At 44.0% G+C, this 144,179-nt stretch overlaps 2 protein-coding genes across 2 annotated transcripts in view; both read right to left on the bottom strand.

The window, feature by feature from the left end:
• LOC143768213 (uncharacterized) overlaps nucleotides 1-8,827 on the bottom strand; it is a 12,735-nt gene extending 3,908 nt beyond the window's left edge. The window contains exon 1 of the mRNA XM_077256907.1: nucleotides 8,801-8,827. Within this exon, the coding sequence (XP_077113022.1) occupies nucleotides 8,801-8,827 (27 nt within the window). The remainder of the gene's footprint in view (nucleotides 1-8,800) is intronic.
• Nucleotides 8,828-45,925: 37,098 nt separating this feature from the next.
• LOC143768212 (uncharacterized) lies at nucleotides 45,926-109,538 on the bottom strand. Its single transcript, XM_077256906.1, has 15 exons — nucleotides 109,479-109,538; nucleotides 108,114-108,261; nucleotides 107,806-107,985; nucleotides 107,599-107,722; nucleotides 107,418-107,515; nucleotides 107,130-107,220; nucleotides 85,568-87,321; nucleotides 67,853-67,955; nucleotides 67,086-67,224; nucleotides 65,949-66,096; nucleotides 65,640-65,819; nucleotides 65,434-65,557; nucleotides 65,253-65,350; nucleotides 64,964-65,054; nucleotides 45,926-50,382 (listed from the first exon to the last, which is right to left on the bottom strand). The coding sequence occupies exons 1-15, from the start codon at nucleotides 109,526-109,528 to the stop codon at nucleotides 49,013-49,015; spliced, it is 4,698 nt and encodes a 1,565-aa protein (XP_077113021.1). The 5' UTR covers nucleotides 109,529-109,538; the 3' UTR covers nucleotides 45,926-49,012.
• Between the last annotated feature and the right edge of the window lie 34,641 nt (nucleotides 109,539-144,179).

Raw genomic sequence — 144,179 nt, 5'->3', positions numbered from 1 at the left:
CATCCACCCATACACCCAGGTCTTTTTCAGTGACAGTTTTGCCCAGTGTTCTACCATTAAGCACATAATTAAACATCTTATGTCTTCTGCCCAAGTTCATGACCTTACATTTATCCCCATTAAAGCTAATTTGCCATTTATCAGCCCAAGCTTCTAGTTTACTCAAATCTTCCTGTAATATTCAATTGTCCTCCTCTGTATTGATTACTCTGCGGAGTTTAGTGTCATCTGCAGATATTGAAATTATGCTCTGTATGCTCCCTGCAAGGTAATTAATAAATATGTAAAAAAGAAGAGGGCCCAATACTGACCCCTGTGGTACCCCACTGCTAACCGCGACCCAGTCCGAGTGTTCTCCATCAATAACCACCCTTTGTTTCCTATCCCTGTGCCAGCTCTTAACCCACTTACACATATTTTCCCCTATTCCCATTGTTCTCATTTTATGTATCAACCTTTTGTGTGGCACCGTATCAAAAGCTTTTGAAAAGTATATATACACCATGCTCACTGCATGTCCTTGATCCAGTCCAGAACTTATCTCTTCATAGAAGCTTATCAGATTAGTCTGACATGAACGGTCCCTAGTAAACCCATGCTGATACTGGGTCATGAGGTTATTCCTCCTCAGATACTCCAGTATAGCATCTCTTAGAATACCCTCCAGGATTTTACCCACAGTAGAGGTTAAGCTTACTGGCCTATAATTTCCGAGTTCAGTTTTTGTCTCCTTTTTGACTATTGGCACCACATTTGCTATACGCCAGTCCTGTAGTACAGACCCTGTTATTATGGAATCTTGAATGGTCTATCAATGACTGTACTTAATTCCTGCAGTACTCGGGGGTGTATCCCATCCGGGCCCGGAGATTTGTCAATTTTAGTGATTTTTTGACGCTGCCGTACTTCATGCTGGGTTAAGCAGGAGGAATTTAATGAAAATGAGATTTTTTGTTATCACTGATCATATTGTCTGTCATGGCATTTTCTTGTGTAAATACTGTTGAAAAAAAGTCATTTAGCATATTGGCTTTTTCCTCATCCTCATCAACCATTTCACCCAGACTATTTTTAAAGGGGCCAACACTATCATTTTTTAGTTTCTTACTATTTATGTAGTTAAAGAATATTTTGGGATTATTTTTACTCTCTCTGGCAATGAGTCTCTCTGTCTCAATTTTTCCTGCCTTGATTTGAATTTTACAGAATTTATTTAATTTTCTGTATTTATTTAATGCCTCATCACTACCTACTTGCTTTAATTCTTTAAAGCTTTATTTTTGTCACTTATTGCGCCCCTTACAGCTCTATTTAGCCATATTGGTTTCCTCCTATTTCTAGCATGTTTATTCCCATAGAGTATATGCTGTTCACAGGTCCTATTCAGCTACCAGGAATTAAATAAGTTAGCCATATTTGGTCCCATGCACAGATAAAATCCAGGGGAACCCATTGGCGCTGCCACCGTTCCATTTGGACCTTCGGGCGGAAAGTTATGAGCCATCCAAGGTTCTACCTGGAAAATCATACTCTCAGAAATGGGAGGAGTGAGGCAGCCCAGCACAGGGGTGGGCACAGAGTGTGGGAGGGAGCAACCTAGGAGATATTAGGCAGCTCCTCATTTTGGACTTAGTTCTTCTACTGGCAGGAGGTCAGTTACCTGACGCGGCCAAGGAAAGAATGTAATTAAGATTGGGATATGTGACACATCAGAGCCTCCTTGTGGTCACATGCTACATAACACATTAATTGCAACCCATCTATACCCTACCATTGTACTACACTCCTGACTGTATATATTTGCTCCTGTATATATTTCCGTATTTTCTAGTGCGCCTTTTCAGCGATTAAATATAAAATTAATCTTGGGCTGCTCTTTTATCTCGATTCACGAATCCCCACATCCGCACGCTCAGTTGGTTATATTCCCGGGGTTGGTTTCTGACCCGATATAAGCCTGCTGTTGGACAGAGCTTGTATATCTAATCAGGAACTGGTGGCAGCACACCGTATTGGGTTAGGGAGGAGCCCTGACAGTGACTAGAGGTTTGTATTTATGTCCCCAGCCTGGACTGGTGATGTATATCCCCCTCACTGGGAGCGCCTCAATAACTCGTACCTATAAGGGAAGCCTTTCCGGTGACTATTTGCCCTCGGTGCAGATCCCTGACTGACCTGGGGCAACTGGTGGCGCCAGAGAGCCAATCCCTGCTGGGTCCCCTCCCTGGAGGTGAGTGAAGTCAACACACCCCTCCCCCTGTGCGATCCATCACACTATCCTCCCCCACATCTATCCCAGAAAGGTGCTGCTCAGTGAGCAGCAGACTCCTTTCCATACTGTCTATGGATCTCAGTGTTGCCAGCTGCTCATTTACTGTAAATCTAGTACCTGGACTTCCAAATACACAATGTGCTCACATCTCGCACAGCAGTATGCACCCTCGATCGGCTGTTCAAGGATGGTATACATGTGGCAAGATGTACACCGGATGGCATTAATAATGGAGCTCATTTCCTAATGGGGATTGCACCAGACATAAATTTAAGTAAAAAGAAATATAATCTAATATATAAAGCTGAATGTGTGTGTGTGTGTGTGTGTGTCAGGGATTGGCAGTTGCACCGTCGCAGATATAGCCACAAAATTTTGCACAGTCACATGTCTGGACCCCGAGAGCGTCATAGGCTATGTTGTGAGGCGAAATTTTAACCCTGCACGTTCCAATTCACCAAACAATTTTGCCCCTATCTACATAATGGGGAAAAAGTGAAAGGAAAAGTGTTGGAGGCAAATTGACAGCTGCCAGATGTGAACAAGGGGGACTTAAAGAATGAGAGTGATGGTGCCAAAGAGTATATACCATACAGTTGCTAAGGTGAGGCCCCAACATAGGATACTCACCACACACGGGGATAGGAGCACACAGACAAAATGCGCCACACACTACCACGTGCTTGAACACATATACCACCCTCAGCACACATTTCACCACACATACACCAACCTCGCCACATAAAAATCGAAATACAAAAGTCACTGCTCAAAGCTCGCCACGCCCAAAATTCGCCACATACAAAACTTGGCTCACGCAAAACTAGCCACAAGTGCAAAACTCACCACATGGAAAACTCGTCACACACAAAACTTGCACACGTGAAAAAATTGCCACATGCACAAAAGTTGCAACACATGCAAAAGTTGCCTCACACAAAACTTGCACATACTCAAAACACACCACACAAAAAACTCATCACGTGCAAAACTTGCTGCACACAACTTGCTACACTAACCTGTCACATGCAACTCGACACACAAAAAGTTGCTACACGCATGTCGCCACACAAAACTCAACACACACAACTTGACACATGAAACTCGCCCTAAAACACACACAAGTCTGGTATTATCCTTCAAAAATAAAAATCTGATTAATAAGCAGACAAACTACAAGAGCAACAAATGTACCATATAGGAAATACGGCAGCTGTCAGTCACATGACCTGTCTATTATGTGTATGTGTGAGCTAATATATACTGCCAGGGGGGAGGGCTTCCTGTAGGCTGGGGATTTATGAGGCTGCCAATTTAGCTTACAAATACTGAGGTAAAAATACTGACCAAATAACGTGTGAACGAGGTCTAATACAGGAGGAGATGACATACAGGTACATACTATATACAGGGGAGATGACACACAGGTATATACTACACTGTGTTCCAAATTATTATGCAAATAATATTTCCTCATATTTTCTCTAAATTACCTATCTGAATTGCAGTCACTGTTATTTTCCAGTCATCTGCTATTCTAGTATAATTGCAATGTTTTGGAACAAACTGCCTATGAAAACAGTATCTTTTTTTAAAAAAAATAAACACTCAAAATGCATGTTCCAAATTATTATGCACAGCAGAGTTTTCAACCTTTTTTTTATTTTGATCAAAAAAATGGTCAATTGTGAAGTTATAAGCATTATCAGCTTATTACAAAATGAAATCAAACAGTTTTCAAGTGAAAACTTTATTCTAGGTGACGTTACATTTGCACATAGGACCCCTTGTTGGAAAGAAGCCTCTGAACGCTCTTGTCCATTGAATCTGTCAGTTTTTCGATGGTTTCTGCTTCCATTGTTTTGCATGTGGACAGAATACCCTCCCAGAGCTGTTGCTTAGATGTGAACTGCCTCCCGCCATCATAGACACTCCTTTTGATGATGCTCCAGAGGTTCTCAATGGGGTTGAGGTCAGGGGAAGATGGTGGCCACACCATAAGTTTGTCCTCTTTTATGCCCATAGCAGCCAGAGATGCAGATGTGTTTTTTGCAGCATGAGACATTATCATGCATGAAAATGATCTTGCTGCGGAAAGCACGGTTCTTCCTCTTGAACCATGGCAGGAAGTGTTGTTTTAGAAACTCCACATAGATTATGGAGTTCATCTTTACCCCTTCAGGGATCATAAAGGGGCCGACAATCTCTCTCCCCATGATTCCAGCCCAAAACATTACTCCACCTCCTACTTGTTGGCGCCTTAGCCATGTTTTCATGGGGTGTCCATCAACCAGCCATCCTCCACTCCATCCATCTGGACCATCGAGCGTTGCACGACACTCATCGGTGAACAAAACAGTTTGGAAGTCAGTCTTCATGTATCATTTGGCCCACTGGAGCCGTTTCTGCTTGTGTTCAGTGGATAGAGGTGGTCGACAGGATGGCTTACGCACAGCTGCAAACCTCTGAAGGACCTTGCATCTTGTTGTTCTAGGGACGTTGGAGGCACCAGCAGCTTCAAAAACTTGTCTGCTGCTATGACAAGGCATTTTTACAGCTGCTCTTTTAACCTTACGCAATTGCCTGTTGTAGAGTCCTCAATTTTTCCTTATCAGCACGCACACGTGTGTGCTGGGAATCAGCTACATACTTCTTGATTGTGCGATGATCTCGATGAAGTGTCTTGGCAATGTTGATTGTAGTCATGTCTTGACCTAAATACTCCACAATTTGTTGCTTCTCAGCAGACGACACATCCTTTTTCTTTCCCATTTTGGCAAAAAATGTAGGCTGCTTAATAATGTGGAACAGCCTTCTTAAGTAGTCTTGCCTTTATTTGGACACACCTGCCAAACTAATTTGCACAGATATCTGCAATTGCTTTCAGTGATATAAAGAGCCCCTGACACACATCACCATCAATGAGTTTAAATGACAAACAAAAAAATTCTAACCTTATTACTCAAAAACTCTTTGTGCATAATAATTTGGAACACCGTGTATATACAGGAGCAGATGACACAGGTATATACTATATACAGGAGGAGATGACATACAGGTATATACTATATACAGGAGATGACACACGTATATACTATATACAGGAGGAGATGACATACAGGTATATACTATATACAGGAGATGACATACAGGTATATACAGGAGGAGATGACACATAGGTATATAGAAGAGATGACATACAGCAGGTATATACTATATACAGGAGGCGATGACACATAGGTATATAGAGGAGATGACATACAGCAGGTATATACTATATACAGGGGAGATGACATATAGCAGGTATATACTATATACAGGAGATGACCTCAAGGTGTAGGATCCTTCAAAGGCTTGCTGTGGTGCATAAACCTACTATTCGGCCACTCCTAAACAGTGTTCACAAGCAGAAGTGGGCCCAGACATACATGAAGACTAATTTTCAAACAGTCTTGTTTACTGATGAGTGTCGAGCAACCCTGGATGGTCCAGATGGATGGAGTAGTGGATGGTTGGTGGATGGCCACCATGTCCCAACAAGGCTGCGACGTCAGCAAGGAGGTGGAGGAGTCATGTTTTGGGCTGGAATCATGGGGAACCAGCTGGTAGGGCCCTTTAAGGTTCCTGAAGGTGTGAAAATGACCTCAGCAAAGTAAATAGAGTTTCTGACTGACAACTTTCTTCCATGGTCTAAAAAGCAGAAACGTGCCTTCAGGAGCAAAATCATCTTCATGCATGACAATGAATACCTCTGAGTAATTGGCTGCTATGGGCATAAAAGAAGATAAACTCATGGTGTGGCCACCATCTTCCCCTGACTTCAACCCTATAGAGAACCTTTGGAGTATCATCAAACAAAAGATCTATGAGGGTGGGAGGCAGTTCACATCAAAACAGCAGCTCTGGGAGGCGATTCTGACTTCATGCAAAGAAATACAAGCAGAAACTCTCCAAAAACTCACAAGTTCAATGGATGCAAGAATTGTGAAGGTGATATCAATGAAGGGCTCCTATGTTAACATGTAACTTGGCCTGTTAGGATGTTTTGGAATTAAATAGCTTTTTTGTTCAGTGAATGTGACCTCCTAATGCTGCAAATTCCACAAATGAGTATTTTCAGGTTTTTTTAAAACATATCAAATGTTTAGAAATACTACTGTGCCTAATAATTTCGAACAGTGCATTTTGAGTTTTTATTCATTTTGGAGATTATACTGTTATCATTGGGAGGTTTCTTCAATAAAATTCGATGTATACTCTAACGGGTGATGACTTTTATTAGACTGACTGTCATTTGCACTGACCATTTAAGAAAATCCGAGAAAAATGTAATTTGCATAATAATTTGGAACATAGTGTAGAGCAAAAAGAACGAAGCTAGCAAATTTCTAAGTTTACTTCAGAAAAAATCAGCAGTGTTTACAAAAATTCAAAAGATATTTCAAAAGAGACAAAATACAAATATGTACAAACAGTTATAAAATAAAAGGGATAAAAGGTACGAAATTTACTAAATCTCAGTCACAGGTATGATGTGACGATAAAAGGGAGGAGAGCTCCCAAAGGAGTGATTCAGCACACTAGCATGGTGTTAGCTGCTGTCTCTGGCTCTGAATGCCTCCCAAAATGAACGTTCCTGTTTTATGGTTTGGCCACAAACTTATGGACTCCCACTTTGCCTGACCTCACATGTGGGCTGTTTTCTGGGAGGTACACCTATTTTGGAAAGTTATCAATAACTCCCCTTTTCCATATCTCTGGCTTGGAAGCTCATAGACCATCAATATTGCCATTATTTTTTCCCCTGTGATTTTACTGTTCTTTAGAGTCCAAACACGGTATGTCTGTGATTTACTGGTGGGCAGAAATTAATTTCCCAGGTTTCCGATGGCCCTAAATTCTGCAAAACGCTACTATCTGTAGCCCCAATTGCCCAGATCCTGGAAATCTAATTTTCATGTTTGTAGGATTATGGTGATATTAAATTTGACTTTGAGTATTCTGGTCAGGAAACAAAGATTCTTGGCGGGATAACACACTTAGTGTAATAATTATAGGGGATAACTCAGGAGACTCTTTGCGTGGAACAAGACAACAGGACACAGTTTATAAGTGGTAAAGTTTATATTATAACACGGTCATTCAAACAGGTGCAGAGAGAAACTCAAGTCCACAACACTTGGTGTAAATATTAAACGCAGCTTAGCAGTCAATAGGAAACTTCAGAGGAAAATGCAAACAAGCCGAAAGTCTATGAAGCACAGTTATTCTTGAGGATACTTGACACGAATAAATCCTTGTCTTTAGTCCAGACACAGATAGATATGCTTATAAGGAAGTTCAAATCATAACTTAGCTCAACCAGGGAGGCCTGATTAATAGTCTCAGGTTTTGCAGAGCAGCACAGCTTACATGTCCAGCAAATGCAGATGGAAGTAACACGAGCAGCAGATGAAGGAGGATTACTGAACACTGGTGTGTGCAGCAGGAACTCAGAGGAGAGTGGCAGGATCTCCAACACAGGTTCACAGGAGCAGGTTCAGGTGCAGGTGCAGGTGCAAGGCCAGGGAGCAATCAGGAGCTGGATGCAAAGCAGAATACTCTAGCACAGACTGAAGGCTGGGGTGGAGTTTTATAGCAGGAAGACAAGTTCACATGAGACCAAAGACGCCATCTTGAAAAAGGGCAGTAATGCACAAAAGGTAATAAAAAATGTTCAGAGTCCTGACACTTAGCTCTGCTAGCTGGCAGAGCCATAAAACTCACATTCCAGAATCACCATTTGGTTGAAGGGAGGGGGGAGCAGAAATTCACAAAGATGGAGAAAGAGGGGGTTGCAGCAGTGCAAAGGGGCTGTCAGCAGGGCTTGGTCCCTGGTCCCACAGGATAAAGGAAAAATAATTCATATCTTCCTGACATTTTATAATAGTGCAGAGCTGAGATGTCTTCAATTTAGATCTTGGACATTTGGAAGAGGTAATGAAGACCTTGTATTAAAGACTACCAGGGAGTTTCAGACTCACAGAAGTGAGGCTGGCCAATTCCACCACAAACTATCATACAGTATGAGCTCGTAAATAAAGACTTTGAATAAAAAAAGTTACATCCCCAACATCGTATGTATGATCAGAGAACTCCAACACTAAACCAGAGTTGCACTCATTTATAGTGGACCATTGGAGCTACTATGAGTTCTGACCAAAAAAGTAGAGAAAGTATTAGTGCTCCCCATTTCAGGAGAGATTGTGCATTCATCTGAATTACTTAGGATTCAAAACATAATGGAATTTATGACATGCGGTGATGCCATGGAAAGAATGCTTGAGCCATGCCAACATATCTCCTACAGGGGTGAATAAGTTAACATTACAGCCATCAGCCATGCACAGCTTAGAGATATATCACGGCACAGGTGTAATGTTTTTATGTAGTTTATCACAATCATGTATGAGCTTAGTTTTAAAAGAAATTGAAAAGTCAGGATAAAGGCAAACTCTTATTGTACAGAAATTCACACTTGGTCCTCACTGGAAAACTGCCAAACACCTGGATCATGGACTCAATAGGCCAAGAACCCAGCTTACCCAGGAAGGGTGTGTTTTTCACTAGAGATCCTGATGATGGAGTTAGGCTTGCAGATAGCCGCAAGGTACCATTCCTGGGCAGTCTCAGATACTGCAGCAGCTGACCCCAAGGGTAAGGATCACAGTTATGAACTATGAGTCAGTGGCAGGACAGGATTCACATACTGGTAGACCAGATAACAGAGCCGATGCAGAAGTTATGGATTGTAGATCACCAGTCAGAATGGACACTGATCCCTGTGCAGATTCTGGAACACGATCCAGGACAGACACTGGTGCTAGTTCAGACAATAAGGCTTTTAGGAAAGTGTTCATATTCAGACAACACGGGTTTCAAGAACAGGTTCAGACAACACAGGTTTCAGGAACAGGTTCAGCTTCAGAGAACATGGGTTTCAGGAACAGTTTCTGGTTCAGACAACACGGGTTTCAGGAAAAGGTTCAGGAACAGATAGAACTCATGGACAGGGACCTGGTAACATACTACATGCAAACACTAAGAAAATACAGGAGTTGCTAAGGCACATCCCTACTGTGGAGGAAGCTTTACACATCTGATGTCTCTCAGTTATTATCTGGGGGCATTTCCAAAGTGTGAGTGCTGCCCCTTTAAGAATCATAAGAATCAGACAATGAATATGTCGGCGTCCCTACCAGGAGGAGGGAGAAGGATCACGCAGTGATGCTGGCATTGGCGTTACATTAACCACCATTTTCTCATATTATCCTTGAACTCCGATGAACTTCAGTCTTCAGTTCACAAGGAAAAAAGGTTTCACCTTCTTCAAGGCCAGGATGCTTCTCAGCACCAAGACATCATCAGAGCAGACTGAAGTAGGCATAGTACCAGTATCCTTGAATTGCAAAGTCTCTCCATGCCTGGCATGCCCAGCCACCAACTTGGAAGAATCAAAGACAAATTGGATTTCTTACCCGTGGTCGCTGGATAGGACACACAGCACATCGGATTTGATGTTCTTGTTAGAAGGCCAAATGGGAATTGAAGATACCCTCTCTGAGTCCATCTTCAAACCGGTGTTCACGAAGATAAGTCCTCGAGGCAGTGAGGATTCCAGGAACAGGTCTTTGGAACAATCACCCAGTCTGTGTGGAGGTAACGTCTCTGCTTCCTTCCCATCAGAGAAGTCCGTGCACAAACAGTCCGCGGATGGCAGTACTGGCGGAGAAGATGGCTTCATCGGCAGCTGAATTGAACCATGGGGACCAGACACTTCTCGTGACATGACTGTCTTGAACAAAGCACATCACCAGAGTTCCAGTATAGATAGGGATAATTGTGATAAATTTCTGCGCTGCTGAATCACTAGAATTCCAGAATTAACAGGAAAAACTACATGTTCCTGTGGTGTTTCCTGATGAAGGAGTCTTGAACTCTGAAACGCGTAGAATAATAAAGCCACATGTACTAATAATTCTGGAATGCTAGTGACTCAGAAGCGCAGAAATTGACCACAATTATCCCTTTTGGATTAACCTTTTAACCTTCTCAGATAAGACACTATTTGCGCTCTTTCGTTCAACAGTTTTGACAGAGTTCCAGTATAGAATGGGTTCATGAGTTCATAGCCATGGAAGACTCAAGAGGAGTGGATGAAAAAAACCAAACAGCACATAGAGCGCGATCTTCTCCTTAAACAACATCCCTATCTGGAGTTATACTTGCTCAGTAACTACTTGAACAGCTTTGTATAGGGCCTGTCCCTCGACTGACAAAGCCAAAGGACTTTGGAGGCGACAGACGGGAATCTGATACCAATCTATGATGGCTTGCTGCAAGAAATTTCCCGCCAAATCAGAGTCAAAGTAGGCTGTCTCCACAAACTGGGAGCCTCCACATGATACAGATACAATTAGGGTCAATGGTGGAGAAGTATTACTCTCGACTAGGGTAGCCTCTCTTACAGATCTTAGGCTGTGGAGTTTTTCAGACTTCTCAGTACTAAAATGAATTAAATGTTCAGCGTTACCATAGCAGTAGCATAATCCCTTGGCATGACTGCATTTGCTAAGCCAGCCTAACACGATCAACCTGCATATATTCAGAAAAGATAAAGGTTTCAGAAGACTGGGGAAAGAGCGGTTTGTGAAAGGAAGGAGCCAGGTGTGACAGTTTCCTCTCACGCGTCACTTCTCTGATCCTTATTGACAGGGAAATAAGATTGTCTATAGTAGCAGGGATATCTCGACCTGCCAATTTGTCCTTATTCCTTCAGGACAAACCTCCCAGAAGGCAGCTACCAAAGCTTCACGTGTGTAGCGGGTGTGTCAGTGGTGACAGTCACTTTGGATCCAGCTGTAGAAGGTTATTGTGCTGAGCTCTGCAAGCACCTTCTGGATCTTGCATCTCTTCTGTGGAGTGATATTCTTCTCCCTCTAGGATCTAGCAGTGATCTCTACCATCTGCTGCTGATTAACACACCCTTGCTGGATGTTTAAATACTTTTAGCCGCTTCAGCAAGGCGCCGGTGATAGTTCGCTTTTCCTCTGGTTGAAGTACTAGTAGTTGACTAGTCTAGTCGTCTTGGAAGGATAGCTGGTATGATCTCTTTGGTGTCTTCTCAAGCTAAATGTATTCCCTTGTTTGTTTACCTTATTTGTCTTTAATTGTAAACAGGGCTGAGTATTGCTCACCCTGTCTCCTCACTATCCAGGACCTATCGCTAGGGCAGTCAGGGATTAGGCTCCTGCTCGGCAATAGGTGCAGAACCTATTTAGGGACAATAAGGGAGACAGGGTGTAGTCAGATCTGCCTCGGTGTCTCCACTTCCCCTTTTCTTAATATTTGAACCTCCCCCCACCTGGCTTCTCAGTTACCAAGCATGACATTAGCACCGGCCGTACACATTTATAAGTAAACAAAAAAACTGACATTGTTTTTTATTGTGTGTTTTTTTTTCTTTCTTCATGGATCCTGTTTCTTTGCTGGCAGTGCAGCTGTGGAGGTTGTCACTGGAAGTGACTGACCTGTGATCTGAGGTCCAGCAGCAATAGCAGTGACTGCAAACTCCTACTGTGGGGGCTTTAGCCTTTAACTATGATGATCGTGACTGCATTTCCTTGTCTGAATCCAGGCTGTGTCGCCTTCAGCAAGGGAGTCATTCAGGGTTAGACTTATACAGTGCCTTGCGAAAGTATTCGGCTCCCTGGAACTTTTCAACCTTTTCCCACATATCATGCTTCAAATATAAAGATACCAAATGTAAATTTTTGGTGAAGAATCAACAACAAGTGAAACGCAATTGTGAAGTTGAACGAAATGTATTGTTTATTTTAGATTTTTGTGGAAATTCAAAAACTGAAAAGTGGGGTGTGCAATATTATTCGGCCCCTTTAACTTAATATTTTGTTGCGCCAACTTTGGCTGCGATTATAGCCGTAAGTCGCTTGGGGTATGTCTCTATCAGTTTTGTACATCGAGAGACTGAAATTCTTGCCCATTCTTCCTTGGCAAACAGCTCGAGCTCAGGGAGGATTGATGGAGATCGTTTGCGAACAGCAGTTTTCAGCTCTTTCCACAGATTCTCGATTGGATTGAGGTTTGGACTTTGACTTGGCCATTCTAACAAATGGATATGTTTATTTGTGAACCATTCCATTGTAGATTTTGCTTTATGTTTGGGATCATTGTCTTGTTGGAAGACAAATCTCCGTCCCAGTCTCAGGGCTTTTGCAGACTCCAAGAGGTTTTCTTCAAGAATGGTCTTGTATTTGGCTCCATCCATCTTCCCATCAATTTTTACCATCTTCCCTGTCCCTGCTGAAGAAAAGCAGGCCCAAACCATGATGCTGCCACCACCATGTTTGACAGTGGGGATGGTGTGTTCAGGGTGATGAGCTGTGTTGCATTTATGCCAAACATATTGTTTGGCATTGTTGCCAAAAATTTCGATTTTGGTTTCATCTGACCAGTGCACCTTCTTCCACATGTTTGATGTGTTTCCCAGGTGGCTTGTTGCAAACTTTAAACAACACTTTTTATGGATATCTTTGAGAAACGGGTTTCTTCTTGCCACTCTTCCATAAAGGCCAGATTTGTGCAGTGTACGACTGATTGTTGTCCTATGGACAGACTGTCCCACCTCAGCTGTATATCTATGCAGTTCATCTAGAGTGATCATGGGCCTTTTGGCTCCATCTCTGATCAGTCTTCTCCTTGTTTGAGATGAAAGTTTAGAGGGACGGCCAGGTCTTGGTAGATTTGCAGTGGTATGATACTCCTTCCATTGCAATATGATCGCTTGCACAGTGGTCCTCGGGTTATTTAAAGTTTATAAATCATTTTGTATCCAAATCCGGTGTTGAAGGCTCAGGGGTATGCTTCTGCCTTTCGGGGAGGTTATTTGTACCATATAAATTTGCCCCGTAAAGTTATTTAGGAAATATAATAAAGGTAAACCTAGCACTCAGCTTCAATGCGTGAAGACAAATTAATTGTAATACACGAATAAACATTTCGGTCCAAACAGAACCTTCTCCAGTAACGTTTAGTGGTGAGCAAATAAAGTACGTGCTTCTCAGATCAGAGTCTGTATGTGTTCGGTACTCTAGCGTGAGCCCGCTTACAGTGGTGTATGGAGATTGTTAGTTGTAGATAGGTTAAGTGCAGACGCGGAATCCACCGCATGTCTGAGACATGCGGTGAATTCCGCGTCTGGACCTAACCTATCTACAACTAACAGCCTCCATACACCACTGTAAGAGGGCTCACGCTAGAGTACCAAACACATACAGACTCTGATCTGAGAAGGACGTACTTTACTTGCTCACCACTAAACGTTACTGAAGAAGGTTCTGTTTGGACCGAAAACATTTTTTCGTGTACTACAATAAATTTGTCTTCACGCATTGAAGCTGAGTGCTAGGTTTACCGTTATTATATTGATGGTTTGGTAACCTAAAACCTTAGCACCACCCCATAGCTGTGCTCACGGTGTTTTCTTTTTATGTAAAGTTATTTAGGAACATCCTTACTCGGTGTTTGCTGGTCATCCAGAGGGTAAGGCAACTGCAGTCCTCCTTCCTCGACGTTTTTGGTGGCCGTGGTAGCATCGGGATGTGGTTGAACAGGTGTCTGCTTGCAGTATTTGAGCGCGGTCCAAAGTATCGCATACCTGTCCATCTGGTCCTCTTATTCCAGTGCCCATTCCAGCAGACCATGGACCCACCTGTCCATGGATTTTATTATTGACCTACCGGTATTGGCAGGCAAGACTGTGGTTCTGGTGGCTGTAGATTGGTGCATTTCATCGCCTTACTGGCACTTCCAAATGCTAAGACTCTTGCTCAGGTTTTTGTTAACCCCTTAACTCCCAAGGGTGGTTTGCACGTTAATGACTGGGCCAATTTTTACAATTCTGACCACTGTCCCTTTATGAGGTTATAATTCTGGAATGCTTCAATGGATCCCAGTGATTCTGACAAAGTTTCCTCGTGACATATTGTACTTCATGATAGTGGTAAAATTTCTTTGATATTACCTGCGTTTAATTGTGAAAAAAACGGAAATTTGGCGAAAATTTAGAAAATTTCGCAATTTTCCAACTTTGAATTTGTATGCCTTTAAATCACAGAGATATGTCACATGAAATACTTAATAAGTAACATTTCCCACATTTCTACTTTACATTTATAAGGGTTAAAAGTTAACCAGCAATTTCTCATTTGTACAACACCATTGTTTTTTTAGGGACCTCATCACATTTGAAGTCACTTTGAGGGGTCATTCTAAAAACTGCACATCTCAAGGTGCTCAAAACCACACTCAAGAAGTTTATTAACCCTTCAGGTGTTTCACAGGAATTTTTGGAATGTTTAAAAAAAATATGAACATTTAACTTTTTTTCACAAAAAATGTATTTCAGCTTCAATTTGTTTTATTTTACCAAGGGTAGCAGGAGAAATTGGACCCCAAAAGTTGTTGGAAAATTTGTTCTGAGTGCGCTGATAACCCATATGTGGGGGTAAACCACTGTTTGGGATGGCATGGCAGAGCTCGGAAGGGAAGGAGCGCCGTTTGGAATGCAGACTTAGATGGATTGGTGTTATGACCTGGTGGTTAAGAGGCCACACTGATATGACCTGGTGGCTAAAACGCAACATAGGACGAGCTCTGAGGAGGTGGTATCTCTACTGACCGCAGTCCCTAATCCTAACAACAACACTAGTAATAGCCGTGGGATGTTCCTGACTCTCCCTAGACACCTCTTCACAGCCTAAGAATTAACTACCCCTAAAGAAGGAAATAGAAAGCTATCTTGCCTCAGAGAAAACCCCAAAAGGAAAGATAGCCCCCCACAAATATTGACTGTGAGTGGAGAGGGAAATGACATACACAGAAATTAAATCAGATTTCAGCAAAGGAGGCCAATACTAAACTTGATAGACAGAGAGAAAAGGATACTGTGCGGTCAGTATTAAAAACTACAAAATCCACGCAGAGTTTACAAAAATGAACTCCACACCGACTCACGGTGTGGAGGGGTAAATCTGCTTCCCCAGAGCTTCCAGCTAGCCTGAATATGACATAGTGACAAGCTGGACAAAAAGAGACATATTTGCAGAGCAATAAAGTCCTAAGCAAATGGACAACAAGAACTAGCAAAAACTTATCTTTTGCTGACAAGGACAGGCCACATGAGAAATCCAAGAAGAGAACCAAATCCAACAAAGTACATTGACAGCTGGCATGAACTAAAGCCCAGAGCAGGTTTAAATAACAAACCCAGGCAAGGCGATCAGTGAAGGCAGCTGCTACAGCTACCTAAAGGAGCAGCAGTTCCACTCGAAACCACCAGAGGGAGCCCAAGGGCAGAACTCACAAAAATACCATTAGCAACCACAGGAGGGAGCTCCAGAACGGAATTCACAACAGTACCCCCCCCCCCCTTGAGGAGGGGTCACCGAACCCTCACCAGAGCTCCCAGGCCGATCAGGACGAGCCAAATGGAAAGCACGAACCAAATCGGCAGCATGAACATCGGAGGCAACAACCCAAGAATTATCCTCCTGGCCATAACCCTTCCACTTGACCAGATACTGAAGCTTCCGTCTCGAAAAACGAGAATCCAAAATCTTCTCCACCACATATTCCAATTCCCCCTCAACCAACACCGGAGCAGGAGGATCAACGGAGGGAACCATAGGTACCACATATCTCCGCAACAAGGATCTATGGAACACATTATGAATGGAAAAAGAAGCTGGAAGGGCCAAATGAAAAGACACCGGATTGATAATTTCAGAAATCTTATAAGGCCCAATAAAGCAAGGCTTGAACTTAGGGGAAGAAACCTTCAAAGGAACATGACGAGAAGACAACCAGACCAAATCCCCAACACGAAGGCGGGGAACAACACACCAACAACGTCAAATTGTCCACCACATGAGTCCAAATTTGCCGCAACCTGTCCACCACAGAATCCACACCAGGACAGTCAGAAGGCTCAAGCTGCCCTGAAGAAAAACGAGGAGGAAAACCAAAGTTACAAAAGAAAGGCGAAACCAAGGTAGCCGAACTAGCCCGATTATTAAGGGCAAACTCGGCCAACGGCAAAAAGGTCACCCAATCATCCTGATCAGCAGACACGAAGCATCTCAAATAGGTTTCCAAGGTCTGATTGGTTCGCTCCGTTTGGCCATTTGTCTGAGGATGGAATGCTGAAGAAAAAGACAAATCAATGCCCATTCTAGCACAAAAGGACCGCCAAAACCTAGAAACGAACTGGGAACCTCTGTCAGACACAATATTCTCGGGAATACCATGCAAACGAACCACATGCTAAAAAAATAATGGAACCAAATCAGAGGAGGAAGGCAACTTAGGCAACGGTACCAAATGGACCATCTTAGAAAACCGGTCACAAACCACCCAGATGACAGACATCTTCTGAGAAACAGGAAGATCAGAAATAAAATCCATGGAAATATGCGTCCAGGGCCTCTCAGGAATAGGCAAAGGCAAAAGCAACCCACTGGCACGGGAACAGCAAGGCTTAGCCCGAGCACAGGTCCCACAGGACTGCACAAACGAACGCACATCCTGCGACAAGGAAGGCCACCAGAAGGACCTAGCCACCAAATCTCTGGTACCGAAAATCCCAGGGTGACCAGCCAACACCGAACAATGAACCTCAGAAATTACCCTGCTAGTCCATCTATCAGGAACAAACAGTCTCCCCACTGGACAGCGGTCAGGTTTATCAGCCTGAAACTCCTGAAGTACCCGCCGCAAATAAGGGGAGATGGCAGAAAGAATCACCCCCTCCTTGAGGATCCCAGCCGGCTCAAGAACTCCCGGAGAATCGGCAAAAAACTCCTAGAAAGGGCATCAGCCTTCACATTCTTAGATCCCGGAATATACGAGACCACAAAATCAAAACGGGAGAAAAACAGAGACCACCGAGCTTGTCTAGGATTCAACCGCTTAGCAGACTCGAGGTAAATCAAATTTTTATGATCAGTCAAGACCACCACGCGATGCTTGGCTCCCTCAAGCCAATGTCGCCACTTCTCAAATGCCCACTTCATAGCCAACAACTCCCGATTGCCGACATCATAATTACGCTCAGCAGGCGAAAACTTTCTGGAGAAGAAAGCACATGGTTTCATCAAAGAGCCATCAGAATTTCTCTGAGACAAAACGGCCCCTGCCCCAATCTCAGAAGCATCAACCTCAACCTGAAAAGGGAGAGAAACATCTGGCTGACGCAACACAGGGGCAGAAGTAAAACGACGTTTAAGCTCCTGAAAGGCCTCAACAGCCGCAGAGGACCAATTCATCACATCAGCGCCTTTCTTCGTCAAATCGGTCAGAGGCTTCACCACACTAGAAAAATTAGCAATAAAGCGGCGATAAAAATTAGCAAAGCCCAAAAGTTTTTGAAGGCTCTTTACAGATGTGGTTTGAGTCCAATCATGAATGGCCTGGACTTTAACAGGGTCCATTTCAATAGCCGAGGGAGAAAAAATGAAACCCAAAAAAGAAACTTTCTGAACTCCAAAGAGGCACTTAGACCCTTTCACAAACAAAGCATTAGCACGAAGGACCTGAAATACCATCCTAACCTGCTTCACATGAGACTCCCAATCATCGGAAAAAAACAAAATATCATCCAAATACACAATCATGAATTTATCCAGATAATTCCGGAAGATATCATGCATAAAGGACTGAAATACCGATGGAGCATTAGAGAGCCCGAATGGCATCACAAGATATTCAAAATGGCCTTCGGGCGTATTAAATGCTGTTTTCCATTCATCACCTTGTTTAATACGCAAGAGATTATACGCCCCTCGAAGGTCGATTTTAGTAAACCAACTGGCACCCTTAATCCGAGCAAACAAATCAGAAAGTAAATGTACTGGAATTTGACCGTGATTTATTGAGAAGGCTATAATCTATACAGGGTCTCAAGGAACCATCCTTCTTGGCAACAAAAAAAAATCCCTCTCCCAACGGTGACGAAGACGGGCGAATATGCCCCTTCTCCAAGGACTCCTTTACATAACTCCGCATAGCGGCATGCTCTGGCACAGATAGATTGAAAAGTCGGCCCTTAGGGAACTTACAGCCAGGAATCAAATTAATGGCACAATCGCAGTCCCTATGAGGACGCAGGGAACTGGACTTGGGCTCATCAAATATATCCTGGAAATCCGACAAAAACTCAGGAACTTCAGAAGAAGGGGACAAGGAAATGGACATCAAAGGAATATCACTATGTATCCCCTGACAACCCCAACCAGTTACAGACATATATCTCCAATCCAGCACTGGATTATGTACCTGTAACCATGGAAAACCCAGCACAACAACATCATGCAAATTATGCAACACCAAAAAGCGAATATTTTCCTGATGTGCTGGAGCCATGTACATGGTTAACTGTGTCCAGTACTGAGGTTTATTCTTGGCCAATGGCGTAGCATCAATCCCCCTTAAGGGAATAGGGCTCTGCAAAGGCTCCAAGGAAAAACCACAGCGCTTGGCAAATTCTAAGTCCATTAAGTTCAGGGCAGCGCCAGAATCCACAAATGCCATAACAGAAAAGGACGACAATGAGCAAATCAGGGTAACAGACAAAAGAAATTTAGGCTGTACAGTACTAATGGTAACAGACCTAGGGACCCTCTTAGTACACTTAGGGCAATCAGAAATAGCATGAGCAGAATCACCACAGTAAAAACACAGGCCATTCTGACATCTGAATTTCTGCCTTTCTGCTCTAGTCAAAATCCTATCACATTGCATAGGCTCAGGACTCTGCTCAGAGGACACTGCCATATGGTGCACAACCTTGCGCTCGCGCAGGCGCCGATCGATCTGAATGGCCAAAGACATTGACTCATTCAGACCAGCAGGCGTGGGAAACCCCACCATAACATCTTTAAGGGCTTCAGAAAGACCCTTTCTGAAAATCGCTGCCAGGGCATACTCATTCCATTTTGTGAGCACAGACCACTTTCTAAACTTCTGGCAGTATACTTCTGCTGCTTCCTGACCCTGACACAGAGCCAGCAAAGTTTTTTCTGCCTGATCCACAGAATTGGGGCTTGAAAAAATGCGTCAATATTGAGCAATGCAGGATTTCCTGGCTCAAGGGAGAATGCCCAGTCCTGCGGGTCGCCACGCAGCAAAGAAATAACAGTCTTCACCTGCTGAATGGGGTCGCCAGAGGAACGGGGTCTCAGAGCAAAAAACAATCTGCAATTATTTTTAAAGTTCAAAAATTTAGATCTATCCCCAGAAAATAAATCAGGAATAGGAATTCTAGGCTCTAATACCGGAGTCTGGACAACATAATCTTGGATACTCTGTACCCTTGCAGCGAGTTGATCCACGCGCAAGTACAGACCCTGAACCTCCATATCAGCACCAAAATCCTGAACCACCCAGAGATTAAGGGGAAAAAAAAGACAAAACAAGCTACAAAGGAAAAAAAAATGACTCAGAACTTTCTTTTCCCTCTTTTGAGATGCATTTAACACATTGATGGCCAGCTGTACTGTTATGACCTGGTGGTTAAGAGGCCACACTGATATGACCTGGTGGCTAAAACGCAACATAGGACGAGCTCTGAGGAGGTGGTATCTCTACTGACCGCAGTCCCTAATCCTAACAACACTAGTAATAGCCGTGCGATGTTCCTGACTCTCCCTAGACACCTCTTCACAGCCTAAGAATTAACTACCCCTAAAGAAGGAAATAGAAAGCTATCTTGCCTCAGAGAAAACCCCAAAAGGAAAGATAGCCCCCCACAAATATTGACTGTGAGTGGAGAGGGAAATGACATACACAGAATGAAAACAGATTTTAGCAAAGGAGGCCACTTCTAAACTAGATAGACAGAACAGAAAAGAATACTGTGCGGTCAGTATTAAAAGCTAAAAATCCACACAGAGTTTACAAAAAATCTCCACACCGACTCACGGTGTGGAGGGCAAATCTGCTACCCCAGAGCTTCCAGCTAAGCTGAATATATCATACTGACAAGCTGGACAAGAAAAAACATAACATGAGCTGAACGATTAAGTCCACAGCAAGTGAACAACAAAAAGAACCAGCAAGGACTTATCTTTGCAGAAATGGACAGGCTATCAGAGAAATCCAAGGAAAGATCTGAATCCAACCAAGAAACATTGACAGCTGGCACTGACTGAAGACCAGAGCCAGGCTAAATAGCAGAGCCAGGAGAGACGATCAGTGGAAGCAGCTGCTAATGCTAAACCCAAGGAGCAGCAGTTCCACTTAAAACCACCGGAGGGAGCCCAAGGGCAGAATTCACAAAAGTGCCATTTACAACCACCGGAGGGAGCCCAAGAACGGAATTCACAACATTCTCCCCTCTGTCAATCCCTGCACTGGCTGCCCATTACATAGAGACTCCAGTTCAAAAGCCTAACCGTGACATACAAAGCCATCCACAGCATGTAACTGCAGCTCCCCAGAGTCCTGGTCGTTGCAGTACTGTCGCTCCGCCGCTAAGGGGAGTGATGGTACGTATGATGGCACCTAAGGAGTTCACCTGACCAGGTATCACAGTCACAAATTACACGTCACACTCTGGTCACCAGGGGGAGCAAAGGGTTCTATGATTAGGCCACTCCTCACAATCTGGTAAAACTGGGGGCTGGACAGAAAGTTAGTCAGAAGCTGACTGGGTTGGAACCAGGCAGCACCCTGTGGCAGAGGGTGTTGCAGGGGAAGATTCAGGGGGGTCCCTGTCAGGGGTGGGATCCTGACAGAGGCCTAGCGAACAGAACAGAACGTTACGGAACCGCGCCTGCACTTCATTGCGGCGGTATCTTAAGAAAGGACAAGAAGCGAGGTTAATTGTGGAGAAGTGAGAACCGAGATCGCAGCACAAAGGAGATAAAGCCAGTAGGAGTCGTGCCGTAAGATCGAGGCAACATCCTACTGAGAAAAGAAAAAAGGAATGTGGTCAGCTTACCCGTCTTAGACGAAATCCCCAGACCTGCCAACGCCTAGCACGGTTCGGGGTGAGCGCCCACAGCAAATGAAGACAAAAAAAGAAATGATCCAGCTGGAGGTGGAGGCAGTTCAGACTGTGAGACTGTATTAGACAACTAAAGCGATAAATAGTTCTTCAAAAAGAAAAATCTTTACATAGCAAACACCTGGCACACCAGTGAGGAGGATCAACGCGTTTCAACTATGAAGTCTTACTCATGATCTACCTAGTAGTGCAATGAGAGCATATATATATAGTGTGCACAAGACATTGATTGGACAAACAATTAAAAATGCAAAAAAAAATAAAAAAAAAAAAATTAGCAAAAAATCACATATAAATGTGGAAAAAAAAAAAGGGGGAATCACCGGTTAAGATTATCATAGAAATAACAGATTGACATATTAAATACCCTACCCTTAAGAGACATTGCTTGAACATTACTTGAACATTAATTAATATTGCTTTATTAAATCATGTCTAGCATTAAGGCCATAGGGAATACGTGTGTCTAACAAACATCCAATACGTTTCCCGATTAAAAAGTTTCTGCTGTAAATTACCTCCTCTCAGAGGTTTGTAAACCTTTTCTATTCCACAGAATCTGAGACTAGTTAAATTACCTTTGTGCACGTTGTAAAAGTGTCTGGACACAGCTGAGTGTCCAGACCCTCTCTGCCTCAATATAGCAATATTAATTAATGTTCAAGTAATGTTCAAGCAATGTATCTTAAGGGTATTTAATATGTCAATCTGTTATTTCTATGATAATCTTAACCGGTGATTCCCCTTTTTTTTTTTTTCCACATTTATATGTGATTTTTTGCAACATTTTTTTTTGTTTTGCATTTTTAATTGTTTGTCCAATTAATGTCTTGTGCACACTATATATATATGCTCTCATTGCACTACTAGGTAGATCATGAGTAAGACTTCATAGTTGAAACGAGGTGATCCTCCTCACTGGTGTGCCAGGTGTTTGCTATGTAAAGATTTTTCTTTTTGAAGAACTATTTATCGCTTTAGTGGTCTAATAAAGTCTCACAAAGTCTGAACTGCCTCCACCTCCAGCTGGATCATTTCTTTTTTTGTCTTTAACATCCTATTGAGCGCGCGTAGCCGTAACGCCGAGGAAGTATTGGGCTCCAAGCATTACTTCAAACCAACGGCAGGACAGTTAACTATAGGTTGGCTATTTAGGTGAGCTAAATCACCTAAGCAGACATAGGAGGCAATTGTGGGAGAGGGGAGACCCTAGAGTCCCGGAAGAACTCCAGGCCTACCCGTCATATGGGTGCGTCCTAGCCATATCATCTGGGGGACGGAGAAAGAACAGAAACGAGAGTTGTGGGAAAGAACATCAGAAACAGACACGAGAACTTCAGAAACAGACAACAGTTGTGAGGACTATCCCGTGGTGCTCAGCAGGGAGGTACTACAACACACAGGCGCTAGAAGGTAGGCACTGATTTCCACCTACAAAGGGAACTCTGGATGTGCCTTTGGAGCGGCGGTCTCAGCCAGCCCTGTTAGCAGTACTCTGGATTGCGGATCCTGAAGCCTTCAGTAAAGAGGTAAAGAGACTGCAACCCTGTGTCCTCTTTATTCTTCGCGACTTGCACCATCATCATCACATCTTTCATTGGACGCCCCTTAGCAGGGTCACAGACCAGGTCTAGCCACCGTGACAACCCCAGGACCGAGACAGAGGCCCGGTACCGAGTGCCCCGCGGCCCTGCGTCTGGGGGCGCTCCATAACCTCCATACCTCTGTGACCTCGTCTCCCGGTACTTAACTGCACGCAACCTCCGATCCTCACAACATCTTCTATACTCCCCTCTTATCTCCTCTTCCCACAATCGCACAAAAGATTTCTCCTGCTCATCCCCCATGCTCTGAACTCTCTACCCCAACACATCAGACTCTCGCCTACCTGGGAAACCTTCAAAAAGAACCTGAAGACCTACCTCTTCCGGCAAGCCTACAACCTGCAGTAACCACTGATAGACCAGAGCGCTGCATGACCAGCTCTACCCTCACCTACTGTATCCTCACCCATCCCTTGTAGATTGTGAGCCCTCGTGGGCAGGGTCCTCTTTCCTTATGTACCAGTCGTGACTTGCAGGGATTAAGATTATTGTACTTGTTTATTATTGTGTATACCCCTCCTCACATGTAAAGCGCTATAGAATAAATGATATAATAAATAATAATAATAATAATAATAATAATAAAAAAAGGAGACAGATTATAAATACACAGTAACAGACGCAAACAGTAACCCAATAAAAGCAAAAAAGAGACATTTAACCCCTTCCCGACATGCTCCACACAACTCCCGCAGAGCAGTACAGTCATGGACAAAAATTGAGAATGAGACAAATCTTAATTTTTCCAAAGTCTACTGCTTCATTTTTTCTAATGGCAATTTGCATATACTCCTGAATGTCAGAGTGATCAGCTTAACAGCAATTACTGTACTTGCAAAGTCAATATTTGCCCAGAAAATGAACTTTAACCCCCAAAACACATTTCAACATCATTGCAGTCCTGCCTTAAAAGGAGCAGCTAACATCGTTTTAGTGATTGATCCATTAACACAGGTGTGGGTGTTGATGAGGACAGGGCTGGCGATCAATCAGTCATGATTAAGTAAGAATGACATCACTGGACACTTTAAAAGGAGGCTGGTGCTTGGTATCATTGTTTCTCTTCAGTTAACCATGGTTATCTCTAAAGAAACACGTGCAGCCATCATTGCACTGCACAAAAATGGCCTAACAGGGAAGAGTATCGCAGCTACAAAGATTGCACCTCAGTCAACAATCTATCACATCATCAAGAACTTCAAGGAGAGAGCTTCCATTGTTGTCAAAAAGGCTCCAGGGCGCCCAAGAAAGACCAGCAAGCTCCAGGACCGTATCTTAAAACTATTTCAGCTGCGGGATCGGACTACCAGCAGTGTGGAGCTTGCTCAGGAATGGCAGCAGGCTGGTGTGAGTGCATATGCACGCACTCTGAGGCGGAGACTCTTTGAGCAAGGCCTGGTTTCAAGGAGGGCAGCAAAGAAGCCACTTTTCTCCAGAAAAAACATCAGGGACCGACTGATATTCTGCAAAAGGTACAGGGAGTGGACTGCTGAGGACTGGGGCAAAGTCATTTTCTCTGATGAATCCCCTTTTCGATTGTTTGGGACATCTGGAAAACAGCTTATTCGGAGAAGAGGTGAGCGCTACCACCAGTCTTGTCTCATGCCAACTGTAAAGCATCCTGAAACCATTCATGTGTGGGGTTGCTTCTCAGCCAAGGGAATCGGCTCACTCACAGTCTTGCCTAAAAAACACAGCCATGAATAAAGAATGGTACCAGAATGTCCTCCAAGAGCAACTTCTCCCAACCGTACAAGAGCAGTTTGGCGCCCAACAATGCCTTTTCCAGCATGATGGAGCACCTTGCCATAAAGCAAAGGTGATAACTAAATGGCTCATGGAACAAAACATAGAGATTTTGGGACCATGGCCTGGAAACTCCCCAGATCTTAATCTCATTGAGAACTTGTGGGCAATCATCAAGAGACGGGTGGACAAACAAAAACCAACAAATTCTGGCAAAATGCAAGCATTGATTATGCAAGAATGGACTGCTATCAGTCAGGATTTGGTCCAGAAGTTGATTGAGAGCATGCCAGGGAGAATTGCAGAGGTCTTGAAGAAGAACGGTCAACACTGCAAATATTGACTTGCTGCATTAACTCATTCTGTCAATATAACCTATTGGTACTCATAATATGATTGCAATTATATTTCTGTATGTGATATAAACAACAGACAAACACTAATAAAAACCAGAGGGCAGCAGATCATGTGAAAATATAATTTTGATGTCATTCTCAAAACTTTTGGAAATGACTGTATATGCACTCCTGCACAGAGAAGAATATGTACGGCGCAGCTATCGCACAGGCTCACGCAGAGCGCTGCCACGGTCAGATACAGGTGTCTTCTCTAAATGAGTGCTGACACACTGCAGTGAACGTTTAACCCCTCTGATGCTGGTGTCAAGAGTGACTGCGACATAGAGGGGTGCAGTTTTTAGAATGGTGTATTTTCTTCCATACAGACCCCTCAAAGTGACTTCAAATGTGAGGTGGTCCCTAAAAAAATGGTTTTGCAAATTTTATTGCAAAAATTAGAAATCACTGGTTAACTTTTAACCCTTATAAACTTCCTAACGAAAAAAAATTTGGTTCCAAAATTATGCTGATGTAAAGTAGACATGTGGGAAATGTTATTTCATAAGTATTTTGTGTGACATATTTCTCTGTTTTAAGGGTATAACAATTAAAAGTTTGAAAATTGCAAAACTTTCAAAATTTTCACCAAATTTCCTTTTTAACACAAATAAATGCAAATTATATTGAAGAAATTTTACCACTAACGTGAAGTATAGTATGTCATGAGAAAACAGTCTCAGAATCACCAAGATCAATTGAAGCGTTCCAGAGTTATAACCTCATAAAGGGACAGTGGTCAGAATAGTAAAAATTGGCCCGGTCATTAACATGCAAACCACCCTCGGAGGTAAATGGGTTAGTAGATCTTAATTAAACCATACTTACTGCATTGCCTATTCCACCAAAGCCCTCATTCTCCTGGAAGATAAGTAAAATAAAAAAGCAACAATATCCTTACCTGTCCACCGAGAAGATGTACATAGTGACCCATGACGGGTCCAGCACTGCTACAGTACAGACCAAAAGTTTGGACACACCTTCTCATTTAAAGATTTTTCTGTATTTTCATGACTATGAAAACGGTAATTAGTCTTACCGATAATTGTATTTCCAGGAATCCATCCTGACATCCGTAGTGGGACAGGAAACCACGAGAGTTCAAAAGGACCCTCCCCCTTCCACCCTTCAGTGATTTTTCAAAGTAACACGTCTGGATGGATGCAAACAGAACAATTTTATTTTGAACATAACAAGATTAGTACAAATGTTACTTCACATAAGTAAAACAGATATTAGGGAGGGAACTATCCGTGCTGTCAGGATGGATTCCTGGAAATACAATTATCGGTAAGACTAATTACCGTTTTCCAGGTCACCACCTGACAGCACCATGGAGAAGTACCAAAGGAAACTTCCTTGTTCTAGGGTGGGACTACCGCTTGAAGCACTTTCCTGCCAAACGCTAATTGAGAAGAAACTACGTCTAATTTGTAGTGTTTTGAAAAGGTGCTAATATTAGACCAAGATGCTGCTCTGCAAATTTGATCGATTGAAGCCCCCTTTTTTTCTGCCCAGGAAGCGGACATAGCCCTAGACGAGTGAGCTTTCAGGACCTCTGGGGGGTTCTTTCCCTGCGCCTGATAGGCTACGCTAATAGCGGATCGAATCCATCTGGCTATGGTGGATTTTGAGGCTTTCTTCCCTTTATTAGGACCCCCGTAAAGGATGAAGAGATTATTATCCTGCCTCCAGGCCCTAGTCATATCTAGATATTTAAGTACTGTTTCCCTGACGTCTAGGTTATGGAAAAAGGACTCTTTCTGGTTCCTAGGAAACTGGCAAAAAGATGGAAGTACCACCTCCTGGTTTATATTGGAAACTGAGGCTATCGTCGGAATACCTGAAGATAAGGATTCTGGATGGACAGGGCTTGGAGCTCCCCTAATCTTTTGGCCGATGTAACGGCTACCAAAAAAACTGTTTTAAGGGAAAGATTAGCAATATTAATATCTTTCTTAATATCAAAGGGCTCCCTACATAACTCATTAAGGACTAAGTTAAGGTCCCAAGGAAAGACAGTGTTTCTGATTGGGGGTCTTAGCCTTGTAACCGCCTTGGAAAACCGAGCGATCCAAGGATGAGCGGCCAGGGAAGTATCATAGAATACACTGAGGGCTGATATCTGGACTCTTAAAGTACTTGGTTTAAGCCCTTTCCTAAATCCCTGCTGTAAAAAATCCAGAATTTTAGGTATGTTAGGGCAATCAACATCGATTGTTGCATCTCCACAAAAGCTGCAGAATTTTTTCCAAATCTTAAGGTAAATTGTTGAGGTCACAGGTTTTCTACTTGCTAGTAGGATGGAAATTACTTCCTCTGATAGGCCTCTTGTTTTTAGGATCTGCCGCTCAGGATCCATGCAGCTAACTGTAGATTCCCCGGGTTCTGACGAAGAACCGGACCATGAGAAAGTAAGTCCTTTAACTCCGGGAGATGGTAAGGATCGTCTACTGCTAGTTTTCTTAGGAGAGGGAACCAGCTTCTTCCGGGCCAGAAGGAAACCACCAAGATCACTCGAGCTCTGTCTTCGAATATTTTCCTGAGGACCCTCGGCACTAAAGCTAGAGGGGGAAAGGCATATAGCAGACCTTTGCTCCATGACTGGGAGAGGGCATCCACCCCTGTCGGGTTCTCCTGAGGGTTCAGAGAATAGAACGCTGTTACTTTTGCATTCCTTCTGGTCGCAAAAAGATCCACTCTCGGAGTTCCCCAGCGTTGACACAGGGAATCAAAGACCTTGCTGTTTAATTCCCACTCTGTGGGTGACAGTTTCTCTCTGCTCAGGAAGTCCGCAGTCTGGTTTCTTGAGCCTTCTAAGTGAACCGCTGAAACCGAAAGTACCGATCTTTCTGCCCAGGTGAAAATTCGATCGGCCAGATGTTGTAGCTTCGGATGCCTTGGCCCTCCCTGATGACGAAGAAAGGCCACCGTAGTCATGTTGTCCGAAAAGATCTTCAGGTGTTTGTTTTTTAGCAAGAACCGGGCTGAACGCAACACCTTCCAAACCGCATGCAGCTCTCTGTGGTTTGAGGAATTGCTGCCATCTTCCAGATTCCATTGTCCCTGGAAGAATCTTCCGAGAACCTGGCCACCCCAGCCCTGCTGGCTCGCGTCCGTTGTTACCGTGACTGCCGGGGTCTGGATCCAAGGGACACCGATCCGGAGGTTTTCTGACATCGTCCACCATCGTAGGGATTGTCTGACCCGGTGAGACAGAAGAAACACCTTGTCCAACGAAGACTGTCTTCTGTCCCATGATGACAGAACCGCCTTTTGCAACTGACGAGAGTGGAATTGACTCCAGCTGACACATGGGATACAGGCTGTCATGATGCCCAAGATCTTCATTGCATCTCTTATTGTCACTCGATTTTTTGCAAACTGTCGAACCTTTATTATCAGATCGGACCGCCTTTTGTCCGGAAGGAATGATTTTCTGATCTTCGAATCCAGCACTACCCCTAGGAACTGTCTTCTTGATCTTGGAGTTAGGTGTGACTTTTCCCAGTTCAACACCCATCCTAACTTCTGCAGTGTGGAGATCACCAACTGAGAATCGACCTTGAGTTGCCCTACAGAGTCTGCTACCAACAGGAAATCGTCGAGATATGGTATTATCGTGATATCTCGTTTCCTGAGGTAAGACACGATCTCTATGATGAGTTTTGTGAAAACTCTTGGAGCCGACGCCAATCCAAATGGAAGGCAACGAAACTGATAATGGAATATTTCTCCTTCCTTCTCTACTGCGAATCTCAGGTATCTCTGATGATGTGGAAATATTGGTACGTGGTAATATGCACTCTAAGTCTAAAGTGCACATTACCACGTCTTTTCCTAGAAGGGGAATTGTGGAGCGGATGGACTCCATCTTGAACCTCTTGTATTTTAGCCATCTGTTTAGAGGCCTGAGATTTATAATGGTCCGGGATTCTCCTGAGGGTTTTTTTTATAGAAAAGAGACCCGAGTAGTGACCTGTTCCTATTTGGTGAGGAGGCACAGGAGATATCGCCCCCATCCGGAGGAGATCCTGTACGTCCGACCACATTGGAGAGACCGAAGAGAGACGGGCGTTGGATACAAAATATCTTTCTCGGGGAAGGGAGTTGAATTCTATCCTGTACCCCTGAGATATAACCTGAAGGACCCATGGGCTTGTGGTAATTTTCTCCCACTCCTCTAGGTAGTTTAGCAACCGTCCCCCTATCCTGGTGGCGTCATTTTCTCCGGAACTCTGACCTAGGGTTCGAGGGACCAGGATCTCTATTTCGGTTCCTATTTTCTCCCCCTTTCTGGTAGCTCCATCTCCCCTGCTTACCCTTACCCCTATAGTCTGATCTTTGACTGTAATAGGGCCTACGAAAGGGCTGGAATTTTTTCTTTTTCTCTTCTGGAAACCCCTTCTTTTCATCAGAAGCTTTTTCCAGTATGTCATCTAATATGGGACCAAAGACCCTGCCCCCCGAAAAGGGAATGGAACATAATTTGTTCTTTGAATGGACATCCCCCGACCAACTTTTCAGCCATATAGCCCTCCGGGCAGCATTTGATAATGATTGGCCTCTGGCTGTGAATCTCACAGATTCCGGCGTGGCATCTGCGAGAAACCCTGTTGCAAGTTTTAGCAAAGGGATAGCTTTAATAATAGATTCCCTCGAGGCCTTTGCTGACAATTGGTCTTTCAAGTCGTCAACCCATAGATGCATTGCCCTCGCCACAGATGTTGCCGCGATATTTGTGCGGATCACTGCGGCCGAACTCTCCCACGCTCTTTTAAGGAGACCATCTGCCTTCCTGTCCATAGGCTCCTTCAAGTTTGAGGAGTCCTCAAATGGTATGGCAGTCCTTTTTGATACTTTTGCTAGTGGGATGTCAATTTTCGGTATATCTTCCCAATCTTTGACCTCCTCATGGTCAAAAGGAAGACGTAGCCTAAAGTCTTTTGGAATGGAGATCCTCTTCTCTGCCTCTTCCCACTCTTCTAAAATCATTGAACTGCGGGAAGAGGTGATGAAGAGGTTAATGGCTGCTAACTGAGACAGGGTTAGAGACTAGCCGGCTCGGACTCACCGAATGTGGGCATTAACCGGGAAGACCTTTGACGTTTGTGAACGTAAGCCCCCGAACATCTCGTCCTGGACAGATTTAGAGGTTGAAGGCTCCTCGACCTGCATAGTTTGTCTCACAGCTCCCAGTAGCTCTTCTATATCGTTAGAAGAGAACAAGTATTTCTTTCCCCTATGAGGGGGGTCTCTGCACACTTCCTCTTCCTCCATCTCAGAGTCTAAGGGACTGTCTTCAGATGACAGGTCAGACGCTCTCTGTCTCTTCCTGGACCTGGGAAGATCCTGGTAATCAGACTGGGTCGACAGGGGAGTGGAAAGGTTAGATATTGAAGCCTGCACTTCTTCCCTAACCATAGTTCTCATGTTTGTTATTAGGGAGGCCTGCTCCTCCCTCACAATACGGGCAGTGCAGGGCTCACAGAGAGGTTTCTGCCAGGAGACGGCAAGCTTCGAGGCACATAAAGGACATTTCCTATTCTTTCTCTTCTCTCCAGATGAAGAATGTCCCTAAAATAAATAAGAATATCGCTAAATGGATATTCTACAGGGGCAGAATAAATCTCACCACGAGGTGAACTCACATGTGCCTGGGACCCCGGCCCCTCTGCGCTCGCCGCAGCCATAGGATTTGGATGCTCCATAGCAGAAGCCGCCGCCGCGCTACGTACCTTATATACTTTTAGCCCCCACTCCTCACCAGGAGCAAAGAGGATGCCGCCATTGTTCCCGGCCGTGACCCGGAAGTGATGCCCGGCGCGGTGAACCGGAAGTTACTGGCTGCCATGTTTTTCGGCGCCCGGCCAGTGTCCCGAGGAGTCAGCATACCACCCGGCTTTGGAATCGCATGCGAAGGATGTGCCTTGCAGGAGCGATAAGTAGGTACATCTGTGGGGCATCCTCCGAGGTCGAGAGCCCCCGCCAGGGGAAGCGACCTCTTTTACCAGGAGCAGCGCTGCACTGGCACAAGCTGAGGGACCCGATCACTTGGGTGTCAGCTGACAGAGTATAGACAGCGGGAAGGAAGAGGCTGAGCCCCCCCGATCCACACTCTCTGTAGGGACAGGCGAATCTCTCGTCGTTCCCATCCACAGTGGGACAGGAAAAAACACTGAAGGGTGGAAGGGGGAGGGTCCTTTTGAACTCTCGTGGTTTCCTGTCCCACTACGGATGAGAAGGACGTCCTCCATGGTGCTGTCAGGTGGTGACCTGGAAAATTCTACATTCACACTGAAGGCATCAAAACTATGAATTAACACATGTGGAACTATATACTTAACTAAAACGTGTGAAACAACTGAAATTATGTCATATATTCTAGGTTCTTCAAAGTATCAACCTTTTGCTTTGATGACTGCTTTGCACACTCTTGGCATTCTCTTGATGAGCTTCAAGAGGTAGTCACCGGGAATGGTCTTCCAACAATCTTGAAGGAGTTCCCAGAGATGCTTAGCACTTGTTGGCCCTTTTGCCTTCATTCTGCGGTCCAGCCCACCCAAAACCATCTCGATTGGGTTCAGGTCTCGTGACTGGGGAGGCCAGGTCATCTGGCGTAGCACCCCATCACTCTCCTTCTTGGTCAAATAGCCCTTACACAGCCTGGAGGTGTATTTGGGGTCATTGTCCTGTTGAAAAATAAATGATGGTCCAACTAAACGCAAACCAGATGGAACAGCATGCCGCTGCAGGATGCTGTGGTAGCCATTCTGGTTAACTATGTATTCAATTTTGAATAAATCACGGTGGGAACCAGGCATGTAGAGTCCATTCATTCACCTTTTCTGCGTCGCACAAAGACACGTGGTTGGAACCAAAGATCTCAAATTTGGACTCATCAGACCAAAGCACAAATTTCCACTGGTCTAATGTCCATTCCTTGTGTTCTTTAGCCCAAACAAGTCTCTTCTCCTTGTTGCCTGTCCTTAGCAGTGGTTTCCTAGCAGCTATTTTACCATGAAGGCCTGCTGCACAAAGTCTCCTCTTAACAGTTGTTGTAGAGATGTATCTGCTGCTAGAATTCTGTGTGGCATTGACCTGGTCTCTAATCTGAGTTGCTGTTAACCTGCGATTTCTGAGGCTGGTGACTCAGATAAACTTATCTTCAGAAGCAGAGGTGACTCTTCGTCTTCCTTTCCTGGGGCGTTCCTCATGTGAGCCAGTTTATTTGTAGCGCTTGATGGTTTTTGCCACTGCACTTGGGGACACTTTCAAAGTCTGCCCAGTTTTTCAGACTGACTGACCTTTATTTCTTAAAGTAATGATGACCACTCGTTTTTCTTTACTTAGAATTTGTATTATGGCAAGAATAAAGCAGCTAACAGTCTATTCAGTAGGACTATCAGCTGTGTATCCACCAGACTTCTGCACAACACAACTGATGGTCCCAACCCCATTTATAAGGCAAGAAATCCCACTCATTAAACCTGACAGGGCACACATGTGAATTGAAAACCATTCCCGGTGACTACCTCTTGAAGCTCAAGAGAATGCCAAGTGTGTAAAGCAGTCATCAAAGCAAAAGGTGGCTACTTGGAAGAACCTGGAATATAAGACATAATTTCAGTTGTTTCACACTTTTTTGTTAAGTATATAATTACACATGTGTTAATTCATAGTTTTGATGCCTTCAGTGTGAATGTACAATTTTCATAGTCATGAAAATACAGAAAAATCTTTAAATGAGAAGGTGTGTCCAAACTTTTGGTCTGTACTGTATATCAAGGCATAAGGCTAAATCCAGAAACTCTCAAAGCGGTGATGGAGAGATTGAGGCCAGCAAAGGAAGCGTTGAGCAATCATAGTTCAAGAGAAACACAAAATTGCATGAAGGCTGCTCAAGAAGAAGTAAATAAACTGCACATGTGTAGGGTGGAAAGGTCGAGGGCGTTCCAAAAGGAAGCTTTTTATGTGGAGGGTGAAAAAATAGAATTATTCTTACCGTTAATTCGGTTTATAGGAACCTTCCACGATGGCATATGGAGGTTGTCTCTTTGCCCTAATGGGGAACAGGAAACAGAGAGGTTAAAAGGACCTCCCACCTCCCACTTGCCAGTGACTTACAACTGAGACCATAGCACCGGTTTACCTTCTGAATCTCAGAATTAATCGAGGAATATATAGAGGGTGGGAATTAGCGCCGTCATGGAAGGTTCCTAGAAACCGAATTAACGGTAAGAATAATTCTATTTTCTCTAGTCACCTTCCACGACGGCATATGGAGGAATACCAACTAATTTGGCACTAGGGAGGGACAACGGCCTGAAGAACTTTGCGGCCGAAGACTAAATCCTTATTGGATAACACATCCAATCTATAATGTTTGGAGAAGGTATGGAATGAGGACCACGTAGCTGCCCTGCAGATCTGCTCCGGAGATGCGCCTGCTCTTTCTGCCCAGGAAACTGACGTAGATCTGGTTGAGTGGGCCTTGATCCCTACCGGCGGTAGTTTGTTTTGAGCAAGGTAGGATTCTGTTATGGCTTTTTTAATCCATGTAGCAATGGTATTTTTGGCTACCTTCTTCCCCTTATTTTGCCCCGAGGAATGGACAAAAAGGTTATGATCAATTCTAAGATCTCGGGTTTGATCCAAGTAATGAAGCAGGATACGCCGAACGTCCAGAGTGTTAAATTTCCTTTCCTCTGAGTTTGCAGGTTTGTTGCAAAAGGTAGGTAGAACAATTTCTTGAGAACGATGAAATTCAGAGACCACTTTTGGAGGGAAAGAAGGATCCAGACGGAGTACTATTGAGTCATCTCTAACCAGAAAATAAGGTTCTCTTATTGATAAGGCCTGTAATTCACCCACTCTTCTGGCTGAAGTTATAGCTACCAAAAAAACAGTTTTGTAAGCAAGATTTTGTGGGGAACAGGAAGACAGAGGTTCAAAGGGTGGACCTGTAAGACCTTGAAGTACAATGTTAAGATCCCATGGAGGAACTATGATTTGTTGCCTAGGGTTTGTTCTGATTGCTGAGGTCATGAATCTTTTGATCCAGCGATGGCCTGCTAGATATTGATCGAAAACAGAACTGAGCGCAGAAACCTGGACCTTCAGAGTACTGGGTTTCAGACCAATCTCCAAGCCTTTCTGCAAGAAATCTAATATCCTAGGTATATCCGGCCTGAGAGGGTCTGGAAGGTTAGGTAGACAAAAAGATGAATTTTTTTTCCAGATTTTATTGTAAATGGCGTTTGTTACTGGCTTCCTGGATTTTTGTAAGGTGGCTATGACAGGGATTGATAACCCTTTTTCTTTCAATACCTGGGCTTCAGAAACCACGCCGCTAAATTCCATTTCTGAGGGTCTGAGTGGAGAACTGGCCCCTGAGAGAGGAGATTGTCTTTTATCGGTAACATTACCGTCCCGTCCACTTGCAGTTGGATGATCAAGTTGAACCAACTTCTTTTGGGCCAAAATGGAGCAACCAGAATAGTTGGGGTCCCTTCCATCCGTATTTTCCGTAGCACCTTTGCAAGGATTGGGATTGGTGGAAATGCGTAGGCCAGATGAAAATGCCAATCTTGAACTAGAGCATCCACTGCTCTGGGATTGCCTGTTGGATTCAGGGAAAAATATGTTTCGACTTTTGCATTTTGATGAGAAGCAAAGAGGTCGACTTCCGGGAGACCCCACATGTTTTCTAGAAGATTGAATGTTTGATGATCCAGACTCCATTCGCCCGGGTGGATATCTCGCAGACTCAGATAATCTGCCTGAATATTGGCAGTACCTTTCAGGTGAGTTGCCGTCAGGGACAGTAAGTGATTTTCGGCCCAAGCAAAAATTCGAGCAGAGACCTTCTTTAGGCTGGCGAATTTTGTACTGCCCTGGTGTTTGATATGAGCCACCATGGTCATGTTGTCTGAGTGTATCAGAACATGTTGCCCAGAAATCTGACGATTTACTGCTAAGAGAGCTTCTTCCACCGCTTTGAGTTCCCGGAAATTCGAAGATCTCCCTCTGATTGTCTGGTCCCAAAGACCCTGATAAGGAACATGATTTATCATGGCTCCCCAGCCTCTCTGGCTGGCATTCGTATTGATTGTAGTTATTGGGAACTGAACCCAACTCACACCCCTGAGAAGATTTTTGGATCTCATCCACCATGTTAAGGATGCTTTCACCCGACCTGGTGTGTGAATCCTTTTGGTCAGTGAGCTGGGACGACCATCCCAATTGTCTAAGACATGGGTTTGAAGAATTCTTGAGTGGGCTTGAGCCCAAGCCACCGACTGAATGCAGGCTGTCATAGAGCCTAATAGCGACATTCCCTCTCGGAGTGTAGGAGATCTCATCTCCTTGTACTTCCTGATCTTTACTACTAACGGTAGTCTGTGATCGTCTGGAAGAAAGGACATTTGTTTCGCCGAATCAAGAACCACTCCTAAAAACTTCCTGGTTTTTGAGGGTTGAAGCTGAGATTTCTTTATATTTGGAATCCAACCCAGAGACTTCAATATCTCTAATGTAACTGACACATGGGATATCAGGGTTGTCTCGGTGGGAGCTACTATCAGCAGATCGTCCAGATAGGGCACTATACAGACCCCTTGTCTCCGGATAAATGACACAGCCTCTGCCATTACTTTGGAGAACACCCTCGGGGCTGATGAAATGCCGAAGGGAAGGACTCCAAACTGATAGTGCTCCACTTGGTCATTTCCCTGTATCGCAAACCTGAGATATTTCCTGTGTCTCGGGTGGATAGGAATGTGAAAATATGCATCCTTTAGATCGATAGTTGCCATAAAGGAGTGTTGATTTATTAAAGGGATGGCTGATTTTACAGACTCCATCTTGAATCTTCGATATTTCACATACTGATTCAGACCCTTTAAATTTATAATAATACGGACTTCCCCTGATGGTTTGGGCACCAGGAATAATCGGGAATAATGTCCCAGACCCTGTTCTGACTGTGGAACCGGGGAGATCACGTTTGACCTTAGAAGATCTCTGAGACCCAATGTTAACAAATTGTGATGTCTTGCTGGAAGGGTAGTAATTTTTAGACCCTGAGGGGGGCGGAATTAACTCGATCAAAAGGCCCCGTTTGATAACATTGAGGACCCAGTGGGAACTGGTGATGTTTTCCCACTGATCCACATATCTTGGGAGTCTTCCCCCCACCGGGTCGGAGTCATTGTTTATCTTGTTGGGATGACTGCTGCTGCTGCTGTTGTTGAGGGACAAAAATATTTTTCCCTCTCCCTTTTGCATAGCTCCACCTGCCGGTTTTGCCTTTACCTCTCGGTTGAGAGGGCTGCGACATTGGGGCACGAAAAAAACGTTTTTTCGGTTGTTTTTGCTCCGGGAGCGCTTTTTTCTTGTCAGTTGCTTTGTCAAGAATGTCGTCTAAGGCTGGGCCAAACACAGTCTCCTTTAAAGGGAATGGCGCACAATTTAGCCTTAGAGGTGATATCGCCACTCCATAGTTTGAGCCAGAGGGCCCTTCTGGCAGAGTTGGAGAGTACTAGAGATCTGGCAGCAATCCTAACAGATTCCAAAGAAGCGTCCGCCAGAAATCCAGTAGCTCTATGTAATATAGGGAGTGAATCCAACATTTCACCTCTAGGGGTACCCTGTGATATGTGAGATTCTAGTTTTTCTAGCCAGCAGGAGAGGGCCCTGGCTACGCAGGTAGAGGCGATATTAGCCTTCAGGACAGACGCAGAAGTTTCCCAAGACTTCTTTAGGAGACTCTCAATCTTCCTGTCCATAGGATCTTTCAATTGCGAAGAGTCCTCAAAGGGGAGTGCCGTTTTTTTGGCAACTCTGGCCACCTGCACATCAACTTTGGGAATGTCAAGTTTGACAAAATCACCTTCTAGAGGAAATCTAGGTTTCATCTCTGAAGACATGCTAAGGCGTTTTTCAGGGAGCTCCCATTCCTGCTCAATCATGTTAACGTTAGCGTGAACGGGAAACCCAGTTTTTTTCTCCGATCTGAGCCCACCAAACATATGATCCTGTATGGACTGTGGAACAGGTTCCTCTTCAAGTCCCATCGTGTTACGTACAGCAGAGACTAGGTCCTCATTATATTCTGAGGAAAAGAGGTCTTTCCTGACCTCAGCCTTAGGGGATGCTGGATCCTCCCAGCCAACAGATGAAGTTTGAGAGTGGTCTGAATCAGAATCAGATTCAACGACCTGGAACTTCCTTTTCTTAGCTGGGGAATGTGGTGGCGGAGGTGGGGGTGGAGGTGTGAAAGCTGCCAAAGATGATTGTACCTCCTGTTTAACCAGAGAGCGAATTTCATCTAGTAGGGATGGTTGCTCAGCTTTTATTATCCTGTCAGTGCATGGCTGACAGAGTTTTTTATCCCAGTTAGGAGGGAATTTAACAGCACATACCGGGCACTTCTTCCTATAGGTAGCTTTAGGGGCAGACTTTTCTCCCTGAAATAAAAGGGAGAGAAGAGTGAGGAGCTAAACCCCCTAAGGGAACTACCTCCCGGATGCCGTCCCTGCGTACTCACAGTAGCAGGGGCAGCGCTGGGCTCTGCAGACGCAGGGCATAAGGAACCGTCCATACTGAAGATTTTTAGTCTTACCTCAGTGGTGGTTCAGCAGGCTTTTATGGAGCGGCGCTCCCAGCACCTGCCTCCAGCGGCCGAATCTCCCCCTCCCCCTCCAGGATCCACGTGTGGGACGCCATCGCTCCGACAAGGCCGGCCGGCGAAACCCGGAAGTCCGGCTTCAGGGAGCATACGAAAACCGGAAGTGACGCGCGCGAGACCGCTGACGTCACTTCCGGAACGCCGAGCCGCATGGAGGGGGAAGAAGCCGGGAAGCTCAGAGAGGAGCCCGGCTGGGGATCCAGGCCTGCTTTACCCTCGTGGGGGCGCAGGAAGGCCTGGAGGGGGTCCCGAGGTACCTGGACACAGAATGTGTTTCTGGTTCTATAATTGTTCTCTTGTTTCTAAAAGACTGGGGAGTCCACCACTCCTCTGTGGGTCATTTGCATTTAAGCTGTTCCATCCTGCATGTCCACATGGATAGTCCTTCTCTGAACCCTGCTTATACAGGTACTATACAGATGATCAGGTTTTAAATACATCAGATAGGGATTCTATACATTAGTTAGGACTGCTCTATAAGGGTATACCTTGACAATTTGGTGGAGCAGCTTAGTATACATTTTTTTGCAAAAAAACGTATCAACTAAATACCCTGTTTTCTTTACATCTTTTGACTAGCACTTGCTGATTACTGTGATTTTTTTTCTTTTGTGTCTTAAAATACTTAATAAGTAGCATTTCCCACATGTCTACTTTACATCAGCACAATTTTGGAACCAAATTTTTTTTTTGTGACGGAGTTATAAGGGTTAAAAGTTGACAAGCAATTTCTCATTTTTACAACACCATTTTTTTTTTAGGGACCACATCTCATTTGAAGTCATTTTGAGGGGTCTATATGATAGAAAATACCCAAGTGTGACACCATTCTAAAAACTGCACCCCTCAAGGTACTCAAAACCACTTTCAAGAAGTTTATTAACCCTTCAGGTGTTTCACAGGAATTTTTGGAATGTTTAAATAAAAATAAACATTTAACTTTTTTTCACACAAAATTTATTTCAGCTCCAATTTGTTTTATTTTACCAAGGGTAACAGGAGAAAGTAGACCCCAAAATTTGTTGTACAATTTGTCCTGAGTACGCTGATACCCCATATGTGGGGGTAAACCACTGTTTGGGCGCATGGCAGAGCTCGGAAGGAAAGGAGCGCCATTTGACTTTTCAATGCAAAATTGACTGGAATTGAGATGGGACGCCATGTTGCATTTGGAGAGCCCCTGATGTGCCTAAACATTGAAACCCCCCACAAGTGACACCATTTTGGAAAGTAGACCCCCTAAGGATCTTATCTAGATGTGTGGTGAGCACTTTGACCCAACAAGTGCTTCACAGAAGTTTATAATGCAGAGCCGTAAAAATAAAAAATCATATTTTTTCACAAAAATGATCTTTTCGCCCCCAATTTTTTATTTTCCCAAGGGTAAGAGAAGAAATTGGACCCCAAAAATTGTTGTGCAATTTGTCCTGAGTACGCCGATACCCCATATGTGGGTGTAAACCATTGTTTGGGTGCAGGGCAGAGCTCGGAAGGGAAGGAGCGCCATTTGACTTTTCAATGCAAAATAGACTGGAATTGAGATGGGACGCCATGTTGCATTTGGAGAGCCCCTGATGTGCCTAAACATTGAAACCCCCCACAAGTGACACCATTTTGGAAAGTAGACCCCCTAAGGATCTTATCTAGATGTGTGGTGAGCACTTTGACCCAACAAGTGCTTCACAGAAGTTTATAATGCAGAGCCGTAAAAATAAAAAATCATATTTTTTCACAAAAATGATCTTTTCGCCCCCAATTTTTTATTTTCCCAAGGGTAAGAGAAGAAATTGGACCCCAAAAATTGTTGTGCAATTTGTCCTGAGTACGCCGATACCCCATATGTGGGTGTAAACCATTGTTTGGGCGCAGGGCAGAGCTCGGAAGGGAAGGAGCGCCATTTGACTTTTCAATGCAAAATAGACTGGAATTAAGATGGGATGCCATGTTGCGTTTGGAGAGCCCCTGATGTGCCTAAACATTAAAAACCCCCACAAGTGACACCATTTTGGAAAGTAGACCCCCTAAGGAACTTATCTAGATGTGTTTTGAGAGCTTTGAACCCCCAAGTGTTTCACTACAGTTTATAACGCAGAGCCGTGAAAATAAATTTTTTTTTTTTTTTTTCACAAATATGATTTTTTAGCCCCCAGTTTTGTATTTTCACAAGGGTATCAGGATAAATTGGACCCCAAACGTTGTTGTCCAATTTGTCCTGAGTACGCTGATACCCCATATGCGGGGGGAACCACTGTTTGGGCGCATGACAGAGCTCGGAAGGGAAGGAGCGCCATTTGGAATGCAGACTTAAATGGATTGGTCTGCAGGCGTCACGTTGCATTTGCAGAGCCCCTGATGTACCCAAACAGTACAACCCCCCCACAAGTGACCCCATATTGGAAACTAGACCCCCAAGGAACTTATCTAGATGTGTTGTGAGAACTTTGAACCCCCAAGTGTTTCACTACAGTTTATAACGCAGAGCCGTGAAAATAAAAATTCTTTTTTTTTTTTTTCACAAAAATGATTTTTAGCCCCCAGTTTTGTATTTTCACAAGGGTATCAGGATAAATTGGACCCCAAAAGTTGTTGTCCAATTTGTCCTGAGTACGCTGATACCCCATATGTGGGGGGGAACCACTGTTTGGGTGCATGACAGAGCTCGGAAGGGAAGGAGCGCCATTTGGAATCCAGACTTAAATAGATTGGTCTGCAGGCGTCACGTTGCATTTGCAGAGCCCCTGATGTACCCAAACAGTACAACCCCCCCACAAGTGACCCCATATCGGAAACTAGACCCCCCCAAGGAACTTATCTAGATGTGTTGTGAGAACTTTGAACCCCCAAGTGTTTCACTACAGTTTACAACGCAGAGCCGTGAAAATAAAAAATCTTTTTTTTCCCACAAAACTTATTTTTTGGCCCCCAGTTTTGTATTTTCCCAAGGGTAGCAGGAGAAATTGGACCCCAAAAGATGATGTCCAATTTGTCCTGAGTACGCTGATACCCCATATGTTGGGGTAAACCCCTGTTTGGGCATACGGGAGAGCTCTGAAGGGAAGGAGCACTGTTTTCCTTTTTCAACGCAGAATTGGCTGGAATTCAGATCGGATGCCATGTCCCGTTTGGAGAGCCCCTGATGTGCCTAAACAGTGGAAACCCCCCAATTATAACTGAAATCCTAATCCAAACACACCCCTTACCCTAATCCCAACAGTAACCCTAACCACTCCTCTAACCCAGACACACCCAACCCTATTCCCAACCGTAAATGTAATCCAAACCCTAACCCTATCTTTAGCCCCAACCCTAACTGTAGCCCCAACCCTAGCCCTAACCCTAGCAATAACCCTAGCCCTATCACTAGCCCTATCACTAGCCGTAACACTAGCCCTAACCCTAGCCCTAACCCTTGCCCTAACCCTAGCCCTAACCCTTGCCCTAACCCTAGCCCTAACTCTAACCCTAACCCTAATGGGAAAATGGAAATAAATACATTTTTTAATTTTTTTATTTTTCCCTAACTAAGGGGGTGATGAAGGGGGGTTTGATTTACTTTTATAGCGGGTTTTTTAGCGGATTTTTATGATTGGCAGCCGTCACACACTGAAAGACGCTTTTCATTGCAAAAAATATTTTTTGCATTACCACATTTTGAGAGCTGTAATTTTTCCATATTTGAGTCCACAGAGTCATGTGAGATCTTGTTTTTTGCGGGACGAGTTGACGTTTTTATTGGTAACATTTTCGGATACGTGACATTTTTTGATCGCTTTTTATTCCGATTTTTGTGAGGCAGAGTGATCAAAAACCAGCTATTCATGAATTTCTTTTGGGGGAGGCGTTTATACCGTTCCGCGTTTGGTAAAATTGATAAAGCAGTTTTATTCGTCGGGTCAGTACGATTACAGCGATATCTCATTTATATCATTTTTTTTATGTTTTGGAGCTTTTATACGATAAAAACTATTTTATAGAAAAAATAATTATTTTGGTATCGCTTTATTCTCAGGACTATAACTTTTTTATTTTTTTGCTGATGATGCTGTATGGTGGCTCATTTTTTGCGGGACAAGATGACGTTTTCAGCGGTACCATGGTTATTTATATCAGTCTGTTTGATCGCGTGTTATTCCACTTTTTGTTCGGCGGTATGATAATAAAGCGTTGTTTTTTGCCTCTTTTTTTTTTTTTTTTCTTACGGTGTTTACTGAAGGGGTTAACTAGTGGGGCTGTTTTATAGGTTGGGTCGTTACGGACGCGGCGATACTAAATATGTGTACTTTTATTGTTTTTTTTAATTTTATTTAGCTAAAGAAATGTATTTATGGGAATAATATTTTTTTTTTTCTTTATTTAGGATATGTGGGGAATTTTTTTTTTACTTTCTCCCAGGGGGGGACATTACAGATCATTGATCTGACAGTGTGCACAGCACTCTGTCAGATCGACGATCTGCTGTGCAGGGCTGCAGGCTTACCAAGTGTCTGCTCTGAGCAGGCACTCGGTAAGCCACCTCCCTCCCTGCAGGACCCGGATGCCGCGGCCATCTTGGATCCGGGACCTGCGGCGAGGAGGGAGGTAGGAGACCCTCGGAGCAACACGATCACATCGCGTTGCTCCGGAGGTCTCAGGGAAGCCCGCAGGGAGCCCCCTCCCTGCGCAATGCTTCCCTATACCGCCGGTACACCGCGATCATGTTTGATCGCGGTGTGCCGGGGGTTAATGTGCCGGGGGCGGTCCGTGACCGCTCCTGGCACATAGTGCCGGATGTCAGCTGCGATATGCAGCTGACACCCGCCCGCGATCGGCCGCGCTCCCCCCGTGAGCGCGGCCGATCGCGTACTATCCCGTCGGTGGTCATACGGGCCCACCCCACCTCGACGGGATAGTACGTCTGATGTCAGGAAGGGGCTAAACTAATACTGAAGAGAGAGACTAGCTGGATGAACCGCTTTCTGAGGCGGAGCGGAGGGAGGCCTTTGCGTCCATGGCAGCGGACGGGGCTTAGGGGACAGACGGCATCCCAGCTGAGGTACACAAAGTCCTTAATGAAGAACTAATAACTAAATATCTAGGGGTATTTAGTCGTTGAAGGACCTGCAGCTACTGGAGTCATATAGACCAAGATGATTGTGATGCCGCAGTTATTATATGCGTTACATAATTCACCTATTTGGTTTCCACAGTGTAGGTTTCACAGGATAAAATCATTATTTGGTGAACGAGTGTGGGGTGGGAAGAGTCCGAGATGCAAAAAGGAAATACTGCAGAGGCCGAAGGAGGAAGGGGGTCTTGCACTCCCTAATTCCTGGATATATTTCCTATCCGCACAATGTCAGAACCTCAAAGATTGAGGGGAGATGTCAGGGCAGGGGCGGATACCTATTAGTTTGAGGTTTCTGATTAAGACATTGCCGTTGAGTATGGGTCTAGAGATGGGACTTTTAAAAAAAAAATGGGATCACAGTACCATACTATTAGTCTTATCCATAAGGTATGGCAGAAGATTAAACAGATTAGGGGGGTAACGGGTTTCACCAGGTTTTCACCTACCTGGGTTAACAGTCATTTCCAGGCGATTAGCCATATGAAGGGTTTTGGCGAGTGGAAGGAGGTGGGAATTAGGCTTATAGGTCAATTGATTCATAGGGGAAAGCATAAATCATACGAAATGTTGCAAGAAGAATTTCAGTTCCTACGGTTAAATCTTTATCAGTATAAAAGGGTTCAACACGCGTTTCAGTCTCAATGTAGAAGAGGGCTCATAGAGATACAAACAAACGTTAGATTTTGTGCTCAAAAATAGTGGAACGAGGGGAGCAAATATCGGAAGTATATAGTGACCTGTTACACGCTTTCTTTGGAAGACCACCCTATTAAAGCTAAAAGGAAGTGGGAGATAGATTTGGGGTCGATAAATGATGATAGTTGGGAATCTATTCTAGAATACGTACCCAAGATATCCATGAGTGAACCTGGGAGGCTGTCACAATTGTATGTGATCCATAGGGTATATAGAACCCCTGATATGTTATTCAAGGCTGGGCTAAAGTCTAACTCTGACTGCCTAAGGTGTTCACAATCTCAGGCAGGCATATTACATATGCTCTGGCATTGTCCCAGACTGTCAGCCTTCTGGATTGTAGTGCTGAACCATATTGGAGTGGTTTATGGGTGTGTAGTCCCTAGGGATACACTGGTATGTATACTGGGGTATGTAGAGGAAATAAATGACAATACGACCAAAACTGCAATCGGAAGAATATTTTTTATTGCAAGGAAATTGATTGCAAAATATTGGGTTAGAGAGGAGCGTCTGTCCAGATGTGAATTTATTGCTCAAACAGACCACATAATTCAGCTGGAAAAAAGTATTTACACCAAGAGAAACAAGCTGGATCTGTTGGACAAGACTTATTAATGTTGCACCAGTATACAGGAATGTGGAGTTAAATTTACGACAAACTGAACCAATATTTCTCATTGTTAACTATGGTCGAGATGTTGTCTGCTCCTGGAATGGTCTCCACGGGGGTGGGGAGGGGTAATTTACTAACAAAAATGAAAAATGAGTATTGATATGTGATATCTATTTCTAATGTTCTTACGTTCAATAAAAAAAATATCTGATTGAAAAAATAATAGTGAAAGCAGGATCGGCTGATGGGAGTATTCAACAACCGACTCCTGAGCTGTAAATAATAATAAAAAATAAAAAAAAAACAGCGTGGGTTCCCCTGTATTTGTGCTAATCAACCAGGCAAAACTCACAGCTGGGGACTGCAATCCTCAGCTGTCAGCTTCAGCAAGGATAGTTCTCAAGAAAAGAGGGGTCCCCACCATTTTTGACAACCTGCCTTGCTAAAGCAGACAGCCAGGGGCTGGTATTCTTTGGGTATGTGCACACGCTGCGAATCTGCAGCGGATTGCCCGCTGCAGGTTTGCAGCAGTTTTCCATGAGTTTACAGTACCATGGAAACCTATGGAAAACAAAATCCGCAGTGCACATGCTGTGGAAAAAAACCGCATGTCGCAGCATGTCAATTCTTTGTGCGGATTCCGCAGCGGTTTACACCTGCTACTCAATAGGACTCAGTAGGTGTAAAACCGCAGGTGGAATCCACACAAAAACCGTGGTAATTATGCAGTAAATCCGCAGTGTGGATTCCTGCGGATTTACCAAAATCAGTGTGGAAAAATCCACACAACATTCCGCAACGTGTGCACATACCCTTTGGCTGGTAAGCAGCCTAAAAATAGAAGCCTGCAGCCGCCCAGAAAAAAAACGCATCTAATAGATGCGCCAATTCTGGTGCTTTGCCCAGCTCTTCCCACTTGCCCTGTAGCGGTGGCAAGTGGGGTTCATATTTGAGGGGTTTATGTCACCTTTGTATTGTCCAGTGACATCAAGTTCATGGATTATGGAGAGGCGTCTGTAAAACATCTATCCATTACTAATCTTATAGTTATATGTTAAATAAACACACCGCCAGAATTAAGTCCTTTATTAGAAATAAAACAAAACACTTTGTTATTTTAAAATAAAAAAAAGTAAGTTATACTCATCTAATGCCTAATTCCACTGAATCCCTAGTCTCCCACAACACAAAAATAAAAAAACAACAATATCCCTCACCTGTCCGTCATTCTGTCCCACGGCGTAATACACGTCTGGGGGATAAACAGTTTTTAACCTGGACAGTGCCAAGATGCGACTGTCCAGGCTGAAAACCATTGATGAATGAGCTGCTACAAGCACAGCCTTGGTGCCTTGTGGTGACATCATCGATCTTACCTCCGGTCACTGAAGCTGCGTTCCAAGCCGGGCCGAACTCTGGTGATCTCGGTGAGATCCTCACAAGCACCACGAGAAAGTCTCACGGTGCAGAGGCGAGTTCACTGCAGTTCACTGGGAGAATTTCACTGCGGTGAACTCGCCTCTGCACTATGAAACTTTCTCACGGTGCTAGAGGGGATCTCACCGAGGTCACCGCAGTTCAGCCCACCTGGGAATGAAGCCTCAGTGACCGGAGGTAACCTTGATGAAGTCACTGCTAGTCACTGAGGTTGGGCTCGCAGCAGATAATTCATCGGTGTTTCTCAGCCTGGACAGTCGCATATTGGCACCGTCCACGTTGAAAACTGTTTATCCCCAAACGTGGATTATGTCTTGGGACAGAACTATGGACAGATGAGGGATATTGATTTTTGTTTTCTTACAGGAGATGAGGGATTCAGTGGACTTAGGCGTTAGGCGAGTATAAATGTGTTTGTTATTTTTAAATAAAAAAGTAAAAGGGTGTTGTTTTATTTCTAATAAATGACTTTATTCTGGATGGGTGTTTATCTACCGTACAACTATAGAATTAGTAATGGAGAGGTATCTTTATAGACGCCTCTCCATTACTAATCCGTGGGCTTGATGTCACAGGAAAATACAAAGGTGACAACATCAAAAATATGAAACCCACGTGCCACCGCTACAGGGCAAGTGGGAAGAGCCAGGTAGAGCACTAGAATTGGTGCATCTAATATTTTTAGGCTAGGAGGCCAATATACATGGCCCCTCACCAGCCTGAGAATACCAGCCCCTTGCTGTCTGCTTTAGCAAGGCTGGTTGTCAAAAATGGGGGGGACCTTACACTGTTTTAATTATTTAAATAAATATTTTAAAAAACAAATGGTATAGGGACCCCTCTATTCTTGATAGCCAGCCTTGTTGAAGCTGACAGCTGAGGATTGCAGCCCTTAGCTATCAGATGTTCCTGGCTGGTTATCAAAAATACGGACGAACCCACGCCGTTTTTTTATTTCAATTGTTTATTTACAGCGCAGGAGCCGGCTGATGAATACTCCCATTAGACACTCCTGCTCTTACTGTCATTAGTGGCAGCAGGTGTCAGCTGATGGGAGCAGTAGTCCCATCAGCTGACACCAGTGACCTGAGGTGAAGTTTATACCGCCGAATACAGCTTCGCACCACGCTCTTTTGACAGTGTGGGATCCACGGCTCTCTTACCAGCGGGGATGATTTCACCGCCGATCAAAAGCAGTGTTTGCCATGCTGCCATGCACATGACAGCGTGGCAAACACTGGATGGTCTGTTCTGACACACAAACCCTTACTTTTTGTAACTGTTCGGCTGAAACCGCCGGACCCGAGCATGTGTTCTCCCATCTCTAATTACAATGTGATTTACTGTTTTTTTAGGTTTAAATTCTATGTCTCACAGTTGAAGTGTACCTACAATAAATTACAAGCCTCTCCATTCTTTGTAGGAGGGAAAATCTTGCAAAATTTGCCATGCATAGAATACTTATCATCCCCACTATATAAAGATTACCCCATTTTGCGGTCCCTTCCTTATCATGTGATTGATTACATGATCTGAATATTCCTTGAGCTAGTCGAGTGGAAAGTTCTTCAGCTGCTCACTCATGACATGCAGCATCTGTGGAGGTCTGGGTACCTTCCTCTCCTGCTCTGCACAATCAGTTAGATAAGTGTGGGGCTGGAGGATTTAGCAGTTCTCTCAGTGATAAGAAAGGACACTGTTTCAGTGCTCTCCGCTGTCACAGGATCTGCTTCCAGTCTATAAGACGCATTCACTTATTAGGAAGATTCTTTTTCGCTAAAAGTGTGTCTTATAGACCAAAAATATGGTAAGTTCTAACATAATTTCCCTTTTTCATTTAGTTATAGAACTGTGTGTTATATCTGTTTGTACAAATTGACAATAACATATATAGTTTCTTCCTGTCCAAGTTATTTTTGATAGTCAACAAAATACAATTTTCCAGTAATTCATTTTTTTCACAATCTAGGTATGATAATGACTTCTCTCTGTGTGGGATTTTTGATATTTAAAGGGGTCGTCCACAACTTGCTCAAACTCTTCTTATTTCTCAGGTTTGGTCCAGTTAAAATAAAAACATTTATACTCACCTCCCAAGCATGCACCATTACAGCGGTGTCAGCACTTGCATACCCAGGGCTCATGTGAGGTTGTAAAATAATGCGAGCCCTGTGCTGGTATCACTGTCCCCTCCTTTGGACAAATCAAACAATAAGAGGAAGTTTGAGAGCAGCCACAGCAGCCCTGGCTTCCTGTTGATATTCAATACATCAGAAGGCGAAGATATTGAAGCTGGAAGTGACTGAGCTCAGGGATCGTTTAATGCAAGAACCTCATGTGAGCCCCGGGAACATGAGTCCCGACACTGTTGGAGTATAAAAAGATGGTACACGTCACTCTGTAACAAGGGAGGTGCTCGGAGAGGGATACCACTCCCTTATCTTATATAAATCAAAAAAATCCTGCACTCAAAATATCTGCAATTTAGATTTATTTTGAAGCAATCCCAAATTCATAACGTTTCGGTCTGTTAGCGCCGTTTCCATATAGGAGCCTATCCTCCACCACGCGCTGTTCATTTTTGGCACCTGGACTCTACAGCAATCCGTCTGAGGAAGGTCTAAGTAACAGACCGAAACGTTATGAATTTGGGATTACTTCAAAATAAATCTAAATTGCAGATATTTTGAGTGCCGGATTTTTTTGATTTATTTCGACACTGTTGGAGTGGCATCAGCATGGGAGCTTAGTATGAGTGTTTTTATTTTAATGAGAGCCAACAAGAGGAATGACAAGTGGTTGTCCAAGTAATGGAAAACCCCTTTAAAAAAAAATACAATTTTCAGTTAAAACATTTCCAACATTCTGAACATGAAAAAGGTTTCTCCCCTGTGTGACTGCTCTGGTGAATACGAGGAGATGATTTTTTAGCAAAACATTTTTCACATTCTGAACAGGAAAAGGCTTCTGTACAGTGTGTATTCTCTGGTGGCTTTTAAGATGCAATTTCTGGTTAAAACATTTCCCACATTCGGAACATGAAAAAAGCCTCTTCCCGGTGTGAGTTAGATGGTGACTAATTAAAAAATCATTTCCCACATTCTGAACAGGAAAAAGGTTTCTCCCCTGTGTGACTGCTCTGGTGACTACGAGGAGATGATTTTTTAGCAAAACATTTTTCACATTCTGAACAGGAAAAGGCTTCTGTACAGTGTGTATTCTCTGGTGGCTTTTAAGATGCAATTTCTGGTTAAAACATTTCCCACATTCTGAACATGAAAAAAGCCTCTTCCCGGTGTGAGTTCGATGGTGACTAATTAAAAAATCATTTCCCACATTCTGAACAGGAAAAAGGTTTCTCCCCTGTGTGGGTTCTCTGGTGCTTACCCAAATCTGATTTCCGGATAAAACATTTCCCACATTCTGAACAGGAAAAAGGCTTCTCCCCTGTGTGAGTTCTCTGGTGCATACCCAAATCTGATTTCTGGGTAAAACATTTCCCACATTCTGAACAGAAAAAAGGCTTATTCCCAGTGTGAGTTCTTTGGTGAATAACAAGATGTGATTTCCGGTTAAAACATTTCCCACATTCTGAACAAGAAAAAGGTTTCTCCCCTGTGTGACTTCTCTGGTGCATAACCAAATCTGATTTCTGGTTAAAACATTTCCTACATTCTGAACAGGAAAAAGGCTTTTCCCCTGTGTGAGTTCTCTGGTGCTTACCCAAATCTGATTTCTGGGTAAAACATTTCCCACATTCTGAACAGAAAAAAGGCTTATTCCCAGTGTGAGTTCTTTGGTGTATAGCAAGATACCATTGCTGATAAAAACATTTCCCACATTCTGAACAGGAAAAAGGCTTCTCCCCTGTGTGACTTCTCTGGTGCCTAACCAAATCTGATTTCTGGTTAAAACATTTCCTACATTCTGAACAGGAAAAAGGCTTCTCCCCTGTGTGAATTTTCTGGTGTATAACAAGATTCCCTTTGTGTTTATAACATTTCCCGCATTCTGAACAGGAAAAAGGCTTCTCCTCTGTGTGACTTCTCTGGTGCCTAACCAAATCTGATTTATGGTAAAAAGATTTCTCACATTCTGAACAGGAAAAAGGCTTATCCCCTGTGTGAATTTTCTGGTGTATAACAAGATTCCCTTTGTGTTTATAACATTTCCCGCATTCTGAACAGGAAAAAGGCTTCTCCTCTGTGTGAGTTCTTTTGTGTATAACAAGATGTGATTTCCGGTTAAAACATTTCCCACATTCTGAACATGTAAATGACTTCTCCCCTGTGTGATTTATCTGATGTCTAACAAGATCTGATTTCTGGTTAAAACATTTCTCACACTTGGAACAAGAAAATCTATTCTCCACTGTGTGATTTTTTTTTTTATGTTTAACAAAAAACTTTTCAAGGGGAAAACTATTTCCATGTTCTGAACGTGAAAATGGCTTCCTCACTTTAGGAGCATTTTGCTTTTTAATGCTTATTTTGCGACTTTGATTTTCCTTAGTAGTTGGTAAGGAATTAAAAGACGGGACCTGTTTCAAAGAATCAGATGACAAATCTTTGCTGTGAAGAGATGATAAATCTGGAGTAATGGAATTCACTTCAGTAATATCCTGTGGAATTTCAAGATCATCTGATTTAAAAATTGAGGATGTAAGCTGTCGCTTTGATGTCCTGGTACAGTCATCTGCAAAGAATAAAATAATTATGATTTTTGAATAAAAAGTCTTTGAATTTTATGATTTTTAACATTTATAGTTAAACAATTAGTAAAAATGGCAAGCTATGTAAAAATATTGAATTATTCCCATAGACAATGAGAGTTCACAGTGTAATAGAAACCTAAACATGGAATAAAAAACCATACATTGTTATGTAGGCAAAAATAATACCAATAAAAACTTCTACTCATCCCACAAAAAATAATTCCCCACTCTGATCGGTCAATGGAAAAATAGGTTTCCACATTATTAGAGGCTGAAAGGCTCTTGAAAAGTAATATGGCTTCCATAAACCAATCCAGCAACATCTGCTCTCCCAAAGTCAAATCTCCCTTTCGCTTCTTGCAGTGTGCCCAAACCATATCTAGCATCCATGTATTTGGCTTTACTATCGTGAGATGAACCCACTTAATTTATGGGAGTGTCTCCTGGAGCACAATCTAGGAACTGTGTGTTGGGCAATAAAATGGCAAACGTGCAATTTTCACTCTTCAACATCCACTACATGCTAATTTCCAGAAAATGTATTTTGAGTCAAAATAGTCACTACTCCTATAGATTAATTCAAAATAAGTTATAATTTCCAAAATGGAGTCACTTTATGGGAATTTCTACTGCTCTTGTTTTCTGCCATATAGTTGTGTTATGGTTTCTCCAAATGCTGTGTCCCATCTCCTCTGGGATCTGCTCCCACGACATCTGCTTCTGGTACCAAGAGCGGCCTTATTTATTCTCCTGGCAGCACTGGTGATGAAGGAGACGTCGGAACCAGAAGCTCTGGGCTGCGCAGGCTCTGTCCAGCCACTGAGATTGGGGTGCCAGAGACAAGTAATATCATCCAATCTGGCAGTATAAGTTTGTGTGCTGTCCAGCTGAAATTATCTGCTCCCTACTTAAGCCAATTGGAAAGCACCACACCATACTAAAGCTCAAAGCATATTGACGGAAGCTGCCAGACACAGTCTTGTTCTCATCTAGTTCAGTCCTCTATGCTCAGCTCCCGGCTTGTTTGTTTCCTGTTGTAATTCCGAACTGTTTGCTGACTAATCTTCCATCTTCGGATTTTGTATTTTCTCTGCCCTCCTGGTTCTGACCAGGTTACCTGACTAGTCTTCTTATGTAGTTATTCTCCAGGTGGTGTGCACATCAGTAGCTAGAATACCGATATATTCCAAAACCAGGTTTTATTAATACAGCATACAAAACGTTTCAACTCTTGTGAATTTTCTTCAGGTATTACATATAAACTATTACTGCTTTGTGCATTTTATATATAAAGGAAGTAAGTGCATATCATTTTTGGGCGGGTGCCATACCAGGGTTTCACCCTTTTCAGACACACCCATATCACTCCAACTTTATCCAGAGCTTTACATGCATAAAAGCATCACAAGATACTCAAAATGGCCTTCGGGCGTATTAAATGCTGTTTTCCATTCATCACCCTGTTTGATGCGGACCAGATTATACGCCCCTTGAAGGTCAATCTTGGTAAACCAGCTAGCCCCTTTAATCCGAGCAAACAAATCAGAGAGCAAAGGCAAAGGGTACTGGAATTTGACCGTGATCTTATTGAGAAGGCGATAATCTATACAGGGCCTCAAGGAGCCATCCTTCTTGGCAACAAAAAAGAACCCCGCTCCCAATGGTGACGAAGACGGGCGAATATGCCCCTTCTCCAAGGACTCCTTTACATAAGTCCGCATAGCGGCATGCTCTGGCACAGACAGATTGAAAAGTCGACCCTTAGGGAACTTACAGCCAGGAATCAAATTAATAGCGCAATCACAGTCCCTATGAGGAGGCAGAGGACTGGATTTAGGCTCCTCAAATATATCCTGGAAATCCGACAAAAACTCAGGAACTTCAGAAGAAGGGGACGAGGAAATTGACATCAAAGGAATGTCACTATGTATCCCCTGACAACCCCAACTAGTCACGGACATAGATTTCCAATCCAGCACTGGATTATGTACCTGTAACCATGGAAACCCCAGCACAACCACATCATGCAAATTATGCAACACCAAAAAGCGAATATTTTCCTGATGTGCTGGAGTCATGTTCATGGCTAACTGTGTCCAGTACTGAGGTTTATTCTTGGCCAATGGCGTAGCATCAATCCCCCTCAAGGGAATAGGACTCTGCAAAGGCTCCAAGGAAAAACCACAGCGCTTGGCAAATTCTAGGTCCATTAAGTTCAGGGCAGCGCCAGAATCCACAAATGCCATTACAGAAAAGGACGACAATGAGCAAATCAGGGTAATAGACAAGAGAAATTTAGGCTCTACAGTACTGATGGTAACCGACTTAGCAACCCTCTTAGTTCGCTTCGGGCAGTCAGAGATAGCATGAGTAGCGTCACCACAGAAAAAACACAGCCCATTCTGACGTCTGAACTCCTGCCGTTCTGCTCTCGTCAAAACTCTATCACATTGCATAGGCTCAGAACTCTGCCCAGAGGACACCGCCATATGGTGCAACACCTTACGTTCATGTAGGCGCCGATCAATCTGAATGGCCAGAGACATTGATTCGTTCAAACCAGCAGGCGTGGGAAACCCCACCATAACATCTTTAAGAGCTTCAGAAAGACCCTTTCTGAAAATTCCATTTTGTAAGCACAGACCACTTTCTAAATTTCTGACAATATATCTCAACCGCTTCCTGACCCTGACACAGAGCCAGCAAAATTTTTTCTGCCTGATCCACAGAATTGGGTTCGTCATAAAGCAGTCCAAGTGCTTGAAAAAATGAATCTACATTGAGCAATGCAGGATTCCCTGGCTCAAGGGAGAATGCCCAGTCCTGCGGGTCGCCACGCAGCAGAGAAATAACAATCTTCACCTGCTGAATGGGGTCACCAGAGGAACGGGGTCTCAGAGCAAAAAATAATCTGCAATTATTTTTAAAGTTCAAAAACCTAGATCTATCCCCAGAAAACAAATCAGGAATAGGAATTCTAGGCTCAGAAACAGGAGTTTGAACAACATAGTCTTGGATACTCTGTACCCTTGCAGCGAGATGATCAACATGCGCAGACAGACCCTGAACCTCCATATCAGCACCAAGCTCCTGTACCATCCAAAAATCAAGGGGAAAAAAAAAGGACGAAACAAGCAACAAAAAAAAACAAAAAAAAAACAAAAAACAATGACTCAGAACTTTCTCTTCCCTCTTTTGAGATGCATTTAACACATTGTGGGCCAGCTGTACTGTTATGACCTGGTGGTTACGGAGCGGTACTGAGATGACCTGGTGGGTAAAACCAATCATGGACAAGCTTAGAGGAGGTAGCAGCTCCACAGACAGTAATCACTGATATGACCTAGTGAATACGGAGCAGCACTGAAATGACCTGGTGGGTAAAACAAATAATGAACTAGCTCTGAGGAGGTGGTAACTTTACTGACCGCAATCCCTACTCCTAACACCAACACTAGAAATAGCCGTACCTAACTCTGCCTAGACGCCTCTGCACAGCCTAAGAACTAGCTACCCCTGAAGATGGAAACGGAAAGCTATCTCGCCTCAGAGAAACCCCCAAAGGAAGATAGCCCCCCACAAATATTGACGGTGAGTGGAGAGGGAAATGACAATCTCAGAAATGAAACTAGATTTTAGCAAAGGAGGCCAATACTATCTAAATAGACAGAGATAGAAAAGGCTACTGTGCGGTCAGTATAAAAACTAAAAGTCCACGCAGAGTTTACAAAAAATAACCACCACACCGACTCACGGTGTGGAGGGGCAAATCTGCGACCCCAGAGCTTCCAACTAGCCGGAATATTTCATAATGACAAGCTGGACAAAAGAGAAATAAATCAAACTGAACAGAAGGTCATAAGCAGGGAAACTCCCAAAAACTAGCAGAACTTATCTTAAGCTGAAAATGGACTGGTCAACAGAGAACTTCCAGGAAAGGACTGAATCCACAGGAAATACATTGACAGCTGGCATCCACTACAGCCAAAAGCCCAGTTAAATAACAAGGCCAGGAAACCGATTAGTGAACGCACCTGCTAAGTTCCACTTGAAACCACCAGAGGGAGCCCAAGAGCAGAACTCCCAAAAATACCATTCGCAACCACAGGATGGAGCCCAAGAACGGAATTCACAACAGATTTCCTTCTAAATGCCCTCTTAACAGTCTTTGAGCTGAGAGAACTTCCCACTGTAGTTGTCTTAGGTGGAATTGTGCCCATCCTACCGCCGGAATACATGATGTTAACGAGCCTAGTAGGGACATCGCCTTTCTCAGAGTCATTGTTGGCTGGCGTATTGCTATACTGGCCAGGTTTATTATCTTGTCTACTTTGTTTTCTGGAAGGAGGCAGAGCTGACGTTCGGAGTCCAGTATTAACCCCAGGAAAAACTGTAATTTTACTGGCAGTAGTCTTGACTTGGGGATATTTATTAACCAGCCCAGCTCCACTAGAGTTGATGTTACTACTGATACTTGATGAGTGCAGTGGGACTCCGACCTTCCTATTACAAGGAAATCGTCCAGATATGGGACAATGACTACATCCCGGGACCGGAGGTACGACATTACTTCCACCATTACCTTGGTGAAAGCCCTGGGAGCTGTAGACAGACCGAACAGAAGGGCTGTGTATTGATAATGCTTTACCTGATTCTGAATATAGAGAGCTACTCTCAAGTAATTCTGATATTCCGGATGTATTGGTATATGGTAATATGCATCTTTCAAGTCTATTACTGCCATGAAGCAGTGTTGGAAAAGAAGTTTTATGGTCGTATTTATAGACTCCATCTTGAAAGAGTAGTTCTCTATAGATTGGTTGAGTTTTCTTAGGTTTATAATAGTTCTCCAAGAACCATCCGTTTTTTTGATCAAGAAGAGGGGGGAGTAAAGCCCATCTCCTTCCTCCCGAAACAGGACCTCCTGAAGAACCTTTTTGTTGGTAAGTCCCAAGACTTCGGTTTCTAGGGCAGATTGTTCCTGCTGGGACTTTCTTCGGGGAGTTATTATAAAGTTTCGTCTGGGTGGACAGATGAATTTTATTTTGAGGCCGTCTCTGATAATATTTATGACCCAGGTACTGGGTGAGATATTTACCCAGGCTGCAAAGAAGAGGGAGAGTCTTCCTCCCACGTTTGGCGTAATGTCATTGGGGGGATTTTTTTGCCGATGTAGAGGGCCCTATCCTTTCTTATCCCTAAAGTCCCAGTTTTTTCTCTCCCCTGGGGGGCGACCTCTATTATACCTTCTCCTCCGAAAAAAAGGTTTTTTGGAATCTTTAGGGATATTGGGAAAGACTTTCTTTTTATGTCCTGCATGTTCCAGGATCTCAAGTTTTTTCCCAAAGAGAAGTTGGCCGTCACATGGAATGGAGCACAGCTTGTGTTTAGTGTTGTGAACTCTGTTTCCGGGCTCCCTCCTGTGGTCATGAGTGGTACTGTGTGAGTTCTCTCTTTGGGCTCCTCCTGGTGGCTCTTTTTGTTATTTTGCAGGTTTCTGGCAGGATCAGCTGTCTCGTCATCTGCTAGTTAGGTTTCCTATTTAATCCACCTGGTCCTTCATTCCTTGCCTGTTGCCGTTGTATTCAGTGCTATTCTGATTGCTCCTGTCTACATCCGTTATCAGTCTCTCCAAGAGAAGCTAAGTTCTGTTTGCTTATTTTTGCTCATCTGTGTTCAAGATGTTTCCTAGTATATGATGAGTTTTTGTCCAGCTTGCTAATATGTGATTTCCCTGCTTGCTGGTGCTCTGGGGTGCTGAGTTGCTCCCCCCACATCGTTAGTTGGTGTGGGGGTTCTCGCATACTCTGCGTGGATATTTTTGCATAGGGTTTTTTACTGACCGCACAGATCCCTTGCTATTTTCTGCTATCTAGCGTTAGCGGGCCTCATTTGCTTAACCTGTTTCATCTCTGCGTTTGTCTTTTCCTCTTAACTCACCGTTATTATTTGTGGGGGGCATCTATATCTCTGGGGGATTTCTCTGAGGCAAGTGAGGTCTTTACTTTCTCTTTAGGGGTAGTCAGTTTCTCAGGCCGTGAAGAGACGTCTAGGATTTCAGGAAACGTTCCATGGCTGCCTATAGTGTGTGCGGTTAGGATCGGGTTTGCGGTTAGTCCAGTTACCACATCCCCAGAGCTCGTCCTATTATTTTCTACTTAGCTGGTTAGATTTGTGATCCTAAGCCACTAGGATCATAACAGTGCAACAGGCCAAAAGTGTTAAATGCATCGCAAAAGTGGGATAAGAGAAATCCTGAGTTCAATTTTTTTTTTCCCTGCTCTGCAGTCTGTCCTGCTTCTCTCCTCCCCTTAATCTCTGGGTGGCTTTGAGTTCTGCTGCAGACATGGATATTCAGAGTCTGACTTCTAGTGTGGATCATCTTGCTAGGGTGCAAAGCATTCAGGATTTTGTTGTTCACAGTCCTATGTCTGAGCCAAAAGTACCTATTCCTGAGTTTTTTTCTGGAGATAGATCTAGGTTTCTGAATTTTAAGAATAATTGTAAATGATTTCTTTCTTTGAGACCTCGTTCCTCTGGTGATTCCGCTCAGCAAGTTAGAATGGTTATCTCTCTGTTACGCGGCGACCCTCAAGATTGGGCCTTCTCCCTGGCGCCAGGAGATCCTGCATTGCTGAATGTGGATGCGTTTTTTCTGGCGCTTGGATTGCTTTATGAGGAACCTAATCTTGAGAACCAGGCAGAAAAGGCCTTGCTGGCTCTCTCTCAGGGTCAGGATGAAGCTGAGGTGTATTGTCAAAAATTTCGGAAATGGTCGGTGGTTACTCAATGGAATGAGTGTGCCCTGGCTGCAAATTTCAGAGAAGGTCTTTCTGAAGCCATTAAGAATGTTATGGTGGGGTTCCCCACGCCTGCGAGTCTGAATGAGTCAATGGCTTTGGCCATTCAGATTGATCGGCGTTTGCGGGAGCGCAAACCTGCGCACCATCTGGCGGTGTTTTCTGAACAGAAACCTGAGTCTATGCAATGTGATAGGATTCTGACCAGAATTGAACGGCAAAATCATAGACGTCAGAATGGGTTGTGCTTTTACTGTGGTGATTCAGCTCATGTTATCTCAGCATGCTCTAAGCACACAAAAAACTTTGCTAGATCTGTCACCACTGGTACTGTACAGCCTAAATTAATTTTGTCTGTTACTTTGATTTGCTCTCTGTCATCCTACTCAGTTATGGCTTTTGTAGATTCAGGTGCCGCCCTGAATCTGATGGATTTGTCATTTGCCAAGCGCTGTGGTTTTATCCTTGAGCCATTACAGTTCCCTATTCCATTGAAGGGAATTGATGCTACACCATTGGCCAAGAATAAACCTCAATACTGGACTCAAGTGACCATGTGTATGACTCATGCACATCAGGAGGTGATTCGCATTCTTGTGTTATATAATTTGCATGACGTTGTCGTGTTGGGTCTGCCATGGTTGCAGGCTCATAATCCAGTCCTGGATTGGAAAGCTATGTCTGTGTTGAGTTGGGGTTGCCAGGGAATTCATGGCGATGCTCCCTTGGTATCAATTGCTTCCTCTACTCCTTCTGAAGTCCTTGAGTTTTTGTCGGACTACCAGGATGTATTTGATGAGCCCAAATCCAGTGCCCTACCTCCTCATAGGGATTGTGATTGTGCTATAAATTTGATTCCTGGTAGTAAGTTCCCTAAGGGACGACTGTTTAATTTGTCTGTACCAGAGCATGCCGCTATGCGGAGCTATGTAAAGGAGTCTTTGGAGAAGGGACATATTCGCCCCTCCTCGTCCCCTCTTGGTGCGGGATTCTTTTTTGTGGCCAAGAAGGATGGTTCGTTGAGACCCTGTATAAATTATCGCCTTCTAAATAAAATCACGGTCAAATTCCAGTATCCCTTGCCATTGTTGTCTGATCTGTTTGCTCGGATTAGGGGGTCTAGTTGGTTCACCAAGATAGATCTTCGTGGTGCGTATAATCTTGTGCGTATAAAACAGGGCGATGAATGGAAAACAGCATTTAATACGCCCGAAGGCCATTTTGAGTACTTGGTGATGCCTTTTGGACTTTCTAATGCCCCTTCTGTGTTTCAGTCCTTCATGCACGATATCTTCCGAGAATATCTGGATAAATTTATGATTGTGTATCTGGATGATATTTTGGTCTTTTCAGATGATTGGGAATCCCATGTGAAGCAGGTCAGGATGGTATTTCAGGTCCTGCGTGCCAATGCCTTGTTTGTGAAGGGTTCCAAATGTCTCTTCGGAGTCCAGAAAGTTTCCTTTTTGGGCTTTATTTTTTCTTTTTCTCCTTCTTCTATTGAGATGGACCCAGTCAAGGTCCAGGCTATTCATGATTGGACTCAACCTACATCGGTTAAGAGTCTTCAGAAGTTCTTGGGTTTTGCTAATTTTTACCGTCGCTTCATTGCTAATTTTTCTGGTGTGGTTAAACCTTTGACGGATTTGACCAAGAAGGGTTCTGATGTCACTAACTGGTCTCCTGCGGCCGTTGAGGCCTTTCAGGAGCTGAAGCGCCGGTTTTCTTCGGCTCCAGTTTTATGTCAGCCAGATGTCTCTCTTCCCTTCCAGGTCGAGGTTGATGCTTCTGAAATTGGAGCAGGAGCTGTTTTGTCACAGAGAAGCTCTGATTGCTCTGTGATGAAGCCATGTGCCTTCTTTTCAAGAAAATTTTCGCCGGCTGAACAAAATTATGATGTTGGTAATTGGGAGTTGTTGGCAATGAAGTGGGCATTTGAGGAGTGGCGACACTGGCTAGAGGGAGCTAAGCATCGTGTGGTGGTCTTGACTGATCAGAAAAATTTGATTTATCTTGAGTCGGCCAAGCGGTTGAATCCTAGACAGGCTCGTTGGTCGTTTTTCTCACGTTTCGATTTCGTGGTCTCGTACCTTCCTGGTTCGAAGAACGTGAAGGCTGATGCTCTTTCTAGGAGTTTTGTGCCTGACTCCCCTGGAGTTTCTGAACCGGTTGGTATTCTCAAAGAGGGGGTAATTTTGTCTGCCATTTCCCCAGATTTGCGACGGGTGTTACAGGAATTTCAGGCGGATAGACCTGACCGTTGTCCATCAGAGAGACTGTTTGTCCCAGATAGATGGACCAGCAGAGTTATTTCCGAGGTCCATTCTTCAGTGTTGGCGGGTCATCCTGGGATTTTTGGTACCAGAGATTTGGTGGCTAGATCCTTCTGGTGGCCTTCCTTGTCGCGGGATGTGCGTTCCTTTGTGCAGTCCTGTGGGATTTGTGCTTGGGCTAAGCCTTGCTGTTCTCGTGCCAGTGGTTTGCTTTTGCCTTTGCCGGTTCCTAAGAGGCCTTGGACGCATATTTCCATGGATTTTATTTCGGATCTTCCGGTCTCTCAGAGAATGTCTGTCATCTGGGTGGTTTGTGATCGTTTTTCTAAAATGGTCCATTTGGTGCCCTTGCCTAAGATGCCTTCTTCCTCCGATTTGGTTCCGTTATTTTTTCAGAATGTGGTTCGTCTGCACAGCATCCCTGAAAACATTGTGTCTGACAGAGGATCCCAGTTTGTGTCCAGATTTTGGCGGTCCTTTTGTGCTAAGATGGGCATTGATTTGTCTTTTTCGTCGGCCTTCCATCCTCAGACGAATGGCCAAACCGAGCGAACTAACCAGACCTTGGAAACTTATTTGAGATGTTTTGTTTCTGCTGACCAGGATGATTGGGTGGCTTTTTTGCCATTGGCCGAGTTTGCCCTTAATAATCGGGCTAGTTCGGCTACTTTGGTTTCGCCTTTTTTTTGTAATTCTGGTTTTCATCCTCGTTTTTCCTCAGGTCAGGTTGAGTCTTCTGACTGTCCTGGGGTGGATTCTGTGGTGGATAGGTTGCAGCAGATTTGGAACCATGTGGTGGACAATTTGATGTTGTCACAAGAGAAGGCTCAGCGCTTTGCTAACCGTCGTCGCTGTGTGGGTCCCCGACTTTGTGTGGGGGATTTGGTGTGGTTGTCTTCTCGTTATGTTCCTATGAAGGTTTCTTCTCCTAAGTTTAAACCTCATTTAATCGGTCCTTATAAAATTTTGGAAATCCTCAACCCTGTGTCATTTCGCTTGGACCTCCCGGCATCGTTTACCATCCATAATGTGTTCCATAGGTCTTTGTTGCGGAGGTATGTGGTGCCTGTGGTTCCTTCTGTTGAGCCTCCTGCTCCGGTGCTGGTTGAGGGAGAATTGGAATACGTGGTGGAGAAGATCTTGGATTCTCGTATTTCAAGACGGAGGCTTCAGTATTTGGTTAAGTGGAAGGGCTATGGTCAGGAGGATAATTCCTGGGTTGTCGCCTCTGATGTTCATGCGGCCGATTTGGTTCGTGCCTTCCATGTGGCTCACCTTGATCGCCCTGGGGGTTCTGGTGAGGGTTCGGTGACCCCTCCTCAAGGGGGGGGTACTGTTGTGAACTCTGTTTCCGGGCTCCCTCCTGCGGTCATGAGTGGTACTGTGTGAGTTCTCTCTTTGGGCTCCTCCTGGTGGCTCTTTTTGTTATTTTGCAGGTTTCTGGCAGGATCAGCTGTCTCGTCATCTGCTAGTTAGGTTTCCTATTTAATCCACCTGGTCCTTCATTCCTTGCCTGTTGCCGTTGTATTCAGTGCTATTCTGATTGCTCCTGTCTACATCCGTTATCAGTCTCTCCAAGAGAAGCTAAGTTCTGTTTGCTTATTTTTGCTCATCTGTGTTCAAGATGTTTCCTAGTATATGATGAGTTTTTGTCCAGCTTGCTAATATGTGATTTCCCTGCTTGCTGGTGCTCTGGGGTGCTGAGTTGCTCCCCCCACATAGTTAGTTGGTGTGGGGGTTCTCGCATTCTCTGCGTGGATATTTTTGCATAGGGTTTTTTACTGACCGCACAGATCCCTTGCTATTTTCTGCTATCTAGCGTTAGCGGGCCTCATTTGCTTAACCTGTTTCATCTCTGCGTTTGTCTTTTCTTCTTAACTCACCGTTACTATTTGTGGGGGGCATCTATATCTCTGGGGGATTTCTCTGAGGCAAGTGAGGTCTTTACTTTCTCTTTAGGGGTAGTCAGTTTCTCAGGCCGTGAAGAGACGTCTAGGATTTCAGGAAACGTTCCACGGCTGCCTATAGTGTGTGCGGTTAGGATCGGGTTTGCGGTTAGTCCAGTTACCACATCCCCAGAGCTCGTCCTATTATTTTCTACTTAGCTGGTTAGATTTGTGATCCTAAGCCACTAGGATCATAACCGTTTAGATGGCAAATCCCCCGGACAACCTTTGAGCCAAAGGGCTCTTCTTGCCGCATTAGACAAGCTCGCTGCTCTGGCTGTTAGTCTTGCGGAATCCGCAGAAGAGTCTGCTAAAAAGGCTGCTGCTCCTTGCACTAAGGATATATTGGCAAGGATGTCAGTTCTGGGTACTTTGTCCCTTAGCTGATCCTCTATCTGCTGTAGCCAGACCATTAGAGCACGGGCCGTACATGTTCCAGCAATCGCTGGTTTCAGGCCCCCCGCTGAGGTTTCCCAGATATGCCTCAGAAAACCATCTGCTTTTTTATCAAGCGGGTCTCTAAGAACACCCGAGTCTTCTAATGGAAGGGATGATCTTTTTAGACATTTGGCTACTGCACCGTCAATTTTTGGGACCTTTTCCCAGGGTTCAGAGTCTTTATCCTCAAAGGGATATCTCCTTTTGGATGAAGAGGGCAAAGATCCCATTTTTTCAGGTCTTTTCCACTCTCTTAATTAATGATTTTATTTTTGCATTAACCGGAAACGTGCGTTTCCTCCTCTCTTCTAAGCCACCAAACATGACATCTTCTAGTGACCTAGGTGTCTTCTCCTCTTTAAGACCCATTGCAGACCTAACTGCTTTGACTAATTTGTCCACGTCCTCAGTTGGAAAGCATGGACGACCTCCTGAATCACTGTCCGAGGAGGAACCTGAAGAGTGGACCGAGGCCGGGGAAGTAGAAGGAGATCGGGATGTTTTATGAGTCCCCTGTTTCTGAGAGGCATCCGACTCTGTAGACGCCTTACGGCTTCTCCCTCTCAGTTCGTTAAGGGCCAATTTCAAGGAGTCTTTTATTTCAGCCTGAATTATGGCTTTAAGGCTAGTGGCGAAATTAGGGGTCTCTTCTTGTATAGTCTTACTAATTCAGTTAGCACAGAGATCCTTCTGATACTGAACTGCAAGCGGGTCTTTACAAAGGGCACACTCTCGGTTCTTTGTTTTACCGCTAGCTTTCCTGGACCCCTAGTGATCAAAACAGAAAAATGGACCCTGTTACCATAAGGGATACATTCACGTAGATCACTCACCACCGACAATCAAGGGTACCGATTTTGGAGGCTGGACAGATGCACGTGAAGCGTCCCTCCTGGACGCCGACGTATCTTGCCAGACAGAACGACCACTGTTCCCACCACTTGAGAGGCTGCTCCTGGTATGCTGGTGGCTCGGCAAGGCATCTGGTGAGAGCTCCTGCTGCTGCTGCTGTGAAGGCGGCTGCTGCTCCTGTTGTCCTACTTCCATGGTGAAGTTTTGAACATGAGCGCGTCTTCTGTGGTCCAGCACCCTATTATGGGGGGGGACCACTGCACTCCCCGCCTCCTCCGGTGCCCAATAGTGGCCCCTCCCCTTCTCTTCCATGCCCCCGGAGTCCTTTTTCACCGGCCGGCGTTTCTTCATGGGCGCCGCCATCTTGGATCCGGCGCCTGCTCCTGACGTCACACGGGCACGCCCATTCCCAGCGTGCCTGGCGCGTGACGTCAGACGAGCGACCCGGAAGCGGCCGCCGCACCTGGACGCCGGCAGAGAAGGGAGAGCGGCGTGGCAGCCATGGAAGAAACCCGGTCCTCCAACCATGCTGCACAACGCCCGCACGGACGCAGCGACCCGGGGGACCTGCGGACGGCGCCTCCAGGACCCGAACTTCCGACGCACAGGCGCTGCCTGTTCTTCCACGCCGGGACAGGACCTGGGCAAGTCGAACCGCCGTGTTCAGCACAAGGGTCCCTGTCAGGACAGGAAACCCAACTGAAGCGACAGAGAGGTACCGCCCTTTTATTTTCAGTAGGGTTTCCTGTCCTGACTGGGCGGATCCCCTCTCTCAGGTGTGCCGTCATGGGGGAAGGGAAAATGTATGTTCTGTAAATGCACTCAATACTTATTTGGGGCTCCTTTTGCATCAATTACTGCATCAATGCGGTGTGACATGGAGGCGATCAGCCTGTGGCACTGCTGAGGTGTTATGGAAACCCAGGTTGCTTTGATAGCAGTCTTCAGCTCGTCTGCATTGTTGGGTCGTGTCTCATCTTCCTCTTGACAATAACCCATGAATGCTCTATTGGGATAAGGTCAGGTGAGTTTGCTGGCTTATCAAGCACAGTAATACTGCTGTTTTAAAACCAAGTATTGGTACTTTTGGCAGTGTGGACAGATACCAAGTCCTGCTGGAGAATGGAATTTCCTTCTCCAACAAGCTTGTCAGCAGAGGGAAGCATGAAGTGCTTGATAAAACACAGTGGACCTACACGAGCAGATGACATGGCTCGCCAAGCCACCAATGATTGTGGAAACACCAGACCTCAAGCAGCTTGGATTGTAGCCTCTCCACTCTTCCTCCAGACTCTGGGACCTTGATTTCCAAATAAAATGTAAAAGTAACTTTCATCTGAAAACACCACCTTAGACCACTGAGCAACAGTCCAGTCCTTGGCCCAGGTAAGACGCTTCTGGCGTGGTCTATTGTTCATGAGTAGCTACACACAAGGATGCGACAATTGAAGCCCATGTCCTGGATAAGTCTGTGTGCGGTGGTTCTTGAAGCAATGACTCCAGCATCAGTCCACTCCTTGTGAATCTCCCCAAAATTTTTAAATTAATCCTTTCATGGCTGCGGTTATCCCGGTTGCTTGTGCATCTTTTTCTACCACACATTTTCCTTTCACTCAACGTTCCATTATTATGCTTGGATACAGCACTCTGAACAGCCAGCTCCTTTAGCAATGACCTTTTGTGGCTTCCCCTCCTTGTGGAGTGTGTCAATGACTGCCTTCTGGACATTTGTCAAGTCAGCAGTCCTCCTCATGAATGTGGAGCTACTGAAACAGACTAAGGGGCCTTTTGTAAAGCTTAGGAAGCCTTTGCAGGTGTTTTTTGTTAATTATTCTAATTTATTGAAATAATGACTTTTGGGTTTTCATTGGCTGTCAGCCATAATCATCAACATTAACAGAAATAACACTTGAAATAGATCACTCTGTTTGTAATTGTGATTTCTCTTACAGGCCCATTATAATGTTTTTGTTCAAGTGATTTTCTAACTTTTCAGCACATTCTACTTACGCTGTCATTTGGTTTTGTAGTTTACAGACCTGGACAGGAAATGATCAGTGTCTCCTAATTTCAGGGGGTAGGTGGATTTCCCAGATTGCAAGCTCTATAGAAAAGAGCTTTCAATACACAAAGTCATTTGGACAGTTTTGGGTGGGGGAGAATATTGTGGTCTAGAGACAAAATTGTGATCACACGAATGAGATATGACTGAACTACTTCTTTACTTCTCTGTATTTAGTAATTACTACTCACCTGAGTAGTCATATGTAGGAGTCGCCTTTTCATACCGCTCATCACCCCTCACATATGTCTCTGTAGTATTAATATGATCTTGATCTTTACCCTGAAACATATATTGTATTAATCACCGACAGATGGAGAAGTCACATCTATGATCAGCTCTAATCCTGCCATCTCCACCGTTCTCATTACACAAGTATAAAACATATAATACTGGTGGATAAAACAAGACTGAGCACAAGACCTTCAGAGCCGTCTACACATCATAGGGGAGACCTCATGACACCTTCTCTCCATCTACCTGATGATCCCGAGTAACATTGGGATCTTCTTGTTTACAGTCCTGTGCAAATAGAGGATGGGGACATCTCTCTGGTGTTGTCCTCTTACTGGATAGATCTGGAGGAAACACATACAGGGACTGAATTCATTCTTTATATACAGATAATTATAGGCCGTGTGTATTTAGTCCTGTCTATTACCTGGTGATGTGAGGGGCTGGGGAACCTCCATCATGACGTCCTTGTACAAATCTTTGTGTCCTTCTAAATACTCCCACTCCTCCATGGAGAAATAGACGGCGACATCCTGACACCTTATAGGAACCTGACACATACAATGATACCGTCATCCCCCGATCCCTTCATAGCGTTATTGTATAATGTCCCGGCATTCCCAGCAGTGTCACCTCTCCAGTCAGCAGCTCAATCATCTTGTAGGTAAGTTCTAGGATCTTCTGGTCATTGATGTCCTCATGGATCAGGGGGTGAGGTGGAGGCCCTGTGATTGGGCTCAGGGGTCTTCCCCATCTCTCAGTTACAGGGTCCTGACAGCGCTCACTAGAGGTCTTCTTCACTACTGTGTAATCCTGGTTATGGAGAGACACATTAATAAATCTCACTATAGACATTTCCAGACTCCTCACCTCTCCAGTTCTGTCCATCTGTTATTCCCATAGATAAGAATGATGTAATGTGACATCATCAGAATCTCTCACCTCTCCAGTAAGCCGGAAGAGGATCTCTAGGGTGAGGTGTAATATCCTCTCCACCATCTTGTCTCTGTCCATATTCATCTTTAATGGATAAGTCAAAAAAATTCTCTTATATAAAAGATCTTCACAGAGGATCCGATATTGTAGAGACCTGAATGAGAAGAAGATGAGCCGATGTAACATAAAAATAATACAAAAGTAATAATACAATTACTGGAGATAATAAGGGAAACATATGAGGAGATTTATTATTTCACATTATTTAGTTTTCTTCTTTACATCTACTAATAAAACCTATATATTTAGGCCACAGACAACAAGCAGTTTCTTCCTCGGAGTCGGCAGCTGAATACGTTTCTCATAGACTCATCTTCCATAACGCTAATTCTCGTCTCATTTACAGACACTGGAATCGGCATTAGCAATACTGCAGGAGATATTCATTACACGTGACAGGAGAAATAACTACTTCATGATGAGGACGACATCTTCATCTTCTACTACGGCTCTAGAAACATTTGTCCAGAGTCCATCACCACCGGCCGTCTATATGAAGGTTTCCCGTCTTCCCCGCACTGTAATCTTCTATCACGTTAGATCTCATGTCTGATTCTCACACAGAAGTTTGAGGCTTTTAGAAAATAAGTTTTTGCAAGAACCAAGGCAGGAGATATTTGATTATAATATCTCTATGTACAGTTTTTTTTCTTAGTATTTTCCTGTAGGCTTCCGTACACTACATGAAAAACACCACGAAAAGAAAAAAACCAAAAAACAGTACTGGGGAACATTATACTGTGTGGAGGCCCCGTACTATGAGAGTACCACATGTGTCCTTGGTTCCAGTCTTTCATAGTTGGGTCATTTGTATCCATCAGCGGAAAAAGAACAAAACCATTGTGATTCTTATAAGGAGACAAAACTAAATATAACATTTTATAACAACCCCACAATCTGTGACTCCTCAGGGTAAATCGCTCTCTCACCATTGGATTAGAGCTGATACTATGAAGCTAAAGTGACTAAACAGACTTTCTGTCACCTCCATAAAGGGGCACTTTTCCGTGTTTGTCAGGATTATTAGAGGTGATAGTTTCCCCCCCAATTAGAAGGGACACCTGTGGATATTGGGGTCTTTACCTGCTACAGTTCTGGTGGGATTTACTTGCTAAAGTGCTGGAATCACTTTCTTCCAAAGGGTTAAATGGCGTCTGTAACTTCAAATGTCTTTCTATGAAGCGTCTTCTCTGAACTTCTGCGGTGCAGAAACGCTGCAGATCTGCAAATGATTTACAGTACAATCTAAATCAATGAGGAAAAAAAAAATTTGCACACTTTGCGGAAAATCAGCTGCGGAAAAGCTGCGGTTTAAAAGAAGTAGCATGTCACTTCTTTTTTGTGAATCTGTACCCATTCCATTATAGAAAACCGCAGGGGTAAAAAACGCAGCAAATCCATAGAAAAACCGCAGCAAAAACGCACAAAGAACGCTGCGGAACCGCACAAAAAACGCGACAAATCCGCAGGTGCGTTTTCTGCCAGGAGAGGCAGAATCCGCACCAGAAATTTCTAAGGCTAATCCGCAACGTGTGCACATAGCCTAAGTCCTATAGAAACTGCGGAGAAAGAATCATTTCTAATTCGGTGTTTCCAGGATTCTTCTTGTGGGAATTGGCTGCGATATCCCCTGTGCAATATATTTCTAGTATTAATGCGCCAGTAATGGGGGAATCTCCACAACCCTCCACCTGCAGAGCCACACTCCACATAGAGAATAATGGAGCCTCCAGCACCGACCTCCACCCGCAGAGCCGCACTCCACATAGAGAATAATGGAGCCTCCAGCACCGACCTCCACCCGCAGAGTCACACTCCACATAGAGAATAATGGAGCCTCCAGCACCGACCTTCACCCGCAGAGCCGCACTCCACATAGAGAATAATGGAGCCTCCAGCACCGACCTCCACCCGCAGAGCCGCACTCCACATAGAGAATAATGGAGCCTCCAGCACCGACCTCCACCCGCAGAGCCACACTCCACATAGAGAATAATGGAGCCTCCAGCACCGACCTTCACCCGCAGAGCCGCACTCCACATAGAGAATAATGGAGCCTCCAGCACCGACCTCCACCCGCAGAGCCACACTCCACATAGAGAATAATGGAGCCTCCAGCACCGACCTTCACCCGCAGAGCCGCACTCCACATAGAGAATAATGGAGCCTCCAGCACCGACCTCCACCCGCAGAGCCGCACTCCACATAGAGAATAATGGAGCCTCCAGCACCGACCTCCACCCGCAGAGCCGCACTCCACATAGAGAATAATGGAGCCTCCAGCACCGTCCTCCACCCGCAGAGCCGCACTCCACATAGAGAATAATGGAACCTCCAGCACCGACCTCCATCCGCAGAGCCACACTCCACATAGAGAATAATGGAGCCTCCAGCACCAACCTCCACCCGCAGAGCCGCCCTCCACATAGAGAATAATGGAGCCTCCAGCACCAACCTCCACCCGCAGAGCCGCACTCCACATAGAAAATAATGGAACCTCCAGCACCGACCTCCACCCGCAGAGCCGCCCTCCACATAGAGAATAATGGAGCCTCCAGCACCGACCTCCACCCGCAGAGCCGCACTCCACATAGAGAATAATGGGGCCTCCAGCACCGACCTCCACCCTCAGAGCCGCACTCCACATAGAGAATAATGGAGCCTCCAGCACCGACCTCCACCCGCAGTCCACATAGAGAATAATGGAGCCTCCAGCACCGACCTCCACCCGCAGAGCCGCACTCCACATAGAGAATAATGGAGCCTCCAGCACCGACCTCCACCCGCAGAGCTGCACTCCACATAGAGAATAATGGGGCCTCCAGCACCGACCTCCACCCGCAGAGCCGCACTCCACATAGAGAATAATGGAGCCTCCAGCACCTACCTCCACCCGCAGAACCGCACTCCACATATATGGCTGCTCTGTGCGCACAGGACCTGTGATGAGGTCACAGGAGGGGAGGAGTCAGGGGTCACATGATCAGGGGCCTCAGTGTATGCAGGACTCTGCTGTGCTGGTTGTCATGGTGCTGGATGAGGGGAAGTTTATGTGTGGGGTCAGGAGGGGTTTACATTGTGGATGTTCAAATGTTGCAGAAATTCAGTGTTTTTTGTTTTTTGCAGGATCCGCACCAAACTCCTCCACAATAACAATCTTCTCCCCTTTATTTGATGCGTTTTTGGTGCAGATGTGAAGCCGCATTTTTAATGTATTTTTTAATAGTACAGAAAAGCTTTGATTCTGCACTTAATAAAGTTTCTGCAGTTTTTTACCTGCGTTTTTATTAAGCTCCACATAGAAGACGAGAGAAAAAAGCCCCAAAACAGCACAGATCAGCCGCGTCCTTGGGGCACATCGGGCACCTTTTATATTATAGGATTTTTTACATAAATTGTATAAAGAATTGGTTCCAGAATTGAACCAGAAGGGAACTGAAGGGAACTGGACACAGTCACTGTAAACAATGTTTCTGTTAGTTTTCACTCTCACCCCTATAATCCTTAATTTTCTACTAACCCCCCTAATCCCTACACCTAGTAAGGAACTGGTCATCTCTTCTTCAATCCTCCCCATCCATCTCACCTCATCCTCAGAACTGTTCCTCAACATACAATCCTCTGTATCTAGCTATCGCCCTATATCACTTTTCACCTATGCCTCAAAACTACTGGAAAAACACGTCCATCTTGAACTGTTCTCCCACCTCTCTTCCTGCCCCCTTTTTGATTGCTTTCAATTGGGCTTCCGGTTGCATCACTCTACTGAAACTGCCCTAAAGTCACCAATGACCCATTAACTACCAAAGCCAAGTGACACTACTCTGTCCTCCTCCTCTTAGACCTATCCTCTACCTTTGACACAGTGGACCATTCCCTACTATTACAGACCCGTTCATCTCTTGGCATCACTGACTTGGCCCTATCTTGGATTTCGTCGTATCTAACAGACCGGAAAATCATCGTCTCCCACTGGCACACCACCTCCTCACCTCACCCCCATATGTCGGAGTCCCGCAAGGTTCAGTCCTAGGGTCTCTGCTCTTCTCCATCTATACCTTTGGCCTTGGACAGTTCATAGACTCCCATGGTTTTCAATATCATCTCTATACCGACGACACACAGAACTACATCTCTGGACCAGATATCACCACCCTACTAACCAGAATCCCACAATGTCTGTCTGCTATTTCATCCTTCTTCTCCGCTAGATTTCTAAAACTTAATATGGACAAAACAGAATTCATCATCTTTTCCCCATCTCACGTGACCCCCCAACGAACCTATCCATTACAGTAAATGGCTGCTCACTCTCCCCAGTGCCACAAGCTCGCTGCCTCGGGGTAATCCTTGACACTGATCTCTCCTTCAAACCACATATCCAAGCCCTTTCCACTTCCTGCCGACTCCACCTCAAAAATATTTCCCAGATCAGTACATTCCTCAACCAAGAATCTGCAAAAACCCTAGTCCATGCCCTCATCATCTCCCTCCTTGACTACTGCAACCTCCTGCTCTGTGGCCTCCCCTCTAACACTCTTGCACCCCTCCAATCTATTCTAAACTCTGCTGCCTGACTAATCCACCTGTCCCCCCGCTATTCCCCAGCCTCTCCCCTCTGTTAATCCCTGCATTGGCTCCCCATTACCCAACGACTCCAGTTAAAAACCCTAACCATGACATACAAAGCCATCCACAGCATGTCTCCTCCATACATCTGTGACCTCTTCTCCCGATGCTTACCTGCACGCAACCTCCGATCCTCACATCTTCTATACTCCCCTCTTATCTCCTCTTCCCACAATTGCACAAAAGATTTCTCCCGCTCATCCCCCATACTCTGAACTCTCTACCCCAACACATCAGACTCGCGTCTACTTTGGAAACCTTCAAAAAGAACCTGAAGACCTACCTCTTCCGACAAGCCTACAACCTGCAGTAACCACTGATAGACCAGACCGCTGCACGACCAGCTCTACCCTCACCCATTCCTTGTAGATTGTGAGCCCTCGTGGGCAGGGTCCTCTTTCCTTATGTACCAGTCGTGACTTGCATTAAGATTATTGTACTTGTTTTTTATTATGTATACCCCTCCTCACATGTAAAGCGCCATGGAATAAATGGCGCTATAATAATAAATAATAATAATAAAAAGAAAAAGGAGACAGATTATAAATACACAGTAATATAGATGCAAACAGGAATCAAATAAAAGCAAAATAGCAACATTTAACCCCTTCCCGACATGCTGCATACATATACTGCTCTGCGGGAGCTCCATTCCTGCAAAGAGAAGAATATGTACGGCGCAGCTATCGCACAGGCTCACGCAGAGCGCTGCCACGATCAGGTACGGGTGTCTTCTCTAAATGAGTGCTGACACACTGCAGTGAACGTTTAACCCCTCTGATGCTGCTGTCAAGAGTGACAGCGACATTGAGGGGTGCAGTTTTTAGAATGGTGCATTTTCTGCCATATAGATCCCTCAAAGTGACTGATCACTGGTTAACTTTTAACCCTTATAACGTCCTAATGAAAACAAAATTTGGTTCCAAAATTATGCTGATGTAAAGTAGACATGTGGGAATTGTTATTTTATAAGTATTTTGTGTGACATATTTCTTTGTTTTAAGGGCATAAAAATTCAAAGTTTGAAAATTGCTAAATTTTCTAAATTTTCGCCAAATTTCCATTTTTACACAAATAAATGCAAGTTATATTGAAGAAATTTTACCACTAACGTGAAGTATAGTATGTCATGAGGAAACAGTCTCAGAATCGCCAAGATCAATTGAAGCGATCCAGAGTTATAACCTCATAAAGGGACAGTGGTCAGAATTGTAAAAATTGGCCCGGTCATTAACATGCAAACCACCCTCAGGGGTAAAGGGGTTAATACATCTTAATTAAACCATACTTACTGCATTGGCTATTCCACCAAAGCCCTCATTCTCCTGGAAGATAAGTAAAATAAAAAAGCAACAATATCATTACCTGTCCGACCAAGAAGATGTACATAGTGACCCATGACGAGTCCAGCACTGCTACAGTACAGACCAAAAGTTTGGACACACCTTCTCATTTAAAGATTTTTCTGTATTTTCATGAATATGAAAATTGTATGTTCACACTGAAGGTATCAAAACTATAAATTAACACATGTGGAATTATATTCTTAACAAAAAAAGTGTGAAACAACTGAAATTATGTCTTATATTCTAGGTTCTTCAAAGTAGCCACCTTTTGCTTTGATGACTGCTTTGCACACTCTTGGCATTCTCTTGATGAGCTTCAAGAGGTAGTCACCGGGAATGGTCTTCCAACAATCTTGAAGGATTTCCCAGAGATGCTTAGCACTTGTTGGCCCTTTTGCCTTCACTCTGCACTGAGCTCACCCCAAACCATCTCGATTGGGTTCAGGTCTCGTGACTGTGGAGGCCAGGTCATCTGGCGTAGCACCCCATCACTCTCCGTCTTGGTCAAATAGCCCTTACACAGCCTGGAGGTGTGTTTGGGGTCATTATCCTGTTGAAAAATAAATGATGGTCCAACTAGATGCAAACCGGATGGAATAGCATGCCGATGCAAGGTGCTGTGGTAGCCATTCTGGTTCACTATGCCTTCAATTTTGAATAAATCCCCAACAGTGTCACCAGCCAAGTACCCCCACACCATCACACCTCCTCCTCTATGATTCACGCTGGGAACCAGGCATGAAGAGTCCATCCGTTCACCTTTTCTGCATTGCACAAAGGCACGGTGGTTGGAAACAAAGATCTCAAATTTGGACTCATCAGACCAAAGCATAGATTTCCACATTTCTAATGTCCATTCCTTGTGTTCTTTTCCCAAACAAGTCTCTTCTGCTTGTTGCCTGTCCTTAGCAGTGGTTTCCTAGCAGCTATTTTACCATGAAGGCCTGCTGCACAAAGTCTCCTCTTAAGGGCTCCTTTTCACTTTCGAGACATACGTCCGAGTCTCGCAGGTTAAAACCAAGCTCTGGTGCAGGCACTCTGGAGCGGAGCGTACAGCTCCATGTGTTGCTGTGCGGCGAGCTGCTGTTAACCTGCGATTTCTGAGGCTGGTGACTTAGATAAACTTATCCTCAGAAGCAGAGGTGACTCTTGGTCTTCCTTTCCTGGGGCGGTCCTCATGTGAGCCAAATTCTTTATAGCGCTTGATGGTTTTTGCAACTGCACTTGGGGACACTTTCAAAGTTTTCCCAATTTTTCGGACTGACTGACCTTAATTTCTTAAAGTAATGATGGCCACTCGTTTTTCTTTACTTAGAATTTGTATTATGGCAAGAAAAAAGCAGCTAACAGTCTATTCAGTAGGACTATCAGCTGTGTATCCACCAGACTTCTGCACAACACAACTAATAGTCCCAACCCCATTTATAAGGCAAGAAATCCCACTAATTAAACCTGACAGGGCACACCTGTGAATTGAAAACCATTCCCGGTGACTACCTCATGAAGCTCATCAAGAGAATGCCAAGAGTGTGCAAAGCAGTCATCAAAGCAAAAGGTGGCTACTTTGAAGAACCTAGAATATAAGACATAATTTCAGTTGTTTCACACTTTTTTGTTAAGTATATAATTCCACATGTGTTAATTCATAGTTTTGATGCCTTCAGTGTCAATGTACAATTTTCATAGTCCTGAAAATACAGAAAAATCTTTAAATGAGAAGGTGTGTCCAAACTTTTGGTCTGTACTGTAGCAGTGCTGGACTCGTCATGGGTCACTATGGACATCTTCTCAGCGGACAGGTAAGGATATTGTTGCTTTTTAATTTTACTTATCTTCCAGGAGAATGAGGGCTTTGGTGGAATAGGCAATGCAGTAAGTATGGTTTAATTAATTAATTGATCTATTAACCCCTTTACCCCCGAGGGTGGTTTGCATGTTAATGACCGGGCCAATTTTTACAATTCTGACCACTGTCCCTGAAAATACAGAAAAATCTTTAAATGAGAAGGTGTGTCCAAACTTTTGGTCTGTACTGTATATCAAGGCATAAGGCTAAATCCAGAAACTCTCAAAGCAGTGATGGAGAAATTGAGGGCAGCAGAGGAAGCGTTGAGCAATCAAAGTTCAAGAGAAACACGAAATTGCATGAAGGCTGTTCAAGAAGAAGTAAATAAACTGCACATGTGTAAGGTGGAAAGGTCGAGGGCGTTCCAAAAGGAAGCTTTTTATGTGAAAAAGTGGGACTTTTGCTCTCAGTGGTGGCATCTGTGCAACGAGACTCTGCACACATATATGCATTAAAATCAGAGAATGGTAATGTGGTTACGCTGGGGGGGGGGGGACAACTTTTAGAAGCCTTTAGTTGTTTTTACAGAAGGTTATGCTCCTCGAAGGTACAGTAGGTAGAAGGGGAGGTGAACAGGTTTCTGGGGGAGGTTGAATTACCTAAATTTATACTGAAGAGAGAGACTAGCTGGATGAACAGCTTTCTGAGGAGCTGAGGGAGGCCTTTGCATCCATGGCAGCGGACGGGGCTTCAGGGACAGACGGCATCCCAGCTGAGGTACACAAAGTCCTTAATGAAGAGCTAATAACTAAATATCTAGGGGTTCTTAATGAGTCGTTGGAGGACCTGCAGCTACTGGAGTCATATAGACCAAGATGATTGTGATGCCGCAGTTATTATATGCGTTACATAATTCACCTATTTAGTTTCCACAGTGTAGGTTTCGCAGGATAAAATCATTATTTGGTGAACGAGTGTGGGGTGGGAAGAGTCCGAGATGCAAAAAGGAAATACTGCAGAGACCAAAGGAGGAGGGGGTCTTGCACTCCCTAATTCCTGGAAATATTTCCTATCCGCACAATGTCAGAACCCCAAAGATTGGGGGGAGATGTCAGGGCAGGGGCAGATACCTATTAGTTTGAGGTTTCTGATTAAGACCTTGCCGTTGTGTATGGGTCTAGAGATAGGACTTTAAAAAAAAAAAAATGGGATCACAGTACCATACTATTAGTCTTATCCATAAGGTATGGCAGAAGATTAAACAGATTAGGGGGGTAACGGGTTTCACCAGGTTTTCGCCTATCTGGGATATCAGTCATTTCCAGGCGTTTAGCCATATGAAGGGTTTTGGTGAGTGGAAGGAGGTGGGAATTAGGTTGATAGGTCAATTGATTCATAGGGGAAAGCATAAATCATACGAAATGTTGCAAGAAGAATTTAAGTTCCCAAGGTTAAATCATTATCAGTATAGAAGGGTTCAACAAGCGTTTCAGTCTCAATGTAGAAGAGGGCCCATAGAGATACAAAAGGATCTCACGTTAGATTTTGTGCTCAAAAATAGTGGAACGAGGGGAGCAAATATCAGAAGTATATAGTGACCTGTTACACGCTTTCTTGGGAGATCACCCTATTAAAGCTAAAAGGAAGTGGGAGATAGATTTGGGGTCCATAAATGATGATAGTTGGGAATCTATTCTAGAATACATACCCAAGATATCTATGAGTGCACCTGGGAGGCTGTCACAATTGTATGTGATCCATAGGGTGTATAGAACCCCTGATATGTTATTCAAGGCTGGGCTAAAGTCTAACTCTGACTGCCTAAGGTGTTCACAATCTCAGGCAGGCATATTACATATGCTCTGGCATTGTCCCAGACCGTCAGCCTTCTGGATTGTAGTGCTGAACCGTATTGGAGTGGTTTATGGGTGTGTAGTCCCTAGGGATACACTAGTATGTATACTGGGGTATGTAGAGGAAATAACTGACAATACGACCAAAACTGCAATTGCAAGAATATTGTTTATTGCAAGGAAATTGATTGCAAAATATTGGGTTAGAGAGGAGGGTCTGTCCAGATGTGAATTTATTGCTCAAACAGACCATATAATTCAGCTGGAAAAAAGTATTTACACCAAGAGAAACAAGCTGGATCTGTTGGACAAGACTTATTAATGTTGCACCAGTATACAGGAATGTGGAGTTAAATTTACGACAAACTGAACCAATATTTCTCATTGTTAACTATGGTCGAGATGTTGTCTACTCCTGGAATGGTCTCCGTGGGGGTGGGGAGGGGTAATTTACTAACAATAATGAAAAATGAGTATTGATATGTAATATCTATTTCTAATGTTCTTACGTTCAATAAAAAAAAAATATGTGATTGAAAAAATAATAGTGAAAGCAGGATCGGCTGATGGGAGTATTCAACAGCCAACTCCAGAGCTGTAAATAATAATAAAAAAAAAAAATACAACGTGGGTTCCCCTGTATTTGTGCTAATCAGCTAGGCAAAACTCACAGCTGGGAACTGCAATCCTCAGCTGTCAGCTTCAGCAAGGATAGTTATCAAGAAAAGATGGGTCCCCACCATTTTTGACAACCAGCCTTGCTAAAGCAGACAGCCAGGGGCTGGTATTGTTTGGGTATGTGCACACGCTGCAGATTTTGCTGCGGATCAGCAGCGGATTGGCCGCTGCGGATTCGCAGCAGTTTTCCATGAGTTTTTCAGTACCATGTAAACCTATGGAAAACAAAATCCGCAGTGCACATGCTGTGGAAAAAAACATGCGGAAACGCTGCGTTGTTTATTCCGCAGCATGTCAATTCTTTGCGCGGATTCCGCAGTGGTTTACACCTGCTACTCAATAGGAATCAGCAAGTGTAAAACCACAGGTGGAATCCGCACAAAAACCACGGTAATTCTGCAGTGAATCCGCAGTGTGGATTTTCTGCAGATTTACCAAAATCAGTGCGGAAAAATCCACACAACATTGCGCAACGTGTGCACATACCCTTTGGCTGGTAAGTAGCCTAAAAATAGAAGCCCGCAGTCGCCCAGAAAAAACGCATCTATTAGATGCGCCAATTCTGGTGCTTTGCCCAGCTCTTCCCACTTGCCCTGTAGCGGTGGCAAGTGGGGTTTATATTTGTGGGGTTGATGTCACCTTTGTATTGTCCAGTGACATCAAGTTCACAGATTACTAATGGAGAGGCGTCTGTAAAACATCTATCCATTACTAACCTTATAGTTATATGTTAAATAAACACACTGCCAGAATTAAGTCCTTTATTAGAAATAAAACAAAACACTTTTACTTTTTTATTTAAAAATAACAGTTATGCTCATCTAATGCCTAATTCCAGTGAATCCCTTGTCTCCCACAACACAAAAATAAAAAAACAACAATATCCCTCACCTGTCCGTCATTCTGTCCCACGGCGTAATACACGTCTGCGGGATAAACAGTTTTTAACCTGGACAGTGCCAAGATACGACTGTCCAGGCTGAAAACCATTGATGAATGAGCTGCTACAAGCACAGCCTCAGTGCCTAGTGATGACGTCATCGATCTTACCTCCGATTACTGAAGCTGCGTTCCCAGCCGGGCCGAAATCTGGTGACCTCGGTGAGATCCTCACTAGCACCACGAGAAAGTCTCACGGTGCAGAGGCGAGTTCACTGCAGTTCACTGGGAGAATTTCACTGCAGTGAACTCGCCTCTGCACTATGAAACTTTCTCACGGTGCTAGTGGGGATCTCACCGAGGTCACCGCAGTTCAGCCCAGCTGGGAATGCAGCCTCAGTGACCGGAGGTAACCTTGATGACGTCACTGCTAGTCACTGAGGTTGGGCTCGCAGCAGATAATTCATCTGTGTTTCTCAGCCTGGACGGTCACATATTGGCACCGTCCATGTTGAAAACTGTTTACCCCCAGATGTGGATTATTTCGTGGGACAGAACAATGGACAGGTGAGGGATATTGCTTTTTGTTTTCTTACAGGAGATGAGGGATTCAGTGGACTAAGGCGTTAGGCGAGTATAAATGTGTTTGTCATTTTTAAATAAAAAAGTAAAAGTGTGTTTTGTTTTATTTCTAATAAAGGACTTTTGTTGTGAATTCTGCTCTTGGGTTCCCTCCGGTGGTTGTTGGTGGTAGCTCAGTTGTCTCTGGGTTGTAATCCAGGGCAGGTGTTTCTGCTTATTGCAGCTCTATTAGGTATTTAGGTGTGCAGGATCCATTACCCTTTGCCAGTTGTCCATTGTTCTTGGAGGGTTTACATCTCTGTCTGGTTCCTTCTGCTCTGCTGCCAATTCAGCCAAGATAAGTGTCTGGTTTATTTTCCTGCAGCACACATGCAGTGTGCTTTACAGTTCAGAACAATTCATTGTTTTTTCTTGTCCAGCTTAGACTTGTTTGGATTTTTTCAGTCATGCTGGATTCTCTGGAGATGCAGATATACATTCTACGTCTTTAGTTAGATGTGGAATTTTTGTATTTTCTGCTGTGGATATTTTTAGGGTTTTAATACTGACCGCTTAGTACTCTGTCCTATCCTTTACTATTTAGCTAGAAGTGCCTCTTTTGCTAAATCCTGTTTTCAGCCTGTGTGTGTCTTTACTCTTATATTCACCGTCAATATTTCTGGGGGGCTGCCTATCCTTCGGGGTTTCTGCTCTGAGGCAAGATAGAATTCCCATTTCCATCTATAGGGTTATTTAGTCCTCCGGCTGTGTCGAGGTGTCTAGGATGTGTTAGGTACACCCCACGGCTACTTCTAGTTGCGGTGTCAGTTTAGGGTTGCGGTCAGTACAGGTACCACCTTCTCCAGAGAAGGTCTCATGCGGCTCCAAGGCCACCGGATCATAACAGTACAACTGGCCAACAATGAGTTAAATGCATCTCAGAAGAAGGGAAGAAGGGTGTTGAGCCATTTTTTTTCTGTAGTCTGCTTTGTCTCTCCTTCCCTCTTTTCCTCTGGGTGGCTGTGGAGTCTTCTGCTAGTATGGATGTTCAGGGATTAGCTTCTCGTGTAGACCAGCTTGCTGCTAGAATACAGGGTATTTCAGATTATATTATTCAGACTCCGGTTTTAGAGCCTAGGATTCCTACTCCTGATTTGTTTTTTGGGGACAGGTCCAAATTTTTGAGTTTTAAAAACAACTGTAAATTGTTTTTTGCTCTGAAACCTCGATCCTCTGGTGATTCCATTCAGCAGGTTAAAATTGTCATCTCCCTGCTGCGTGGCGATCCTCAGGATTGGGCATTTTCCCTGGAATCTGGGAATCCGGCCATGCTTAATGTAGACGCCTTTTTTCAGGCATTAGGATTATTATATGATGAACCTAATTCTGTGGATCAAGCGGAGAAGACCTTGTTGGCCCTGTCTCAGGGTCAAGAAGCGGCAGAATTGTATTGTCAGAAATTTAGAAAATGGTCCGTGTTGACTAAATGGAATGATGATGCTTTGGCGGCAATTTTCAGAAAGGGTCTTTCTGAATCCGTTCAAGATGTTATGGTGGGGTTTCCCACGCCTTCCGGTCTGAGTGATTCTATGTCTCTGGCCATTCAGATTGATCGGCGCTTGCGGGAGCGCAGAACGGTGCGCGCTGTGGCGTTGTCCTCAGAGCAGATGCCTGAGCCACTGCAGTGTGATAGGATTCTGTCTAGAACGGAACAGCAAGGATTCAGACGTCAGAATGGGTTGTGTTTTTATTGTGGCGATGCTTCTCATGTTATTTCAGTCTGCCCTAAGTGTACCAAGAGGATCACTAGTTCAGTTACCATCAGTACTGTACATTTTCTGTCATGGTGTTTGTGGATTCAGGCGCCGCCTTGAACTTAATGGACTTTGAGTTTGCCAGGCGTTGCGGTTTCCCCTTGCAGTCTTTGCAGAACCCTATTCCCTTAAGGGGCATTGATGCTACACCTTTGGCTAAAAATAAGCCCCAGTTTTGGACACAGGTGACCATGTGCATGACGCCAGCCCATCAGGAAGATTGTCGTTTTCTGGTGTTGCATAATTTGCATGATGCTGTCGTGCTGGGTTTTCCATGGTTGCAGGTACATAATCCTGTGTTGGATTGGAAGTCTATGTCTGTGACTAGTTGGGGTTGCCAGGGGGTTCATAATGACGTTCCTTTGATGTCAATCTCCTCTTCTTCATCTTCTGAAATTCCAGAGTTTTTGTCTGATTTTCAGGATGTATTCGATGAGCCAAAGTCCAGTGCCCTTTCACCGCATAGGGACTGTGATTGTGCTATTGACTTGATTCCAGGCTGTAAGTTTCCTAAGGGCCGACTTTTCAACCTGTCTGTGCCTGAACATACCGCCATGCGGAGTTATGTTAAGGAGTCTTTGGAGAAAGGGCATATTCGGCCATCTTCTTCACCATTGGGAGCGGGGTTTTTTTTGTTGCTAAGACGGATGGCTCCTTGAGACCCTGTATTGATTATCGCCTCTTGAATAAGATCACGGTCAAGTTTCAATACCCTTTGCCTCTGCTTTCCGATTTGTTTGCTAGGATTAAGGGGGCTAGTTGGTTTACTAAGATTGACCTTCGAGGAGCATATAATCTTGTTCGTATTAAGCAGGGTGATGAATGGAAAACTGCGTTTAATACGCCCGAAGGCCATTTTGAATACCTTGTGATGCCATTCTGGCTCTCTAATGCTCCATCTGTTTTTCAGTCCTTCATACACGATATTTTCCGGACTTATCTTGATAAATTCATGATTGTATATTTGGATGACATTTTGATATTTTCCGATGATTGGGAGTCTCATGTGGAACAGGTCAGGATGGTATTTCAGATCCTTCATGACAATGCTTTGTTTGTGAAGGGGTCTAAGTGTCTCTTTGGAGTGCAGAAGGTTTCATTTTTGGGCTTCATTTTTTCTCCCTCATCTATTGAGATGGATCCGGTTAAGGTTCAGGCCATTCATGATTGGATTCAGCCCACATCCGTGAAGAGCCTTCAGAAATTTTTGGGCTTTGCTAATTTTTATCGCCGTTTCATTGCTAACTTCTCCAGTGTGGTTAAACCTTTGACCGATTTGACGAAGAAAGGCGCTGATGTGACGAATTGGTCCTCTGCGGCTGTCTCTGCCTTTCAGGAGCTTAAACGCCGATTTACTTCTGCGCCGGTGTTGCGTCAACCGGATGTTTCTCTTCCGTTTCAGGTTGAGGTTGACGCTTCTGAGATTGGGGCAGGGGCCATTTTGTCTCAGAGGAATTCTGATGGTTCCTTGATGAAACCGTGTGCCTTCTTTTCACGTAAGTTTTCGCCTGTGGAACGCAACTATGATATCGGCAATCGGGAGTTGTTGGCTATGAAGTGGGCGTTTGAAGAATGGCGACATTGGCTTGAGGGAGCTAAGCACCGTATTGTGGTCTTGACCGATCATAAAAATCTGATTTACCTCGAGTCTACCAAGTGGCTGAATCCTAGACAGGCTCGATGGTCCCTTTTTTTTTTCCCGTTTTGATTTCGTGGTCTCGTATCTTCCGGGTTCTAAGAATATTAAGGCTGATGCCCTCTCTAGGAGTTTTTTGCCTCATTCTCCTGAGGTCCTTGAACCGGTCGGCATTCTGAAAGAAGGGGTGGTCCTTTCTGCCATTTCCCCTGATTTACGACGGGTTCTTCAGGAATTTCAGGCTGACAAACCTGACCGCTCTCCAGTGGGGAAACTGTTTGTTCCTGATAGATGGACTAGTAGAGTGATTTCTGAGGTTCATTGTTCTGTGTTGGCTGGCCATCCTGGTATTTTTGATACCAGAGATTTGGTTGGTAGGTCCTTTTGGTGGCCTTCTTTGTCGCGGGATGTGCGTTCTTTTGTGCAGTCCTGTGGGACTTGTGCGCGGGCTAAGCCTTGTTGTTCCCGTGCTAGTGGGTTGCTTTTGCCTTTGCCGGTCCCTGAGAGGCCCTGGACGCATAATTCTATGGATTTTATTTCAGATCTTCCGGTTTCCCAGAGGATGTTGGTTATCTGGGTGGTTTGTGACTGGTTCTCTACGATGGTCCATTTGGTGCCTTTGCCTAAATTGCCTTTCTCTTCTGATTTGGTTCCGTTGTTTTTTCAGCATGTGGTTTCGTTTGCATGGTATTCCGGAGAATATTGTGTCCGACAGAGGTTCCCAGTTTGTTTCTAGGTTTTGGCGGGCCTTTTGTGCTAGGCTGGGCATTGATTTGTCTTTTTCCTCCGCATTTCATCCTCAGACAAATGGCCAGACCGAGCGAACTAATCAGACTTTGGAAACTTATTAGAGATGCTTTGTGTCTGCTGATCAGGATGACTGGGTGGCTTTCTTGCCTTTGGCCGAGTTTGCCCTTAATAATCGGGCTAGTTCGGCTACCTTGGTTTCACCCTTCTTTTGTAATTTTGGTTTTCATCCTCGTTTTTCTTCAGGGCAGGTTGAGCCTTCTGACTGTCCTGGTGTGGATTCTGTGGTTGACAGGTTGCAGCAGATTTGGGCTCATGTGGTGGACAATTTGGTGTTGTCTCAGGAGGAGGCTCAGCGTTTTGCTAACCGTCGTCGGTGTGTTGGTTCCCGGCTTCGGGTTGGGGATCTGGTCTGGTTGTCTTCCCGTCATGTTCCTATGAAGGTTTGTTCCCCTAAGTTTAAGCCTCGGTTTATTGGTCCTTATAGGATTTCTGAGATTATTAATCCGGTGTCTTTTCGATTGGCCCTTCCGGCCTCTTTTGCTATCCATAATGTCTTCCATAGATCTTTATTGTGGAAATATGTGGTGCCCGTTGTTCCCTCTGTTGATCCTCCGGCCCCTGTGTTGGTTGATGGGGAGTTGGAGTATGTGGTTGAGAAGATTTTGGATTCTCGCTTTTCGAGGCGGAGGCTTCAGTACCTTGTCAAGTGGAAGGGTTATGGCCAGGAGGATAATTCTTGGGTTTTTGCCTCTGATGTCCATGCTGCCGATTTGGTCCGTGCCTTTCATCTGGCTCGTCCTGAGGGGCTCTGGTGAGGGTTCGGTGACCCCTCTTCAAGGGGGGGTACTGTTGTGAATTCTGCTCTTGGGTTCCCTCCGGTGGTTGTTTGTGGTAGCGCAGTTGTCTCTGGGTTGTAATCCAGGGCAGGTGTTTCTGCTTATTGCAGCTCTACTAGGTATTTAGGTGTGCAGGATCCATTACCCTTTGCCAGTTGTCCATTGTTCTTGGAGGGTTTACATCTCTGTCTGGTTCCTTCTGCTCTGCTGCCAATTCAGCCAAGATAAGTGTCTGGTTTATTTTCCTGCAGCACACATGCAGTGTGCTTTACAGTTCAGAACAATTCATTGTTTTTTCTTGTCTAGACTTGTTTGGATTTTTTCAGTCATGCTGGATTCTCTGGAGATGCAGATATACATTCTATGTCTTTGGTTAGATGTGGAATTTTTGTATTTTCTGCTGTGGATATTTTTAGGGTTTTAATACTGACCGCTTAGTACTCTGTCCTATCCTTTACTATTTAGCTAGAAGTGCCTCTTTTGCTAAATCCTGTTTTCAGCCTGTGTGTGTCTTTACTCTTATATTCACCGTCAATATTTGTGGGGGGGCTGCCTATCCTTTGGGGTTTCTGCTCTGAGGCAAGATAGAATTCCCATTTCCATCTATAGGTTTATTTAGTCCTCCGGCTGTGTCAAGGTGTCTAGGATGTGTTAGGTACACCCCACGGCTACTTCTAGTTGCGGTGTCAGTTTAGGGTTGCGGTCAGTACAGGTACCACCTTCTCCAGAGAAGGTCTCATGCGGCTCCAAGGCCACCCGATCATAACAGACTTTATTCTGGCTGGGTGTTTATCTACCATACAACTATAGAATTAGCAATGGAGAAATATCTTTATAGATGCCTCTCCTTTACTAATCCGTGGGCTTAATGTCACAGGAAAATACAAAGGTGACATCAACATCAAAAATATGAAACCCACGTGCCACCGCTACAGGGCAAGTGGGAAGAGCCAGGCAAAGCACCAGAACTGGTGCATCTAATATTTTTAGGCTAGGGGGCCAATATACATGTCCCCTTACCAGCCTGAGAATACCAGCCCCCTGTTGTCTGCTTTAGCAAGGCTGGTTGTCAAAAATGGGGGACCTTACACTGTTTTTTTAAAATATTTAATTAAATAATTAAAACAAACGGTATAGGGACCCTTCTATTCTTGATAGCCAGCCTTGTTGAAGCTGACAGCTGAGGATTGCAGCCCCTAGATGTTCCTGGCTGGTTATCAAAAATACGGATGAACCCACGCCTTTTTTTATTTCAATTGTTTATTAGGAGTCGGCTGATGAATACTCCCATTAGACGCTCCTGCTCTCACTGTTATTAGTGGCAGCAGGTATCAGCTGATGGGAGCAGTAGTCCCATCAGCTGACACCAGTGACTTGAGGTGAAGTTTATACCTCCGATTACAGCTGCTGCGTGGCAAACACTGGATGTTCTGTTCTGATACCCGAACCCTTACTTTTTGTAACTGTTCAGCTGAAACCGCCAGACCCGAGCATGTGTTCTCCCATCTCTAATTACAATGTGATTTACTGTTTTTTTTAGGTTTAGATTCTATGTCTCACAGTTGAAGTGTACCTACAATAAATTACAAGCCTCTCCATTCTTGTAGGAGGGAAAATCTTGCAAAATTCGGCGTGCATAGAATACTTATCCCCACTATATAAAGATTACCCCATTTTGTGGTCCCTTCCATATCATGTGATTGATTACATGACCTGAATATTCCTTGAGCTAGTCGAGTGGAAAGTTCTTCAGCTGCTCACTCATGACATGCAGCATCTGTGGAGGTCTGGGTACCTTCCTCTCCTGCTCTGCACCAATCAGTTAGATAAGTGTGGGGCTGGAGGATTTAGCAGTTCTCTCAGTGATAAGAAAGGACACTGTTTCAGTGCTCTCCGCTGTCACAGGATCTGCTTCCAGTCTATAAGACGCATTCACTTATTAGGAAGATTCTTTTTCGCTAAAAGTGTGTCTTATAGACCAAAAAATATGGTAAGTTCTAACATAATTTCCCTTTTTCATTTAGTTATAGAACTGTGTGTTATATCTGTTGGTACAAATTGTCAATAACATATATAGTTTTTTCCTGTCCAAGTTATTTTTGATGGTCAACAAAATACAATTTTCCAGTAATTCATTTTTTTCACAATCTAGGTATGATAATGACTTCTCTCTGTGTGGGATTTTTGATATTTAAAGGGGTCGTCCACAACTTGCTCAAACCTTTCTTATTTCTCAGGTTTGGTCTAGTTAAAATAAAAACATTTATACTCACCTCCCAAGCATGCACCATTACAGCGGTGTCAGCACTTGCATAGCCGGAGCTCATGTGAGGTTGTAAAATCATGCGAGCCCTGTGCTGGTATCACTGTCCCCTCCTTTGGACAAATCAAACAATAAGAGGAAGTCTGAGAGAAGCCACAGCAGCCCTGGCTTCCACATGATGTTCAATACATCAGAAGGCGGGGATATTGAAGCTGGAAGTGACGGAGCTCAGGGGTCATGTAATGCAAGAACCTCATGTGAGCCCCGGGAACGTGCGTCCCGACACTGTTGGAGAGGCATCAGCATGGGAGCTTAGTATGAGTGTTTTTATTTTAATGAGAGCCAACAAGAGGAATGACAAGTGGTTGTCCAAGTAATGGAAAACCCCTTTAAGAAAATACAATTTTCAGTTAAAACATTTCCAACATTCTGAACATGAAAAAGGGTTCTCCCCTGTGTGACTGCTCTGGTGACTACGAGGAGATGATTTTTTAGCAAAACATTTTTCACATTCTGAACAGGAAAGGGCTTCTATACAGTGTGCATTCTCTGGTGACTTTTAAGATGCGATTTCTCGTTAAAACATTTCCCACATTCTAAACATGAAAAAGGCTTTTCCCTTGTGTGGGTTTTTTTGTGGCTATCAAGATGTGATTTCTGGTTAAAACATTTCCCACATTCTGAACAAGAAAAAGGCTTCTCCCCTGTGTGACTTCTCTGGTGCCTAACCAAATCTGATTTCTGGTTAAAACATTTCCCACATTCTGAACAGGAAAAAGGCTTCTCCCCTGTGTGGGTTCTCTGGTGCTTACCCAAATCTGATTTATGGTAAAAACATTTCTCACATTCTGAACAAGAAAAAGGCTTCTCCCCTGTGTGAATTCTCTGGTGTATAACAAGATTCCCTTTGTGTTTAAAACAATTCCCGCATTCTGAACAGGAAAAAGGCTTCTCCCCTGTGTGATTTCTCTGGTGCTTAACCAAGTTTGATCTGTGTGTAAAATATTTCCCACATTCTGAACAGGAAAAAGGCTTTTCCCCTGTGTGGGTTCTGTGGTGGTTAACCAAATCTGATTTCTGGTTAAAACATTTCCCACATTCTGAACAGGAAAAAGGCTTATTCCCTGTGTGAGTTCTTTGGTGTATAACAAGATGTGATTTCCGGTTAAAACATTTCCCACATTCTGAACAAGAAAAAGGTTTCTTTCCTGTGTGACGTCTCTGGTGCCTAACCAAATCTGATTTATGGTAAAAACATTTCTCACATTCTGAACAAGAAAAAGGCTTCTCCCCTGTGTGAATTCTCTGGTGTATAACAAGATTCCCTTTGTGTTTAAAAAATTTCCCGCATTCTGAACAGGAAAAAGGCTTCTCCCCTGTGTGATTTCTCTGGTGCTTAACCAAGTTTGATCTGTGTGTAAAATATTTCCCACATTCTGAACAGGAAAAAGGCTTCTCCCCTGTGTGAGTTCTTTGGTGCATAACAAGAGGTGATTTCCGGTTAAAACATTTCCCACATTCTGAACAAGAAAAAGGTTTCTTTCCTGTGTGAGTTCTTTGGTGTATAGCAAGATACCATTGCTGATAAAAACATTTCCCACATTCTGAACAGGAAAAAGGCTTCTCCCCTGTGTGACTTCTCTGGTGCCTAACCAAATCTGATTTCTGGTTAAAACATTTCCTACATTCTGAACAGGAAAAAGGCTTCTCCCCTGTGTGACTTCTCTGGTGCCTAACCAAATTTGATTTATGGTAAAAACATTTCTCACATTCTGAACAGGAAAAAGGCTTATCCCCTGTGTGAATTTTCTGGTGTATAACAAGATTCCCTTTGTGTTTATAACATTTCCCGCATTCTGAACAGGAAAAAGGCTTCTCCCCTGTGTGAGTTCTTTTGTGTATAACAAGATGTGATTTCTGGTTAAAACATTTCTCACACTTGGAACAAGAAAATCTATTCTCCACTGTGTGATTTTTTTTTTTATGTTTAACAAAAAACTTTTCAAGGGGAAAACTATTTCCATGTTCTGAACGTGAAAATGGCTTCCTCACTTTAGGAGCATTTTGCTTTTTAATGCTTATTTTGCGACTTTGATTTTCCTTAGTAGTTGGTAAGGAATTAAAAGACGGGACCTGTTTCAAAGAATCAGATGACAAATCTTTGCTGTGAAGAGATGATAAATCTGGAGTAATGGAATTCACTTCAGTAATATCCTGTGGAATTTCAAGATCATCTGATTTAAAAATTGAGGATGTAAGCTGTCGCTTTGATGTCCTGGTACAGTCATCTGCAAAGAATAAAATAAATTATGATTTTTGAATAAAAAGTCTTTGAATTTTATGATTTTTAACATTTATAGTTAAACAATTAGTAAAAATAGCAAGTTATGTAAAAATATTGAATTATTCCCATAGACAATGAGAGTTCACAGTGTAATAGAAACCTAAACATGCAATAAAAAAACCATACATTGTTATGTAGGCAAAAATAATACCAATAAAAACTTCTACTCATCCCACAAAAAATAATTCCCCACTCTGATCTGTCAATGGAAAAATAGGTTTCCACATTATTAGAGGCTGAAAGGCTCTTGAAAAGTAATATGGCTTCCATAAACCAATCCAGCAACATCTGCTCTCCCAAAGTCAAATCTCCCTTTCGCTTCTGAGCCTTGCAGTGTTTTCAAACCATATCTAGCATCCATGTATTTGGCTTTACTATCGTGAGATGAACCCACTTAATTTATGGCGTGAGTGTCTCCTGGAGCACAATCTAGGAACTGTGTGTTGGGCAATAAAATGGCAAATGTGCAATTTTCATTCTTCAACATCCACTGCGTGCTAATTTCCAGAAAATGTCTTTGGAGTCAAAAATCGTAGTTACTTACCAATAACGGTATTTCTCTGATCCCATGACGGCACCACGGAGAGAGGGGTCCGCCCTCAGGGACAGGAAACCTACAGGTGAAAAACTGCGGTACCTCTCTCCCACATCAGTTGGTTTACAGAGCATTATACAGAACTTCAGCTGCAACTCAAACGTTTATACAAATTAAAATTTAACCAATTTAAACTTAACAGAGGCACTGTGACTAAATACTAACGACTAACTCATTATAGTGTGCACACCTGTGTGTGAAAAGGGAGGGAATATATGGGTGCCGTCATGGGATCAGAGAAATACTGTTATCGGTAAGTAAATACGATTTTCTCTTTCCCCCATGACGGCACCATGGAGAGAATCGCATAGATTTAAATTTTAGGGGGGACCACTGCCTCTAGAACCCTTTGCCCAAAGGTGAGATCTGAGGAGGTCAAGTCTAAGTGGTAGTGTTTGAAAAATGTAGAGGGGGAAGACCAGGTGGCAGCTCTACATATCTGTTGTAATGAAGCGCCGGCTCTCTCCACCCAGGATGATGCCACTGCCCTAGTTGAATGGGCTCTTATGTTCTCCGGGATGGTCATCCCACAGGATGAGTAGGATAGGGTGATGGCATCCCTTATCCATCTCGCCAACGTGGCTTTTGATGCTTTTTGTCTCTTCCGTGGACCCTGGAAGCAGACAAACAGAGCCCTATCCTTCCTGCACTCTCTTGTGGCTGCTAGATATTGGACAAGGCACCTTTTTACGTCTAGAATATGCAATACTTTTTCCCCTTTATTCTTGGGGCTCGGACAAAAGGAGGGCAAGGAGATCTCTTGAGTCCTATGAAACTGTGACGAGACTTTAGGGAGGTAAGCTGGGTCAGTCCTAAGAATTACTCTATCTTCGAGAATCTGAGTGAAGGGTGGGTATGCTGACAGAGCTTGTATATCACTAACGCCGCGGGCAGAGGTTAGGGCTACAAGAAGAGTAGTTTTAAGTGATAAGATTTTTAAAGGAGCATCAGACGGGGGCTCAAAGGGAGGCTTGGTTAGAGCATTTAGAACAAGATTTAGGTTCCAGGGAGGTGTAGTATGGAGAGGGATAGGCCTGGACCTACTTGAGGCTCTAATGAATCTCATAATCCAGTGATTTCTGGCTAAATCATGGTTGTACAAAGCTCCCAAGACTGCTACCTGGACTTTCAAGGTGCTGGTGGCTAATCCCTTTTCTATCCCTTTCTGTAGGAATTCAAGGATTTTTCCTATTGGGATTTCCCCGGCTGGGTCTGCACCTGAAACTGAAATACATTTTTTCCACACCTTCCCATATGCTTTTGTGGTCACTAGTTTTCTACTCTGTAGTAGAGTGGATACTAAGTTTGGTCAGAAACCCCTATTGCTTAGTAGCTCCCTCTCAAAAGCCAAGCTGTCATGTGTAGATTTTTTACGTTGGGGTGGAATACTGGCCCCTGGGATAAGAGATCCGGAGTGTCCGGTAGAACCCAAGGGTTTGATATAGACATCTTTCTTAGCCATGAGAACCATATTCTCTGAGGCCAGAATGGAGCTATCACGATCACCATTGCCTTGTCCTCCCATATCTTCCTCAGTACTAAGGGGACGAGGGATATCGGAGGAAACGCATAAGCGAGATGATATATTCCAGGGTATTGTGAAGGCGTCTAGAGCTATTGCCCCCCCCCCCCCCCCGGGGATCGATTGAGCAGAAGGTTTCTATTTTCTGATTTTGACTGTTCGCAAACAGGTCTATTTCTGGACGACCCCAAAGTTTTACGATCTGGTTGAACACTGACTGGTTTAACTCCCACTCCCCTTGTTTTAGGTGTGTCCGGCTTAGGAAATCCGCAGTTTGGTTCTCTGAGCCTTTTATGTGGAGAGCTGTCAGAGACCTTAGATTGTGCTCTGCTATGTGAAATATGGATTGGGTTACCTCCATCAATGCTCGAGACCTGGTGTCCCCTGGTGGTTTAGGTATGCTACCACTACCTGGTTGTCCGACAAAACCCTTACGTGATGGGAGTGAAGAAGATCTAGAAAGTGAATTAGAGCTAGTTTTACTGCTAACAGCTCCTTCATGTTTGAGGAGGCTAGTTTTTGTTTTTGAGCCCAAGGCCCTTGTGCCACCTGATTGTCTAGGTGTGCCCCCCACCCCCAGGGGCTTGCGTCCGTGGTTAAGGTTTTTTCTGTCGTTAGTGCCCAAGGAACCCCCTTGGTTAAATTTACTGGGTCTGTCCACCATGCTAAGGAGTGTACTGTGTTTGACGAGATGTTTAATTGTTCGTCTAAATTCCCGTGTAGAGAGACGCCTGAATCTAATATTTCCCATTGCAGGTCCCGGGTACGGCTTTGTGCCCACTGTACTGCTGGGATGCAGGCTGTCATGGATCCCAGCAGGGACATTGCTTTTCTCAGGGTAGTGACCGGGGATACTGTCATCTGTAGCACTGTCTGTGTCATTTTTTGGATCTTCCCCTGTTGAAGATAGCATTTCTGACTGATTGAGTCTAGGATTATCCCCAAGTACTCCTGTATCTGACTCGGTACAATTCTGGATTTGGGTATATTTAGTAGCCATCCTAGACTCGTTAGGGAACTCGCGACCATATCCAACTGTTTGCAGTGGTGGAGACACCTGCCACCAAGAGATCGTCCAGATAGGGGACTATTAGGACGTTTTGTTCCCTTATGTGGGCCATTACCTCTGACATTATCTTTGTAAATACCTTTGGTGCAATGGCTAACCCGAAGGGGAGAGCCCTGAATTGGTAGTGTTTTACTTCCCCCTGGATAGTCACTGCCAATTTGAGGTATTTTTGGTAATCTTTGTGAATGGGAACATGGTAGTATGCATCTCTTAAGTCTAGAACAGTCATGAAACATGAGGGAAAGAGCATCTTTACACAAAATTGTATTGTTTCCATCTTGAAATGTTGAATCTCAAGGAACTTGTTTAATCTTTTCAGATTTATGATCGCCCTGTACGTTCCATCCGGTATTCTGCGAAGGAAGAGGGGAGAGTAGAAGCCTTCACCTTTCTCCTAGTAGGGGACTTCTTGTAACACCCCTTTCTGAATTAAATTCAAGATTTCTTCTTAAAGGGCCGACTGTTCGTGTGATGGCTTTTGAGGCATTATCATGAAAGAATTGTTTGGAGGGATACGGAATTTTAGTTTGAGACCTTCTCTTATTATGCTTAATATCCAAGAACTGTTTGAAACTTTTTCCCAGGCTGGAAGAAAGTAGGTCAATCTCCCTCCGACCCGGGGAACACCTTCAATGTGGCTTTTTGTTGTCATAAAGCCTTTGTTCCTATTTCTTTTATCCTCCCATCCATCTTTGTTCCCTTTTGGGGGCCTCCTCCGCATGGACTTTCTGTTCCGAAAAGGGCGACTATGATTGATTGGGGAACCCAGGAAAGGATTTTTTCTTATCCCCAGCTTTGTCCAAGATGTCGTCTAAGGTTGAACCGAATAAGAACTCGACTTCACATGGAATTGAGCATAGTTTAGTCTTAGCTTGTAAGTCTCCAGGCCAGCATTTTAGCCACAGGGCACGCCTTGCGGCGTTTGAGAAGGAGGCTGACCTGGCCGCTAATCTATTAATTAATTGAGTCGGACATTTCGCTCTCTGACTCATCCATACTGGATTCTGGAGATCTATGGCTAGATCTACGTTTTTTCTTTAAGGTTTTAACGCCCTTAAGGGCATTCTCAACCTGGCTTCTTGTTAGGGTCTTAAGGTTTAAGGCGAAAGCCGGGGATTCTTCCTGGATTGTTTTCTCTATGCAAACGCTGCATAGTTTTTTCTTCCATGAAGAAGGTAGCTCTTCCGAGCATATAGCACATACCCTGTGCTTTGATTTGCCTACGCATTTCTTTCCCTAGAAAAGAATAACTCCGTATTAAAAAACTGACTTTCACGTAGATCACTCACCCTCCTGTGGAACGAGAGATACCGTCTCGGGCCTAGGGACTACTTCCATCACTGAATACGTCACAGGCTGTTTTAGTGGAGGTTCGGCTGCGCTGCGACCCCGACGGCCCACTGCTGCTGCGCTGTTGGGAAGAGGTGTCTCCTTTGCGCTGGCACTGTGAATGCTGGCGCTGGTGCTTCTGACGCTGCGTCTGTGTTTGCTCAGGAGATTGCTGTATGATCTTCTGTGCAACCCGCTGCTCCTGGTTACTCATGGTGACTACCGCACTGTAATCCGTCCGAGGAGGTTTGAATAATCCCTCCTTTCCCGCCTGGAAGCGCTCCCTTAATGCATTGCGCCGCCGGCAGAAGTGACGAACCGCGCATGCGCACTGTACCCCCGACCTGCTTGTTCATTTAGGGGAAGTGTGTGTGCACGCACATGGGTTTCGGCGTTCTACCTGGAGGCTTCAGCCTGCATTCATGCCGGGCTTCTCACTGGGTGCGATGGCACAAGACACCATCAGCGGGCAGCGTACCCGCATTCAGCGCACCAGCCATACAGTCCTGACCGTGGTGCCCGCAAAACGCCAGCACCTTGCTGTGCCTGAGTCTGCGTGAGACGGTGGCCGACGCCACCTCCGTGTTACGCCACACGCCGGCATGGAGACTCTTTTCGGTGACCGCCGCCACCTTACCTCCTTGTATATATGTATACACATATATACACCTTTTTTTTTTCTTTTCTCCAGGAGAGGCAGACTTGATCCTCCTTCACTGCCTCCCCCACTCACCCTCAAGGTACGCCGACCCCGGCAGTGGTGCTTCAGAGAAAGGGAATACTACTCGACCCAGCCGTGGCAGGGCGCCCCGCTGCCAGAAATCGTACTGTATCGGCCCCCGGTATCCCACAAAGAATCCTCAAGGTATGTGCTGTAGGTTCCCCGTCAAGGACAGGAAACCAACTGATGTGGGGGAGAGGTACCGCCCTTTTTCACCTGTAGGTTTCCTGTCCCTGAGGGCGGACCCCTCTCTCCGTGGTGCCGTCATGGGGGAAAGAGAAATAGTCACTACTCCTATAGATTAATTCAAAAAAGTTATAATTTCCAAAATGGAGTCACTTGATGGGAATTTCTACTGCGCTTGTTTTCTGCCATATAGTTGTGTTATGGTTTCTCCAAATGCTGTGTCCCATCTCCTCTGGAATCTGCTCCCATGACATCTGCTTTTGGTACCAAGAGTGGCCTTATTTATTCTGCAGGCAGCACTGGTGATGAAGGAGACGTCAGAACCAGAAGCTCTGGGCTCCGCAGGCTCTGTCCAGCCACTGAGATTGGGTTGCCGGAGACCAATAATATCATTCAATCTGGCAGTATAAGTTTGTGTGCTGTCCAGCTGAAATTATCTGCTCCCTACTTAAGCCAATTGGAAAGCACCACACTATACTAAAGCTCAAAGGATATTGACGGAAGCTGCCAGATACAGTCTTGTTCTCATCTAGTTCAGTCCTCTATGCTCAGCTCCCAGCTTTTTTGTTTCCTGTTGTAATTTTAAACTGTTTGCTGACTAATCTTCCATCTTCGGATTTTGTATTTTATCTGCCCTCCTGGTTCTGACCAGGTTACCTGACTAGTCTTCTTATGTAGTTATTCTCCAGGTGGTGTGCACATCAGTAGGTAGGATACAATTATATATTCCAAACCCAGGTTTTATTAATACAGCATACAAAACGTTTCAACTCTTATGAATTTTCTTCAGGTATTACATATAAACTATTACGGCTTTGTGCATTTTATATATAAAGGAAGTCAGTGCATATCATTTTTGGGTCGGGTGCCATACCAGAGTTTAACCCTTTTTAGACACACCCATATCACTCCAACTTTATCCAGAGCTTTACATGCATAAAAGCATAAATATGAAAAAGCTAATCCAAATCAAATTTAAAAAAAATTCCAAAATATTTTTCTAATGGCATATACGAAATTTATAAAGAAAATATTACTTATCAATAAAAAAAAAAAAAAAAAAAAACTTATAAGATTTATATAAAAAAAGCCCTATACAAAAAACTTTATCACCTTTTTATTATTTGTCTCTTTCTTGGGAGGTAGAAGAAACAAGACTGATGTGGTACAATGGAATTTCAATTTTTTCTCTTAATTCCTTCCCTCCTGTCATCTCGAAAATTGAAGAAATTTTTTTTTAAACTATTCCTTTCCTCCCCCACCCTTTCTCCTTCCCCCTTCCTTTTCTTCCTTCCTCTTTCTTTTTCTCCCCCTCCTTCCCTCTTCTCCTCCTCCTGTTTATACAACCCCCTTCTACCACATCATTCAGCCCATCAGGATATAATGTTCTTAATCGAAAGATCCAAAAGGAGTCTTTCCGATTAAGCGTTCATTATTCTGTTTAAAGAATTTCAAGTTATTTGTTCAACTGGGGTGACAATAACATTGAATTGTTTATTATGTTTTAAACATAGACGGTGTTCTAGTATTCCATTTTTTGCATTGTGCCTGTGGCCATTCATGCGGGCCCGCAAGGATTGTGTTGTGCGGCCCACATATTGTAGGCCACAGGCACAAGTAATCACATATATGACATTGTCTTTGTCACATGTTAAATTTTGTGTGATTTCCTATGTCTCACCGGTGCTGTAGGATGTGATAGATCTGCTATTATGTCCAATGATGTTACAACTACAGCATTTCCTAGAATCACATTTATACACCCCTGGTTTTACATCTATGTTTTTTAGAGAATTTTTTCTTTGTTTATTGGTCTTGTCCCTCACTCGATGTTTTTCTGAGGTTACTTGGTGCTATAATGCTCTTAACCGTACGGCCCCTACCAAAGGTAATCTCGAGCTTTTCTGGTCTACAATTTTTCAAATGGATCTTTAGCAAATACCAATATTTGTTTAAAATATTTCTTACTTGAATGTTGTCACTATTGAAGCCAGTAATAAAATTACAACGCCACTTTATACTATTTTCCTCCCCTTTATCATCTATTATTTGATGTTCTTTAACTCCTTTCCTGCTGAGGCATTCATCCTAATTTTTTTTTCAAATTGGATTTGCATGCCCCCATAAGATTTTTAGGGAATTTTTTGTTCATAATCTATTGTACAATAGTTTAGATTGTTCTATATAGTCTTTGTCACTAGTATTGTTCCTTCGGATATGGCAAAACTGACTAAAACAAATATTTTGTTTCCATTTTGGATAATTTGAACTGCGATAGTCCAGAAAGCCATTAGTATCAGTATTTTAAAACAAGGTTTTAGTATTAATTTTTTTGTTTTGATGGCTGATTTCCAAGTCCCAAAAAAAAATTATTTTTTCTTTGTTTTTCTCTGCGGAAAAGGAGATCCCCAGGTGTTCATGTTCATTGCTCTAATGAACTCTTGTGCCTCCTTCTCTTCACCCTTCCAAAAAAAGATCAAATCATCTATATATCGACGATAATATATTATGTGATGGCAATATGGCGGCTGGCAAATTGGCGATGAGGATTCGAAGCGCCCCATAAAGAGATTTGCAAAACTTGGGGCCACCCGAGTCCCCATCGCGGTGCCAAGCTGCTGTAACTACTGACTGTTTTTGGTTATTTATTTTGCCTTATATACAAGCCATTACCCTGGAAAGCATGCTCCTTAACATATTTCCCAGGAAAATCCATTTTGGTTTAGTTTCTGTAGGTTTTATTTTATTCCCCATGCTGTTGCCATGTCATTTGAGCACTGTTCCCATCGAAGTCCGCAATTCCTAGTCCCTCTGCAGACTGCCGGTGGGGCCACAGGAATAATGCCTGAGTTTCCTATAGACTTATATTGGGCTCGTTGCTCGGGTCGAGCACCCAAGCATTCCAATTTGCTTGATTTGAGTAACGAGAACCCCAGCATTTTAGTGCTCGCCTATCGCTAATACAGATCCCTCAAAAAACTTTAAAGAGGATTGACAGCTTGATTAATTATGCCTTTAAACAAAACATCTTAATCAAAAAAGAAAAATTATTTTTGACAAATACCCAAATAAGACCCTATTTTAGCACCTACCAAAGGTTCATAAAGATTGAATCCACCAGGGTGCCCGACTATATCAGGCATAGGATTATTGACTTGCCTTCTGTCTGCGGCCACCACAATGCTTTTTCCTGCCTTTTGGGGTGCTATGCATCCCTCCCCCTGTGTGCTGCTGTCGTCAGTCTGCATGTCCTCCTGCCAGCTTGGGTCAGTTACTACATCATCCTCCACCTCCTCGTCTTCCACATCCACACCCTGGTCCTCCTCCTGATTATCTGGCAATTGTGTCTCATCATCGTCCACCTCTTGTGACACTTTCTCACAGTCACCTTGTGACGGTGGCTGCTGAAATATATGGGCATCACTACATGTGATCTTCTCTTGCCCGGCTTCAAGTAGACCGGGCGAGAGGCTCGAATCTATAACTGGAAAAGTGAACAGCTCTTCGTAGTGTCCAAGTGTGGGATCAGTTGTCTCCAGGTACTCGGCATGGTGGGAGGAAGAAGGATCAGGGTGAGGAATATGCAGTTCAGTCTCACGGCTATTGAGACTTGACCATGTGTAAGACAGTGGTGGTCGTGGTGGCAAAGCGACTGGAAGCTCCAACCAACTCCAACCAACAACCTTTTGACACTGCTCTTGGTTTAATAGTGGAGTGCCGCGGTCCCCTAGTAATTCGTACAGGAAGGTCGGGCGAGAAGATGTGGGTGTTTGTTGTGTCACAATTTCAGCTTGCCCACGGCCACAACCTCTGCAGGCACCATCACGTACAGTTACCCGTCCCTTGCTACGCGCCTTGCCCATTCTAAATGGAGGACAATATTTTCTACGTTCACTATAAATAGCTGAATTTGGAGCGAACTTATATGTGATCCGTGTGACGGACAAACCACAGTTTGGAATAGCTGGTCTGTAGGTAACTATTTTTACCAGTAAACTGGTGTCAATAACTTTCGCTAACACGCTGCAACAAAAATTAAATGGAGGCCAGAAATGGCAGAATTTTGAGCGCACTTTTTATGTCTGATCCGTGCGACGACAAACCACAGTTGTAAATAGCTGGCCTGTAAAAAAAAAAAAATTATTCCTGGCCCCTGATACCTGGGGCTATGTCTAGAAATATATTTAATAGCAGCCGCAGACAGAAATGGACGCTCTTGCTATATGCACTGCAGTCTGCCACATACACTGCCTGCCTGGCAATGATTTCTATGCAGCTTAATTAGAAGGACTGTTAATTGAGACGTGTGTGTGTGTGTGTGTGTGTGTGTGTGTGTGTGTGTGTGTGTGTGTGTGTGTGTGTGTGTGTGTGTGTGTGTGTGTTATATATGGTATACCCACACTAAGTAAGAATCAAGCAAATCTCTGCCTAGCTCAGCAGCAACTCTACCTACACTGCCTAATTCCAGAGCAGACTGTAACGAGCATGGCGGAACCAGGTCTGACATAGACCTGATGACGCTATGCGGCCAGCCAATCACTAATAATAATAATCTTTCTTTTTATATAGCGATAACATATTCCGCAGCGCTTTACAGTTTGCACACATTATCATCGCTGTCCCCGATGGGGCTCACAATCTAAATTCCCTATCAGTATGTCTTTGGAATGTGGTAGGAAAACTGAGAACCCGGAGGAAACCCACGCAAACATGGGGAGAACATACAAACTCCTTGCAGATGTTGTCCTTGGTAGGATTTGAACCCAGGACTCCAGCACTGCAAGGCTGCAGTGCTAACTACTGAGCCACCGTGCTGCCAACATGGCTGCGGCATTACAGTGAAAGGCAGACAATCCCTGCATGTTCATTGGCTCTATGCAGGGCGCCAAGCAACCCCGGAAATACTAGGCGAGCACTGAGCCTCTCGAGCAGTGAGATGTTCGGGCGAGCACCGAGTAGGGCCAGCACGCTCGCTTCTCACTAATCTGTATCCACTTTCCTATAATACCTCTCATCGGAGAGTATATTGTATGCCTCCCTTAGGTAATCGTTTCGATTTTTTATCCTACACAGAAAAACGGAGTACAAGTCCAAACAAAATATTATTTTAAAATAAGCCAATAATTTTATTAACATATAGAATAACTGAACATACAAAACTAAGTAAACAAAAACAGACAAGGCACATACAAAAAAAACTCATGTGTGGAAGGACACAACTACTGTAGTAACAGAACAGGATGGCTAGTAAGCCACAGAGACACAATCCGTAACATCTGTTATAGTAGGAATAATATTAATAAAGTGCATAGTGTAAGAAAACTATTGCACATAATCCAGACAGTTCTAATCCATATGTGCACCAGGCTTGAGATGTTCTCAACTCTGATTCTAACCTCCAACCTCACTACAAAGTGTCAGACAGTGTCCTTTTAAGGGTTACTACACTCACCCATGAAAGTATCTGTCAGTGTGTGTCCAGTGGCAGCCCCGACGCACTGACAGCCCACCGAGGAAGCCCACGCGAAACGCGCGTCGGGGCTGCTACTGGACACACACTGACAGATAATTTCACCTTTTCAGCTGCCAAGTGACCAACAACAGTGTGCCCCTAAGGTCTATTTGTTTCCATTTTCTCCTTTGTGAATAAGTCCAATGTTATCACCACATAAAAAGACAAGTCAGATTTGAAAAATGGGACCTGGTTAGGAACAGAAAACTTGCTGCGGAAAGTGGTTAAATCAGAGTAATTTGGGAACTAACTACTATAATTTAAGTATAGACAATAACAAATCTACTGAAGTGATGAAACTCAAACAGTCTTCATCAGTAAAAAGAAAAAATATATATATATAATAATAATAATAATAATAATGAGTAACTAAAGGGTGAAACCTCTCTGTAATAAAAGTATGGGGCTCGGTGGCTCTTGGCAAATTAAACTATCGTAAGGGCCAATATTTTCGGTCAATAGAATTTCAAGAAGCCATCCACAGCTTAGAGTTATTATATGACACAGGTATAATTTTTTTTATGTAGTTTATCACAATCCTCTATGAAGTTAGTTTTAAAAGAAATTGAAAAGTCAGGATAAAGGCAAACTCTGTTATTGTACAGAAATTCACACTTGGCCCTCACTGCCCATTTAACCCCTTTAGGCTACGTTCACATTTGCGTTGTTGGGCGCAGCGTCGTCGATGCATACCGACGCATGTGTCATGTGCCCCTATCTTTAACACGGGGGGGGGGCAATGGCCATGCGCCGGTATGCGTTGTCTACCGTTTTGTGACGCATGTGTCATTTGAGCACAACAGTCAGGGCGCAGGCGACACTACATGATGCAGTTTTTCTGCGTCAAATATAAGGTAAATGTTGAACGCATGCGTCACAAAACGCTGCGTTGTGTATGCGTTGTGTCGACGACGCTGCGCCCAACAACGCAAATGTGAACGTTACCTTACCCCCAAGGGTGCACGTTAATGACCAGGCCAATTTTTTATAACTCTGGAACGCTTCAACGGATCCCGGTGATTCTGACAATGTTTTCTCGTGACATATTGTACTTCATGATAGTGGTAAAATTTCTTTGATATTACCTGCGTTTATTTGTGAAAAAAACGGAAATTTGGTGAAAATTTCGCAATTTTCCAACTTTGAATTTTTATGCAACTAAATCAGAGATATGTCATACAAAACACTTAATAAGTAACATTTCCCACATGTCTACTTTACATCAGCACAATTTTGGAACCAAATTTTTTTTTTTGTTAGGGAGTTATAAGGGTTAAAAGTTGACCAGCAATTTTTCATTTCTACAACACCATTTTTATTTTAGGGACCACATCTCATTTGAAGTCATTTTGAGGGGTCTATATAATAGAAAATAACCAAGTGTGACACCATTCTAAAAACTGCACCCCTCAAGGTGCTCAAAACCACATTCAAGAAAGTTAATTTACCCTTCAGGAGTTTCACAGGAATTTTTGGAATGTTTAAATAAAAATTAACATTTAACTTTTTTTCACACAAAATTTACTTCAGCTCCAATTTGTTTTATTTTACCAAGGGTACCAGTAGAACATGGACCCCAAAAGTTGTTGTCCAAATTGTCCTGAGTACGCTGATACCACATATGTGGGGGTAAACCACTGTTTGGGAGCATGGGAGAGCTCGGAAGGGAAGGAGAGCCGTTTGACTTTTCAATGCAAAATTGACAGGAATTGAGATGGGACGCCACGTTGCGATTGGAGAGCCACTGATGTGCCTAAACATTGAAACCCCCCACAAGTGACACCATTTTGGAAAGTAGACCTCCCAAGGAACTTATCTAGATGTGTGGTGAGCACTTTGACCCATTAAGTGATTTATAGAGGTTTATAACGCAGAGCCGTAACATAAAAAATCATTTTTTCACAAAAATGATCTTTTTGCCCCCAATTTTTTATTTTCCCAAGGGTAAGAGAAGAAATTGGACCCCAAAAGTTGTTGTCCAATTTGTCCTGAGTATGCTTATACCCCATATGTGGTGGGAACCACCGTTTGAGCGCATGGCAGAGCTCGGAAGGGAAGGAGCATCATTTGGAATGCAGACTTAGATGGATTGGTCTGCAGGCGTCACATTGCGTTTGCAGAGCCCCAAATGTACCTAAACAGTAGAAACCCCCCACAAGTGACCCCATATTGGAAACTATACCCCCCAAGGAACTTATCTAGATGTGTTGTGAGAACTTTGAACCCCCAAGTGTTTCACTACAGTTTATAACGCAGAGCCGTGAAAATAAAAAATCTTTTTTCCACAAAAATTATTTTTTAGCCCCCAGTTTTGTATTTTCCCAAGGGTAACAGGAGAAGTTGGACCCCAAAAGTTGTTGTCCAATGTGTCCTGAGTACGCTGATACCCCATATGTTGGGGTAAACCCCTGTTTAGGCGCACGGGAGAGCTCGGAAGAGAAGGAGCACTGTTTTACTTTTTCGCAGAATTGGCTGGAATTGAGATCGGACGCCATGTCGTGTTTGGAGAGCTCATGATGTGCCTAAACAGTGGAAACCCCCTCAATTCTAACTGAAACCCTAATCCAAACACACCCCTAACCCTAATCCCAACGGTAACCCTAACCACACCCCTAACCCTAACCACACCCCTAACCCTAATCCTAACCCTATTCCCAACCGTAAATGTAATCCAAACCCTTACCCTAACTTTAGCCCCAACCCTTACTGTAGCCTTAACCCTAACGGGAAAATGGAAATAAATACATTTTTTTAATTTTTCCCTAACTAAGGGGGTGATGAAGGGGGGTTTAATTTACTTTTATAGCGGGTTATTTAGCGGATTTTTATGATTGGCAGCCGTCACACACTGAAAGACGCTTTTTATTGCAAAAAATATTTTTTGCGCTACCACATTTTGAGAGCTATAATTTTTTCATATTTTGGTCCACAGAGTCATGTGAGGTCTTGTTTTTTGCAGGACGAGTTGACGTTTTCATTGGTAACTTTTTCGGGCACATGACATTTTTTGATCGCTTTTTATTCCGATTTGTGTGAGGCAGAATGACAAAAAACCAGCTATTCATGAATTTCTTTTGGGGGAGGCGTTTATACCGTTTCGCGTTTGGTAAAATGGATAAAACAGTTTTATTCTTCGGGTCAGTACAATCACAGGGATACCTCATTTATATCTTTTTTATGTTTTGTCGCTTTTATACGATAACTATTTTATAGAAAAAAATAATTATTTTTGCATCGCTTTATTCTGAGGACTATAACTTTTTTATTTTTTCTTAGATGACGCTGTATGGCGGCTCGTTTTTTGCGGGACAAGATGACGTTTTCGGCGGTACAATGTTTATTTATATCCGTCTTTTTGATTGCGTGTTATTCCACTTTTTGTTAGGCGGTATGATAATAAAACGTTTTTTTGCCTCTTTTTTTTTTTTTCAGGGTTCACTGAAGGGGTTAACTAGTGGGACAGTTTTATAGGTCGGGTCATTATGGACGCAGCGATACTAAATATGTGTACTTTTTTTTTATTTAGATAAAGAAATTTATTTATAGGAACAATATATTTTTTGGGGAAGGAATTTTTTTTTTTATTTTTTTTTTTTACACATGTGAATATTTTTTTTTTTTACACTATAACACTGCCCCGGGGGGGGGGAAGGGCATCATGTTATAGTGTAAGATCGCTGACCTGACACTTTCCTGTGCACGGTGTCAGATCGGCGATCTGACATGCACAGCTCCAGGTTTCCCGGCACCTGCTCTGAGCAGGCGCTGTGATGCCACCTCTCTGCAGGACCCGGATGCAGCGGCCATCTTAAATCCGGGCCTGCTGCAGGGAGGAGGAGGTAAGAGACCCTCGGAGCAACGCGATCACATCGCGTTTTGCTCCGGGGGTCTCAGGGAAGCACGCAGGGAGCACCCTCCCTGCGCGATGCTTCCCTATACCGCCGGAACACTGCGATCATGTTTGATCGCTGTGTGCGGGGGTTAATGTGCCTTAATGTGCCGGGGGCGGTCCGTGACCGCTCCTGGCACATAGTGCCGGATGTCAGCTGCGATAGTCAGCTAAAACCCGGCCGCCATCGGCCGCGTCCCCCCCGTGAGCATATGACGTACTATCCCGTCGGTGGTCATACGGGCCCACCCCACCTCGACGGGATAGTACATCTAATGTCAGAAAGGGGTTAATGTTATTGATCATAAAACCAAAATTTGGCCAGAAACACTGGACCTGGTCTTGTAGGGACCATATGAGCACATTCAGCAGCACAAAAAAAGAGGAGGTAAATTCATCCAGTAAGATATCAGAGTTCTAGGGAAACTGTCACAAACCTGGATCATGGACTCGCTGTGCCAAGAACCCAGCTTTCCCAGGAAGGGCGTGGCCTAGTAGCTACCTGGTTTTCACTAGAGACCCTGATGGCGGAGTTAGGCATGCGCTGCAGATAGCTGCCAGGCACCATTCCTGGGCAGTCTCAGGTACTACAGCAGCTGACCCCAAGGGAAAGGATTGCAGTTACGAGCTATGAGTCAATGGCAGGACAGGATTCAGATACTGGTAGACCAGATAACAGAGCCGGTGCAGACACTATGGATTCTAGATCACGAGTCAGGACGGACACTGATCCTTGTTCAGACAGTGCAGATTCTGGAACACTATCCAGGATGGACACTGGTGATAGTCCAGACAACAAGGCTTTTAGGAAAGTGTTCAGATTCAGACAATACGGGTTTCAGAAACGGGTTCAGTTTCAGATAACCTGGGTTTCGCAAAGTTTCTGGTTCAGACAATACAGGCTTCAGGAACAGGTTCAGGATCAGACACTATGGGACTCAAGCACAGGGACCTGACAACATACTACTTACACACTAAGTAGAGAAAATACAGGAGTTGCTCAGCTTCCTCCCTAATGTGGAGGGAGCTTTAAATACCTGATGCCTCCCAGCTATTGGCTGGTGGCATTTCCAAAGTGCGAGCGCTGCCCTTTTAAGAAAATTATGTCGGCTGCCCTACTTGGAGGAGGGAGAAGGACCATGCAGTGACGCTGGCATTGGCATTACATTAACCACCCTCTTCTCCGCAGAAGTGGGGGATGAATATTCTCCTTGAACTCCCATGAACTATCTTCAGGGCCACGTGCTCTTCAGTCCACAAGGAAAAAGGTTTCATCTTCTTCAAGGCCAGGATGCTTCTTACCATCAGAGCAGACTGAAGCAGGCATAGTAACAGTATCCTTGAATTGCCAAGTCTCTCCCTGCCTGGTATGTCCAGCCACCATCTTGGAAGAATCAAAGACAAGTTGGGGTTCTTACCCATGGTTGCTGGATAGAAAAGACCTGAAAAGCATATCAGCCTTGATGTTCTTGTCAGATGGCCAAATGGGAATTGAAGATACCCTCTCTGAATAAATCTCCAAACCGGTGTCCACGAAGATAAGTCCTCGAGGCAGTGAGGATTCTGGGAGTAGGTCTATGGAACAATCACCAGGTCTGTGTGGAGGTAAATGTTTCTGCTTCCTTCCCATCGGAGACATCAGCGTACAAACAGTCCACAGATGGCAGTACTGGCGTAGAAGATGGCTTCATCTACGCTGAATTGAACCACAGGGACCAGACACTTCTCGTGATAAGACTGTCCTCAATGAAGCACTTCACCGGAGTTCCAGTATAGAATAGGTTCATGACTTCGTAGCCACGGAACAACCAAGATACGTGGATGAAATAGACCAAACAGCACATAGAAGGTGATCTTCTCCGTATGCAACAATTCTACCTGGAGCTCTACTTGCTCAGTAACTACTTGAACAGCTTTGGATAGGGCCTGTGTCTCGACTGACGAAACCAAAGGACTCTGGAGGAGACAGACGGGAATCTGATACACATCTGTTATGGCTTTCTGCAAGAAATTTCCCGCCAAAGTCAAAAGTAGGCTGTCTCCACAAACTGGAAGCCTCCACATGATACAGATACAATCAGAGTCAACGGCGGAGAAGTATTACTCTCGCCTAGGGTAGCCTCTCTTACAGATCCTAGGCTTTGGAGTTTTTCAGACTTCTCAGTACTAAAATGAATGAAATGTTCAGCATCACCACAGCAGTAGCATAATCCCTTGGCATGACTGTGTTCCAGCTGCTGCTAAACAAGCCTAACACGATCGACCTGCATATGTTCAGAGAAGATAAATGTTTCAGAAGGCTGTGGAAAGAGTGGTCTCTGGAAGGAAGGAGCCAGATGTGACAGTTTCCTCTCACAGGACACCTATCGGATTCATTACTGGAACCTGAGGTCGATCCTTATCGCCAGGGAAATAAGGTTGTCTAGAGTAGCAACGATATCTTGACTAGCCAATTTATCCTTTTTCCTTCTAGACAAACCCTTCCAGAAAGCAGCTACCAAAGCTTCATAGCTCCCACCAATTTTGGAAGACCGTGTGAAGAACCAGATGGCATAGTGGCTTAAAGACAGAATGTCACGCGTGTGTCAGGTGTGACAGTCAGTCACTCTCGATCCAGATGAAGTCATTGCTCTTAGCTCTGCAAGCACTTTCTGGATCTTGTATCTCTGTTGCGGAGGGATATCCTTCTCCTTCTAGGATCTAGCAGAGATCTCCCCAATATGCTGCTTATTAACACACCTTTGCTGGATGTTTAAGTACCTTTATTCGCTTCACCAAGGCGTCGGTGATAGTTCTATTTCCCTTTGTCTGGTTGAAAGTACTAGTAGTCCACTATTTCCTTCTTGGCGTTCTCTTGGAAGGATAGCTGGCGTGATCTCTTTGGTGATTTCTCAAGCTAAGTGTATTCCCTAGTTTGTTTATCTTATTTGTCTGTAGTTGTAATGGGGGCTGACTAGTGATTACCCCATCCCTATCCAGGGCCTATCGCTAGGGGCAGTCAGGGATTAGGCTCCTGCTCGCCGATAGTAGGGAAACCAGGAGTGGCTACTTGGTTTTTGATAGAGCTTCTCATAATGGAGTTAGGCTTGTACTGCAGATAGCCACCAGGTACAACTCCTGGGCAGTCCCCGATACTGCGGAGCTGACCCAATGGGTCAGGATGGCAGTCCATACTACATACAGGTGCTTCTCAAAAAATCAGAATATCATCAAAAAGTAAATATATTTCAGTTCTTCAATACAAAAAGTGAAACTCATATTACATAGAGTCATTACAGACAGAGTGATCTATTTCAAGTGTTTATGTAAATGTTGATGATTATGGCTTACAGCCAATGAAAAACCCAAAAGTCAGTATCTCAGTAAATTAGAATACTTTATAACACCAGCTTGAAAAATGATTTTAAAATCTGAAATGTTGGGCTCCCAAAATGTATGTTCAGTAAATGCACTCAATACTTAGTTGGGGCTCCTTTTGCATCAATTACTGCATCAATGCGGTGTGAAGTGGAGGCGATCAGCCTGTGGCACTGCTGAGGTGTTATGGAAGCCCAGGTTGCTTTGATAGCAGTCTTCAGCTCGTCTGCATTGTTGGGTCGTGTCTCTCATCTTCCTCTTGACAATAACCCATGAATTCTCTATGGGGTTAAGGCCAGGTGAGTTTGCTGGCTTATCAAGCACAGTGATACTGCTGTTTTTAAACCAAGTATTGGTAATTTTGGCAGTGTGGACAGATACCAAGTCCTGCTGGAGAATGAAATTTCCTTCTCCAAAAAACTTGTCGGCAGAGGGAAGCATGAAGTGCTCTAAAATTTCCTGGTAGACGGCTGTGCTGACTTTGGTCTTGATAAAACACAGTGGACCTACACCAGCAGATGACATGGCTCGCCAAGCCATCAATGATTGTGGAAACTTCACACCAGACCTCAAGCAGCTTGGATTGTGGCCTCTCCACTCTTCCTCCAGACTCTGGGACCTTGATTTCCAAATAAAACGTAAAAGTAACTTTCATCTGAAAACACCACCTTAGACCACTGAGCAACAGTCCAGTCCTTGGCCCAGGTAAGACGCTTCTGGCGTGGTCTATTGTTCATGAGTAGCTACACACAAGGATGTGACAATTGAAGCCCATGTCCTGGATAAGTCTGTGCGCGGTGGCTCTTGAAGCAATGACTCCAGCATCAGTCCACTCCTTGTGAATCTCCCCAAAATTTTTAAAATAATCCTTTCATGGCTGCAGTTATCCCGGTTGCTTGTGCATCTTTTTCTACCACACATTTTCCTTTCACTCAACGTTCCATTATTATGCTTGGATACAGCACTCTGAACAGCCAGTTCCTTTAGCAATGACCTTTTGTGGCTTCCCCTCCTTGTGGAGTGTGTCAGTGACTGCCTTCTGGACATTGGTCAAGTCAGCAGTCCTCCCCATGATTGTGGAGCTACTGAAACAGACTAAGGGGCCTTTTGTAAAGCTTAGGAAGCCTTTGCAGGTGTTTTTTGTTAATTAATATAATTTACTGAAATAATGACTTTTGGGTTTTCATTGGCTGTAAGCTATAATGATCAACATTAACATAAATAACACTTGAAATCGATCACTCTGTTTGTAATTGTGATTTCTCTTACAGGCCCATTATAATGTTTTTGTTCAAGTGATTTTCTAACTTTTCAGCACATTCTACTTACGCTGTCATTTGGTTTTGTAGTTTACAGACCTGGACAGGAAATGGTCAGTGTCTCCTAATTTCAGGGGGTAGGTGGATTTCCCAGATTGTAAGCTCTATAGAAAAGAGCTTTCAATACACAAAGTAATTTGGACAGTTTTGGGTGGGGGAGAATATTGTGGTCTAGAGACAAAATTGTGATCAGACGAGTGAGATATGACTGAACTACTTCTTTACTTCTCTGTATTTAGTAATTACTACTCACCTGAGTAGCCATATGTAGGAGTCACCTCTTCACACCGCTCATCACCCCTCACATATGTCTCTGTAGTATTAATATGATCCTGATCTTTACCCTGAAACAAATATTGTATCAATCACCAACAGAGGGAGAAGTCACATCTACGATCAGCTCTAATCCTGCCATCTCCACCGTTCTCATTATACAAGTAAAAAACATCACTCTGGGGGGATAAAACAAGACTGAGCACAAGACCTTCACAGCCGTCTACACATCATAGGAGAGATCTCATGACACCTTCTCTCCATCTACCTGATGATCTTGAGGAACACTGGGATCTTCTTGTTTACAGTCCTGTGGAAGAAGAGGACGGGGACATCTCTCTGGTGTTGTCCTCTTACTGGATAGATCTGGAGGAAACACATACAGGGACTGAATTCATTCTTTACATACAGATAATTATAGGCCGTGTGTATTTAGTCCTGTCTATTACCTGGTGATATGAGGGGCCAGGGAACCTCCATCATGACGTCCTTGTACAGATCTTTGTGTCCTTCTAAATACTCCCACTCCTCCATGGAGAAATAGACAGCGACATCCTGACACCTTATAGGAACCTGACACATACAATGATACTGTCATCCCCCAGATCCCTTCACAGCGTTATTGTATAATGTCCCAGAATTCCCAGCACTGTCACCTCTCCAGTCAGCAGCTCAATCATCTTGTAGGTCAGTTCTAGAATCTTCTGGTCATTGATGTCCTCATGTATCAGGGGGTGAGGTGGAGGCCCCGTGACTGGGCTCAGGGGTCTTCCCCATCCCTCAGACACAGGGTCCTGACAGCGCTCACTAGAGGTCTTCTTCACTACTGTGTAATCCTGGTTATGGAGAGACACATTAATAAACTCACTACAGACATTTCCAGAGTCCTCACCTCTCCAGTTCTGTCCATCTGTTATTCCCATAGATAAGAATGATGTAATGTGACGTCATCAGAATCTCTCACCTCTCCAGTAAGCCAGAAGAGGATCTCTAGGGTGAGGTGTAATATCCTCTCCGCCATCTTGTCTCTGTCCATATCCATCTTTAATGGATAAGTCAAAAAAATTCTCTTATATAAAAGATCTTCACAGAGGATCCGATATTGTAGAGACCTGAATGAGAAGAAGATGAGCCGATGTAACATAAAAATAATACAAAAGTAATAATACAATTACTGGAGATAATAAGGGAAACATATGAGGAAATTTATTATTTTAGTTAGTTTTCTTCTTACATCTACTAATAAAACCTATATATTTTAGGCCACAGACAATAAGCAGTTTCTCCCTCGGAGTCGGCAGCTGAATACGTTTCTCATAGACTCATCTTCCATAACGCTAATTCTCGTCTCTTTTACCGACACTGGAATCGGCATTAGCAATACTGCAGGAGATATTCATTACACGTGACAGGAGAAATAACTACTTCATGATGAGGACGACATCTTCATCTTCTACTACGGCTCTAGAAACAGATTTGTCCAGAGTCGGTCACTGACTCCATCACCACCGGCCGTCTATATGAAGGTTTCCCGTCTTCCCCGCACTGTAATCTTCTATCACGTTAGATCTCAGGTCTGATTCACACACAGAAGTTTGAGGCTTTTATAAAAGATTTTTTTGCAAGAACCAAGGCAGGAGATATTTGATGATAAATTGATAATATCTCTATGTACAGTTTTTTTTTAGCATTTTCCTGTAGGCTTCCGTATACTACATGAAAAACACCCCGAAAAGAAAAAAAAAACAGTACTGGGGAACATTATACTGTGTGGGGGCCCCGTACTATAAGAGTAATACATGCTTCCTTGGTTCCCGTCTTTCATAGTTGGGTCATTTGTATCTATCAGCAGAAAAGGAACAAAACCATTGTGATTCTAAGGGCTTGTTTCCACTTGCGAGAAACAGGTCCGTATCTCGCATGTGGAAACCAAGCTGTGGCGCCGGCACTCCAGAGCGGAGCGTGCGGCCGCATAGGAACACATGGAGCTGCACGCTCCGCTCCAAAGTGTCGGCGCCACAGCTTGGTTTCCACATGCGAGATACGGACCTGTTTCTCGCAAGTGGAAACAAGCCCTTATGAGGAGGCAACACAAAACCCCCTAAATATAACATTGTATAACACCCCCACAATCTGTGACTCTTCAGGGTAAATCGCTCTCTCACCATTGGATTAGAGCTGATACTATGAAGCTAAAGGGACTAAACAGACTTTCTGTCACCTCCATAAAGGGGCACTTTTCCGTGTTTGTCAGGACTGTCCGGGGATTATTAGAGGGGATAGTTTCCCCCCAATTAGAAGGGACACCTGTGGGTATTGGGGTCTTTACCTGCTACAGTTCTGGTGTGGACCCTCCACTCGCAGAGCCGCACTCCACATATATGGCTTTTCTGTGCGCACAGGACCTGTGATGAGGTCACAGGAGGGGAGGAGTCAGGGGTCACATGATCAGGGGCCTCAGTCTATGCAGGACTCTGCTGTGCTGGTTGTCATGGTGCTGGATGAGGGGAAGTTTATGTGTGGGGTCAGGAGGGGTTTACAGTGTGGATGTAGCAGAGCCGTGTGTGTGTACGAGGTGTACGGAGCGGAGCCGTGTGTGTACGAGGTGTGCGGAGCGGAGCCGTGTGTGTATGAGGTGTACGGAGCAGAGCCGTGTGTGTACGAGGTGTGCGGAGAGGAGCCGTGTGTGTACGAGGTGTGCGGAGAGGAGCCGTGTGTGTACGAGGTGTACGGAGCGGAGCCGTGTGTGTACGAGGTGTACGGAGAGGAGTCGTGACTGTAATCAGTCTTTGGGGGTAAATGATTTTCTTGCCCTTAGAGGGTCTTATAATTTGATACACATCATGAAGGGTGATGAGTGCAAAACCTCTGAGGATTATTTAACCCCTTCACCCCCAAGGGTGGTTTGCACGTTAATGACCGGGCCAATTTTTACAATTCTGACCACTGTCCCTTTATGAGGCTATAACTCTGGAACGCTTTGACGGATCTTGGCGATTCTGACATTGTTTTCTCGTGACATATTGTACTTCATGTTAGTGGTAAAATTTATTCGATATAACTTGCGTTTATTTGTGAAAAAAATGGAAATTTGGCGAAAATTTTGAAAATTTTGCAATTTTCCAACTTTGAATTTTTATGCCCTTAAATCACAGACATATGTCACGCAAAATACTTAATAAGTAACATTTCCCACATGTCTACTTTACATCAGTACAATTTTGGAACCAAAATTTTTTTTTGTGACGGAGTTATAAGAGTTAAAAGTTGACCAGCAATTTCTCATTTTTACAACACCATTTTTTTTTAGGGACCACATCTCATTTGAAGTCATTTTGAGGGGTCTATATGATAGAAAATACTCAAGTGTGACACCATTCTAAAAACTGCACCCCTCAAGGTGCTCAAAACCACATTCAAGAAGTTTATTAACCCTTCAGGTGTTTCACAGGAATTTTTGGAATGTTTAAATAAAAATGAACATTTAACTTTTTTTCACACACAATTTATTTCAGCTCCAATTTGTTTTATTTTACCAAGGGTAACAGGAGAAAATGGACCCCCAAAGTTGTTGTACAATTTGTCCTGAGTACGCTGATACCCCATATGTGAGGGTAAACCACTGTTTGGGCGTATGGCAGAGCTCGGAAGGAAAGGAGCGCCATTTGACTTTTCAATGCAAAATTGACTGGAATTGAGATGGGACGCCATGTTGCGTTTGGAGAGCCCCTAATGTGCCTAAACACTGAAACCCCCTACAAGTGACACCATTTTGGAAAGTAGACCCCCTAAGGAACTTATCTTGATGTGTGGTGAGCACTTTGACCCACCAAGTGCTTCACAGAAATTTATAATGCAGAGCCGTAAAAATAAAAAATCATATTTTTTCACAAAAATGATCTTTTCTCCCCCAATTTTTTATTTTCCCAAGGGTAAGAGAAGAAATTGGACCCCAAAAAATGTTGTGCAATTTGTCCTGAGTACGATGATACCCCATATGTGGGTGTAAACCATTGTTTGGGCGCATGGCAGAGCTTGGAAGGGAAGGAGCGCCATTTGACTTTTCAATGCAAAATTGACTGGAATTGAGATGGGACGCCATGTTGCGTTTGGAGAGCCCCTGATGTGCCTAAACATTGAAACTCCCTACAAGTGACACCATTTTGGAAAGTAGACCCCCTAAGGAACTTATCTAGATGTGTGGTGAGCACTTTGACCCACCAAGTGCTTCACAGAAGTTTATAATGCAGAGCCGTAAAAATAAAAAATCATATTTTTTCACAAAAATGATCTTTTTGCCCCCAATTTTTTATTTTCCCAAGGGTAAGAGAAGAAATTGGACCCCAAAAAATGTTGTGCAATTTGTCCTGAGTACGCTGATACCCCATATGTGGGTGTAAACCATTGTTTGGGCGCATGGCAGAGCTCAGAAAAGAAGGAGCGCCATTTGACTTTTCAATGCAAAATTGACTGGAATTGAGATGGGACGCCATGTTGCGTTTGGAGAGCCCCTGATGTGCCTAAACATTGAAACTCCCTACAAGTGACACCATTTTGGAAAGTAGACCCCCTAAGGAACTTATCTAGATGTGTTTTGAGAGCTTTGAACCCCCAAGTGTTTCACTACAGATTATAACGCAGAGCCGTGAAAATAATTTTTATTTTTTTTCTCAAAAATGATTTTTTAGCACCCAGCTTTGTATTTTTACAAGGGTAACAGAATAAATTGGACCCCAAAATTTGTTTTCCAATTTGTCCTGAGTACGCTGATACCCCATATGTGGGGGGGAACCACTGTTTGGGCGCATGACAGAGCTCGGAAGGGAAGGAGCGCCATTTGGAATGCAGACTTAAATGGATTGGTCAGCAGCCGTCACGTTGCATTTGCAGAGCCCCTGATGTACCCAAACAGTACAAACCCCCCACAAGTGACCCCATATTGGAAACTAGACCTCCCAAGGAACTTATCTAGATGTGTTTTGAGAACTTTGAACCCCCAAGTGTTTCACTAAAGTTTATAGCGCAAAGCCGTGAAAATAAAAATTCTTTTTTTTTTTTCACAAAAATGATTTTTTAGCCCCCAGTTTTGTATTTTCACAAGGGTAACAGGATAAATTAGACCCCAAAAGTTGTTGTCCAATTTGTCCTGAGTACGCTGATACCCCATATGTGGGGGGGAACCACTGTTTGGGTGCATGACAGAGCTCGGAAGGGAAGGAGCGCCATTTGGAATGCAGCCTTAAATGGATTGGTCTGCAGGCGTCACGTTGCATTTGCAGAGCCCCTGATGTACCCAAACAGTACAAACCCCCCACAAGTGACCCCATATTGGAAACTAGACCTCCCAAGGAACTTATCTAGATGTGTTGTGAGAACTTTGAACCCCCAAGTGCTTCACTACAGTTTATAACGCAGAGCCGTGAAAATAAAACATCTTTTTTCCCACAAAAATGATTTTTAGCCCCCCAAATTTTTATTTTCCTAAGGATAACAAGAGAACTTGGACCCCAGAAGTTGTTGTTCAATTTGTCCCGAGTACGCTGATAACACATATGTTGGGGTAAACCCCTTTTTGGGCGCACGGGAGAGCTCGGAAGGGAAGGAGCACTGTTTTACTTTTTCAACGCAGAATTGGCTGGAATTGAGATTGGACGCCATGTCGCGCTTGGAGAGCCCCTGATGTGCCTGGACAGTGGAAACTCCCCAATTCTACCTGAAACCCTAACCCAAACACACCCCTAACCCTAATCCCAACGGTAACCCTAACCACACCCCTAGCCCTGACACACCCATAATTCTAATCCCAACCCTAATCCAAACGTAAATGTAATCCAAACCCTAACCCTAACTTTAGCCCCAACCCTAACTTTAGCCCCAACCCTAACTTTACCTCCAACCCTAGCCCTAACCCTAACCCTAACCCTAACCCTAAACGTGACTGAAATACGTGGCACTGAAATACGTGGCACTGAAATACGTGGCACTGAAATACGTGATACGTGGCACTTAAATACGTGGCACTGAAACACGTGGCACTGAAATACGTGATACGTGGCACTGAAATACGTGGCACTGAAATACGTGGCACTGAAATACGTGGCACTGAAATACGTGGCACTTAAATACGTGGCACTTAAATACGTGGCACTGAAATATGTGATACGTGGCACTTAAATACGTGGCACTGAAATACGTGGCACTGAAATACGTGGCACTGAAATACGTGGCACTGAAATACGTGGCACTGAAATATGTGATACGTGGCACTTAAATACATGGCACTGAAACACGTGGCACTGAAATACGTGATACGTGGCACTGAAATACGTGGCACTGAAATACGTGGCACTGAAATACGTGGCACTGAAATACGTGCAACTGAAATACGTGGTACTAAAATATGTGGCACTGAAATACGTGATACGTGGCACTGAAATACGTGATACGTGGCACTTAAATACGTGATACGTGGCACTGAAATACGTGGCACTGAAACACGTGGCACTTAAATACGTGGCACTGAAATACGTGGCACTGAAATACGTGGCACTGAAATACGTGATACGTGGCACTGAAATACATGGCACTGAAATACGTGGCACTGAAATACGTGGCACTGAAATACGTGGCACTGAAATACGTGGCACTATGACTGTCAGAAAATGTTCATTAAACGGTTAGGGGTGAGGTTAGGGGTAGAGTTAGGGTTAGGGTTTGGATCCCTTTATCACCTTGATGGTGGTGGGTGGCTTTTCAGTGTGTTTTCTGTTTTTTTTCGAAAAAATGCATGCGTTTTTAACGCAAACAAACGCATGTGCTTAAAAACGCAAGAAAATACTGCAGGTTGTATTACTGAAAATGAACGCATGCAGAAAAAAACCGCATGCGTTTGAAAACGCGACCAAACGCGTACAAAAAAAACGCATGCGTTTTCAATGTTAAATATAGGGAAAAAACGCATGCGTTTTTTTGTGCAAAAAACGCTGCAGACAAAAACGCAAGTGTGAAACCAGCGACGCTTTTTATAGCAAAAAAGTTTTTGCGTCTCCACATTTTGAGACCTATAATTTTTCCACATTTTGCTCCACAGAGTCATGTGAGGTCTTGTTTTTTGCGGGACGAGTTGACGTTTTTATTGGTAACATTTTCGGACACGTGACCATTTTTGATCGCTTTTTATTCCGATTTTTGTGAGGCAGAATGACCAAAAACCAGCTATTCATGAATTTCTTTTGGGGGAGGCGTTTATACCGTTCCGCGTTTGGTAAAATTGATAAAGCAGTTTTATTCTTCGGGTCAGTACGATTACAGCGATATCTCATTTATATCATTTTTTTATGTTTTGGCGCTTTTATACGATAAAAACTAAAATATAGAAAAAATAATTATTTTGGTATCGCTTTATTCTCAGGACTATAACTTTTTAATTTTTTTGCTGATGATGCTGTATGGCGGCTTGTTTTTTGCAGGACAAGATGACGTTTTCAGCGGTACCATGGATATTTATATCAGTCTTTTTGATCGCGTGTTATTCCACTTTTTGTTCGGCGGTATGGTAATAAAGCGTTGTTTTTTGCCTCGTTTTTTTTTTTCTTACGGTGTTTACTGAAGGGGTTAACTAGTGGGGCAGTTTTATAGGTTGGGTCGTTACAGACGCGGCGATACTAAATATGTGTACTTTTATTGTTTTGTTTTTTTTATTTAGATAAAGAAATGTATTTATGGGAATAATATATATATATTTTTTATTATTTATTTAGGAATTTTTTTTTTTTTTTTTTACACATGTGGAAAATTATTTTTTTTACTTTTTTACTTTGTCCCAGGGGGGGACATCACAGATCATTGATCTGGCAGTGTGCACAGCACTCTGCCAGATCGACGATCTGCTGTGCAGGGCTGCAGGCTTACCAAGTGTCTGCTCTGAGCAGACACTCGGTAAGCCACCTCCCTCCCTGCAGGACCCGGATGCCGCGGCCATCTTGGATCCGGGACCTGCAGCCAGGAAGGAGGTAGGAGACCCTCGCAGCAACGCGATCACATCGCGTTGCTCCGAGGGTCTCAGGGAAGCCCGCAGGGAGCCCCCTCCCTGCGCGATGCTTCCCTATACCGCCGGCACACCGCGATCATGTTTGATCGCGGTGTGCCGGGGGTTAATGTGCCGGGGGCGGTCCGTGACCGCTCCTGGCACATAGTGCCGGATGTCAGCTGCGATATGCAGCTGACACTCGGCCGCGCTCCCCCCGTGAGCGCCGCTGATCAGTGATGACGTACTATCCCGTCGGCGGTCATACGGGCCCACCCCACCTCGACGGGATAGTACGTCTGATGTCAGGAAGGGGTTAAAATCTCATCCTCCATTCGGAGTCTCCAATGCACTAACAGGATCTCACAACTTTCTGAATGATATTTCTCTGATTACATTGGGAGATTTCTTGTGATTTACTTGATGATCTGTAGAAATGAGCGAATATTTCAATGTTCGGTTTGGCTCACAATCACCGAATTTGCAATATTCACCAATTTACTCACCAATTACATTGCCGAATATAGCAAAACATGCACAGCACAAAAGCTGGTGTTTCCCAAGCTGTGTGACAGCGTGGGAAACACCAGCATAGCGCTTCTGATCGGCAGTGAGATGATCCACGCAGGTCAGAGAGTTGCGGTTCCCACACTGTCAGAAGATGTGATCGGAGGTATAAAGTTTACCTCCGGTCACTGGTGTCAGCTGATGGGACTACTACTCCCATCATCCGACACCTGCAGCCGCTAATAACTGTGAGAGCAGGAGCAGCGGATGGAAGTATTCATCAGCCGCCTGCGCTGTAAATAAATAATTAAAAAAAAAACACTGCCTGGGTTCTCCCGTATTTTTGTTAACCAGCCAGGCAAAACTCACAGCTGGGGTCTGCAACTGTCAGCTTCAGCAAGGCTGGTTATCAAGAATAGAGGGATCCCCCCAAAATCCGGCAATTCATGTGCCGCATTCAGTAAAATCACAGCTAGTGATGAGCGAGTACCGTAATACTCGTAACGAGTACTTTGTAAAAATTGCGTATTCGTTCTGAATAGCAAGCAAGTCAATGGGAAATGCGAGTAATGTTCTGCTGGACCCTACAAAGGGGTCCACGGGGGCTGAGGAAAAGGCTGAAATGGATGGGAAAGTGATGAAACAGAATGGGAAGAACCTGGAAAATATGCCTGCATGAATTTCTGACTCACATATAGTATCTCATAGAATGGTAGAGTTGGAAGGGACCTCCTTGGTCATCTGGTCCAACCCCGTGCTCAAAGCAGGATTCACTAAATCATCCCAGACATGTCTGTCCAGCCTCTGTTTGAAAACTTCCATGGAAGGAGAACTCACCACCTCTCGTGGCAGCCTGTTCCACTCATTGATCACCCTATCCGTCAAAAAGTTTTTTCTAATATCTAATCTTTGTCTCCTCCCATTCAGTTTCATTCCATTGCTTCTAGTCTTTCCTTGTGCAAATGAGAATAAAGATGATCCTTCAACAGTGTGACAACCCTTGAGATATTTGTAGACAACTGATGTCTGACCAAAGTGGAGTAGAGGGCAATAATGACTTCTGCGTGATCTAGACTGTATGCTTCTGTTAATACATCAAAGAATTGTACTTGCCTTTTTTGCTGCTGCATCACACTGTTGACTCATGTTCAGTCTGTGATCTATTAGTATACCCAAGTCTTTGTTTCACATGTGATATTGCTTAGCCCTATTCCTCCTATTCTGTATATGCTTTTTTCATTTTTTATGGCCCTCCTCTCTAGTATTAGCTATCCCCCTTAGCTTTGTGTCATCAGCAAATTTAATCAGTTTACCCTCAATTCCTTCATCTAAATTGATAAAGATGATGAACAATACAGGGCCCAGGACAGAGCCCTGTGGTACCCCACTTGAGATGTTCTTCCAACTGGATGTGCAGCCATTTACGACAACTCTTTGGGTCTGATCACTAAGCCAAATATGAATCCACCTAACAGTTGCCTTGTCCATTCCATACTTAGTCATTTTTTTCAATAAGGATGGTGTGATATACTTTGTCAAATGCTTTGCTGAAGTCAAGATATTTTATATCTACAACATTTCCCTGATCCACTCAGTCAGTGATTCTGTCATATAATCTGGCAATAAGTTTGTCACAGTATTACGCCTCTTTTACACATACACAAGAACAGCTACCAAACCTAGATTTCTATTGAATATGTATCCCCTATCTCAGTCACAATGTGGGACAACCTTTCACAAGGGCCTCTAATGACAAATATTAGTTTGGTAGGACCAGTCTACATTCAAGATTTGTCCACTGCACAATGCACATAGTAACACAGTATATAAGGTTGAAGGGGGACTTTAAGTCCACCTAGTTCAACCCATAGCCTAACATGTTGTTCGGCAAACATTAAGCTCCACAGTGGGGAAAAAATGCCTTCCCGACACAACATGTAGAGGAGCTGCGGAGACACCATCACGTGTTTCTCAACGCAGGCAGTGAATAGCCAGGCCTTTCCCCGGGAAGGAACAACCAAGGGAAGGGCAGCATCCAATAAAGGAAAACATCCAATAAAGGAAAACCACCTATGCCAAGCATGGTATCCATCCACAGACAGCTGTTTCGGGGTTTTTGCCCCTCATCAGTGTGGAGTAGGAAACTGGCTATCAGGAGCAGTGCCTAGTAGAAAGACTATAAAGGCACGGATGATTGACCTCGTGGAGACCAAAACATCCAACACCGCGGAGACACCATCACGTGTTTCTCAACGCAGTGATCCAGAACACTGCCCCCAAATATGCAAATGCATGTAGAGGAGCTGCGGAGACACCATCACGTGTTTCTCAACGCAGGCAGTGAATAGCCAGGCCTTTCCCCTGGAAGGAACAACCAAGGGAAGGGCAGCATCCAATAAAGGAAAACATCCAATAAAGGAAAACCACATATGCCAAGCATGGTATCCATCCACAGACAGCTGTCCCGAAACATTTGCATATTTGGGGGCAGTGTTCTGGATCACTGCGTTGAGAAACACGTGATGGTGTCTCCGCGGTGTTGGATGTTTTGGTCTCCACGAGGTCAATCATCCGTGCCTTTATAGTCTTTCCCGACACAACATACGGCAATCACAAAAGTTCCCTGGATCAATGCCCTATCAAGGAATCTAGTATATATTTTTTACCTGTAACATTATACTTTTAAAGAAAGTCATCCAGTCCCTTCTTAAATTTTTGTAGTGAATCACTCACTACAACATCATACGGCAGAGAGTTCCATAGTTTCACTGCTCTTTTAGCAAAGAATCCACGTCTGTTATTGTGATTAAACCTTCTTTCCTCCAGACGTAGAGGATGCTCCCTTGTCCTTGTTTCGGGTCGAAGAGTAAATAGACCATTAGAAAGGTCTTTGTACTGTCCCCTCAAGTGTTTATACATTGTAATAAGATCACCCCTTAGCCTTCTTTTTTCCAAACTAAATAACCCCAAGTGTAATAACTTGTCTTGGTATTGCAGTACCCCAGTCCTCTAATAACCTTGGTGGCTCTTCTCTGCACCCGCTCTAGTTCAGCTATGTCTTTCTTGTACACCGGAGACCAGAACTGTACACAGTATTCTAAGGGTGGTCCCACTAGTAACTTGTATAGATGTAAAGTTATGTTCTCCTCATGAGCATTAATGCGTCTTTTAATTGATCCCATTATTTTATTTGCCTTTGCAGCAGCTGCCTGACACTGGCCACTAAATGTGAGTTTGTCATCCACCCATACCCCCAGGTCGTTTTCAGTGACAGTTTTGCCCTGTTTTTACAATCAAGCACATAATTATACATCTTATGTCTTCTGCCCAAGTGCATGACCTTACATTTATCCCCATTAAAGCTCATTTGCCATTTATCAGCCCAAGCTTCTAGGTTACAAAAATCTTCCTGTAATATTAAATTGTCCTCCTCTGTATCGATTACTCTGCAGAGTTTAGTGTCATCTGCAAATATTGAAATTCTACTCTGTATGCCCCCTACAAGGTCATTAATAAATATGTTAAAAAGAAGAGGGCCCAACACCGACCCTTGTGGTACCCCACTGCTAACCGCGACCCAGTCCGAGTGTGCTCCATTAACCCCTTAAGCCCCGAGGGAGGTTTGCACGTTAATGACCGGGCCAATTTTTACAATTCTGACCACTGTCTCTTTATGAGGTTATAACTCTAAAACGCTTCAACGGATCTTGGCGATTCTGACATTGTTTTCTCGTGACATATTGTACTTCATGATAGTGGTAAAATTTATTCGATATAACTTGCGTTTATTTGTGAAAAAAATGGAAATTTTCCAACTTTGAATTTTTATGCCCTTAAATCACAGAGATATGTCACGCAAAATACTTAATAAGTAACATTTCCCACATGTCTACTTTACATCAGCACAATTTTGGAACCAAAATTTTTTTTTGTTAGGGAGTTATTAGGGTTAAAAGTTGACCAGCAATTTCTCATTTTTACACCACCATTTTTTTTTTAGGGACCACATCTCATTTGAAGGCATTTTGAGGGGTCTATATGATAGAAAACACCCAAGTGTGACACCATTCTAAAAACTGCACCCCTCAAGGTGCTCAAAACCACATTCAAGAAGTTTATTAACCCTTCAGGTGTTTCACAGGAATTTTTGGAATGTTTAAATAAAAATGAACATTTAACTTTTTTCACACACAATTTATTTCAGCCCCAATTTGTTTTATTTTACCAAGGGTAACAGGAGAAAATGGATCCCAAAAGTTGCTGTACAATTTGTCCTGAGTACGCTGATACCCCATATGTGGGGGTAAACCACTGTTTGGGCGCATGGCAGAGCTCGGAAGGAAAGGAGCGCTATTTCACTTTTCAATGCAAAATTGACTGGAATTGAGATGGGACGCCATGTTGCGTTTGGAGAGCCCCTGATGTGTGGAAACATTGAAACCCCCCACAAGTGACACCATTTTGGAAAGTAGACCCCCTAAGGAACTTATCCAGATGTGTGGTGAGCACTTTGACCCACCAAGTGCTTCACAGAAGTTTATAATGCAGAGCCGTAAAAATAAAAAATCATATTTTTTCACAAAAATGATCTTTTCGCCCCCAATTTTTTATTTTCCCAAGGGTAAGAGAAGAAATTAGACCACACAGGTTGTTGTGCAATTTGTCCTGAGTACGACGATACCCCATATGTGGGGGTAAATCACTGTTTAGGCGCATAGCAGAGCTCGGAAGGGAAGGAGCGCCATTTTACTTTTCAATGCAAAATTGACTGGAATTAAGATGGGACGCCATGTTGCATTTGGAGAGCCCCTGATGTGCCTAAACATTGAAACCCCCCACAAGTGACACCATTTTGGAAAGTAGACCCCTTAAGGAACTTATCTAGATATGTGGTGAGCACTTTGACCCAACAAGTGCTTCACAGAAGTTTATAATGCAGAGCCGTAAAAATAAAAAATCATATTTTTTCACAAAAATGATCTTTTTGCCCCCAATTTTTTCTATTTTCCCAAGGGTAAGAGAAGAAATTGGACCCCAAAAGTTGTTGTGCAATTTGTCCTGAGTACGCTGATACCCCATATGTGGGGGTAAACAACTGTTTGGGCGCATGGCAGAGCTAGGAAGGGAAGGAGTGCCGTTTGACTTTTCAATGCAAAATTGACTGGAATTGAGATGGGACGCTGTTGTGAATTTGGTTTTTGGGCTCCCCCGGTGGTCACTGGTGGTACTGGACTTGTGTGCTTCACTTTCTCTGTTCACCTGTTTCCATCTGGATATGGGTGTATCCTATTTAGCCTTGCTGCTCAGTTATTCTAGTGCCGGCCATCAATGTAACCAGAGCCTTTCTGTTGCATGTTCCTGCTTCTAGACTACTATCAGCTAAGTTGGACTCTTAGTCCTAAGTTTGTTTTGCATTTTTGTTCCAGTTCACAGTTATGTTATTTTTCTGTAGCTGGAAGCTCTTGTGGGCCGAAATTGCCACTCCGGTGTCATGAGTTGACACATGAGTCTTAAAGTAATTTCGGGATGGTATTTTAATAGAGTTTTCAGCTGACCGTGAAGTTCCCTATTGTATCTTCTTGCTATCTAGTAAGCGGACCTCGCTTTGCTGAACCTACCTTCATACTACGTATGTCTTTTCCTCTGAACTCACCGCCAATATATGTGGGGGGCTTCTGTCTCCTTTTTTGGGGAATTTCCCTAGAGGTAAGCCAGGTCTGTCTTTTCCTCTATTAGGGTTAGTTAGTCCTCCGGCTGGCGCTAGGCGTCTAGGGATAAAACGTAGGTACGCCACCCGGCCACTGTTAGTTGTGTGGTAGGTTTAGCTCACGGTCAGCTCGAGATTCCATCTCCCAGGAGCTAGTCTGTAGTTTAAGTTCTCTGACGTTTCCTTGCCATTGGGAACCATGACAGTATGGCCGGCCAAGGGTTAAAACCGTTGGCAGAAGAAAGGAGAGAAAAAGAAGTCTGCAGAATTTTTTTTTTTTTTCTTCTGAGCTTGCTTTTTAGTTGACTCAGTTGCATTTCTGCTCTAATTGCAGCCTTTGTCTCTCTCTCTCCTTCTAATCCTTGAATGGCTCTGATCTCACCTGATTAAAATGGATCCTCAGAGTATGGCTACAGGTTTGAATAATCTTGCTATGAAGGTTCAAAATTTACAGGATTTTGTTATTCATGCTCCTATATCTGAACCTAGAATTCCTATACCAGAATTTTTCTCCGGGGATAGATCTCGTTTCCTGAATTTCAAAAATAATTGTAAATTATTTCTTTCCCTGAGATCTCGCTCCGCTGGAGATCCCGCACAGCAGGTTAAGATAGTAATTTCCTTGCTGCGGGGTGACCCTCAAAACTGGGCATTTGCATTGGCACCCGGGGATCCTGCGTTGCTCAATGTGGATGCGTTTTTTCTGGCTTTGGGGTTGCTTTATGAGGAACCTAACTTAGAGATTCAGGCTGAAAAAGCCTTGATGGCCCTATCTCAAGGGCAAGATGAAGCTGAAATATACTGCCAAAAATTTCGTAAATGGTCTGTGCTTACTCAGTGGAATGAGTGCGCCCTGGCGGCGAATTTCAGAGAGGGTCTCTCTGATGCCATTAAGGATGTTATGGTGGGGTTCCCTGCACCTACAGGTCTGAATGAGTCCATGACAATGGCTATTCAGATTGATCGGCGTTTGCGGGAGCGCAAACCTGTGCACCATTTGGCGGTGTCTTCTGAGAAGGCTCCAGAAAATATGCAATGTGATAGAATTCTGTCTAGAAGCGAACGGCAGAATTTTAGGCGAAAGAATGGGGTGTGCTTCTATTGTGGTGATTCAACTCATGTTATATCAGCATGCTCTAAACATACAAAAAAGGTTGATAAGTCTATTTCAATTTGCACTTTACAGTCTAAGTTTATTCTGTCTGTGACCTTGATTTGTTCATTATCGTCAATTACCGCGGATGCCTATGTCGACTCTGGCGCCGCTTTGAGTCTAATGGATTGGTCCTTTGCCAGGCGCTGTGGGTTTGATCTAGAGCCTCTGGAAGTTCCTATACCTCTGAAGGGTATTGACTCTACACCATTGGCTAGTAATAAACCACAATACTGGACACAAGTGACTATGCGTATGAATCCAGACCATCAGGAGATGATTCGCTTCCTTGTGTTGTACAATCTACATGACGTTTTGGTGCTCGGATTACCATGGTTACAATCTCATAACCCAGTCCTTGACTGGAAAGCTATGTCTGTATTAAGCTGGGGATGTCAGGGGGCTCATGGGGACGTACCTTTGGTTTCCATTTCGTCATCTATTCCCTCTGAGATTCCGGAATTTTTGTCTGATTATCGTGATGTTTTTGAGGAGCCTAAGCTTGGTTCACTACCTCCTCACAGAGATTGCGATTGTACCATAGATCTGATTCCGGGCAGTAAATTTCCAAAGGGTCGTTTATTTAATCTGTCTGTGCCTGAACATGCTGCTATGCGAGAATATATTAAGGAGTCCCTGGAAAAGGGACATATTCGTCCTTCTTCATCTCCCTTAGGAGCCGGTTTTTTCTTTGTATCTAAAAAAGATGGCTCTTTGAGGCCGTGTATTGATTATCGACTCTTGAATAAAATTACAGTCAAATATCAGTATCCTCTGCCACTGCTGACTGATTTGTTTGCTCGAATAAAGGGGGCTAAGTGGTTCTCTAAGATTGATCTCCGTGGGGCGTATAATTTGGTGCGAATTAAGCAGGGGGATGAGTGGAAAACCGCATTTAATACGCCCGAGGGCCATTTTGAGTATTTAGTAATGCCTTTTGGTCTTTCAAATGCCCCTTCAGTCTTTCAGTCCTTTATGCATGACATTTTCCGTGAATATTTGGATAAATTTATGATCGTGTATCTGGATGATATTTTGATTTTTTCGGAGGACTGGGATTCTCATGTCCAACAGGTCAGGAGGGTTTTTCAGGTTTTGCGGGCTAATTCCTTGTGTGTGAAGGGTTCTAAGTGTATTTTTGGGGTTCAAAAGATTTCTTTTTTGGGGTACATTTTTTCCCCCTCTTCCATTGAGATGGATCCTGTCAAGGTTCGGGCTATTTGTGATTGGACGCAACCTTCTTCTCTTAAGAGCCTTCAGAAATTTTTGGGCTTTGCTAATTTTTATCGTCGATTTATAACTGGTTTTTCTGATGTTGCTAAACCTTTGACTGATTTGACCAAAAAGGGTGCTGATGTTGCTGATTGGTCCCCTGCTGCTGTGGAGGCCTTTCGGGAGCTTAAGCGCCGCTTTTCTTCTGCCCCTGTGTTGCGTCAGCCTGATGTTACTCTTCCTTTTCAGGTTGAGGTCGATGCTTCCGAGATCGGAGCTGGGGCGGTCTTGTCGCAGAAAAGTTCCGACTGCTCCGTGATGAGACCTTGTGCGTTCTTTTCTCGAAAATTTTCGCCCGCCGAGCGAAATTATGATATTGGTAATCGGGAGCTTTTGGCTATGAAGTGGGCTTTTGAGGAGTGGCGTCATTGGCTTGAGGGGGCTAGACATCAAGTGGTGGTATTGACCGATCACAAGAATTTGATTTATCTTGAGTCTGCCAGGCGCCTGAATCCTAGACAGGCGCGCTGGTCGTTGTTTTTCTCTCGGTTTAATTTTGTGGTCTCATACTTACCAGGTTCTAAAAATGTGAAGGCGGATGCCCTTTCTAGGAGTTTTGAGCCTGATTCCCCTGGTGATTCTGAACCTACAGGTATCCTTAAGGATGGGGTGATATTATCTGCTGTTTCCCCAGACCTGCGACGGGCTTTGCAGGAGTTTCAGGCGGATAGACCTGATCGTTGCCCGCCTGGTAGACTGTTTGTTCCTGATGATTGGACCAGTAGAGTCATCTCGGAGGTTCATTCTTCTGTGTTGGCAGGTCATCCCGGGATCTTTGGTACCAGGGATTTGGTGGCTAGGTCCTTCTGGTGGCCTTCCCTGTCTCGAGATGTACGACTTTTTGTGCAGTCTTGTGATGTTTGTGCTCGGGCCAAACCTTGTTGTTCTCGGGCCAGCGGATTGTTGTTATCTTTGCCTATTCCGAAGAGGCCTTGGACTCACATCTCTATGGATTTTATTTCTGATCTCCCTGTTTCTCAGAAAATGTCTGTCATCTGGGTGGTGTGTGACCGTTTTTCAAAGATGGTCCATTTGGTGCCCTTGCCTAAGTTACCTTCCTCATCCGAGTTGGTTCCTCTGTTTTTTCAAAATGTGGTTCGCTTGCATGGTATTCCGGAGAATATCGTTTCTGACAGGGGGACCCAGTTCGTGTCTAGATTTTGGCGGGCGTTCTGTGCTAGGATGGGCATTGATTTGTCTTTTTCGTCTGCGTTCCATCCTCAGACTAATGGCCAGACTGAGCGAACTAATCAGACCTTGGAGACTTATTTGAGGTGTTTTGTGTCTGCGGATCAGGATGACTGGGTTGCCTTTTTGCCGTTGGCGGAGTTTGCCCTCAATAATCGGGCTAGTTCTGCCACTTTGGTTTCTCCTTTCTTTTGCAATGCGGGGTTTCATCCTCGTTTTTCTTCGGGTCAGGTGGAGTCTTCGGATTGTCCTAGAGTGGATACTGTGGTGGATAGGTTGCATCGGATTTGGGGACAGGTGGTGGACAATTTGGAGTTGTCCCAGGAGAAGACTCGGCATTTTGCTAACCGCCGTCGTCGTGTTGGTCCTCATCTTCGTGTTGGGGACTTGGTGTGGTTGTCTTCTCGTTTTGTCCCTATGAGGGTTTCTTCTCCTAAGTTTAAGCCTCGGTTCATCGGCCCGTATAAGATTTTGGAGATTCTTAACCCCGTGTCCTTTCGATTGGACCTCCCAGCATCTTTTTCTATCCATAATGTCTTCCATCGGTCATTATTGCGCAGGTATGAGGTACCGGTTGTGCCTTCCGTTGAGCCTCCCGCTCCGGTGTTGGTTGAGGGGGAATTGGAGTACGTTGTGGAGAAGATCTTGGACTCCCGTGTTTCCAGACGGAAACTTCAGTATCTGGTCAAGTGGAAGGGCTACGGTCAAGAGGATAATTCTTGGGTGACAGCCTCTGATGTTCATGCCTCTGATTTGGTCCGTGCCTTTCATAGGGCTCATCCTGATCGCCCTGGTGGTTCTTGTGAGGGTTCGGTGCCCCCTCCTTGAGGGGGGGGTACTGTTGTGAATTTGGTTTTTGGGCTCCCCCGGTGGTCACTGGTGGTACTGGACTTGTGTGCTTCACTTTCTCTGTTCACCTGTTTCCATCTGGATATGGGTGTATCCTATTTAGCCTTGCTGCTCAGTTATTCTAGTGCCGGCCATCAATGTAACCAGAGCCTTTCTGTTGCATGTTCCTGCTTCTAGACTACTATCAGCTAAGTTGGACTCTTAGTCCTAAGTTTGTTTTGCATTTTTGTTCCAGTTCACAGTTATGTTATTTTTCTGTAGCTGGAAGCTCTTGTGGGCCGAAATTGCCACTCCGGTGTCATGAGTTGACACATGAGTCTTAAAGTAATTTCGGGATGGTATTTTAATAGGGTTTTCAGCTGACCGTGAAGTTCCCTATTGTATCTTCTTGCTATCTAGTAAGCGGACCTCGCTTTGCTGAACCTACCTTCATACTACGTATGTCTTTTCCTCTGAACTCACCGCCAATATATGTGGGGGGCTTCTGTCTCCTTTTTTGGGGAATTTCCCTAGAGGTAAGCCAGGTCTGTCTTTTCCTCTATTAGGGTTAGTTAGTCCTCCGGCTGGCGCTAGGCGTCTAGGGATAAAACGTAGGTACGCCACCCGGCCACTGTTAGTTGTGTGGTAGGTTTAGCTCACGGTCAGCTCGAGATTCCATCTCCCAGGAGCTAGTCTGTAGTTTAAGTTCTCTGACGTTTCCTTGCCATTGGGAACCATGACAGGACGCCATGTTGTTTTTGGAGAGCCACTGATGTGCCTAAACATTGAAACCCCCCACAAGTGACACCATTTTGGAAAGTAGACCCCCTAAGGAACTTATCTAGATGTGTTTTGAGAGCTTTGAACCCCCAAGTGTTTCACTACAGTTTATAACGCAGAGCCGTGAAAGTAAAAACATTTTTTTTTTCACAAAAATGATTTTTTAGCCCCCAGTTTTGTATTTTCACAATTGTAAGAGAAGAAATTGGACCCCAAAAGTTTTTGTCCAATTTGTCCTGAGTACGCTGATACCCCATATGTGGGGGGGAACCACTGTTTGGGCGCATGGCAGAGCTCGGAAGGGAAGGAGCGCCATTTGGAATGCAGACTTAGATGGATTGGTCTGCAGGCGTCACGTTGCATTTGTAGAGCCTCTGATGTACCCAAACAGTAGAAACCCCCCACAAGTGACCCCATATTGGAAACTAGACCTCCCAAGGAACTTATCTAGATATGTTGTGAGAACTTTGAACCCCCAAGTGTTTCACTACAGTTTACAACGCAGAGCCATGAAAATAAAAAATCTTTTTTTTCCCACAAAAATGATTTTTAGCCCCCCAAATTTTTATTTTCCCAAAGATAACAAGAGAACTTGGACCCCAAAAGTTGTTGTCCAATTTGTCCCGAGTACGCTGATACCCCATATGTTGGGGTAAACACCTGTTTGGGCGCACGGGAGAGCTCGGAAGGGAAGGAGCACTGTTTTACTTTTTCAACGCAGAATTGGCAGGAACTGAGATCGGACGCCATGTCGCGTTTGGAGAGCCCCTGTTGTGCCTGAACAGTGGAAACTCCCCAATTCTACCTGAAACCCTAATCCAAACACACCCCTAACCCTAATCCCAATGGTAACCCTAACCACACCCCTAACCCTGACACACCCAACCCTAATCCCCACCGTAAATGTAATCCAAACCCTAACCCTAACTTTAGCCCCAACCCTAACCCTAACTTTAGCCCCAACCCTAACCCTAAACTTTATCTTCAACCCTAGCCCCAACCCTAACCCCAACCCTAACGCTAGCCCTAACCCTAGCCCTATCCCTAGCCCTAACCCTAATGGGAAAATGGAAATAAATACATTTTTTAAATTTTATTATTTTTCCCTAACTAAAGGGGTGATGAAGGGGGGTTTGATTTACTTTTATATTGTTTTTTTATATCGGATTTTTATGATTGGCAGCTGTCACACACTAAAAGACGCTTTTTATAGCAAAAAAGTTTTTGCGTCTCCACATTTTGAGACCTATAATTTTTCCATACTTTGGTCCACAGAGTCACGTGAGGTCTTGTTTTTTGCGGGACGAGTTGATGTTTTTATTGGTAACATTTTCGGGCACATGACATTTTTTGATCGCTTTTTATTCCGATTTTTGTGAGTCAGAATGACCAAAATCCAGCTATTCATGAATTTCTTTTGGGGGAGGCGTTTATACCGTTCCACGTTTCGTAAAATTGATAAAGCAGTTTTATTCGTCGGGTCAGTACGATTACAGTGATATCTCATTTATATCATTTTTTTAGGTTTTTGCGCTTTTATATGATAATTATTTTTTCTATAAAATAGCTTTTATTTTGGCATCGCTTTATTCTGAGGACTATAACTTTTTTATTTTTTTGCTTATGATGCTGTGTGGCGGCTCGTTTTTTGCGGGACAAGATGACGTTTTCAGCGGTACCATGGTTATTTATATCCATCTTTTTAATCGCGTGTTATTCCACTTTTTGTTCAGCGGTATGATAATAAAGCGTTTTTTGGCTCTTTTTTTTTTTTCTTACGGTGTTCACTGAAGGGGTTAACTAGTGGGACAGTTTTATAGGTTGGGTCGTTACGGACGCGGCGATACTAAATATGTGTACTTTTATTGTTTTTTTGTTATTTAGATAAAGAAATGTATTTATGGGAATAATATTTTTTTTAAAATTTATTTATTTAGGATTTTTTTTTTTTTTTTTTTTTACACATGTGGAATTTTTTTTTTTTACTTTTTTACTTTGTCCCGGGGGGGGGGGGGGGGGGACATCACAGATCGCTGATCTGACAGTTTGCACAGCACTCTGTCAGATCGGCGATCTGACTTAGAGCGCTGCAGGCTTACCAGAGCCTGGTCTGCACCCGGAAGTAATCCCTTCAGGACCCGGATGCAGCCCCGCGGCCATTTTGGATCCGGGGCCTGCAGGGATAGGAGGTAAGAGACCCTCGCAGCAACGCGATCACATCGCGTTGCTCCGGGGGTCTCAGGGAAGCCCGCAGGGAGCCCCCTCCCTGCGCGATGCTTCCCTGTACCGCCGGCACACTGCAATCATGTTTGATCGCGGTGTGTCGGGGGTTAATGTGCCAGGGGCGGTGTGTGACCACTCCTGGCACATAGTGCCGGATGTCAGCTGCGATAGTTAGCGGAAACGCGGCCGCGCTCCCCCCGTGAGCGCGGCCGATCGGCTATAACGTACTATCCCGTCACTGGGAATTAAGTCCCAGGTCACCCTGACAAGATAGTACGTCACATGGGATTAAGGGGTTAATACCCATCCTTTGTTTCGTATCCCTGAGCCAGCTCTCAACCCACTTGCACATATTTTCCCCTATCCTCATTGTTCTCATTTTATGTATCAACCTTTTGTGTGGCACCGCATCAAAAGCTTTTGAAAAGTCCATATACACCACGTCGACTGTGTTTCCTAGGTCCAGTACGGAACTTACCTCTTTATAGAAGCTTATCAGATTAGTCAGACAGGAACGGTCTCTAGTAAACCCATGTTGATATTGGGTCATGAGGTTATTCCTCTTCAGATACTCCAGTATAGGATCTCTTAGAATACCCTCCAGGATTTTACCCACAGTAGAGGTTAAGCTTACTGGCCTATAATTTCCAAGTTCAGTTTTTGTCCCCTTTTTGAATATTGGCACCATATTTGCTATACGCCAGTCCTGTGGTACAGACGTGTTACTATGGAATCTTTAAAGATTAAAAATAATGGTCTATCAATGACTGTACTTAATTCCTGTATCCAATCTGGGCCAGGGGATTTGTCAACTTTAGTGATTTTTAGACGTCGCCGTACATGCTGCTGGGTTAAGCAGGTGACATTTAATGGGGAATTTTTGTTATCACTGATCATATTGTTCGTCATGGGATTTTCTTGTGTAAATACTGTTGAAAAAAAGTCATTTAACATATTGGCATTTTCCACCTACCAAATACCACCTTGGAGGTCCTTGCTTTAAGCTTGCAGCCTAATACCCTGAAATCGTTTTTTAGGACCTTCCACCTACCTCTAACTTTGTCATTTGTGCTAATGTGCACCATGACCGCTGGGTCCTCACCAGCCCCTCCCAGTAATCTGTCAACCCGATCAGCGATGTGTCGGACTCGATCGCCAGGTAGGCAGCACACTGTTTGACGATCCCTGTCTTTGTGACAGTTTGCCCTATCTGTTCCCCTAATAATTGAGTCCCCCACTACCAGCACCTGTCTGGCCTGCCCCGCTCTCCTATTTCCCCCTTACTGGAGCAGACACTCCTCCGGCTTACAGAGGACATGCCTGGCTGCAGCAGTGCTACCTCTGCACTGACACCCCCCTCATCTGCCAACTTAGCAAAATTATTGGGGTTTGGCATTTTGGCACCTTGTTGACACACTTCTGACGAAGCTGCACCCGGAAGCGATACGCATGGGGTCCTTCCTCACATCCCCGTTCCCTTGGGGCCAAATGTTGATTTTGGCTCTTACATGAGCCTTCCCTCAGCAGACCAGGTGGCCATTATCATTGGCATTTGATTCTATACTCCAGCACTATCTCGTCCAGCAAGCAATTTTATTCTGCTGTTCTGTCAGGTTGTATACTCCTGTCTTTCTCGGTCCCATAGGACCTGGCATATGGCCATTGAAGCCTAGGGTAATACATATTGATCTTGTGGTTATATACCTAGGGAAATCCTTTTTCAGTGCATTGTCTAACATTTTCAGACATATTTCATAAGACTAAATGTAAAGAAAAAAGGGATTGGTTGGCACAGAAAAAACTTCGATACGTGTGAACCACTGCTGCAAATTATGGAGTGTGGAAATCCGGGGGTTAATGCTTACTTGTTTTGGAAGGATCGGGCGGTGCTGAACCATGAATGGTAACACATCCAAATGCAATGAAAAGAAAAGAAAAAAGAGGCAGCACTCACCCTTCTTTCTTCCTTGTAAAAAAGTCCTTTTAATTCATAACGTTAAAACTTGACATACAGGTACGGTATCGGCTAGGGCATTTGTGCGGAGAGGGAGCGGTGAAGACAAGACGACGGCCGTTTCGCTCTTACGAGCTTCTACGGGTCCAGTGACCCGTAGAAGCTCGTAAGAGCGAAACGGCCGTCGTCTTGTCTTCACCGCTCCCTCTCCGCACAAATGCCCTAGCCGATACCGTACCTGTATGTCAAGTTTTAACGTTATGAATTAAAAGGACTTTTTTACAAGGAAGAAAGAAGGGTGAGTGCTGCCTCTTTTTTCTTTTCTTTTCATTGCATTTTCAGACATATATCTGCATTTCAAGTGATAACTATACTGTGGTATGTGCATCTACTGTGCGTGTTGTTTTGTGGACAATTGATACGGATACATGTCTTCATAGCACGTGCCTCAGTTTTTCACCAGGTTCTCTTGCTCTATTGCATAGCTTGGCTCTATATATGTCCCACATTGTTTACATATCGGGGTGTTGTATTATTGTCATGCTTCTACACATGGTTTTAAGTGTTTTTTAATTTTGCTATGTCTTTAGGTGTCTAAATAAAGGTGACATTTTAAATATTTATACTATTGTGTCAGGTGTGCACACCATTATTCGTTCAGTCTTTTTTCTCCATTTCACAAATGGGAAACCTCGTCGTTACTTAAAGTCTTTGTTTTTCAAGGATAAAAGGTGTGGTTTTAAGTGTCTTCTTCTTTGGATGGTTATCCAGGAGAGATCAGGATATAATTGAATGGGAGTCCCATGAAAGTCAATTGTACGGAGAGTGCGGGCTTTAGACATTATGGCCTTCTGTAATTGAAAGTCATATACACAGCAGATCACATCACGCGGTTGAGCCTGAAAGCCACTAGGGTGGAGTGCTCTGTGTGCTTTGTTTAGTTTTATTTTATGGGATGCAGGTTGACACAGGATGGAGTTGAACGCCAATTCACGAGTTGTATGATGATCTTCAGGTCTTGTAGCCTCAGGAATGCCTCTCACCCTTATGTTGTTGCGCTGACCCCTATTGTCCAAGTGCTCAAGATGTTTGTTTCATCCAGAGTAGAGATGGTGAACCCAAACAGTAAAGTTTGGCATCTATACCAAACACCGACTGTTCGGGCATGGACACCAAACATGGACTTCACTAGGAAGTCTGTGTTACTGTTTGTGTTTGGCCCACCGAACACTGGGTGTTTGTTGTGCTGTCATGTGCATGACAGCACGGCAAACACTGCTTCTGATCGGCAGTAAAATCATCATTGCCAGTCAGACAGCCACAGTTCCCACGCTGGCAAATGACAGCATGAGCCCGCAGCTGTGATCGGAGGTATAAACTTTACCTCCGGTTACTGGTGTCGGCTGATGGGACCACTGCTCCCATCAGCTCCCGCTAATAACAGTGATAAATAATTTAAAAAAATTGTGTGGGCCCCCCCCCATTTTTGACAACCAGCCAAGCTAAAAGCAGATAGATGGGAGTTGGCATTCTCAGGCTGGTAAGGGGAGATGGATATAGCCCCCAAACCTAAAAATAGCAGCCCGCATGTGCCCAGTAAAGGGGCATCTATTAGATATGCCAATTTCGGTGCTTTGCGCAGCACATCCAACTTGCCCTGTAGTAGTGGCAAGTGAGGGTTCATATTTGTGGGGTTATTGTCAACCTTGTATTGTCAGATGACATCAAGCCCATGGCTTAGTAATGGAGAGGCGTCTATAAGACGCCTCGCCATTACTAATCCTATACTTATATGGTAAATAAAGACACAGCCAGAATAAAGTCTTTTATTTGAAATAACAAAAACACACTTTTCCGTTTTTATTTGAAAATAGCAAACAGTTATACTCACCTAACGCCTGATTCCACTTAATCCCTTGTCTCCTGTAATAAAACAAAAATAAAAAACAACAATATCCCTCACCTCTCAGTTGTTCTGTGCAACGCCGTAATCCACTTCTGGGGATTTATAGTTTTCAACCTGGACAGTGCCAAGATGCGATCGTCTAGGCTGGGAACCACTGGTGAATGAGCTGCTGCGAGCACAGTATCGGTGACCAGCAGTGACGTCATAGAGTGCGGTGACCTCAGTGAGATGCCCGCTTGCACAGTGAGAAAGTCTCAACACGGTGCAGAGGCGAGTTCACCGCAGTTCAATTTCACAGCAATTAAATTCTGCGGTGAATCTGGCCTTCTGATTTGCCACTAAAACCCATCTTTATCACAAATGATTTTGAGGAGCAAACAGTCCCTGCGGAGGCTGCCACACAGTTTTTGCACAATCTACTTCAATGCTGGAAGATCGATTTCACACAGGACAGGATCCTATCTATTTAAATGACAAGTTCACTTTCAGAAGCAGCACTAGCGCATGAGCGCCCTCTCTGCACTGTGACACTGAGACAATAGCGCCAGCAAAACAAGATGTCCGCTTTTTATATGGCCAGGGACATGTGACTTTGGTAGCCAATCACAGACCTTGTTTCATGACGTTGTGGATGATTTCTGCGCAGATTGACTGACGAAATCAACAAAAAGTTAAAGGAAAAAGTCGTTCCTCTAACTTCTCCACAGACCCTCCCCTCATCAAACGAGTCTCCCTGTGCCCCTCACTCATCTTCCAGCAACACTATACAAGACAAAGTTATAACAAAAGCATTAGTGGAAACGCAATGATTTACCGAACTGTGACCGAATTTTGCCAACTTTGAGTAAAAATGCTCATGAAAGTGAGCACGAATCTGAATGTGGTACATTTGTGCCGAATTTGCGATTGGCAAACGTTTTCTGAACAAGTTCGCTCATCTCTACACCGGACACACACGGTAAAAATGCGGTGGTCAGTTTCTTGTTTCTCGCACATGTATTGATAACATAAGATGAGTCAGAGGAACCCTCCTACAAAACGTGAGAACAAAATCATTACTACAGGACTGTATGGGAAAGTAATTTATTCACCAAGAAACGCTGGGGCCACAAATGAGAGAATCCAGGCCCCATGGCTGCATACTCCAGGCCCCCTGTGTGTTAGGACCAGACAGGGTCTTTGTCCCTGTAGCTTCTCTACTCGGTATAAAGAGACTCTGATCTTGGTCATATGAAGAGGGTTGGAGTAAAATAGAAACTGCCTGAATATGAGACCTTGTCTGATCTCTGTGTCCTGTGTAAGAACTATGGAGATCGCGCTATTCTTCTGTATAATGGGGCATGGCGCTGGGGCCTGAATATGAGACCTTGTCTGATCTCTGTGTCCTGTATAAGAACTATGGAGATAGCGCTATTCTTCTATATAATAGGGCATAGCGCTGGGGCCTGAATATGAGACCTTGTCTGATCTGTGTCCTGTGTAAGAACTATAGAGATCGTGCTATTCTTCTGTATAATGGGGCATGGCGCTGGGGCCTGAATATGAGACCTTGTCTAATCTCTGTGTCCTGTGTAAGAACTATGGAGATCGCGCTATTCTTCTGTATAATGGAGCATGGCGCTGGGGCCTGAATATGAGACCTTGTCTGATCTCTGTGTCCTGTGTAAGAACTATGGAGATCGCGCTATTCTTCTGTATAATGGGGCATGGCGCTGGGGCCTGAATATGAGACCTTGTCTGATCTCTGTGTCCTGTATAAGAACTATGGAGATAGCGCTATTCTTCTGTATAATGGGGCATGGCGCTGGGGCCTGAATATGAGACCTTGTCTGATCTCTGTGTCCTGTGTAAGAACTATGGAGATCGCGCTATTCTTCTGTATAATGGGGCATGGCGCTGGGGCCTGAATATGAGACCTTGTCTGATCTCTGTGTCCTGTGTAAGAACTATGGCGATAGCGCTATTCTCCTGTATAATGGGGCATGGCGCTGGGGCCTGAATATGAGACCTTGTCTGATCTGTGTCCTGTGTAAGAACTATAGAGATCGTGCTATTCTTCTGTATAATGGAGCATGGCGCTGGGGCCTGAATATGAGACCTTGTCTAATCTCTGTGTCCTGTGTAAGAACTATGGAGATCGCGCTATTCTTCTGTATAATAGGGCATGGCGCTGGGGCCTGAATATGAGACCTTGTCTGATCTCTGTGTCCTGTGTAAGAACTATGGAGATCGCGCTATTCTTCTCTATAATGGGGCATGGCGCTGGGGCCTGAATATGAGACCTTGTCTGATCTCTGTGTCCTGTGTAAGAACTATGGAGATCGCGCTATTCTTCTGTATAATGGGGCATGGAGCTGGGGCCTGAATATGAGACCTTGTCTGATCTCTGTGTCCTGTATAAGAACTATGGAGATCGCGCTATTCTTCTGTATAATGGGGCATGGCGCTGGGGCCTGAATATGAGACCTTGTCTGATCTGTGTCCTGTGTAAGAACTATAGAGATCATGCTATTCTTCTGTATAATGGGGCATGGTGCTGGGGCCTGAATATGAGACCTTGTCTGATCTCTGTGTCCTGTATAAGAACTATGGAGATAGCGCTATTCTTCTATATAATAGGGCATAGCGCTGGGGCCTGAATATGAGACCTTGTCTGATCTGTGTCCTGTGTAAGAACTATAGAGATCGTGCTATTCTTCTGTATAATGGGGCATGGCGCTGGGGCCTGAATATGAGACCTTGTCTAATCTCTGTGTCCTGTGTAAGAACTATGGAGATCGCGCTATTCTTCTGTATAATGGAGCATGGCGCTGGGGCCTGAATATGAGACCTTGTCTGATCTCTGTGTCCTGTGTAAGAACTATGGAGATCGCGCTATTCTTCTGTATAATGGGGCATGGCGCTGGGGCCTGAATATGAGACCTTGTCTGATCTCTGTGTCCTGTATAAGAACTATGGAGATAGCGCTATTCTTCTGTATAATGGGGCATGGCGCTGGGGCCTGAATATGAGACCTTGTCTGATCTCTGTGTCCTGTGTAAGAACTATGGAGATCGCGCTATTCTTCTGTATAATGGGGCATGGCGCTGGGGCCTGAATATGAGACCTTGTCTGATCTCTGTGTCCTGTGTAAGAACTATGGCGATAGCGCTATTCTCCTGTATAATGGGGCATGGCGCTGGGGCCTGAATATGAGACCTTGTCTGATCTCTGTGTCCTGTGTAAGAACTATGGAGATCGCGCTATTCTTCTGTATAATGGGGCATGGAGCTGGGGCCTGAATATGAGACCTTGTCTGATCTCTGTGTCCTGTATAAGAACTATGGAGATCGCGCTATTCTTCTGTATAATGGGGCATGGCGCTGGGGCCTGAATATGAGACCTTGTCTGATCTCTGTGTCCTGTGTAAGAACTATGGCGATAGCGCTATTCTCCTGTATAATGGGGCATGGCGCTGGGGCCTGAATATGAGACCTTGTCTGATCTCTGTGTCCTGTGTAAGAACTATGGAGATCGCGCTATTCTTCTGTATAATGGGGCATGGTGCTGGGGCCTGAATATGAGACCTTGTCTAATCTCTGTGTCCTGTGTAAGAACTATGGAGATCGCGCTATTCTTCTGTATAATGGGGCATGGCGCTGGGGCCTGAATATGAGACCTTGTCTGATCTCTGTGTCCTGTGTAAGAACTATGGAGATCGCCCTATTCTTCTGTATAATGGGGCATGGTGCTGGGGCCTGAATATGAGACCTTGTCTGATCTCTGTGTCCTGTGTAAGAACTATGGAGATAGCGCTATTCTTCTGTATAATGGGGCATGGCGCTGGGGCCTGAATATGAGACCTTGTCTGATCTCTGTGTCCTGTGTAAGAACTATGGAGATCGCGCTATTCTCCTGTATAATGGGGCATGGCGCTGGGGCCTGAATATGAGACCTTGTCTGATCTCTGTGTCCTGTGTAAGAACTATGGAGATCGCGCTATTCTTCTGTATAATGGGGCATGGCGCTGGGGCCTGAATATGAGACCTTGTCGGATCTCTGTGTCCTGTGTAAGAACTATGGAGATCACGCTATTCTTCTGTATAATGGGGCATGGCGCCAGGGCCTGAATATGAGACCTTGTCTGATCTCTATGTCCTGTGTAAGAACTATGGAGAGAGCGCTATTCTTCTGTATAATGACTCATGGCGTGGGGGCCCTAATATTTCTGTACAAGGGTCTCTGTAGAGATAATCTGACCCAAGCATTTTGGATTAGGAGAATTGTAGTCCCCATTTTGACTGTAGGAGAGGAACAGAGTGAGGCTGAAGATGCTTTATCTCCAGAAATCTACAAAAGAGGGAGGATTGGCAATGTCGACTGTCCTTGTCCATTTTGGGATTGGGAGTTAGGAAAAGGGGTAGGAGGACATTTTGGGTTTTGTTTCAGGGGTGGAGACAAGAGATGCAATATTTGTTGATATAATGTAAATATATGAATACAGTTAGTATCCAGAGATATTTGGACAGTCACTGAATCTTGATTTCAGCTCAGCAGGCCACCAATTTAGATTTAACATGAAACAACTCATGTACAATTGAAGTGGAGACTTTCAGTTTTTTTTAAACAGAATTTTTATTGAATTATCCAAAACAATATACAAATAGTATAAGCCAAAAAGAAGATTTTTGTGACATATTGTTATTCATGATAGTAGTTACAATGTTTTGATATAACTTGCATTTAATTGTGGAAATAAAATGGAAATTTGGCAAAAATTAGCAAAATGTAGAAATTTTCAAACTTTGAATTCTTACGCCCTAAAATCAAAGAGATGTGTCACACAAAATAGTTCATAAATGACATTTCCCACATGTCTACTTTACATCAGCACATTTTTGAAACAACATTTTTTATTAGGAAGTTATACCGGTTAAAATTTGACCAGTGATTTCTACTTTTTCCCCAAAAAAAAATAAATCAATTTTTTTTAGGGATCAGCTCACATTTGAATTGCCTTTGAGTCGCCTATATGACAGAAAATACCCCAAAAAGTGACACCATTCCAAAAACTGCACCCCTCAAGCTGCTCAAAACCACATTCAAGAAGTTTATTAACCCTTCAGGTCCTTCACAGGAATTTTTGAAGTGTTGAAAAAAAATAAACATTTAACTTTTTTGCCACAAACATATTTACTTTAGAATCCAATTTTTTATTTTCACGAGGGTAACAGGAAGAAAATGGCCCCCAAAATGTATTGTGTAAATTCTCCTGAGCATGACAATACCCCATATGTGTGTGATGCGGCTGCAATGCAGTATAGCACAACCTCCACCAAGGGGTGCTAGTGAGGGATAAGAGGTTGCACACTAACAGCGTAACAACACTGAGCAGCCACATAGGTGTCACAGGTAACGAAAGAGTGGTCAGATGGCGCTGAGTCAGAAACTGTCAGGTGCAGAAGTACCAGAGGTCACAGCAATGCACATAGTCAGAGACAAGCCAGAAGTCAGAGCAAAACGGGGGCACGGTATGCAAAACGTCAGACGTAAGACGAAGTCGGGGTACAAGCAAGTGAGTCAAAGCCGGGGTGGGAATGTGGTATCAAAGACGGAAAACAAGAGGTGGGGTACAGAGATCAGGCCAAGTCATACACTGTAAGGAAACAACCAGACGGACAGCAAGTCAAGGATAGGGAACGAGTCTCACACAAATATGAGAAGTCAAGAAGTCAGAGGCAGAAGGATCACCAGGGAATACAGGTCAGCTGCTCTAGCCTGGAAGGATGAACTTTCACTGATGCTGGCCAACAGACTGCAGAGGACAGAAAAAGCCTAGCCAGCTCCAAAACGAGGCAGAGGGGATTAACCTGCGCATCACCAGTCCAGAGAGAGGATGGCAGAAAACAAATCCCGGACTGGATCATGACAGTATCCCCCTCTGAATGGGGGGTCACAGGACCCCCAAGCTTCCCTGGACAACGAGCGTGAACGGCCCAGACCAACCGATTCACATGAACTGAGCACATCAGCACCCACGACTGGTCCTCAGGACCGTAACACTACCACAGGACCAAGTACTGAAGTGAACGGCGGAGCATACCAGAATCCACCACCCGTTCCACCTCATACTCAGTCGGGCCATTCACCAAAACAGGCGGCAGGTGCAAGGGAGACTCACCTGAGGAAGGCACCGACTGCTTCAGAACCGCCCTATGGAACACATTGGTTATCCGCAACGACGGACGCAAGCGCAGGCGAAAGGCCACAGGATTTACCACCTCCAAAATTTCATAAGGGCCAATAAACTTGGGACCCAACATAGCAGAGGAAATCCTCAATCTTATATTCTTGGTGGATAACCATACCTTATCTCCCACCTGGTAAGCTGGCCCCACAGAACGTCGTTTACCAGCAAAAAAATTATATTTGCCCTGAGCCTCCCTAATGTTTCTCTGAACCTCCTTCCAGACCTCCTCCAACTGCACAAAGGCTGAATCAGCCCCTGGACACCCCAAATCCAGCTGGGAAAACTCACCAAAGTGAGGGCGAAACCCATAGTTGCAGAAGAACGGGGATGTACCAGTGGACTGATTGACGCGATTATTGAAAGCAAATTCCGACATGGGTACCACAGAGCACCAATCATCCCGTCTAGATGTGGCAAGACACCGCAATATCTGTTCCAAAGACTGATTGGTCCTTTTAGTCTGATCGTTGGTCTCTGGATGGTAGGCTGATGAAAAGGTCAGACTGATACCTAGCCTTTTATAAAGAGCCCTCCAGAATTTTGCCACAAATTGCAGCCCTTTATCAGACACCACACTGACAGGCACACCATGCAATTGGACAACATGCTCAATGAATAGTATTGATAGTCTCAGCATTAGGGAGGCCCACCAGTGGTATAAAATGCGCCTGCTTACTGAACCTATCAACAACTACCCAGATCATGGTTTTGCCATTAGAGGGGGGAAGATCTGTGATAAAATACATAGACAGATGAGTCCACGGTCTATCTGGAATTGGCAATGGCATCAATTTTCTGGCTGGCCGGTTACGGGGGTTTTTTTGCAAGGGCACAAATTTCACAGGAGGACACAAACCCAGTGATGTCAGAAGCCAACGAGGGCCACCAAAACAGCCTAGTGATGGCTTTATGCGTGACCGAGATTTCAGGATGCCCACTCAAAGCCGAGTCATGGAACTCCCAAAGCACCCTTAATCGATAGTGAACAGGCACAAAGAGCTTATCAGGTATTGACGAAGGAGCAAGAGATTGGGCCTCACGAATCCCTCTATCCAATGCCGAGGACACCGCAGCCACCAACACTCCGCGTTGAAGAATGGAGGAAGGAGGTTCAGGAGGTGATATTAGATCTAGGCTACAAGATAAAGCATCAGCCTTCACATTCTTGGACCCTGGTCTGAAAGTAATAGAAAACTGAAATCGGGGAAAAAAAGTGACCACCGACCTTGCCTGTCTCGGAGTTAAATGTTTGGCGGACTCGATGTAAGACAGGTTCTTGTGATCAGTAATGAAAGTGATACGATGGACAGTCCCCCCCCCCCAAAAAAAATGCCAATTTAATGGCCAATAACTCCTGGTTACCAACACCATAATTACTCTCAGCAGAGGAAAATTTTTCAAAAAGAAGGCACGGGGTCTTAAGTTAGTCAACGTGGTGGGTTCCTGAGACAACACAGCCCCCACTCCCACCTTTGAGGCGTCCACCTCTAAGATAAATGGTTTATACAAATCAGGTTGAACCTCAGGTTGAACCAATACAGGGGCAGTCATGAAACAGTTCTTCAAGGAAGAAAACGCCTCCACAGCTGGAACTAACCAGATCTTGAGATCAGCCCCCTTACGAGTTAAATCCGGGAGGGGTTTGAACACCTGAAAAAACCCCTTAATGAATTTTCTATAATAAATAGTGAAACCCAGAAAATGCTGAAGACCCTTGAGATCTCGGAGTTGCACCCAATCCACAAAAGCCTGTACCTTCCTAGGGTCCATGCGAAACCCCTCAGCAGACAAAATGACCCCAAGAAAGGACAATTCTTGAGCAAAAATGCACACTTCTCCAATTTAGCAAATAGTGAGTTCTCCCTAAGCCTCTGAAGAAACACCCGTAGATGGCCCATGTGACTGTTTGTTAGAAGAATATATGAGGATGTCATCCAAATAAACTACCATGAAATGCCCAATGAAATCTGAGAAAACATGATTCTTGAATTTCTGGAACACTGCTGGCGCGTTAGTCATGCCAAAGGGCATAACCAATTTCACAAACAAACCCTCAGAGGTGAGAAATGCAGTTTTCCACTCATCCCCCTCATGCATAGGAATGAGATTGTATGCTCCCCTGATGTCCAACTTAGAGAACCACCTGACCCTCGACAATTGGCGGTGGGTGGCGGTGGCATGGGGGGTGGGGTTAGAACAGTTAGTAATTTAAGAAAGAATAGAGGTACAGAGAGTAACATCAAGTGCATGTATACTAATGCCAGAAGCCTCGCCAACAAAATGGATGAATTAGAACTAATGTTGTTGGAGCATAATTATGACATGGTGGGGATATCTGAGACGTGGCTGGATGAGAGCCATGACTGGGCTGTTAACTTGCAGGGCTATAGCCTGTTCAGAAATGACCGTACAGATAAGCGAGGGGGAGGGGTGTGTCTATATGTAAAATCTTCCTTAAAACCCATCCTGCGTGATAATATAGGTGAATCTAATGAAAATGTAGAGTCCCTGTGGGTGGAGATAAGGGGAGGGGGAAAAAATAATAAATTACTGATAGGGATTTGTTATAAATCTCCAAAAATAATGGAAGCAATGGAGAATATCCTCGTAAAGCAAATAGATGAAGCTGCGACTCAAGGAGAAGTCATTATTATGGGGGACTTCAACTACCCTGAAATAGATTGGGGAACAGAAACCTGCAGTTCCAGCAAAGGTAATCGGTTTTTGACAACTATGAGAGACAATTACCTTTCACAACTGGTTCAGGACCCAACAAGGAGGGGGGCACTGCTAGACCTAATATTAACCAACAGGCCAGACCGCATATCAAATATAAGGGTTGGGGGTCACTTGGGGAATAGTGATCACAAAATAATAAGTTTTCATGTAACCTTTAATAAGATGGGTAGTAGGGGGGTGACAAGGACACTAAACTTCAGGAGGGCAAATTTCCAACGGATGAGAGAGGATCTTGGTGCAATTAACTGGGACGATATCCTGAGACACAAAAATACACAAAGAAAATGGGAGACGTTTATTAGCATCCTGGATAGGACCTGTGCACAGTATATACCGTATGGGAATAAACATACTAGAAATAGGAGGAAACCAATATGGCTAAATAGAGCTGTAAGGGGCGCAATAAGGGGCAAAAATAAAGCATTTAGAGAATTAAAGGAAGTAGGTAGTGAGGAGGCATTAAATAAATACAGAAAATTAAATAAATTCTGTAAAAAGCAAATCAAGGCAGCAAAGATTGAGACAGAGAGACTCATTGCCAGAGAGAGTAAAAATAATCCCAAAATATTCTTTAACTATATAAATAGTAAGAAACTAAAAAATGACAGTGTTGGCCCCCTTAAAAATAATCTGGGGGAAATGGTGGATGAGGATGAGGAAAAAGCCAATATGCTAAATGACTTTTTTTCATCAGTATTTACAAAAGAAAATCCCATGGCAGACAAAATGACTAGTGATAAAAATTCCCCATTAAATGTCACCTGCTTAACCCAGCAGGAAGTACAGCGGCGTCTAAAAATAACTAAAATTGACAAATCTCCGGGCCCGGATGGGATACACCCCCGAGTACTGCAGGAATTAAGTACAGTCATTGATAGACCATTATTTTTAATCTTTAAAGACTCCATAATAACAGGGTCTGTACCACAGGACTGGCGTATAGCAAATGTGGTGCCAATATTCAAAAAAGGGGCAAAAACTGAAATCGGTAATTATAGGCCAGTAAGCTTAACCTCTACTGTGGGTAAAATCCTGGAGGGCATTCTAAGGGATGCTATACTGGAGTATCTGAAGAGGAATAACCTCATGACCCAGTATCAGCACGGGTTTACTAGGGACTGTTCATGTCAGACTAATTTGATCAGCTTCTATGAAGAGGTAAGTTCCGGACTGGACCAAGGGAACCCAGTGGACGTAGTGTATATGAACTTTTCCAAAGCTTTTGATACGGTGCCACACAAAAGGTTGTTACATAAAATGAGAGTAATGGGGATAGGGGAAAATATGTGTAAGTGGGTTGAGAGCTGGCTCAGGGATAGGAAACAAAGGGTGGTTATTAATGGAGCACACTCGGACTGGGTTGCGGTTAGCAGTGGGGTACCACAGGGGTCAGTATTGGGCCCTCTTCTTTTTAACATATTTATTAATGACCTTGTAGGGGGCATTCAGAGTAGAATTTCAATATTTGCAGATGACACTAAACTCTGCAGGGTAATCAATACAGGGGAGGACAATTTTATATTACAGGATGATTTATGTAAACTAGAAGCTTGGGCTGATAAATGGCAAATGAGCTTTAATGGGGATAAATGTAAGGTCATGCACTTGGGTAGAAGTAATAAGATGTATAACTATGTGCTTAATTCTAAAACTCTAGGCAAAACCGTCAATGAAAAAGACCTGGGTGTATGGGTGGATGATAAACTCATATTCAGTGGCCAGTGTCAGGCAGCTGCTACAAAGGCAAATAAAATAATGGGATGCAGTAAAAGAGGCATAGATGCTCATGAGGAGAACATAATTTTACCTCTATACAAGTCACTAGTTCGACCACACTTAGAATACTGTGCACAGTTCTGGTCTCCGGTGTATAAGAAAGACATAGCTGTCTTTGAGGACTGGGGGGTCTGCAATACCAAGATAGGTTATTACACTTGGGGCTATTTAGTTTGGAAAAACGAAGACTAAGGGGTGATCTTATTTTAATGTATAAATATATGAGGGGACAGTACAAAGACCTTTCTGATGATCTTTTTAATCATAGACCTGAGACAGGGACAAGGGGGCATCCTCTACGTCTGGAGGAAAGAAGGTTTAAGCATAATAACAGACGCGGATTCTTTACTGTAAGAGCAGTGAGACTATGGAACTCTCTGCCGTATGATGTTGTAATGAGTGATTCATTAATTAAATTTAAGAGGGGACTGGATACCTTTCTGGAAAAGTATAATGTTACAGGGTATATACACTAGATTCCTTGATAAGGCGTTGATCCAGGGAACTAGTCTGATTGCCGTATGTGGAGTCGGGAAGGAATTTTTTTCCCCATGGTGGAGTTACTCTTTGCCACATGGTTTTTTTTTGCCTTCCTCTGGATCAACATGTTAGGTTAGGCTATGGGTTGAACTAGATGGACTTACAGTCTTCCTTCAACCTTAATAACTATGTAACTATGTAATTGATTGTACAAATCGGGTAAAAGTGGGAGGGGATAAGTGTTTCTTATAGTTATTTCATT

This window comes from Ranitomeya variabilis, chromosome 4, assembly GCF_051348905.1.
Source record: "Ranitomeya variabilis isolate aRanVar5 chromosome 4, aRanVar5.hap1, whole genome shotgun sequence".
NCBI classification, from domain to species: domain Eukaryota; kingdom Metazoa; phylum Chordata; class Amphibia; order Anura; family Dendrobatidae; genus Ranitomeya; species Ranitomeya variabilis.
This window is presented reverse-complemented; position numbering and strand designations above follow the sequence as displayed.

Coding starts and splice junctions, on each gene's coding strand:
- LOC143768212 (XM_077256906.1), bottom strand. CDS start 109,528: ATGTGGAGTGCGGCTCTGCGAGTGGAGGGTCCACACCAGAACTGTAGC. Junction 107,221..107,417: donor GTGTTCCTCAAGATCATCAG/GTAGATGGAGAG, acceptor TATTTGTTTCAG/GGTAAAGATCAGGATCATAT. Junction 66,097..67,085: donor TCCCACCAGAACTGTAGCAG/GTAAAGACCCCA, acceptor CTTCTCATTCAG/GTCTCTACAATATCGGATCC.